The 144,179-nt window shown below is 40.8% G+C and overlaps 3 protein-coding genes across 7 annotated transcripts in view; 1 reads left to right on the top strand and 2 right to left on the bottom strand.

Moving 5' to 3' along the window:
* Window positions 1-23,881: 23,881 nt before the first annotated feature.
* On the top strand, window positions 23,882-39,198 carry brd7 (bromodomain containing 7). Its single transcript, XM_072671616.1, has 17 exons — window positions 23,882-23,995; window positions 26,134-26,321; window positions 26,785-26,908; window positions 27,012-27,069; window positions 27,205-27,349; window positions 27,483-27,593; window positions 27,797-27,975; window positions 29,126-29,246; window positions 29,524-29,599; window positions 30,211-30,318; window positions 33,651-33,771; window positions 35,096-35,210; window positions 35,503-35,571; window positions 37,637-37,742; window positions 37,871-38,014; window positions 38,269-38,409; window positions 39,031-39,198. Exons 1-17 carry the CDS (start codon window positions 23,947-23,949, stop codon window positions 39,090-39,092), a joined length of 1,917 nt encoding a protein of 638 aa, XP_072527717.1. The 5' UTR covers window positions 23,882-23,946; the 3' UTR covers window positions 39,093-39,198.
* A 400-nt stretch (window positions 39,199-39,598) lies between these two features.
* Window positions 39,599-136,024, bottom strand: adcy7 (adenylate cyclase 7). 5 transcript variants are annotated; one of them, XM_072671065.1, is made up of 27 exons: window positions 135,821-136,024; window positions 76,633-77,175; window positions 71,379-71,576; window positions 69,036-69,200; window positions 68,469-68,618; window positions 66,374-66,531; window positions 62,090-62,201; window positions 60,175-60,302; window positions 59,912-60,070; window positions 58,704-58,836; window positions 57,691-57,879; window positions 57,195-57,232; window positions 56,415-56,474; window positions 55,691-55,771; window positions 55,371-55,440; window positions 54,511-54,608; window positions 54,282-54,366; window positions 53,379-53,516; window positions 53,184-53,270; window positions 51,609-51,784; window positions 51,378-51,492; window positions 49,777-49,980; window positions 47,436-47,582; window positions 47,180-47,287; window positions 46,037-46,151; window positions 42,964-43,088; window positions 39,599-41,105 (listed from the first exon to the last, which is right to left on the bottom strand). In XM_072671065.1, exons 2-27 carry the CDS (start codon window positions 76,795-76,797, stop codon window positions 40,959-40,961), a joined length of 3,351 nt encoding a protein of 1,116 aa, XP_072527166.1. In that variant the 5' UTR covers window positions 76,798-77,175; window positions 135,821-136,024; the 3' UTR covers window positions 39,599-40,958. The 5 variants fall into 5 exon arrangements, with proteins under 5 accessions (XP_072527166.1, XP_072527167.1, XP_072527164.1 ...); XM_072671066.1 differs by having other exon boundaries at window positions 49,822-49,980; XM_072671063.1 differs by having other exon boundaries at window positions 53,184-53,516.
* A 5,039-nt stretch (window positions 136,025-141,063) lies between these two features.
* tent4b (terminal nucleotidyltransferase 4B) overlaps window positions 141,064-144,179 on the bottom strand; it is a 24,259-nt gene continuing 21,143 nt past the window's right edge. The window contains exon 12 of the mRNA XM_072671576.1: window positions 141,064-143,389. Within this exon, the coding sequence (XP_072527677.1) occupies window positions 143,240-143,389 (150 nt within the window). The 3' untranslated portion in view covers window positions 141,064-143,239. The remainder of the gene's footprint in view (window positions 143,390-144,179) is intronic.

The following is a 144,179-nucleotide window of genomic DNA, read 5'->3' as shown; positions in this document are numbered from 1 at the left end:
CAAGAATTCTAGAAATATCAACATCCAGTTTATTGCACTGCTGCAATAAATGGCGTGTAGTTTTTAGCCTCCAACAACCAGGAATGCAGATATTCTGACACCATTTAGATGTCAAGAGCTCAGTAGCTTCAGGGTCAGGCATATATATCCCAATGTCAGAAACAACATTTTATAGCCCTCCTTTCCTTTAAGGCAAAAACTTCCTATAACTGAGATGACAGACTGAGCGATCACACCCAAATACAGAACTTCTCTCAAGAAGACAACTTTACAACACCATGATCTCTGTGTTGCTCTGCTGTTGCCACTTGCTGGGTTTTCCACTGCTATTTCATGGAAAAGCATGGAATATCTAGGTTTGCCTTTTGTTTGTCTACCTTCACAATGTAACTGCAGCGTAAGGGATAAAGCGAGGTTGGAAAATGGTCATGCCTGTTTTCGATACATAAACTCATACAAATGTCATAAGTGGGCCTGGGGTGCAAATAATAGATAGATAGATAGATAGATAGATAGATAGATAGATACATACATACATACATAACCTATATGGACAAAAGTATTGGGACATTGTTTGTTGTTTCTTCTGAAATCAAGGGTATTAAAATAAGAGTTTATCCTTTAGTTGGAATAACTGTCTCTACTGTCCAGGGAAGGCTTCCTAGATTTGGAGCACTGCTGTGAGGATTTGATTGCATTCAGCAACAAGAGCGTTAATGAGGTCAGGATGTTGGATGATCAACACTACACCTTATCCCTAACTCCCCTATATCATCCCAAAGGTATTGGATGGATCACCAACCATCAGTCCAGAGAACACAGTTGCTCCACAGCTCAATTTATCTGCTCCAGAGAACCCTAATCTATTAGCACAACTTCTCTACAGGGACTAGACAAGCTGTGTGTCAGCAATAGGTAACTTCAAGAAGCTGAATGCATTCATTAGAAGGGGTGTCCATAAACATTTGGACATATAGTGTATGTACACACACACACACACAACATAAGGGAAAACCCATGCATACAACTTCTTCCCTTCTTATACACACATACACACCTTGACACACACAAGTGTCTTTCACTCTGTCACACACTCATGTGTACACATATCCAGCCACATGAACACATGCTCTCTCTCACTTTGTCTCACACACACCATTTTTTCTCTCCCTCACCAATGCACTCTCCTTCTTTCCCTCTTGCTCACACATGCACTCTCTCTCTCTCTCTCACACACACACACACACACACACACACACCCAACAAGCCTCCCCACAGAGCTTCACATCATAAAAAGCTCTCGACTTCTATTGTAATGGGGCTGTTAAAAACAGAATAATACATTAAAGCGACTTAAAGCATCAGACACCGAGGGTGACGTTCCACTACAACAACAATAAGCGCCCCAGATGAAATATACATTACAGTAATTGGTTCAGAGAGTTGGGAGGCTGAGAGAAATTGAACGTGAGAGAGCACGCGAGAAAAGAGACAGCGATGGTTGTGTATGTACGGCAGCGACAGTCTATCAGATTGATCCATGCGGCACTTCAGTTCAAACTTCTGTCTCTCTTCATTTTCCTCCTCTTTCTCCTCAGTACGTGTGAATATGAAAGCCAGGCTGGTGGAGCTTGTTTGTATATCATATTTTGGAGAGGGGGGCTGCCTCCCTCGACTGCCTGAAGGAGGTGAGATGTTTCTTAAGAGCAATCTGTCACGCTGTATAATGAAACATTTAACAGACAGTCTAATTATGATTAATTCATGGGAGTTGGCACTGGCAAATTAATAGTAAGCGCTGCGGTCTATGTGTATGGCAATTAGCTAGAATGTCTGCACATGCCTAAAGCTCACAAACAGCACTTTTGTGTTCATAAAGTCACGTTATCCCTATTGGAACTTGATTAGAGCTCTGCTTCGGCCAAAAAGTATAACCCCAACCCCCCAGATTTAATCACTATTAGCATGTAGACTACGGGTATGATGTTGCAGCAGGTTATAGTGTGTGTGCACTGCACAGCTCCTGGTGTCTGGGGTTGTGGGTTTGATTCTCACTCTGGTCACTGTCTGTGGGGAATTCAGAGTGTTTTTTGTTCAAATGGGTTTTTTCCACGTGCTCTGGTTTCCTCCCACCTCCCAAAAATACACATGGTAGATGAACTCTATGCATTGCTAAGCTGCCTCTAGGTGTGAGTGAATTGGTGTGTGTGGTAACCTGCGATGGACTGGTGACCTGTCCAGAGGGGATTCCTGCCCAATGATTCCAAATAGAGTCTTGACCTGCTGAGAGCAGGAAGAAGCAGATAAGAAGATGAATGGATGGATGGATGGTCCTGTGTTTCTCAAGCCCACTGGCTCACTGCTCATACAAGAAATTCCACTCAGGCTCCTTGAGCTTGTGAGGCCTGAGGCCAGCAAAGTTTGCTGATTTCCCTGCTCCAATCCACCAACTAAACGTGGCAATAACAGGTGAGTTGAAAAGCACAAAACTGTACAGGAATCTGGCCCTCCAGGACTGGAGTTCTCCATGCCTGCCCAGTTTGTGGCCTACATACACACGTGGACAAATTTGTGGGTACCCCTCGGTTAATGAAAGAAAAACCATAATGGTCACAGAAATAACATTGCTAGCATAACATTGATTTTGAACCATGCTTCAACAGAATTATTAAAAAAATTAACTCATAAAACAGGCCTGGACAAAAATAGTACCCCTGAAAATAATGTGGCCAAAAGAACATGTTAAATCAAGGTGTGTCCACTAATTAGCATCACGGGTGTCTACAATCTTGTAATCATTCAGTGGACCTATATATAGGGCTACAGGTAGTCACTGTGCTGTTTGGTGACACGGTGTGTACCACACTCAACATGGACCAAAGGAAGCGAAGGAAAGAGTTGTCTCAGGAGATTATAATGAAAATTATAGACAAGCATGTTGAAGGTAAAGGTTATAAGACCATCTCCAAGCAGCTTGATGTTCCTGTGACTACAGTTGCACATATTAGTCAGAAATTTAAGATCCATGGGACTGTAGCCAACCTCCCTGGATGTGGCCGCAGAAGGAAAATTGATGACAAATCAAAGAGACGGATAATACAAATGGTAACAAAAGAGCCCAGAAAAACTTCTAAAGAGATTAAAGTTGAACTTCAATGGGACTTCATGGGAGACGACCATGGAGGACACCATTGTTGAAAACTAATCATAAAAAAGCCAGACTGGAATTCGCCAAACTACATGTTGACAAGCCCCAAAGCCTCTGGGAGAATGTCCTATGGAAAGATGAGACAAAAATGGAACTTTCACAGACAGAAAAAAGAAGCATATCAAGAAAAGAACACTGTCCCTACTGTGAAACATGGAGGAGGCCCTGTTATGTTCTGGGGCTGCTTTGCTGCATCTGGCACAGGGTACAATGAAATCTTAAGACTATCAAGGGATTCTAGAGAGAAATGTGCTGCCCAGTGTCAGAAAGCTTAGTCTCAGTCGCAGGTCATGGGTCTCGCAACAGGATAATGACCAAAAACACCCAAGGATGGCTAAGGGGAAAACATTGGACTATTCTGAAGTGGCCTTGTATGAGCCCTGACCTAAATCCTATTGAGCATCTTTGGAAGGAGCTGAAACATGCCGTCTGGAAAAGGCACCCTTCAAACCTGAGACATCTAGAGCAGTTTGCTTATGAAGAGTGGGCCAAAATACCTGCTGAGAGGTGCAGAAGTCTCATTGACAGTTACAGGAATTGTTTGATTGCAGTGATTGCCTCAAAAGATGCAACAAAATATTAAACTAAGGGTACCATCATTTATGTCCAGGCCTGTTTCATGATTTTTTTTTAATAATTCTATTGAAGCATGGTTCAAAATCAATGTCGGATTTTCATTTGTTCATTTTCATTGAATTTTTATTTATTATTACTTTTGTCAGATTTCAGTTATTTCTGTGACCATTGTGAGTTTTTCTTTCATTAACCGAGGGGTACCAACAATTTTGTCCATGAGTGTAGCCTATATGGTAACACTCCTATTAGGAAGGGTCTAATTAAAAAAAAAAAAAAAAGAAAGAAAAATGTCATCTTTTCAAAAATCTCATCTGTTATTACTTGGGTTATTCAGATAACAGATGAGATAATGGTGCTTAACATTGACTTATATCATAAGACAGTAGTACAGTACAGTTTGATGGGTCTTATAAAATACAGTATAACATTTGAGAAGTCAACTTTCATGCAATGTCATTTCTGTGCTCAGGAGTGTTAGGCTGTTTGCAGAATAGATGCAGAATATTCTAGGTTTGAGAAGCAAGAAAGACAGAGTTTTAGGACTGTGGTCAAGGGCCCAACCGTGGCCGCATAAAAGATGCAATCCTGTGATTAATAACCCATTGCTCTAAACTACTGAAGCTCATTTGCCCAAACTGGGACTTGGACCCTGAACCTTGCACTTCTAAGATTAAAAGTTCTTATCTCCTTTTTTCTCACTCTCCCATGCCCTGAGCTGCCTCCTGTTGTCTGCCCGATGCTGGTGTGCATCCCTTCATGGTTGGTTGCTGCTGCCTGCGTACCCTCTGGATCTGGCTCTCCCGCTACATAAACTTCTCCATATTTGCCATACTTTGTTTTTTTTTCCTTTCTTCCTGTTTTCTCGTTCCCATGTATTGAAATGGCTTGTTCCTACTGTTTTGTCATGGTGCTGCCCGACTTGACTCTCCACTAGTGCTGCCCACTGCAATGCTGTCCTGCTCTGGATCATCACATTGATTTATTCACACCACACTAGATACTGCATAGCTGTAAAATTGTTAAATCTGCAAGGCCTTAACACTGAGTATGTGTCCTACACTCATTTAAATTCTCATAATGAATGGCTTGCTGACACATTACCCATAGCCATTTATTTATCATATCTCATTATTTTTGTCCAGTAACTCTTATATCCGTTGTCCATTAAAATCGTATAATCATTTGTTCCTCTAAATGTGAGACAGTTGCCACATTCGTCCTTTGGCTTGCATTTTTGTGACGTTTAACAAGATTTGACAAAATGTGACAAAATTTGAATTTAAAGTTTTAAATGAATTGATGCTCTACTGACTGAGCTGCTCTAAGAACCATTTAACCTGTCTCATCTTTTTTAATTAAGAAGTTTTCACTGCTGCATTCAGGTAATGCAGAAACCTACACGTGGAAAAAATAGAGATACTTGCAGACATCGACTATGAACCTGTTTACACCTGGTATTACCATGCATGTTTGGTGATCGGACCACATTCAGATTTCACTTGCATGCATAAAAAGACAGGTGTAAATACTCCCAAAATGCACAGTAATCAGATTACAATCAGATCACTCAAACCGCATTTGGAGGTGGTCAGAGACTGAGCTTGTCTACATTTAATACAAGTCTAAACAGAATGCATTTTCTGTGATCGGATCCAGTCGGTCAAGCAGAAATACAGCTGTCGAAAAATTGTTAAAACAAATCAAAATTACTGTGGATCTCGGCTTCCTCTCCATTCAATTTTGATGAGGAAACATTGTTTAGAGGAAGTAAAACAGAAATGATGTGATCGCCAGTGAGCTTTTTATGGAGGAAAGTAAAACTTATCTGGTCACACTGGGGATGCATTTTAATGACAAGTATAAACAGAATATAGTCAAAGTAGATCGAGATACTATTCGGATACAAAACCCATGTTAATGTTAGGTGTAAACAGGGCCCATATGTCACATTAATTTTAAGATTAGCATTGCCTGGACAAGCAGAGTCATGGTGATCCAACCTGAAGAACTGCATTTCTGTAAATCCACTGAGATGTGACAACATATATCGTAAAAAAGACTTTTTCCATCAAGGATATCAATCTGAAAGGCTTACCACAATTCCACAGTAAGAAATGTACAGGAAGAGCTGACAAGATTACATTTTAACCAAGACATTTAAAATGTCAGTGTCATACTGTGTAATAGGACATAGTTTAAATAAATCACTAACTGCTGTAGCACTTTTTATTCACTTATCCAAATTCCTTGGTGGTCGTTTTTACGCAAAATTGATTCCGAAATGTCTGTGTTGCACTTTTCTCAACTGTGTGGCACTGAAATTGTCTGGTATCAGTATTGAAGTTGGCAAAATGAGCTGTTTTTCTGCATGTTTCCATGTTCAGATCAAGTTTGCAAAGACCATCAACCACAAGCATGACTCCACTCCACAGTGTGGTTCCCAGTGCTTGGTTTGTGTTGGTTTTGGTTGATGGGCTCAGTCTGGCCAAGTGCTTTGACTTTGGTCTCTGATACAGTGAAATTTGGAAAATGTACTCTTCACTGACAGCTCAAAGAAAAGAACAAGCTGTGGGCTTTGTGAGCTTATACAAAACATACCAAAAAGTAGACCATGTATGGTAGGGCTGGAGTAGGACTCATTTACATGCATGATGCAGACCAGCCCACACATATTTTTTATCATTATGATGAGCAAAAAGCTAGTGCCAGCTAGTGATAAAATGAAAACCGGAGAAAGCTTTTGTCTTAGAGATGCCAAAGATGCCTTTATTAAGTATTTTACTGTTTTATTTGTTTTTTTATGAAGATGTTATGTATATGTTACTTGGGTTGGGGTGATACTTTTACAAGCCTATTTACAACCCTGTTTTTTGCCTCAAAATGAATCATGCTGATTTTCTTTTTATGGTGAGTTCATGTCACTGTGACAGCCCACAGTAGCTGTGCCTAGTCAAATCCATCCTAGCTTAGCTTAGCACTGTAACTAGAACAAATATTATCTGTACTTATTCAGGTCTTATTTAGTTGCTTATTTACTTATTCAGTTGCTGTCCTCTCTGTGTCCTCTCAGCACTTTGTGCAGTTAGCTTATTATGCCTGATAAGTTGCAGCTTTTCACTTTTTTTCATCTTCCTCAAGTAGCTTTTTAATTCAAAAGTAAATTCAAAAGTTACATCCTGGTGCATAAAGAGAGCTGTAATGTACATTAAATGGCTTTCCTATACACTTTAAGGTGGAATGGAATAAGGCTGGCAAGCAAGAAATCAACATTAGCTTCATGAACTACACAAAATAGTACAATTAGTCCATATTATGCATTGTCAATTAGGATTGAGCATAAATGTGGACTTGGGTTCCTGAGGACTGCTTTGAGAACCAATGTAAGGAACTACTTAAAGGAACATTTTATAGGGAACGCTATTCTCTAAATTGGAAAAATCATGTCTGAGCATGTAAAACATATATAGAGGAATTATATATTATAGGAAACAATAGACCACACTATAAACAACACCATTACTTTTATGTGAAACATAAGTAACCATTTAACAAACAATTCCATACACTAATACTACACAGGTTTTGTCATCCCTTTGTCCCTTTTGGGGCACCTGCTGTCTTGTGCATCTTATCTGTATGTGCCTCTTAAGGACACAGGTCAATTTTAAAAGCACACTTTATTCCACTTGTTTAATGATTTAGCTTCACAATTCAAACATTTGAGTAACTACACCAAATAGTACAATAAATTTAACTTAATATTTTATATTAGTTTGACACCACTAGTCTGAACGTAATATCCAGTCTGACATTTTAAGCCCTATGTTTATCAATATATTATTAATTACAATGCAAAAACTATTATTATTTGGTAACAGCATTGGTTTGCACAGAGTCCCACAGGGTTCTATTACGGGGTCTATGAAATTATGAAAGTATTGCATTATGAGGGTAAAGAACTGAAGTGTAAGTCCATATACAGGGTTTAAGGAGTAAACGCAAACTTGATAGTGCCTTTCACTTAGCAAAATAGAACTCTGGTCCTAATCAGGACACTAATTTATTATTATCATTATATGCAAAAATAATATTTACAACTTCATAGGAATGGCAGAATACACAGCTGAATTACAGAAGTTTGGGAAAGCCCAGAAAAGTCCCATTTTGCTTTGTTCCATTGTCCTTTTAGACAATGGAATTTTCTCTTTGGATTCATCTAGTTAAGTGGGCCATATGCGACTCAGATAAAATGGTAATGGTTTCCTTTGGGGAAGAGAGTGGAGGGAGAGTGCGAGGAGGGACGGCTGGTTGTCTTTTGTTCTGGTCATATAGAGACCGAACATTCCAATTCCTCTCAGGCCACAGCAAGGAAAGAGGTTTCCCATGATTCCAGAGGGACGAGGCTTTTATGTGTGTGTACATGTGCATGTGTTGGGCATGTATGTCTGGATCCTTTCAATATCTGTGTTGTGACAGAGGATAATGAATTTGACTACATCTGACATTAGTTACCCTTGCTGGCTGGAACTGATCTCTGTTTTGTGGTTAGTTTCCAAAGCCTGTGCTGCACTTGAGAAAGTCAGGCGAGCCTGCAACACACACATACACATTCACACACACTGGATACACTTACAATGTCATGGTTCATAACTGCAATTACTGCAGGCCATGTCTGGGGGATCAAACATTTAACACTAAACAAGTCCATCGCTGTTTAAAATGACCCCATAAGCACTATTCCCTACACTGGTAAAGCAGGAGCATTATGTAGAGCACTGCTGTAGAAAACACTATTCCTTACATTGGAAACTAAGGAGCACTATGTACAATATCATAGGCAACATTATAGAGAATACTATTCCTGACATTGGAAAATCAGGGGCATAATACAGTAACAGTTTATAACACTTATGGGGGGCACTATTACATACGTTAGAAATCCAGAGCATTATATAGATTGTTGGTATAGAGAATAATATTCCATACACTGGAAATTTAGGAGCACTATGTACACTTATATGGTCAATGGTATCCCAGTTATAAAGAACTATTATAGACAATACTGTTTCTTATATAATGGTATAGATAATTATTAGAGTGAATACTATTTCCTACATTGGAAAATCAGAAAATGTTTATAGGACATATATGTTATGTTACTGCCTACATTGGAAAATAGGGAACGGACAATGGACATTGGACAATTGGAGAATGAGGAGAAATATATACAGGGAACAGTATTTCCTGCATTGGAAAATCAGGGGCACTACACAGAACATTAAAATAGAGACCTACTCTAGGGAACACTATTCCCTGCATTGAAAAATCAGGGGCACTACACAGAACACTAAAATAGGGAACACTACTTCCTACATTGGAAGATCAAGAGCATTACATAGAATACTGATACAGGGAATATTATTCCCTGCATTGGAAGACAGAGAGCACTACACAGAACACTGTTATACAGAACTTCTATAGGGAACACTTCTTTATAGAACACACATACAGGGATCACTATTCCCTGCATTGGAAAATCAGGAGAACACTGATAGAACACTTTCATAGAGCAGTGGTTCTCAAACCCTAGTCCACATTATGCATCATGAGTTGAGTTTAAGGAAAAATATGGACTGTTTGGGGGGCTCTGAGAATAGGTTTAAGAACACCTTTTCTAAAGACCTACTATAGGAAACACTGTTCCTAAAATCAGGAGCATTACAGAAAATTTTTTTCTAGGAAACACTATCTCCTACATGGAAATTGAAGAGCACTAGGTAGAACACTGTTATATGAAAACATTATAGGCAACTATAATCCTTACTTACAAGGGAGTGCAAGGGAGCTTTATGTACAACACTATTATATGGGACAGAATTCATGATTCAGTAATCTGTTTTGTATACTACTGCTATGCCGGTTTGTTCATCACTCTGTCCCAGTTGCCTCATTTGCACGTATCTCTTGAGGACACAGGTCATCAATCTTTAAAGCACACCTGATTCCACTTGTTTCATCAGTTAGCTTCACTCTTCAAATGTTTGATTAGTTGAATAAGGTGTGTTCCAGCTTGTGTGAGATGTAAACTGAAACTACACCGGCCTTTAGCAGATAAGAAAAGGAAAAAAGTTAAGACACCCTATGTCACCCCTATGCAGAATTCTGTTTCCTATCATCATCTACCAGTCTCTGACACCGAGGAGTTTCCACATTTCTCCATGCAGAATTCAACTTTTATTATAAAGACCTGTCAAGTTATTATTCTAATAACTTGACCTGCCCGTGTTGGCCATTGGTTTAAATGTTCTCCCCTTTTAAAATTTTTCGGACAGTGGAACATCTGATTCCTAATTGTTCTGAGATCTTTTTAAATCCCTTACCAGACTCACATGCATCTACAACCTTTTTTTTGCAGACATCAGAAAGCCTCTTTGGATCTGGCCATGGTAATTCCACTTACCATTAAACTAAATGTCTGAGGTTGAAATAAGACCAGTTCTGCCAAAATACCCCAAATCTAACCATGATCTAATCATCTGCAGCTGATGTGGTGCGCCTGATTATATTGAGGCATTTCCGTAGTAATAAAGATGGGGGGTGTCCTAACTGTATGTTGTTATTGGTAAAACAAAGATCAAATGTTCATGTGTTTAAATCTGCATGGACAAAAGTACTTGGACACCTGCTCATTCATACTTTCCTTAGTCAAGGTTATTTAAAAGAAAGAGCTTATCTTGCTTTTGTTGGAGTAACTGTCTCTGCTGTCCAGGGAAGACTTTCTACTAGAGACATTGAGCATTGCTGTGAGGATTTGATTGTATGTACAGACAAGAGCATTAGTGAGGTCAGGATATTGGATGATCACCACCCTACCTCAACCTTAACATCTTAACTCACCCAAAAAGTACTGGATGGAGCACCTTCATTCCAGAGAACACAGTTCCACTGCTCCACAGCTCAATGCTGGGGGGCTTTATACCCCCCAATCCCAAGTCTGGCATTAGACATAATAATGGTTTATCATGTTTATCTGCTCCAGAGAGTCCGATTCTATTGACAATACTTCTCTGTAGGGACGAGACAATCTGTGGATGTGTATGGGTGTAACATGAAGTAGCTGAATGCATTCATTAGAAGGGGTTTTATCTGGATATATAGTGTATGTAAAAAAGAGACAGAGGCTGTCACATGACTGCACAACCAAAATATCAGATATTTCTTTTTTTTTTGATGTTACCAATTATTTTGCATCAGATCTACTAAAATTGATGACTAATATTTGGCTACCCTGTCTTACACAGCAAACATTATTACATGGATATTAGAGACATAATGCAAGGTTCTGCAGGAGTTGGTGAGGTATTAGAAGCAAAGCTGGACCAGGACGTTACAAATGACTTTTTGAATTGGAAAAACATCACACAGACCAGCGCTGGCGCAGCCCTGTATGGAGAGGCCAAGTTAACTGAACACTGCGTAGGATGAAAAACACTGCATTTCTGTGCCATTAGAGATAGAGAGTGTGTTCTTGATCCACCTGATGAAAGAGCCTGTCTTCGCGAAGGCTTAAGAGTACCAGACACAGACGGTTACTGTCCTGAGCCAAAACTACGCACTACGCGCGAGTGTGTGCGTGTCTATAGGGGAAGCGCAAATGGCCTGACAAGGCACACACACACACCTGCACACAAGGGTTTAACTTGTCACTGTAAAATAAATCATTAAAATTCTCTGGAACTGCTCCATCTGCACTACTGGAGCTGTAATATTTCCAGACTGTAGGAATTCCATGCCTGCGGATGCAGATTTCATATCTTAATTCCCGCTGTACAGGCACTGATCTAGCATTAGTTTTGCCTTTTGCATAGGATTACCCACTGTCTGGCTGCTGAAAAGGCACTGACATTTTTAAAGGTGAAACGTTTATGGCATGTCCTATCAAGGGAATTTCTTTTTCACAGATGTCCTGCCAAAGTTGAAGTGCTTCAAGCTGCATTGCATCGGTGCTGCTGAAAGCAGGTGTTGTCTACCATACATTAGGAAAAAAACACCTACGCTATGTTGCTACACACCATTACCAAATGCACAGCCAATACTGTAGGAGTTGGGAATTGCATAGGGAAAGACATGAACTTTGGTTCAACCAAACAGTTGGTGGTAGAACATGTTCTCTGAGATACTTTCTAAAACAAAGACAAAGATATACATACATATTTATCATTGGTGTTGGACACAGATGGAATTTGGCCTTGGCCTTTAACCCATTCATGCAGTGAGCACACACATACACACTAGTGGTCAAACACACACACAAAGTGAACAGTGAGCACACATGCCTGGAGCGGTGGACAAGGATGGCTGTGTTGTCCGGGGAGCTTTAAGGGCCCAACAGTGGCAGCTTGCTGAGGTCAGCTATTGAACCCACAACCCTGTCATCGATAGCCTGGTGCTCTAACTACTAGGGTCTTTAAGTGTCATTTGAACCTACACTGCAAAATAAAGTTTCTGAAATGGTTTCTGTCTTCATATCAAATCAATTAAAGAGACCTTTTGACATTTGACACAACTGTATAGAAGTACACAACGTAGCTCATTATGTTCCTCTAGGAATATGGGGTGCAGAGGGGGTCACAGGTGAGAGGTGAGATCAAATATTGCTAAAAATAAATATTTAAATTACTTTTTTATTTTCGCTATCTAACGTTCCAATTTAGTAATGTTGGTTTATCTTCCTGACTTTGTCTTGTCTGGGTTCTAGGAAAACTCTCTATTCAGTATAGAGCAGTGCTCACCAGCCATCCCCCTGAAAATCATCCATCTTGCAGGTATCATTTCCACCTCCGGTCTAGCATAACTCATTCAGCTAATCCAGGACTTCTAAAGTCAGTTGTGGTCGATTAGGGGAAAGGACATTTTCAGTATTCCCTAAGAGCATGAAAACTGCAACAGATTCACCAGCTGCCTCTCCTGTCTATTTGGAAGCTGCTGGGAGCAAGTTTGAGGGTGCCTGTTTTTGCAGTGCCTGGGGAGCAGAGAGGGTTAAAGGCCTTGCTCAAGGGCCCAACAGTGGCAGCTTGCTGAGCCCGGGTATTGAACCCACAACCCTGTCATTAATAGCCCAACTGCTGATCCACCACTGTCCAGGCAGGAAGGCCTTGAAGTGTCCTGGTTATTTGAGCCTACACTGCAAAATAAAGGTCCTGAAACGGTTCCGGTCTTCATATCAAATCAATTTAAGAGACCTGGATTGTCATTTTAACTGTACACAATGTAGCTTATCAAGTTCATAGGCGCTAAGGAATTACAAGGGGTGGGCAGGTGAGCGATAAGATAGAAAATTGCTAAGTATAAATATTAAATACTTATATATACATTTATATTAGGTATAAATAATTAGATATTTAATATAATATATAAATATGTTTTTATTTTTGCTTTAATGTTTGATTATGTTCTTTTAAAAACAATAAACAGCCCAAATTAGTGTCATATGAGCAGTAGCGTCATATGTTGTCAACTGGCACCGGGTCAAAATTTCCAAAATAAGCTGCTTCATTTCTGTAAATTTAGTAACAGTAGATAAAGAAAGACAAGGCACACATAAAAAAGAAAAGAAATAAGAAATATGAAAGAAAATATGGTGAGGGTTATTTAAAGTATGAGTTTAAAATACGAGTGTGTGGGGAGGTAAGGCTGCAGTGTGTTATCTGTCCAGGAACAAATTATAGCTTGTGTACAAGATTCAGAGTTTGGAATCCAGTGAACTTGCACAAACGGGAAACAAGCAAGATACAAACTCTCAAAAAATGTCAAGGAAGCCTGAATTTGAATACCTCTAGGACCTTGGTGGAACATAGAACAACACAAGACAAGACTACACAAGACTACATGCAGGGCAATGTGTAACATGTAAGCAAAATTGTGTCTAAATTCTAGGAAAACTCTATAATCAGTATAGAGCAGTGCTCACCAGCCGCCCCCCTGAAGATCAGCCTTCTTGAAGGGTTCGCCTTCACCTTCAGTCTAGCTCTAACTCATTCAGCTAATCCAGGACTTCTGAAGTCAAGTCAGTTGTGGTCGGTTAGGGTTGGAGGAAAATTCTAGTATTTCCTAAGAGCATGAAAACTGCAACAGATTCACCAGTTGCCTCTCCTGTCCTCTCCTGTCTATTTGGACTATTTGGCTGAGTGCCAGTTTGTGAGACTAGGTTCTCTCTCCAGTTGTTCCAAAAGTGTCATCTACATGGTCCTTCACCCCTTGTAATTCCTTAGCGCCTATGAACTTGATAAGCTACATTGTGTACAGTTAAAATGACAATCCAGGTCTAGACTGATTGCCTCATCCAGACCAGACCCTTATCACTTTCTATAAACTGCTTGAATGTGGGATTGGCAGACCTCCATGCAGGTATTACTTATTGCTAGACGTTCCCGTACTCCATCTCTAACTATACTGAGCTCCTCAGCTGTTCACACAGTATCCTCACAACTATCATGGATTCATTTCTCATTCTCACTCTTGTTAGACAACCTCTACATCAGCCATTTTTAGCAGTACTTTTGCCCTTGGTTTGCTCACTGGGTGCTGCAATTCTGTAAACATATGTCACAATTCTACTGAACTGGGGTCAACCTTCAGTGCATGCATGGAGAATACACAGTACATGCCATTTGGGTTAGATTAGATTGGGTGTCAATCTAATAAAAGGTTTTAATGGCGTTGATCACAAATTAAAATGCTAGGTAGCATGTCCTTGAATTGTTGGGTGGAACAATAAATAAATGTGAGGTTTATATATATATATATATATATATATATATATATATATATATATATATATATATATATATATATATATATATAATTTCTCCAGCCAGAATCCTTTTTTTCTTATAATATCTCAGTGTAGAAAGCTTTAGCTTCAAATACGACGAAGCTCTGACACAGAAGCTTTAATGAAGAAAATGTTTTCACAACTTTTTAAGAGATAAATGGATGAACAGTGGTTGGGCTGGGTTAAGCGAGTATGTGTGTGTGTGAGAGAGAGAGAGAGAGAGATGAGGGATGGAGTAAGAGAATGAAGGTTAGTTATGAGATTTAATCCATATTTCAGCAGAAATAAATGTGATCTACCCTCTGAGCTCAACAGTAGCGGCTCTGTGTTTACATCTCTAAATAAAACCGTAAAGATCTTGGTATTTTTGGTCAATTTCGTAAGTTGATTAATTTGCGTTAATTTGTAGATGTGTGTTAATGCATTAACGTTGACAACACTAGTTAATGCTGGTAAGTCGTTGCATTTGCATGGTATTGTGGTAACAGTAGTGGTTTAGGAGTTTTGCCACGGTGTGTGGAATTTTACTGTTTGGGAATCAGTAAATTGCTACAGCATATAGCCACAAAATAGCTCATAATAATCATAATGATGATAAAAAATAAAGTCCCAATGCAATGTCTCATGTTATAAGTAGTCAAATTCCTGATTTACAAATTCCTGTAATGCATGATACACTGAATAAAACCACACAAAACATTTATAGAGTAATTTCTGCTCATTTTCAGGTTCCGTTTTCATTCCGAAAACCAGTTTAGAACCCCGATGTTTGGCTCTGGCTATGTGCTATTTTATTTAATATGTATTTATTCCACAGTTTATTTGTACTCGCTTATTGTTCCAGGGCTTTTTGTACATTTGAACAGTGCTCATAGTACTGGTGTTTAATTCATTTCTGTGCCAAAAAAAAGAAATAAATAAATGAACACAAAGCTTTCTTGTTAGCTGTTGTCAGATCAAAACTGTTTTATCAACAGCTAAAAAGAGAAAACAACAGCCCTATTTTGGGACGTGTTTGTCACACAATCCTAATAATGCTGTGAAGCCTCTACTGCAGTCAATTCAAAAGTCTGGTGGCTGGTATAAGTGGGCTTGTGGCGCTAAGCCATTCTACTCTTTCAACAACAAAAAAAAAGAATTTTTAAAATTCATTGATTCAAATGATTTTGTTTTTTGTTTTTTTGTACTTCTATAATTTTACCAATATGTTTGGGATGAGTTGGAGGGTTTGGGATGAGTCAGGGATAGGGTAGGGTGGTGATTATCCAACATTGTGACCTCACTCTTGTCAGTGAACATGTTAAAAGATGGTAAAACTGTGTTTTTTTTTTTCTTTATGTTATCTGAAAGTTGAAGGAGGCTGTATAAAGGCTTTTAAGGCTGTTTATTGGTTTTGATAAATGAGTATGTAAATGTTTATGTATTAATGTTCATTAACATGGCAGCATGGTTTTAGAGGTATTTAACTCTTAAGGCCTATTCACATCAAGTAAGATTTTTTCAGATGTGATTTTTAACGTAGTGGAACCTTCACAGCATGTCCTACAGGTTTTTGCCCTCTGCACTCTGTAAACGGAGCTAGAAATCTCCTATATGTCTTCTTTTTCTCTGCCCTCTGTCTGCTTTTGCTCTCTTTAATTTCCAAACGAGTGCTTATTAGCGAGATAAGCTATAGTTCGTGGTTCTTTCTGGACATGAACGGACTAGGACGCACCTAGAAAACCTAAAGAGTCAACATCGTAGATCAGCCTTTCAGCTCCACAATATCATTTCTTCAAACTCTGCAATTTAATAGCAGCGCGTTGCTGTTCATCATATAAGCTTTTGTTTTGCTTTTGTTAATATACATGTTTAAATATATAAAAACAAAAACTTGAAGTACATTTTAAACAGACTCAGTGTGTATTAGGCCTTTACTCTCACACATACACACTGTCCTACAACCTAGGCCTACTTGAAGCCTCCCAGCCACAACATCTTAACCACGACAGATGCCTGTGTGTCCCCGGTGTCCTCTTTTTTTAAAAATCAAAATATGGTCACCCTAAGCTGGCATGACAGCTCGCATCCCCGTTGCTGTAAGAGTTTAAAAATAAAGGTACCACAAAGGATCCTTTGAGCGATGCCATATCTGTAAATAATATGAGATGAAAATGAGATATCAGTGTGAGAAACCTTTCACATGAAACCATTTAACCAATCCTTCAAAAGGTTCTTCACACTGGCAGATCTCTCTCCCTAACAACCATGGTTCTTTACGGAACCCAAACACCCTACTGAAGCACCTATAATATTTGAGAGTGTAGCTGGCAAGAGGGTCTCAAATGTGGAGCTTCAGTGTGTGTGTGAGCTACTGATGGGTGTTTTTTGTTTTTGTCCTCCCATCCAATATTATGGCCAGTCATCACACTAAAACAGCATCAATGTGTCTGTCCTACACCACTACAACATGCCACTGCTTGGTTATAGAGTGTGCAACCAGAAGGCTGTAGAAATCTAAAATACCTTAAGGTTCCTTTAGGGGTTTTTTTAGGGGTTGTTTTGGTGCTTTCCTTTTTTACGGGCCCATAGAATAGCAAAGCCAGCCCTGTCATAAAACATTAACTATGACAAATGCGGCAATCCTCTGTCTACGTCTGTGGTTTCTCCAACAAGGACCCCATCCAAGGATCTGTCCTTCACAGACAATAAGGACTTGATCAACACTCAAGAATGCACTGTCAGTGAGATCTTACTGTAATTGGCCGTACGGATTCTTGGAGCAGACAAGAGGGGGGGGCACAACACGACATCACCCATCTGACAGCACTCTCAACCCATTAGAATCATCCCTCTATCCCGGCAGAGGTATGGGCGGAATGGCGGACGGATGGATGGATTGCGTTTATTTTCATTCCAAAAAATCTGGAATATGAGCGCTGGATCCCTCAACGGGATGCTTCATAAAACCTGGAATGTGCTTCAAAGAATGTGCCCTATCTGCCCTGCATGAATAAAACAGCTGCCACTTAGCAGTCTGCACAATGCCCAAAGGTCTAAACCGGAGCAAAGCCTGGTTGTAATGGCACACACACACACAGTTTCCCCCTTTCCCCACAGTCTTTGTACTACCCTAAGGACATACATTGTAGAGCTCAGCTTCATTTTGTAGCTCATTCTGATGGTACAATTCATGTTAAAAGAATAGGGGAGAGAGTTGGAGCGAGAGAAAGAGAAAGGGAGAGAGAGAGAGAGAGAGAGAGAAAGAGAGAGAGAGAGAGAGAGAGAGAGAGAGAGAGAGAGAGAGCTTACAATATAATTGAAAGTCATATTCAAAGTGGTCTGTGGCCGGGTGTGAACCTACCAGAAAAGATCACTGAACTAGCATCAAAACTTTTCTCAGTGTTCTGTTCTACAGCAAAAGCAGAACGTCTGAAGTGTGTGTTTTCTAACAGCATCCAGGCAAAATCTGCAGTGTAAAGGGGACAGTACAGGTGGCCAGTGATGAGATGAGGCCTGAAATCTGAAGTCTTAGCAAACCCGAGCATAAGCATGGTTATTATCCGGTGTCGACCAGAAGAGGATGGGTATCCTTTTTGAGTCTGGGTTCTTTTCACAGTTTCTTGCTCTTGATCTAAGGGGGAGTTTTCCTTGCCACTGTTGCCACTGGCTTGCTCAAATAAGGCTCGGACACGGATCTCTGCAAAGCTGCTTTGTGACAACATTCGCTGCTCTTCCTGTTTTTTTATTAAGATTAACAAACTTAATAAATTTTCTATATTTAATGCTTAGTTAACTTTTTGCTGAGTTTGATGTTCCCCTGTCTCACAACAAGACTCCTGACTAAGATTCATCGCCATGGAAACTTACGCTGCTGGTTAAATTCAGGATGCCGAATCAAACATAGCTTTCAGACCAATCAGGGTTGAGCTTCTGCCAATCAGGGACAGCCTTCTGATGGAAGTGGTCCCCATCAGGTCACATGTTATTTCCTTTTAAGCTGTGTTCACACTGTACCTGAACTTTACAGAGGTTTGAGTTGTTTTTCTGCTCCTCTTTAGCCCTGATGAGATCTCAGACCACTTTACTCATTTAGAACCCCAGCTATGTATCACCTAGGTCCTAAAGACCTGGGTTAGCAAGTCAGGCATGTACTGTTGTCTCATTTTCTTTATGTTTATTGTTTTTTTCTTCATTTTTTCTAAAAACAAAAGAAAAACTTCAATATTTGTGTGTGTTGCAGAGAGCTGGTGTCATACCATTGCCTCTTCCTGAGACCACACAATTTCATATCCAGATTTTGTTTGTTGAGGCCTGAAAGATTAACAGCTTTTTAATCTGAATTGTAATTTGAATGGATGAACTAATTGTTGTTCTAACTGCAGAAGCTGCATTTTAAGTATCCATTAGCCTGCAAGTCATTTCAACATGCAAAATAAAACACTAAATACAAATGGAAACGTGAACGTCCTGCTGAGGACGACTCAGAAGCCACCAACATGCCTATGCCGAGCATGACAAAGAATGCATGCACTACTATTCATTAAGAAAAGCAGCTTGACATTAGATGTATCTGAGCAAGTGAGTGAGGCACAAGGTCCAGTGGACAGGTTGCTACCGAAGAAGAACAGCACATTGTGTGTGGGGGAAAACACATTCATCAAAAACAGGTACTGTACAAGACATGTTGAGCACTGCTGCTAACCTTACAAGGCAACACCACAAACCTCTCAAACGCTGGACAAAGCATCACAGACATCTATATGATGAGTGCATATCTAAAAGGTCCAGCCATGAACCCCCTACCTCAGTCGCAGTATTTTTAATATGATGGCCGGTGAAACCTCACGCTAACCATCACGCCATATGAGAAAAGCTTACAAATGCACATTATTATGGATGTTACTCCTCAGCTTATGTGATCATTCATCTTGCGTTATTTGTCTCGTTATTCATTGTTGGCTTTTAATGTTTTTAACTAAAACTTAAAAACTTAATTTCATCCATGAATCCTGAGGATCTTTTCATGTAGGAATAAGTTTATAAATATATATATATATATATATATATATACAGTCATGCCCGAAAGTATTCATACCCCTGGCAAAGTTTGACTTAATTTACTTTTATTTAACCAGAAGTTATATTTTTGCCTTGAAACGACACAGGCATCTCCCAGGAGATAACACGATGATGTACAAGAGGCATCATTGTGGGAAAAAGTATTTCTCAGCTTTTATACACATTTGAACAAAAAGTGGCATGTCCAAAATTATTCATACCCTTTGAAAACTGTCACAGTATATGGGAAAATCCAAAGTTCTATACCATTCCAAATAGTCCAAGCTGTTTTAAAGCATCCTAATTACCCTGATTCATTGGGAACAGCTGTTTTAATCAACTCAACAGGAGAAAAACAGCAGCTCTCTGCAGTTGGTTTGTGGACAGTCATGGCTAAGACAAAGGAGCTCACTAAGGACCTGCGGCTGTGCATTGTGGCCGTTCACAAGTCAGGAAAGGGCTATAAAGCCATATCAAAATGTTTTCAAGTTCCAGTGGCTACAGTGCAAAGTATTATTAAAAAATACAAGAAGTTCCGCACTGTGGAAAATCTCAGAAGATGTGGTCGGAAGCCAAAAGTGACACCTGTGCTGGCCAGGAGAATAGTGAGAGAGGTGAAGAAAAATCCAAGGATCACCACCAAGGCCATCCTGGTGAATCTGGACTCTGCTGGTGGCGACATCTCAAGGCAGACAGTTCAACGGACACTGCACACTGCTGGGTTCCACGGACGCAGGCCAAGGAGGACACCACTTCTCCAGAAAAGGCACACAAAAGCCCGCTTGACCTTTGCAAATGCTCATCTGGACAAAGAAGAAGACTTCTCGTGTTCTGTTTTATGGTCAGATGAAACAAAAATTGAATTGTTTGGCCACAATGATGTGTGCACCATTTGGCGTAAAAAAGGAGAAGCCTTCAACCCTAAGAACACCATCCCCACTGTCAAACATGGTGGTGGGAACCTAATGTTTTGGGGGTGTTTTTCAGCCAATGGACCAGGGAACTTGATCGCAGTAAATGGCACCATGAAAAAAGAGCAATACATCAAGATTCTCAACAACAACATCAGGCAGTCTGCAGAGAAACTTGGCCTTGGGAACCGGTGGACATTTCAGCACGACAACGACCCAAAACACACAGCCAAAGTGGTGAAGAAATGGTTAGCAGACAAAAACATTAATGTTTTGCAGTGGCCCAGCCAGAGTCCTGACTTGAATCCAATTGAGAATCTGTGGAGGGAGCTAAAGATCAGGGTGATGGCAAGGAGACCCTCGAACCTCAAAGAGTTGGAGCTCATCACTAAAGATGAATGGGCAAAAATACCAGTGGAGACATGCAAAAAGCTGGTCAGCAATTACAGGAAGCGTTTGATTGCTGTAATAGCCAATAAAGGCTTTTCTATTAATTATTGAGAAGGGTATGAATAATTTTGGACATGCCACTTTTTGTTCAAATGTGTATAAAAGCTGAGAAATACTTTTTCCCACAATGATGCCTCTTGTACATCATCGTGTTATCTCCTGGGAGATGCCTGTGTCATTTCCAGGCAAAAATATAATTTCTGGTTAAATAAAAGTAAATTTAAGTCAAACTTTGACAGGGGTATGAATACTTTCGGGCATGACTGTATATATATATATATATATATATTTGATAGCTATGTGTATCAGTAATACATCAATCGCAATGTAAATTGCAGTGGCAATATTGTGCAGACAATCTTCATTAGATAAGTTCCGCAAATTGTTCAGCCCTATTCCAGGCGTGAAACAAAAGTGCGGACTACAAAACGAATGAGCCGAACCGAGACCTTCTCAGAGGGTGGTCTCAGATCAGTTTGTTTAGGTGCTCTTTAGAGAGGTCTGAGTTTCAGAAACCATGACACAGCAGCCATTAACTCCACTTCAGTCACTGAAACAGTCCAAGTGTGAAATCGCCCTGAGATAAGCAGTACTCCAAAAACGAACCCATTCGCATGTGGACAACACCAGGACCTGGTAGTAGGAGTAGTATTCCTTGGTTACTGTTACTATGTCCATCAAACCTTCACTTCAGCGCAGGCCATTGAATCACCTGGTAACCTCTATAACAGTGATCTGTAATGCTGCTCCTGCAGAGCTACTTTCCCGCAGACTTTAGATCCAGCCCTAATCCACCCACCTGATCCAACTAATTACTGCCCGTGTTGGCTGAATGGATCCTGTGAGATTTGGGTTGGAGCTGAAACCTGCATGAAGGTAGTTCTCAAGATGTAGGGGATGAATCAGTATCACACTGCCTCGAGTGGCCAGCTCGGCTTTTTCATCCCTGCTGAACATTACGATTAAAGACTGACGGCTTTGCTACTTATTAGTAATTGGCTTAATGGTTACCATTACAGTCCACTGTAGGACACCATCATAAGGACTAAGGTTAGGGTTACATTTGGGAGCGATTCAGTGTTTCTCATCAGACATTCATTTGAGTTCAAATTCAATGCTGAAAACATTGGCATGCTGGCATGCTGATCAGCCATTACGTTAATACCATCCGCCTAATATTGTGTAGGTGTCCCTTTTACTGCCAAAACAGCTCCGACCTGCCGAGACATGGACTCCACAAGACCTCTGAAGGTGTCCTGTGGTATCGGGCACCAAGACGTTAACAGCTGATTCTTTAAGCTATTTATGCTGTGAGGTGGGACCTCAATGGATTGCATCACTGAGGCATGGGGGTCCATGACCCTATCACCACTTTGGGACACATTTGGTCAGTACAAACCACTGCATTTTTGGAGATGATCCATTATAATTAGGACCTTGTCAAAGTGGCTCAGGGTCTTACACTTGCCCGTTTCTCCTGCTTCTAACACATCAACTTTAAGAACTGACTGTTTATTTGCTGCCTAATATGTATATCCTACTCATTGGCAGGTGCCACTGTCATAAGATCATCAATGTGGTTTAATGTTATGGCTGATTGATTTAATTGTGTATTTTTAATTTACGTAACAAAAGTATTTTAGTGTAAATCCATTCAAATATGTAATGGATTAAATGTTTTACTTGTTTAGACTGAATGAACACATCGAAACTATTATTATTATCATATTAATATTTCATAACGGTTCACCCCATTAAAATTGGGAAATATCATTCATTCTTCCAAGCAAGAAGGAAAAATCTGACAGTGTCTTTGTCTGGACTGTCGATATCTGGCATTCAAGCTCAAATGTGTCCTAGTTTCTCAGTATAATATACACTCAATGTTAGGATGCTTTTACAAATAAGGCTTGTGAGTAAGAGTTCTTTACTGTTAGGGAATATGTTAGCGATTGTCACACAGTATAAGAAACAAAAGGCAAAATGATCTAATGTATCTAAAAATTCACAAAGACCCTGCCGTTCTCCAGTGTTTTCTTATTTGGGATTTCTTACATTTACGAGGCCAGTGGGGTCCATCATTATAACAGCATGTCTGCGAGCAGTTCTGTGGTTTAAAAGGCATCATGACTCTGATGTAGACTTTTTATTAGGACTTTTCTCTAATTTAAGACAATTCCTAGGACGAGGCTGGTGACTGAGGTGAACGAGGTCCATGAGTCTCCAGTCCCTGTAGTCAGTCCTACAGCGTCCTCTACTCTGAAAATAGGACAATGCTGCCTCTTAGAGGCCGTATGGCAAAGTCCCCAACTTCAGCCAGCTCACACCGCGCTGTTCTGTCCATCGGTAACTTTTCGGTAACTTTTCGGAACAGAATTATTGATTACTGTTTGAACCCGTGAAACAGTGTCACTTCTTTATCAGACATCACTGAATAATCAACCAACATTCAGAATACCGTCAATCAAGAGGGCAGTGGTGGCTCAGCGGTTAGAGCGCCGGGATATCGATAACAGGGTTGTGGGTTCGATTCCCGGGCTCGGCAAGCTGCCACTGTTGGGCCCTTGAGCAAGGCCCTTTACCCTCTCTGGAGTTGGCTGCCCACCGCTGTGGGTGTGTGTGTGTGTGTGTGTGTGTGTGAGTGTGTAGTTCTGCCCCTAGTTCACTAGTGTGTGTGTGTGTGTGTGAGTGTGTGTGTGAGTGTGTGTTCACTACCAGATGGGTTAAATGCGGAGGACACATTTCCACAATGTGACAAATACATGCACCTTTACCTTTAAGAGAAGTACACACCGCCTGCCTGTAGAGGTCGCTGTCCAGGACCAGCAGCGCCCGAAAGACGAGCTTCCGTCCTTAACGAACACAAACAAAGAGCAGGGCGGTCAGGCGCATTGACCTGCACACAGCACCGGCCTTTACTATAAATTATGGGCAAAAAGCATAAGAAACACAAATCAGAGAAACACGCATACGACGGTAAGGTGATGTCTTTTTAAGGCTCCGTTTCAGGAAGCTAGCTAGCTAGCTAACTCACCTAGCCGGGTTTGAAACTAGCTAGCTATAGCTAACTCTGAATGGTTAGCCTGCTAGTTAGCTAGATAGCTAGCTAGCACTAGCTTCTCCTGCTAGCTAAAGAGGAACTGAGCACTGGCGGCTGAGGATGTCTCTCAAGTGATGTTAGCTAGTTAAGGATGGCAGCTAGCTAGAACAGTCTGCTGTTTACCTTTGAGAAAACACAACAGTCTTGATAAATAACTCACTACCTTAAAATGAATAAATAAAAGAGGCGAGGCTGTTGTGTTTCCCCAAAGGTAAACTATCACTAGCATCCTTAGCATAACATTTAGCTGTGTGCTCAGTTCTGACTTTTCGTTAGTGTAAAACGTGGCTAGCTAAGTTGTAGGTATGCTAGTGAAGCTAGTCGAGCACACACTGCTATATTGCTATATTATATTACTGTATTAGCCGACCAGGTTTACCTGCTAGCTGAAGTGAGGTGGTCAGTCATGTTCATGGTCAGGTGAAAAAAAAAAACAGGGCACCCATGAAAACCCTATTGTCTTTCTACTAACCTATTTAAACAAGGTGATATGACACTTTAACACATTTGGCATGGTTGATCTTCGGTTTAACGATACTCAGAGACTGTGGGAATGTCTTTTGAAAGGTAATTTGTAGAATGTAACTCACAGAAATTCAGTTTTCTTGTAAGATAAAAATTAGGACACTCCCACTTATTAACTACCTGCTAGCTACTGAAAATGGCAACAATTAGAAGCAGATGCTCCACATCAGATTTTAGAGGAGCCTGACTTGTTTACACCTCAGTTTGGTTTACTCTAGATTGTTGAATTAAGTGGCGTCATCATGGACAGACCCAAAGAGCTCTTCAAGGCCGTGAGACTGTGAGAGATTTAAAAAGATCTCTGAGAAATGACAAATTCATCCTTTCCTCTGTCCAGAGAAGATTTATTTAAGTGGAGGACATTTAAAACAACTGGCAACGTGGCCAGGTCCGGCTGTCCTAGCAAGTTCAGATCACAAGATGCATAAAATAAGCACGCACATACTGTCAGAAAGAGACCGCACAAGTTTGAATTCGATTTTTAACGCAGAAACCTTTGAACTCCCTTCACTGTTCAATGTTAATTAGATGCTGAAAAAGTCTGAAATGCTGCCATTAACATTCATTAAAAACTCATATTGCTACCCAATATCTGCTTATACTCCCTACAGTTAAAGAAATTCAGCTATTTTAAACAATTATCTGTGTAATGTCTGTCTGTTAATGCTCTGCCAGTAAAATACAGCTAGTCACCCTGTCCAACACCAAGCGTAAAGTATAGGGATGTGAAGCCTCAAGGGACTGGGATGTGAGCAGTGGAACTGTGTTCTTTGGAGTTGGAGTGGCCTTATTGTTCCAGAGCCAAGGACCTAACATCAGTACCTGGTCTCAGTAATGCTCTTGTGGCTGAATGTGATCAAACAGCAGTATTTCTCACACCAAAATCTGGTAAGGTGGTGAGTTTGTAAAGCAGAGGTTTTTATTGCAGTAAAGGGGAAAGCGTTTTTAGTAATAATATTTCAGAACAAATGTTGGAAGAGTAGGTGTCTGCAAACTTTTGGAAAATAGTGCACATTTGTAGTTGTGGTGGACATTGTTTTAGAGAACAGAGATGGAGAAGTCTGCATATATTAAAAGGTAATTGCTGTCATGCTGGCCATGTTTGTATGTCTGCTGAAGTACCTTTATTTGTCCAGTACATAGTGCACTGTCCCTGCCTGTACGTCTTCTATACAGTCGTTTCTTAAGCGTGTACATTCATACACAATTTCCAGTTCAGTATAATTTTCGGTTTAGCTCAGAAGAATACTAGTTTGAAAACAGAAGAGGGCAAGGTGGCATGTCCTTGTGGAAAATGGTTAAAAATAGAGATGTAGTCGCATTGTTAACCGCCCACTAAAACAGAAATATTAACAGGACGAAAACAAGCAATGAGAAATATTTGAAGGAAACAGGAAAATGTCGATGCACGGTTTTGAACTTTTATTTTTGAGGGGGTTTTTTTTATACTTTGCATCCATTGCCATTTCTGTGTTTGTGTTCCCCACAGAATACGTGGAGCGACCACTTAAGCTTGTTTTGAAGGTGGCGGGTAATGAAGTGACCACTGAGCACATTGACGACGAGCAGGCAGATCACGACAAGCACAAAGACAAGAAAAAGAAGAAGAAAAAGAAAGAAGAGAAGGATCGAGAAAGCCCACCACTCTCCCCAGGGGACGACAAGAAAAAGAAAAAGGTAAGAGGGAATTTGGTAGGGCTCGGAGTTGATTATAGACATTGACTGCTGTGACTGTCTAGACAGACTGTCTGGAAAGTGTGTCCATCTCTAACATCCCCCCCCCCTTTTAAATTAACTGAGTTAACAGTGTCAGAAACTGAAAGTTTCCGGTCATGCACAACCCTCCTGGTAATTTTCAGGGAATGCTACTAAATTAAGTAAATTAGTCTTATCAGTCTTATCAGCATTTTGACTTGATCTTTAAACGAGGTGCTTGTGTTAGAGGGGTTTATGTGTTAATTTTTGGAATCAAGAAGGTTATTATGCCAAATAAACATTGATTTTAATGAGTTAGCAGATTTCTGGGATCAAACTGCCAATTTTGGGTTTGCATTACCTTGTATATGTGCAAAAAGGTCTTCTTTCATGAAGTAATTTCTGTGATACCTGTGTTGAGAAGTCATTTTGGTTGCTACTTCAGATGACAAAGAAGAGGAAAGGCCCGGAGTCCGCAGATGTGGATATCGACGAACAGAGTAGAACTCCTGCTCGATCTGATATATCCCAGGATAAGCCTCTCACCCCCTCCCTGGCCAAAGCTGAAGGTAGGGGTTCATTCTGTTTTGCCCGTAGTGAGACTACAGTTTGAAGAATTCAGTGTGTTAACCATTTTAAATTTTTTTGGGTTGTTTTTCTCCCCTCAACTAGAAAAAGAGCAGACTCCGCTGCAAGAAGCACTCAGTCAGTTAATCAGGCAGTTACAGAGGTATGCAATGAATACCTGACATTTATTGAGGATATTAAGATGCACTGACTTGAATGAGATTCTCTCTACCATTTATACTTAATGGATACCAACAAAGCTGTATTTATTGGTGTTTGTATGTGCATTCTCTTGCAGGAAAGACCCCAGTGCATTCTTTTCGTTCCCTGTTACTGACCTCATCGCTCCTGGATACTCTCTAATAATAAAGAGGCCCATGGATTTCAGCACCATGAAAGAGAAGGTGAAGAGAGAGTGTTACCAGTCTCTGGAGGAACTGAAGGTATCCCACATACTCACGCTAAATCATTTTCAGTTCAGTTAATTCATCAAAGATTAGGAACCTCAGGCAACCTGTAAATGGACCTTGACTATTTTGCTTTTTTTTGTTTGTTTGTTTTGGTGATTTTATATAGGTGGATTTCAAAACAATGTGCGAAAATGCTATGATTTACAACAAACCTGAGACAATTTATTACAAGGCTGCCAAGAAACTCCTCCACTCTGGCATGAAGATCCTAAGCCTGGTGAGTTATTGTGGAAAACTTCATTCTGGCCCATTAAATGCAGTGGTGTGAAACAGACACTAGGGGGAACCAGTGTGCTGGTTGAGGTTTGGGCCCATTGCAGCAGAGACTGAAAATGTAAACACGTAAAAATGACATGTTACATGAGGTTTAGGACAACACACCTATACCACTTTACACTGTGTGTGTGTATGCATGTGTAGGAGAGGCTACAGAGCCTGAAGCAGAGTATTGAGTTCATGGCAGATTTGAAAACGCCAAGCAGCAGGACAGCGGAGGATGGGGAAGAGGAGGCAAGTGACCCTGCCAAAGATGGGTCCTCACCTATGGATACCAGTGACAACTCTCAGTCACCTAGAGTGGCCAGTAGAGACACGCCCAGGTAAATATCTGATACTTTAGATATCAACAGTTCACTGGTTTTAATATTGGCAACAAAAAGTACATAATCAAAATAAACTGCACGCTGATGTGCCCCAAAACATGAACCTACTGCTTATTGAAATGGACACTATGTATGTACTATAGTAAAACATGGTAGAAGTGTGAGTACTGAAAGTCAGTGTCCTCTTCAGTACCTACATATTTGGTCTTTGCTTCCATGAGCCAGTAAACCAAAATTGAGACAGTTGATTTACTGTCTAAATATAATTTCATATGCATGTTTAGTCCCACTTTAGTCTGTAAACAAATCAGTTTGTAATAAATACTCACTGGGAGCACCACACTTATTTCTGGTGTAATTCATACCCTCACTTCCAAGAGATGAGGTGTCAATATTGGAAGTTTGAACAATATCCAGCCAAAAGCTAACTAATTAAAGGTTACATTTTACACACCTAGAAACACCTGGTCTTTGTCCATGTCACTATCTATTGTACCCCAATGACTAATGACTAACTAATGACCCTTTAGGTATCTATAGTCGCACTTAGCCTAACAGCACATTTACTTCCAGACCCACAGTTGCAATTCTACCAGATCTTATATTTAAATTGGTTGAAGAAACCAGGAAATCTAGAAATAGAAAGCTGGAGTAAAGGAACTATTACGAGGTTATGCTGGGTCTTCTCTATTGTGTGTGCTCTCTCTCTCAGAACAGCTTTAGAAAAGGAATGTGTAAAATCATGTTGAGACTTGTGTGCCATCTGTGGTGCTCGTGCTAGAAAACCCACGCTTCACATACCACGTGCTGCCCTCACTCCAAACACACGCTTTACACTCTATGGTTAAATACCATGTCTGGGAATTTGCAGTAGCTGCCTTTGCAGGGTGGGGCTGAGTTGGTAGAAGGGGAAAAAGTAGTGTGGCATTTATTTAAGAAATACTCAATCAGATGATGTTGCAGTGGCAAAATAATGTTATAATGCATTTGAACATTTTCCTAACTTTCTAAAGTTGAATACTATAACCTTAATCAGATTTTGTCCTTAATATAATTGACTTTTTTGGGAAGGCAGCATTTCTAAATACCACCACAGAGTGGTGCGTGTTTTCTAAATGGCCTTTATGTGCCCTTTATCTGTCTTCAGTAAGGACTCTAAAGAGGATGTTCAAAAAGGTGTGAACCAGGGAGAGAAGGATTTGGAGGAGATTAAAAAGATCATCGAAGAGTCTGGAGGTAAACTGTCCAACAGGAGCCTGCAGTGTGAGGTAAGTTTACTGGGCCACTGGTTTCCAAACCTCCCCAATACTCTATGTTCTTGTCAGTGTTAACTGGAAGTTGAGCATCACAATATTTTGCCACATCTCCAACCTTTTAGTTAACTTATTTAGTCACTGCACTCAACGTCTGGAAACAAACAAGCACTTTGACTTTAATTTCCTAGCATATTTGAAGGGTGCAGCATAGCTGTTCATGGTGTTTATGCTTGAACCTTTTATTTTATGTCTTTTCTATAAGTGCAAGTAAGATTTTGTTTCTTGGCAGCTTGACTTTGATCGGAGGAAGTCTGATGGCACAACCACTTTAGGCATCCTGAACCCTGCAGACTTGAGTGCTGGAGGTAGGACCACATAAACGTACACTGTGTCTAAATGTTTATCTAATGAATAGATTCAGCTACATTGGTGACACAGATGTGCAAATGCTTGTGCATGCACAGCTTGTCCCTGTATAGAAATATTACTAATAGAATAGGACTTTCTAGAGCAGGTGTAGGCTAGAGGGGTTTAAAGCCCCCCAGCATTGGGCTGTGGAGCAGTGGAACTGTTCTCTGGAATGACTGTGCTCCATCCAATACTTCTGGGGTGAGTTGGAGATGAGGTGGGGTGGTGATCATCCAACATCCTAACCTCACTAACGCTTTTGTTGCTGAATGCAATCAAATCCTCACAGCAATGCTCCAAAATGTAGTAGAAAGCACTAGCCTAGCCAGTGGAGACAGTTACAAATGTAAAGACTGCTCACAGCAGTACCTTTTCAAAAACGTCTGCTTGCAAACAGTTATGGTACCATTTGAAAGCTAGATCATAGTTTTCAAAAATGAGCTGTGAATTACTCTACTTTTGTCTTCACTCACTGCTATCTCATCCTCTTGTATGCAATGATGTGTTGTAATGTAAAATATTAATTTATTCCAAAAAAATACTAAGCCCTTTTTTGTGTGGTGATCAGATCCTGGGTACTGTCCAGTTAAGCTGGGGATGATGGGTGGCAGGCTGCAGGCAGGCGTAAACACCTTACAGGGTTTTAAAGAAGACAAGAGGAACAGAGTCACTCCAGGTAACAAACTGAGTTTTTGTTGTGTTCATTAACAAGAAGAGTAGATGCAGTGTTCATGCATGTTAACTTTAAAGATGTTAATGTTGTTTGTGTTAGGGCACATGTGTTTGTTTTTCAAGCAAGCGTTTTTTATCCTGATACATTAAACATGATATTCCAGGTATTACTGGGTTATGTTCCAAAGAATTTGTCAGGTGCCAGTATTGTCCTATTGTCCTAACAGATAATAGAGCTGCAAATGTGATCCCACTACTTTTCAAACTGATGGCGACCCTGAACTTAATTAATAAATAATGTTAGAGGATCAGTAAAACTGATACTGTTAAGCAAATTAGGTGAAATGTGATGCAGCAGGTTTTACATCCAGTGTATCCATCATAGCTGTGGCATCATGTTTTTACACTTTAAGGTGTTTAATAACAGGTTAACAGTTTCTAGCTTTACCCAAAAACTAGATGGTTGAAAAGGGTGTAACATTTGTAGTGTAACTTACTTAAATGCATCTCAAAAATCTGTAAAACTCTGCCCCCAGGGCCATAACTGTACAGTGCTGCTATAAAGTATGTGAACTGTTTACAATGTTCTGTATTTATGAACACATTTGATGTGACGTGATAAGATTTTAGCCACATGCATTTGTCACTGCTGCAACATGTGGCTTGTGTATGTCAGACCACCACCTCAATAAACGAAACCAATAACTGACTATGGGTTACAAACTGCTGAAATGATAAAATAACTTATGTAGCCATCAGCTTTTAACTTAATGTTTTATGCACTTGCTAGCATAAGGACAAATATGAATAACATCAACAAATGGCTGCTTTGATTATTTTCCTGCAATATAATTTTGTCGAGGCTCTTGCGCTTGCAGCGTAACAAGCAGGCTGATTGCTTCTTTTTTTGTTGAGGGCTGGGACTCTATCCCTGCTCTCCACTAGAGTGATGCCGCTGTAGCTGTGTGGACATGTTGCCTCATGGCTCCATTCCGGTTTTACCTATACACTCCACAAACTGGGTTTGACATGCATCTATCTGGTCGTGTATCTCTTAATGAGACAATGTTATTGGAAAAGTGTTCTGGGCAACAACAGTCCTTTTATGTTTTACTTTTGGAAGTGTAATACAGCAGTGTGTGTGATCACTTAATCTGCCATGATTGCTGAAACTTATCTTCAAGGTTCAGATGGCTGTTAAATTATGCTAGGAGTGGCAGTGCAGAGAATAGAAGAGTAGGGAAAAATGTCTTGTTATTTCATGGAATAAGGGTGTTTGTTTTGCCTTGATTTATGATCTCTGAACAATCGCCAGAAGCTCAATCATTTATACAGAATAATTTGGAAGGACACAGTAGCCCCTGTTGAAATAATCAGCACAAGGAAATTTAAACTGCATTCTGGAAAATGTCTGGCCCTGCCAGAACTTGGCTGCATTCTAGATGTGATGAAGATGATGTCCTGAACAGTTAAGGGCTCAAGTGTTAGAATGAAGATTATGGACTTTGATAAAGCCATGTTTCAAGTGTTTAACAACTTTCCCCCTTTTTTTTTTTTTTTTTTTTTAAATGATGAACAAAAGTATTTAGTAGTGTAAATTCATTGTTGGCAATTAAAAGCAATTTCCACAGGATTTTGCATATGGGAGTTGAGCGTCCTACTTAAAATTGCATTGCCAGTGGTGATCTTTGGGGTCCAAGCAACTTGCAAAGAATGCATTTTTGGTGGGGGTTTGTAGGTCAATTACATTTGTTAATCTTTCTTATGAACATGTGTTGTTAGTGTTGGGTCGTTGTCACACTATTGGGTTTTTTGGGGGGGTTTTTTGGACCCAGGGGAGGTTGTTCTGAGAATTTGGTATATTTGGTCAAGTTTGAAAGCTGTTTGGGGCGGCTCCATGGCTCGAAGAGAACCCATCTCTGGCCGTCCTGAAATCTATAGTCTGGGGTTTGCTTCTAGTGCTCCCTGGGCGGTCTGCTATGGGTTTGCAGGCTGCATGATTGGTTAATTTCTCCTATGAGAACGGCTCCTTGTTTACAGGTGTTCCTGCATGGTGAAATGCCATCACTCCAGAACACACTGTTGTTGCTACTTCAGTGTTTGTATCCAAGGAAAATAATGAAAAGGAAGAAATGGATGAACCTAGGCCTTACTATTTGGCAAAAAGGTGTGCAGAAAATATACCTCCCTAATTGTGCAATCGATCCACGGTTCGTATGGTATTGTTCGGTGTGAACACAAACCTAACCCAAATGAGCCCAGAAACGGCACTGGGTGCGGACTGTCCAGAGTAGTGTATTTGTTCTTCTTCCTGATGTTCTTGAAAGCTTTTTTTTTTTCTACCACTGTAGCATTTAAATCAATAAAATGAGATTATATAATATAAGTCTGTGTTGCCAAAAAAAAAATCTACTGTACAAAAAGTACTATCATCATAATCATCCTCATCCTCTAGTGGCTTAGACAGAGAAAAGTCATCAGTGAGGCTTCATGTTCACAGCCTCAAGATGATGGAGCCCAGCAGGGGTGAGGTCTATAACAATGACGACAAGCTACAGTGAAATTGCTAGACAAAAACAAATGAGGAAGAAGAATGTAAAAAGGTTTAGAAACATCTGTCTATGATTATGTGGGGGTGTTTTCATTTAGAACCTGGAAGCACAAATCATAGGCCTTTTACATCAGGCAGTAAAAGTGGCATCTCTATTGGAACTAGCTCCTGTTCTCTAGAGATGATCATGGGACTGAAATGAGGGAGTAGTTTGAAAAGAAGAAACAAGGACATGCTTCAAGGCTGAGGCACAACATAAAGACTTTAGTTCGCATGGCCTTCATTTATTTATTTATATTGGTTTTATTTCATATAGGATTCAGTGAAAGGAACTTCTGAACGCAGCCATTACCTCAGTATATTATGTGTCTAAGCTGTGGCCTGCAGGCCTTGAACATATGGCTTTCATATTTATAGTTGTGATTAATGGCTACATTTAAGAGTCTCTTTCCTTTTTTTTTTTTTTTTTTTTTTTTTTTTTCCCCCGAAGCATTTAGCTCTGCAATTTCCTTCAGGATCAATAAACTTTCTGTCCATCATTCAGTTGCTTGCTTTCTCTCGATCATTTGTACATGTGGTTTTTATACGATCGTTCTTTCTGTCAGTCATTCACTCTTGCACTATGTATCTATCTACATTAAATAATTACAGCGTATTTATAGATTTATATTCTGTACCTTTATATTTGATTATTATTCTGTGCCGCAGAGGTGTATAATGTTTAATTGTTTTTGTATGAGTGACACTTGAAACCCTGTGTAACACAGCTCTCCTTTTCCTTTCAGTGACCTATATGAACTACGGACCTTTTAGCTCATATGCTCCTACGTATGACTCCAGCTTTGCCAACATCAGTAAGGAAGATTCGGATCTCATCTACTGTTTCTATGGAGAGGAGTCTGAGAGGTATGTGGGTGTACAGAGCACATTCATTGAGAAATAGAATTTAGAAATGGTTATTGGTTAAACATTTAATTACATGTACTAAAATATGTTTTGCGCTCTGCCGGCGTGTAACCTGTGTAGAGGTTTAGACAATTTTGAAATTTTGCAAGATTGTCAGAGTAACATCTAGATCTGTGCAGCTTTCAGATTGCATAGTCTCCTAAAAGTGTTGTATAATCCAGGCCAGTTCCTTTTGTTATGAATGCAGTCGGGGATCATGTGATAAATATTAGATTAATGATCAAAAGTTCAACGTTGTTCCTGATATTACATTCAGATCTGAAAACGTGTGGCTGGTGCTTGACTTGACCGGTCTAAAACCTTTCACTAATGTTTTGGGTCATTGCCTTGCTGAATGAGGAAGTTCTACTCGATTAGATTGGATGCATTTCTCTGTAAATTTGCAGACAGCATGTCTGACACTACCTCTCACTATTTTTGAACAGTAAGTTGTATGTGTTGAAGCATGAGCACATCCTTTGCTGCCTTTCCACCACTGTGGTAGAGGTTGATCTGTCTTATAGGTTCATAAAACTTGTCTCATCTTTGTCTTTATTTGCAAGTTTCAGATTGGCCTTACAATTCCTAGTGCTGAGAGGTGGTTTGCATTCTGTGATCTGGCCTCTCTTCTTTAGAAGTCATCTTCTAATGGCACCCCTGCCCTGTGGAGGTTGTTGATGGCTATCTGTCACTGACTGTTATTTTTAGGTTTTTCTTCACAGCTCTCAGACTAGTGTTCCTGTTAGATGTTTGGTTGTTAGTACACGAGTGGTTTCTGTAGTCGTTTGTTCATCGTTTTAAACAACAAAAAAAAGCAATGTTCACAGTTGATATCTAGCACTGAAACCAAGAGTAAAGGTACAGTTATTGATCGTTTAAACAGTCAATATAACAGAGCACACCTGAGCAACCAAGAAACAGTCAGTCACATGTTCCAATATTTTTCCTTACATGAATTAATGGGTTGATCTAAAACCCAAATGTCTTTAGGCCAAAAACTAAAGAATTGGCCTTGCCGATTAAAACCTTTTTGAAGGAGACTTTACATTACATTAGTTCAGCCATTTGTAGTGAGGCCAGGGTTTCAGAAGGGAAAAGGACCTTTTGGCCTTGTAATATTAGTTCCAAGAAATGCTTTAAACTTCACCTACAGCTGTCTTCTTTTTGGCGCGTGTGTCTAAGGCTGAGCCTGGAAGCCCAACCCTCACTCAATCAATGCTTCTATTCATACAGTCATCATTTCACGCTCACCTTGAAATATACTGCTTGTGTGTGTGCGCTGCAGTAGCATTGCAGATTTCCTGGCTAAGTCAGAAGAGCATATGAACAGACTGGCTGATAATCTTTTGGACGCGCTCACGAATGGAGAACACTCCAAACAACTGAAGGAGACTGAGGCTGTAAGCATGTGTTAAGAACTGAAGTGTGTGTGGTGTGTGTGTGTTAAAGTCTATACATCTAACAAATACAATGAGCTATTATAATGATGAACTGATGAGTGTGTGTGCATATGTATGGTTAGAAAACAGCTTCTGCACAAGCTAATGCGTATGGAAATGACACATTAAGTAGTGACCCAGAATAAACTCTTATTTGATCTTAGTTACCAAACGTGTATGTACATATGGTCCCATGTGTCCCCGTAGCCTTCATGTACAATGTAAATAAAATAACCATACCTGTTTCTCTTAGACCGCTCCAGAGGGAGAGGAGCTGATGGAGAGGCCAACAGAGAAGCCAGACACAGTCGATGAGGTGGAGGTAATAAAGAAATTGATGATTGATGCATCTTTGACTGTCTAATTGAGATATGTGAGGTTTGTTGATGGACAGGTAATGGACTGCAGAGGTCAACCACATTCATAACCGTGATTGCAGAGATGAACTGGCTCCCCCTGTAAAGCCAGCTATGAGGAACCGGGCCCAGGTTTTAGACTGGCGTCTCCCTCTCTTCTGTGCTCCAAAGCAGCTGTGTCAACAAAGCCAGTCCACCCTCTCACACGCATACGCACATGGAAAGAACATTTACTTTACCATCTCACACACACCCACACCCTCTCCTCCAGACAGTGAAGCTGTGGGTGCGTCTGAGCATACTCGGTCTGAAAACCTAGCAAAAATATTTTCAAAATCATGTTGCTTTAAAATCTGTCATTCGTAGGTTTTACTTACATTTCCCTCCGAATGCCTTTTTAGAAGGTAAACGAATGAGTTGATCCTGCAGCAGCCAAAGTGATCCTCCATGTGCCTCTGTTGGTGCAATTAATTGAGTAATAAAGCACATGCAGTCAAGCAGGGTGGGGCATGTTACAACACTCTACACAATTATGTTTGTTAACTTTACTTTTTCTGGGGGCTCTGTTGAGTTACAGTTATGCAAAGAAAAGGCAAGGAAGAGAAAATAGTTATCAGTATACGTAGTGATGGATGCAATATATGGACAAATGTATTGGGACTATATATATATATAGATATAGATATAGATATTTATTTTTTTATTTATTTTATTTTATTTATTTTTTTTCATTGAAATCAAGGGTCTCTGTGAGGATCTGATTGCATTCAGTGACAAGAGTCAGTGAGGTCAGGATGTTGGATGATTACTTCCTGACCTCATTCTGAGAGTATTGGATGGAGAACCATCATTCCAGAACAAATAAAGCCACTGCTCCACAGTGGCACTGGAGCTTTTGTTATAACAGTATCATCCATTGCTGATGCATTTCACAGACATGTTGACTTGCCTGCACCCCAGTCACAATTTACTTTCTTGTTGTTTGCATGGTCAGTACTTTCATAGTCCTGATATTATGTACCCTTCTCCAAACATCATCTCATTACAGCTGAAAAAGTCATTTTTTAAGTTGCAAATTTCTTAAAAAAAAGAAAAGAAAGACAGCATTTTTGAGAACAAAGGACAACTCCACGGTTGTCTTTTGTGCATGTGTCACTGCATAGTGGAACAGAGCTCCTCCACTCCAGAGTCTGCTAAATCTTCCTGAAGGTCTTTTGCAGTCAAACGAGGGCTTGAGTGTTCTTAGCCTAGAAAGGCAAATATTCCTTGTTCTGTCAGACCTCAACTTAACCTCCACCATTCCTGTTAACTTGAAATAGCCGCCTGAAATAGCCCGTTTCTGCTTATGTAAACGAATTATTTTAAGAGAGCTAGGAAACTTATAGCTTACAGGAGCCCCCGGTTGCTAATTGTTTGGACATGGTTTGCAGAGTCTGGTGTTTCTTTGTGATAATCAAGCAACACCCTCACAAGCTAATTAAGGTCTAAAATCTTGGTAAAAGTTACGAGACCATAAATCTCAGCAAGTCCAAACATTTGCAAAGTGTTTCTTCCCTTTCTAATTGTAAAACTGTACAAAATATAGTACATACATTTTTACTTAAAAGACTTTTGCATAGTACTGAATGCAGATACATGGTGGCGAGTCATTTGTAGAGGTGTTGTGCGATTTTACATATATTGGTTCTACAGAGATTGTAGTACATAGGAATGGTCAAAGAGATTGAGCATTTTCAGGGTCACAGTCCCCTAATACAAAAAGTCCATATATGGAAGGTAGCCGTGTCTGTGTCATCATACTATAACTAGTGGATTTACATACAGTATTCAGTTACTCAGTCAACAGCAGTTCAGAACACAACATTTACATGCGTCAGTAACTAAACGGCCTGCTTTTGGATAGAGGTTGGAAAGGCAACAGTTTTGTTGTAGTATATATGCAGGTCTACTTTATATATTTTATTTAGCTGATATAGAAAATGTAATAGACACTTGTATAAATAAGTCTGAAAATGTCTTTCTTCCCTGTAGGTGGTTGGGTCAGAGTCCAGCAGTGGGAACAGCATGACTGCTCTGAGTTCAGTTGTGAGTTTGGGTCTGGGTCTTGACCTCCTGCCTGAGAACTTCGAGTCAGAGGGTGAGAGCCCACACTTGTTAAAACACACATTATGCTCAAATGTTTCCCAACCTGTGGACAGAAAATGTTTATCTGGGATTCTAGACTCACTCACCTGCACTTTTCACTACATGCACCCTGTTTCTCAGAAGCGGAACAGTTCCAGAAGAAGCTGGACGAGACCACTTTGCTTCTGAGGGATCTGCAGGAAGCTCAGAGAGAAAGACTAAGCGCAAAACAGCCTCCCAACATCATCTGCCTGCTCGCCCCTACTACTAAAGAGCTACAGCTAGGTACACTTACAGCACTTTCTGCCTTATAGCTTCATCAGGATGTTATGATAAATGTGTATTCCTGTCTCAGCCTGCCTGACGTCCTTTCAGAATGCCTGTTTCACTTCAATAGATTTTACTACAGAAAGTGTCTGACTGGATTGAACTCTGGTTTAAAGCGAATTATTTTTATTGATTTTATTTATTTAAATAAAAAGGAATCAGACCACTTACCTTTGCAAAATTGTGAAACTGCCTTGTTCCTTGTTGTGTAGCGGAAAAGGTGACTGGGAACCTGGCCCATCTGACCAGTCAGGTGAATCCAGGCGATGTGAGCAGTGTGTATGGCATCCGGAAAGCCATGGGCATTTCGCTGCCTGTTGAATCGGCAGAGGCACTCTCGCTCCTGACTACAGGTAAGCCATGCACAGTCACATACATGTCTGACAACCATGCAGTCCTGATTTTCACTACATGTAAATATACACTATGTCAATGTTTGCGGACACCCCTTCTAATAAATGCATTCAGCTACTTGTCTAGTCCCTGTAGAAAAGTATTGCAATTACAATAGCAGATAAACATGAACCTATTGGTCACCATGCCTAATGCCAGAGAGATATAAACACTCTTGTCGCTAAATACAATCTAGTCCTCACATCAGTGCTACGAAATCTACTAGAAAGCCTTCCCTGGACCTAGAGACAGTTAGTATACATTTATTGTTAAATCTGAAATATATTATCTACCAGATTTTAATTAAGACATCTTTATGTTCAGACATTAGGAGTTTAAATAAAATTCATTTTGTTTCAGATTCAGATTTTGTTAACTGAGTCGTTACTGATCTGACAAAAAGAGCAGCACTGATTTCATGTAGATTCCTGTTGCAAAATGGTGCTGTGATTTGCAGTATTTGTAGACTTTTACAAAGCGCTGTATGTTGTGCTATTGTAGGTGTATTAATACCCAATTCAGCACCTTTATATTCATAATGTCTGTGCACTAATATGGTTGTTGATTTCCTGTGTCAATAGTGGGAACAGACATGGACGTAGTATGTATGGGCTCAGATGACGTCCCAGCCATCGCAGTCTAGCTGACCCGACCCATCCAACCCAAACCCTGCTCTGTACCAATGGTGCTCTTTTTGTTTCACGTTTGATGTTTATATACATTTCACTTAATAAATGCTTTTTCCAATATTTGGTCACTCTCAATACCAACTATACTGTTTGTTCCTAAAATTGGTCATCAGGATTTTATTTTCTGCCCTCCAGAAAATGAACTAATCAAGAGCCATCATTCATACACTGAGGTTACATTCTGGAAAACACATACCACAACAAGTCTCTCCATGAAATACTTCATTTTTTGAAAGCTTTAGCTGGGCTTTGTGAAGTATATAGTGATGTCCTCCGTCAGTAAACCATGTTAAGCCATGAGCGGTTAGACTAGAGGAGAGTCACTTAGCAGCTCATTCCAAAAACAACCCTGCATCATGGAGCTTCAGTCATATCAGCTTATGAAGCACTGTGAACAGTGCTTGTGTTGATGCATTAAAAAAACGTATGTATTTTTTTCAATTCAACAGCATAGAACCTCTTTGAAACGTGTAAAATTATTTATTCCATATGGATACTGTACAGCAACTCGGACAAGTTCCTCGCAGAATCCGCAAACAGGGAACAGAAAAGGCAGCTCACGATTTAAACAGCAGAGACAGGACATTCAGGCTTTTTCAGTTCAGTAAAGGTACAGTACAGACATACGTCTGTTAATTTCAGCCGCTATGTCTGTAGACATGCGTTCAGACCCAAGAAATCGGTGTTCCCTGTTTTTAAACAAGTGATTCCCGCACAGCAACAAAGTGAAAAGATGGACAGGCAGATGCAGCCAATAACAAGTGCAACACGTAGCATGGCCCCATTTCCAAAGAGGCGGGGCCGTAACGGCAGTTAGTCGAGATACAAAAACGATTCCAGCAGTACCTCTTAAAAGCTTGAAGGTATTTTTTTTTTTTTTTTTAACAAAGGTCTTCCAGACATTTTTCACATTTCTTTTTTTTCCCCTCCTTTTTTGCAACTTTTGAACTGATTGTACTGCAGCACTTTTTTGCCATATTAAACAGCATTCAGTTTAATCTTTAAAAATGACAGAACCATTTGATGCATAAAACACCTGTTTGTGACTTTCACCCTGCAAACAGGCTGTAACGGGCCAACCGGCAAAAGTGAGTGGCTTCTGTGAGCGCATTTGTCTTAAACACCACCTCAGAAGGCAGAACACCATCAGGACATGGTAGACGGCAGAAAATAGAAAGCAGCTTCTAGATAGCATCCACTGCGAAGATTTACACGTCCAAAAAAACACACAAAAGTCTGAGAACACGTTCTCTAGAAACAGAAGGCGCATTTGTTAAACAGTCCTTCAGCAGCAAATCTGTCCAAAAAAAAAAAAAAAAAAAATCACAAAAAGGATTTCAGTCTTTTTTTTTTCCTTCTCCAAAGGCTTCATATTCTGTGCTAGTAAATCCAGGGACCAAAAAAAAATTCTTCATATTTGCAGGTCCGCAAGCACGATATCAGAGAAGTTTCAATCTTCTCATCCTCTTTTCTGAGCTTGGATAGTTAACAGGGATCAGAACAGTGCATGTGTTGTCAAAGTCAGTGAACACTGGAACAGTCTATTCCAGCAACAGGTGGCAACATTCAGTCTTAACAGTTAAAAGTATGTTGTTTTTTGGTTGAATGAGACTTTAGGTTTCCACCCTAATCGTCCAGCGGTTCAGAAGTCTTTGCAGACTTGTGGAGTGTACACACACAAGAGTCTCACATTCCAAGTGAATATGGTAAGATGTAAGATGTCAGTAGAATGACGCTTCCTAAAAGAAATCCAAATAAAATACAGCCGCGTGTGAGTGGGACTGTTCATGGTGGCAGAGTCAATACTAGAGGCAGCAGTTTCAGTTGAGAGCCATCCCCTGCTGCTTGTTGGAATCCGTACACACAAAGAAGGTTTTGAGCTCCCCTTTCCCCTTCACGTTTATCAGGCCGCGGCAGTCGCACGAGTAACCCAGCTTCTGCAGCACGTACGACGTCTCTTCAGTCACCTAGGACATGTACAGTCGTTAATTTACTGCCAAACTGAGCAGCCAAAAGAAACAAGGAACTTAAATACACAAACCGTAAATATAAAGTATTAAAGGGCAATTATCAAAACAGTGTTTACTTTTCAGCCCGAAAAAACAACTGTTTCAAATTCATTGTCTTTCTTAACCCCCCCGGCACTCAACGCAGTGCTCCCAACACTAGGACAGTAAGAACTTCCCAATTGTGCTTTCTCACATCTGGCCACTGATGATGATGATGATGATGGTCTGCGTCAGACCAGCTGCCCCCTACCAGTCCGACCAGCAGGCCCAGTCCCCACCGCCACCCATGCCAGACCAGCGGCACACCCTCCTACCACTGCTACCTGTCTAATGACCATGTTAAAACCTAAATGGACTCGTAACTATCTGCCACTATTAATATCACCACTATTAACTATCATTACTCTGACCATCCCTGCCATGACTATATTAGGTTCTACTACACCGTGATTAATATAGTATGATTATGATCAGAGCAGTTCAACAGAATATTATTTAATTTTAATTAAATTAATTTTAAGTCTTTTACTAATTACCAATTATGTAAAACTGCTTTAAAACAACAGCAGTTGTAAAAAGCTATACAAATACATTTGACTTGACAAAGCGGCATGGCTTGGGATTTTACCAGCGACCCCAAGGCCATAGTGGTAGCACATTAAACCATTGAACCTGTGCCCAAGACTATTTTTTAAATGAGCCCCAACACAGGACTACCAATCAATAAAGAGCTTATCTACAAGCCCAGATGATCTTACTTGTATAGATAAATGTATGAGGTAAAAATAGAATTACAGAGGAACCCGCATGAACAAGAGAATTACCCCTGAACTCCATGTAAATTTAATCCTGTCTGAATAGAGCTGTGTACATTTCTACAGCCATGTAGAAATAAACATAAACCCATTAAAATCTCAATCATATTCAAATACAAGAGAAATGTATGATATGGGTCCTTGAATGACTGAATGACGTAAAATGGAAAACCTCTTTAAACATATGGTGCTTAGACGTCTTTATGTCACTTGCTAATGATATAATGATGGTAAGAGGCTCCGCAAAAAGAACAATACACAACTAATGGAAAATTAGTCAGGGGTCATGTTCTCAAATCAATTCTATTGTCCTTACAAAAGGAAGCATTTGGTGCAAAGACTTGACTTGAGGAAATGCACTTTAAGTGAAATGTGAGATTATTAATAAGTCTAAGCACTGGCTTTTTGATTAAGCAGAGTGGTTGACAAACAAGATCATTTTATCTGTCCTGTCCAAGGCCTCTTTTGCCACATTTCCCAGACGCCCTGGCGACTCGAGTACGTGTGAGCTAAATGATCTCATTTCTAGTCCTAAGGGGCTTCTGTACTACAGTGGTCTCCTAGGATAGACTTTACTTTGATTCATCAGCTGATGATAAAAGCCTTAATGTAATCACACAGAAGAATACACTGAATTTTGGAAAATGTCGCCTGTAGTCAGACGGCAAGTGACGCAGAGGTCCAGTGACGCAACTCGGTATAACTTGACGCATCTTCCAAAGTTCGCCTTTGCTGTTAGTGGCAGCACAGTGGCTCCATGTATAATAGGGGGGACCGGTTTCACCATTTAAGTATCACATATGCGACCGTGTCAATGAGCTGTGTTATTATCTACCCTGGAATCAGACACAGCCTACTCGATAAATTCAGGGTAATAGTCTTAAAGCAACCGCCAGGCTATGATGCATGCGCATTGGAGTGACCGTGACGCCCAGCTGGGTGTAATCTGCAGTAATCTTGCATGCTCTGCAGGTCGCAGTCCAGCTGCCCTTGGTGGTTACCTGTATTTTGCCCAGTTCCCCAGTGCTCTCCATTCGGCTGGCGACGTTCACGGTGTTCCCCCAGATGTCATATTGTGGTTTGCGTGCCCCGATCACCCCTGCTATTACTGGTCCATGGTTTATCCCTGTGAATACACACAATTGATGTCCTTTGAAAACACTTAACAAAAACATTTATGCATGCAGGAAGTTACAGAAACAAGGCATGTTTACACACCATGGGAATAAACACTTTATGTCGATCTGGAAATGCGATGGTATAAAAAGGCAGCAGTGGCATCACAGGCCACACGATCACTTCTGCACATTCTAGTACTTGTGACCTATTTGTGAAGTCTGCCTCTCAACTGACCTATTTCTAGACTATATGTCTAGAAACTACAACATACAAACACACACAGAAACCCACACAAATTACGTACAGAGGGCATAAAGTCGCTCTTCACCAGGCCAGTTAAAAGCCAGGCCAGTTCCTGGAGCAGCAGAGTGCTGGACCATATGCTTTTAATAAAAGCTTTTCTCCAGTAGAACCCCATGGATTTTTCTCTATTATTCCAGCATTTCCTCTGATAGCTACCAGAGATGTGTGGCTTTTACGTGTATTCTTTGACGCACTGCCTCTGTGAAACAGGTCATCCCGGATGGAGAGGATGAGCTCCGCATTCCAGAGAAGCTGTTGTCGTTTCTATTTATACGAAAGCTGACGCACAACAAACGGATCAATCGGATTGGTTTCTTTAAAGTCCCCCAGTGTTTATGTTGTATGCGTTACATTTATTGGTTGGCGTGGAGCAGATACTGAGAGATGTTCTGCCACACCACATCTGACCTGTCCACCAATAACTCAATAATAGGATTCAGGTGATATAGTTGGCTTGTTTCAGAAGTATCATACTGATAAGATGGTGTAGGTTTGAATCCCGCCCTGGGCAGACACACCACACTATACTGTCGAGTCCTTAGGCAAGACAATTTTTTAACAAAGATCTAATTTTAAACCTTTTTTGGGGGTCGGAGAACGTGCTGGCGCGTGAATTTTGATGTTTTTCAATGTTTCTATTAGTATATTTATGATAATACGGAGCAGAAATACTGTTCAAGCATTTCCTAAATCTGTGGAGCCCGCCCCTTTCAATTTGTTGAGATTCTCGGCTCTGCCTCTTCCGGACTCTAACTGGTGCATTTGTGTGTCCGTCATCTGCCTCTCATCTGTGCATCGGACTATGATTTTGTGGGAAACTCACCAACGGACACTCAGAAACTCTAAAATTAATAAACTAATTTATGAATAAATTCTATTACTTTAGTGCAGCTAAGACTCTGGTTAACTCATTTTAAGCAACAAAATGTGTCCACATGCTTTAATAGAAAATAGGAGGAATGTGGTCTGAGTGTCTGAGTGTCTGTTCACACAGTGCTCTTAAGTGACATGGAGGTGCCTTTAAAGGCAAATTTAAGAAGATAAGCAAAAATTGAGAATGCCCTTAGATCTTAGAGTGTTAATACCCTAATAGAAATAATGCCATTTGCCACCACACAGCCTACACACAACTCAAATATGGCATGTATTAATGTCCATTTTATTCAGAACACTTGCCAAAATGACCTTCTATGATCTTCGACTCATTTTAGTTATATTTTTATACATGTAAAACGTTTTCATACATTGGCACAATGTGGGTAGGATACAGCAGCAAACCCATACAAAATTTCTGTTACTGTGAACAATGAGTTTGAGTGAGTAGAAGATGAACTGATCTCCAAAAGAGTAAAGTTATAGATAAAACATTCTTTACAACATTTTAGTTAAACATTTCAACAAGTTCATTCAAATCTTTTCAACAAGATTTGTTTGTTCTGTTTTAAACAATTTTAGAGTGGAAAAAATGAAATCATGCAAACATTCGGGCACTCCATTTGACCTTCCCCAAGGTCACAAACCTTAATGAACTTGTTTGGGCTATGGTTTAATCACAAGCATGATTATGAAAGCCCAGGTGATACAAATGTTAAAGCTTTAGAAATAGTCTGACTATTAGTAATCTATTAATAGTCTCCTCAAACCTGGTTCCAACAATCGGTTGCCATTAGCTCCTCTAAACAGCTGCCTAGCAGCTCACAAAGCAGAAGTTGTTCAAAAGAAGATAATACGTTTCCAGCTAGCTGTTTCTTCTATTCATATATGTATTATGCATTACATTACAGTAATTATGTATTACATTATCTAGAATGGGCCCAGAACATATCAGTGAAGTATGACATGTGGATGCGCAGAAACAATAAGACATTAGTTCTAAGAGAGTTAGCGAGGGTTTTGTTTGTTTGTTTGTTTGTTTGTTTGTTTTTGTCCTGCCATGACAAACTTCACGAGAGGCTATTTTTGCACATGGTTTTGGTGGCTTGCAGTGCAGCAAAAGTGCATAGCAAGGTGTTCATATTTTATGTATACATACAGGAAAGGTGACTTCCTAAAATCATGCAGATATCAGACATTGTAGACCAGTTTTTAAAGCCTGTTTTTAAACATTCCTTACTGATCCAGGTTGTGGATAATGTTGATTTATAGCACAGTAATGAGGCTTCAGGCTTTCTGTTTAATAGATTTCGTAGATATGTCTAATAGATTGTTTATGGAATATGAAACTGTTGTAATAGATTGTTAATTTGTTTAACAACCTCTATGGCACATTTGGAAAATGAGGGGCAGATACATTAGGCTGACATGTAACTTGATCTAACAATCTTGCCTTGTGAACATGATCTCTTAAACTTCCTTGTGATTAGCCAATAGAGACATGCAGAACACAATCACCACCATTAAACATTAACAGAGGAGGATGCTAGGCAGACTGAACTGTTTATTGACTGATTATTTTGAATTTATGCAGGCAATGAGAATGTGTGTGTGTGTGTGTGTGTGTGTGTGTGTGTGTGTGTGTGTGTGTGTGTGTGTGTGTGTGTGTGTGTGTGTGTTTCCTCTCAGCCCCTCCTGGCCAAATATCGATAGTGTTTGTACGTGTGCATGTGTGGGTGTATGTGTGTGTGTGTGTGTGTGTGTGTCCACAACACTCACCCACACGTAGTCTAAAACTGTTAAATGAGTGCCTGTTGATGCCATCCAGTTTTCCCATCAGAGCGATAGCATACTCCACCATGATTCCAATCTGAGCCTGCTGCCTGTCTCGGTCCTGCCAACACACAGCCCTCACACTTACAACACGGATAATGAAGGAACAGTGTAGTATGCGTTCATAGTAAGGACCGGGTAGTGTATTTTTTTTATTGTATAGCAGTAGTAGTAGTAGGAGTAGCATCAGAAGTAATAGTAATAGAATTAGCAGCATAATTATTAGAAACACCAATAATAGTAGTAGTATAGTGGAATAGTGGAAGTAGTGGAAGTAGTAGTATTAGCCTTAGTAGTACTAGTAGTAGCAGGAGCATTATCAGTATTTATTGGCATCAGTAGAAGTAGTTTTAGAATCAGTAGTACTAGCAGCAGGAGCATCATCAGTATTAGTAGAAGGATCAGTATTAGTGGGATTAGCATCAGTAGTAGTATTAGCAGTAGCAGCACTAGCAGCAGCATCAGTAGTAATGGTTGTAGAAGTAGTAATAGTAATAGTAATATTAGTAGCTGACAGTTCCATCAGGAGTAAAGGTGATAACTTGCATATGCATGTGTGTTGTAAATTCAATTTTACAACATGGTGGCTTCACAGAAAGCATTTGCATGAGCAAAAAAGGAGACAGTAAATGTAAATGAGACACCGTCTGTAGTGCTGTAGCCACATGTCCAATTTACATTTGCTCAGTGCAGAGATATGTGGCTTACAGTTCTCTAGTGTACACAACAGAGCTAACAGAGAGCAGCAAGTGTTTGTTGAATAATACAACTAGAGGTAGGGCTGCAATGATTAGTTTAAAAAGCTGATGCAGCACTGACTTTTCTGTTCAGGTGAACATATGATTCATCCAGTCATTCTGACAGATACAGATACACTAGAGGACTGCACTCGGGGCAATAGAGCTCATGTTGTTTCGTTGCACTAAAATGGAAGAAATTACTTGGCACACAAGCTATGAGGCTTGAATGACAGCAGCACTATAACAGGGCAAAAGAAGCCAGAATGCAAAACGGTTTGATCAGCTAATCAATCAGATTGCACATGCATGTACACTACAGAATATCCACTCTGTAGTTTTAATAGCTCACCTGGTTATTCTCCTGTCCAGGTGTTCCACTAAGACCAGCAGCTGCCATGTAAGTGCTGCCAATAGTCTTAATCTTCTCTACGCCACTGAACTTGGGCTTTGACAGCAGCTGCAGAAAGAGAAAGGGAGGGGAGAGAAAGATTGATTAGGCTCCAAACATTTTCTCCCCACTGCTTTCAAAAGAGGCCCTGACATTTAAGGAGCGGATTTGCACTAGGAAGCGAAAGGGATGAGTCAGGCCCGAGCTGCTTACTCACCTCGTCGAAGTCAGCAATGATCTCATTTAGCAACCTCAGACACTCCAGTCCCTCTTTGTTGATGTCACACTCTGTGTAGAACTCCTTGAAGTCAGGAACTGAGGCGAACATGACGCACACGCAGTCATACGATTTGTAGTACAGGTCCTGGAGAAGAAACATACATGCAGAAGTAGTTACTAGACTCTGCAGAAAAACAAGGGGGAACTTTAAGAAAAAAAACATTCAGATAGTTTAATCCATTAAATCAAACGGGCACAAACACAATACAACAACTAGCAAACAGGAAAGGGCAAGAGGTTTGAGGGAGGGATGTACATGTGAAATGGATGCAGGCAATGGTTACGGAATCTGAAAGTAACAAGAAGCACAGATCGAGTCTTCCTAGGAGAGGTGGGCAATATGTTAATTGTCATCATGATATATTACATGTAATTAGGGTATCTTCAGTTCTTAAAAGTACTATTATGTAATAGTGCAAATCACTCTTACACCACAGCTATAAATACAAATCACGCTGCGAGTTCCCCTTATGGACAGACGTAAATGGGCATTCGTTGACAAGCTGAGAGATACAGAAGCGACCACCGAAGTGAAATAAGCATAAGCATAATCTTTTAGGATAGGATTTTACACAAATATGGCTTTGTTACATTAGAGTTATGCAATTTTTAAGAGAGGTCTTGTGCACGTGCCACCACATGCACAAGACGCATAGAGCAGTATCAGCATTTCGACCCAGAGTAATAACAGAGAGACAGCGTTCTCCTTATTACAAGCCAATTTACCAACAAAATGATTTGGGAACTTTTAAGGCATTTCAAATTATGGTATATCTGGTATGCTTGTGCTTGTTAAATTTAACATTTCATTTGCTCTTTTCACATGCCTGTGTGAACGAATGAAAGATTAGTCCAGTTTTAAATTATTCAGTGCTATAATGTTAGTGTTGTGCTTTCCAAACTATGTTTCTGATGCCAGATTTAACTGTACAGCATAAATCAATGTGCATCTTGTTGCCTCTCTGCTGAGTTTATGAGCTGTTGGTGCCAAAACATTTGAGGAAATCAGTATGGCTTGGGGAGAAAATGAAGTAAGCTGGGAAGTGGAACATTCCATGAAATAAAAGCATCAATTCACTGCCAACGTTGTCTTTACAGTGGAACACAAAGAAATCCACAAAGGCTTCAGATGATCACACAGTACTCTTCCACACTAGCAGAAGTCTTAAATGCTGAAAAGCTATTTAAAAGTTCACTGAAAACTTAACAAGACCAAAAATCTTGCTGGAAGAGCCAAAGCACTGTTTAGACACCTCCAACCATTATCCACAACTTACGCCCACCTGATGCAGCTAATGTAGGTCAAGGGAAGTTTCTAAATACTAGAGCCCTCAGTTTTTCATAGAAACCAGGTGCATTTGGGTACCGCTGTATCTCCAAACAGGGCTGCTGATCTACTAAATTATCTTTTTGCCCATATCTCTTCTTGCTTCTATACATCTATATCGTACAAATTTAGTGGCTCACTAATTACCTGAATATGTGATCTAAGTTTGTAGTCTCAGCCTCAGATGCTCTGCAACTATTTTGGCATAGAGTAGATGTCTGATGGCAGTATAATGTTTTACTATACAGTTTTCCATTGTTTTCATGAATAAACTCTATCTCCTACTAAAGAGCCTTATTAGAGATACCGGGAATGCTTAACTGAAGACATGGTTGAATTGATGGTGAAAAACAAGACAAGCCAAGGAGATGTTTAATGAGATATTTTTGAGATTTTGAGATAATGAGATATTTCACATTAACATTTTTACTGTGTTTATAAAAACACAAATAAATTCCTTCAACAACATGGCAATCTACTTAAATATTCAGTTAGATGTTAAATAATTGGGATTAAAAAAAAAAAGCTCCTTTCCATGTTTATGGGTTCAATGCATTGTAGCGGATTCAGCATTATGGTTTGGTGTTGAGGTATTAGCCAACAATCATTTCTGCCCTAATGCAATAGAAGAATCACTGAAATAATCTGTAAATAAAATAAACTCCAGGAGAAGTCTGGAAAGATTCAACAAAGACAAAGGGAGCACTGTGCACATTTTGAATCACTGTTTTCATTTAATTTTCAGAAGCATAATTGGTAAAAGAGCTTCTCAGCTTATATAATGTGCTTTAATGACATGCTCTGTGAGCAAACAAAAATCTATTCACCTGTTCACTGTATTCACTACAAAGTAAAGAACTGTAAAGATGTAAATGGTATGACAGGCTGGATAATGTGAAATGGATGACCGAATGGGGAGTCATCTTAAAACACACCTGCTTGTGGTTCCTACCTTGTACTTCTGGTTTAGTAAAGTGTTAGTGGAGAGCAGCCCCACCTCGTTCTTTGTGTTCTCCCCAACGAAGAGCGTGGCCACGTGTGCCGGGAGAACATTTTCTAGCAGAAGTCGTGTGAGGTTCTCACACAGCTCGATCTCGTCCTTGTCTGTGCGGTTCTTGTTCTTCAGCAGGAAGTCCTGACGGCAGCAGAATTCATCCTGAGAGGAGGACGAACGGTTAGAATACAATGGGTGGAGCTCCATTCATTATTGTGCAAAAAAATAAATAATAAAATAGTAATCATTCCTGCAAGCATATTGTGTGCATGAGCTGAGATCAAAGACCTAAGACTTTGTCTATGTACACAAAATACCCTTTTCTCTCACATATTGTTCACAAATTTGTCAAAATCTGTTTTAGTGAGCACTTCTCCTTTGCCAAAATAATCCATCCACCTCACAGGTGTGGCATATCAAGATGCTGATTAGACAGTATGATTATTGCACATATGTGCCTTAGGCTAGCCACAGCCACAACATAAAAGGTCACTCTAAAATGGGCAGTTTACTTTCACTGTATTGGAGGGACGGGGGGGTTGACATCTCCTTTGCATAGACTTGATCAGGTTGTTGTGGCTTGTGTAATGTTGGTCCACGCTTCTTATTTTTTTCTCAGCTTATATAATATGCTATAATGAGATGATCTCATGCAACATGAGATGATGGTCATGGAAACACTCAATAAAATGCACCCGTGTTCGTTGTCCAACATACGTCGGTCCATACCATAACCCCACTGCCACCATGGGCCACCATGAGAAGAACACCTTTACAACGTGCCATATGTCATCGAATGTGAGCAACTGCCCACTCAAGTCGATTGGGATGACGAACAGCAGTCAGGTGGGGACCCCCATGAGGACGACGAGCATGTGGATGAGCTTCCCTGACAGATTGTGCAGAAGTTTTTGGTTATGCGAACCGATAGTTGCAGCAGCTGTCCGAGTGGCTGGTCTCAGACGATCTTGGAGGTGAAGAAGCTGGCAACAGCTCTGGTGGACATTCCTAAGACACTCTCCCTCAAAACTCACAGCAAATTCTGTGGCACTTTGCTCTGTGGCCACAGAGCAAAGTGCCACACCTGCCACACATGCCACACCTGTGAGGTGGATGGATTATCTCGGCAAAGGAGAAGCTTCACTAACGCAGATTTAGACAATATTGTGAGCAATATTTGAGAGAAAAGGGTCTTTTGTGTCCTTGAGTTAGATCCTTGAGTTCAGCTCAAGAAAAATGGGAGCAAAAACAAAATTGTTGGATTTATATTTTTGTAGAGGTTCCTTGTGACAGTAGTCATTACTGCTTCACACATTTTACACACAGCAGGAGTGAGAATAGTCATTTTTGTAAGCTAGCGGTTAAGTATAGTTATTGAGGTCATTCTCCCACCTCGTGGAAAAACAGCTACTCTAATGTTTGGCCAGGCTTGTACTGCTTACATTCCATTGGGAATCCAATAAAGTCACGACAGATCTTATCTCGATCATGATAGAAACATGTGCATCCCCACGGTACAACGTGTTGCACTATAAAAGTAAACAGTGTGGTGTGTGTACCTGACGTGATATAAGCAGCATGGTGAACAGAAACAGAGTGATGTAGATGCAGCTCATGGTCAGAGGATGTTTCATCAGCCCACTCTTCATAAGCAAAACCTTCGTAGGGCAACAACTACAACACAGATACATGCACACAGTCATCAGTACTGCAACTACAAACATGCATAAAGTAAAGTCAGGTATGGGAGAGTACTAGCCGCTAGCCACAGTGTGTGTCTGTGTCTTTACCTGCTGTTGTTAGACAGCAAACAGCTGTAGGTGATGAACAGATAATTCTGGGTATAGCAGATGATGATGTAATAAATTGCACAGGCTATGAAGAGGAAGGCCACCTTCCATTCAAAACTCACTCTCAGAAATACCCCACACACTAGTAATGCCAGGATGCAGCTGTACACTGAATACTAGAAGAAAAAACATACAATTAAGAAAATTATTTATTGATGCTTGTCAAACTAAACAGAAATCTGGTGTTTATCTTGTCTCAAACCAGTGCAGTTACATAGACATAGGCTGGGACTGAAATGGATACCTACTCCCTCATTAGTATTGTGTAATTTAGTGCAAACTGTTTAATATACTGAATTGTCATACAAACACAAAATCAACTGAAGGAGGTCTGTGCACATGTGCACCTGCTGGAGTGAGTCTGTGCGCCATTATTTGTTGAACATTGTTAGTCCCATTTTACTGTATGTATCTCACGAACATGAGGAATGGGTAATGGGGAGGAATATGGTCCTGAGCAGAAATCGGGGCTCCCACCCTGGCACATCCTGGGCCCGAACTCTTTAGCGATTTCAGGTGCAAAGCAAGAGAATGTTGGGAGTTCTTTCTAAGGGGAGGGGGCTTTAAAGGGCCAGCTAAACCCTAGCCCACTACAGACCTACCTCTTTGTTTTTCCTCATAAAAAAAAAAAAAATAATAATAATCACAAACTAACTTTCTAAAGTTACTTTCCATGTAGATTCCCACCTGTCTAAAAATAAATACAATATAAAAATTAAAAAACATATTTATTGCAGTGCGATGGGCAGCATTAAGCTTCTAGTCTGATGTTTGGTTAAGATACTTAAACTTGCTCTTAAAAGCTTTCTACAAGTCAATTTTACGATTCAGACGCTAAGAGAGAAATGGTCGGCATACACAATAGGGATGCACCGATCCCGATACTAAAATTACTAAAATTAGCTGGATCAGGTATCGGAAAATTAAACTGATCCAAGGGGCTGATTCACTTGTAGGGAACCCGATTTTCATACCGCCGGTTTTCTAGACTTAACTCAGGATCAGAGTAACATACAGATGTAATACACACATAGCAAACAGCAAGTGTTGTGCCCTTGACCTGTTAGGAGAACGGTGCTAGCTTCTCTTTAATCTCAGACTTTGAATTTCAGAACAAAAGTTCTGAGCCCAGACAACACTGTGCCAAGGTCCAGCACAATGATTATATTAATATTGACGAATAAATGTATATCTGTGTTCATTTGTTATAGTTTGTTTTACAAAGTTAGTAAAGTAATGTTTAAGTCTATCCTGATGCTTTAAGTCTCTCCCACAAGGTGAGATATATGATTTATTACTTCAATAATCAGATCGGTATCAGCCGAGTTCATGTATCAGTATTTGTATCGGAACAGAAAGAGATGGATCGGAGCATCCCTACTACACAACAGTGTCAGTAAACGCAAATATGGATCCATTTTGGTCACAGCAAAACACCTAAACAAAGTGGCTTGATCTGTGTACATGGTGCGTGTGATTGTGTTGTCTGTGTCCATGAACGCACAGTCTACTTACAGGCAAGTAGCAAAGGTCTTCACCGGTTCCGCTTTCATTGGCGTTAATGCAGTGTAAAGGGTCTACATTGTTTGGCAGATTAAAACACTGTGAAACAGAGGGAAAAAAAAAAAGTTTTGATTGACTGAAAGAGGACCATGCGACAACCGGACTTTCCGGACCACTTTCCTGCCCACTACAAAACATGTAATTTACCAGGTTGAACAAGGCAATGATGACGATAACTGTCGTAGCAATGGTTGTTAGGGGGAGACGCACAAAAGGCCTCTTAACCACTGCCTCAGACACAGCTGTTAACCACTGGCAGGACTGCAACTTCTCTGGGAACATTTTCTAAAAGAAAAGAAAAAAGTAAATAAGGTTTTTACACATTTATAAATACAAATACAAAAAAAACATCATTTTAACCCCTATGAATGGAAAGACACTGGTCAGGCCATAGATTTACTGGAACCATGCATGTGTGTGGATGTGAGACAGAGAAAGACACACACACACACACACACACACACACACACACACACACACACACACACACACACACACACACACACACACACACACACACACACACACACACACACACACAGGCAAATGTCAGTCTGTTTTTAGTGGTCACAGACATTCCAGACTGCCTCCAGCCAATCAGACAAATGTACTATCACATGACATTCTCCACATAATGTACAGTCTGGTACAATATGTGCCAGCAACTATGAGACTTCAAGTGTGGACTGCACATATACACACACACTATGATCATTATGTGTACACCATCATTATGTTTGTATACAATGCTTTATGTATGTATTGCTGTGATTCATGTGTTTATACATCACTCACCTTTATCTCAGTAAACAAACAGGGGGGAAAGGCTCTTTCCCATTTTTAAGCAGAAGCTGACAAATTATGTGTCTAATAAAAATAAATGTTTATCCTCATGGGGACCTATACTCAAAAATGCCCTGAAACCTGCAGGATTTTTACTATTTGCTCCACACAGAGCACAAAAACAGGACAAACCCACAAATCCACCAGACATCAAAACTCATAATGAGCGTGTATAAAAACGGCAAGCACCAGCGGCAGCAGTCTAACCTGAATACGATCCGCAAAACAGATGGCGAGGGTCAACAGCAGCACACACGCCAACACAGTAAATGTCACTCCCAGCTGCCTATGCCTGAAAAACATACAGAAATCAGTAAGAAACAGTATCTACGGACAGCCTGACTGTAGTGAACAACAATGCTGACATGGAAGGTTTTCATTTAAGTTCATTAAGTGCTTGTGTGTATGGTGGTGTTTGTGCATTTCTATCACTTACTTCATGGTGACAAGCATCTGAATGATGAAGATGCAAATGAAGATGAAGCTGGCACATCTGATATAGTACTTAAAACTGGGCATGTCTATGGTCCTGTACTGAGAGAGATATGCTAATTTTAATACTTGAGGCATTTTTCTGTTCTGCTCAATTGGACAGTTTCTTAATAGTTGTAGAGCGATGTATTGCAAAAATGCACTAAAATGGTCTTTCAAAAAGGTGAATTTTTAAATATCATATAAAATTACATTTTACTGATGTCTTAAAAAAATCTTGAAACTTTCAGATGAGCACAGTCATGATGACACCAAGTCTTACTTTTTATTTTACGCTGTAACGCCAAGTTTTACTGACCTAAAAAGCTACAATTTTAAAGATCATTTATTACAATGATGCCAAAAAGGAACAATGAATGGTAGCTAATACCTAATAGTAGTTACTTGGGGTGTAACTATATGTATTCTGTATACTCTAATGGTATGGGGGTCTCAGTTCGGTGCACATAGTCAAACAGTGAATACTCGCTATTAGGGTAAATGCGGCAATTTCACAAACATGGTCACCCTGAAATCTCAAGCCGTAAACCGGCGGATTAGCATGATATTGTAGAAACTTGTAGTGGTTTAAGAATATTGCCATGGTAACTGCAGTCTTAAAACCATGGTCCAAACTGTGGTGTGAACCGAACCGTCCCTTTTGTTGACTGTACACCCCTAGTAATTACTGAAAACTACAGCAGTTAAAAGGTATAAATCCCAGAAATTTAAGCCTAGCTTTTAACAGAGCTCAGTCAATTTTCCCTTTGTACTTTAGTAAGCCCGGGAACACATTTCAGCACTGTTTTCAGATGAGATGCTCACCTGCTTCTCCAGCTCTCGCTTAGTGAACCACCAAGACAGACCTGAGACTTCCTCTGATTTTACCCACTGCCTGCAGACAGGAAATAATAAATGTTTGAATGTTAATACATATATACGCTTATCTGAGATAAACATGTCTAATCAGCCTGATGACCAAGACTAGTTTTACCTTCTTTTCAAAAATACAGATTTAAAACTTGGCTGGCAAGTTCAGAGTAGGTGGAATTTCTTTTAGGATTGGAAAGAATTTCAGGCCAGAATCATGCTCGTATATTTAGCATGGCACATAATTCACTTTTGAGAGAGACAGAAAAACTCACTTGCTGGAGCTCAGCTCATCTATGGTAGTGATCATCTCATTGTGCAGTTCCTCATCAAATTTGCTTTTCTGGGACTTATTCCTGCGGGAATCATTGGTGGAGTTAGATACACACCCATTCAAGTACAGAGAGAGCGAGAGAGAGGGAGTTTGCGCCATCCAGTGAGGCAAGGAAAGTGACTGAATGGGTGAGAGAGAAAGAGAGAGCGAAGAAGAGATACAGAGAGAAAAAGACACACAGATGGTGTGTGTGAGATAGAGAAATCTGTGTATAGGGTCGTAAGTAGTAGGACAGGGCAGGGGTCGCAGCCATTATCATGCTGGTTATGGATATCTTTGGGCCAAAGAGCTAGTGTAAATAGGGAGTACAGTAAGTGTGTGTATGTGGGAGTGGCATGCAGGATGCCATGTGTTAGTTTAAACCCCTGGGAGAAACAGCAATGTGTGGGGATACAGCCTGGGAAGGAAAAGAGCCATTTCCTCACACACAGACACACACAGACACACAGACACACACTTTCTCCTGTATTAAAGCCTTAACCTGCACCATGCAGTGCTCTGGGGGTGCTGGGGGGTGAGGGGGGGGGGGCACACTCTCCAGTGTGGGAGTGGCTGTTAGGGGTCATGCTGTGGGCCAGCAGCAGACGCTTGGTGAGAGATTGGACTGTTAGTGGTGAAACTATAGCCTGGAAGAACCGGCCGAACCAATGTGGCTCCACACTCACTTATTGGTGCTGAATGGAGGAGCGGGCAATGAGAAGGGCTCCTCAAGAGATTCATCAAAACTGCCAGGGACCAAAAGTCAGAGAGAGACCTTTAACTTTTTGACTTCAACTTAAGAGAGTGAAAGAGAGGAAGAGGGAGGGAGGGAGGGAGGGAGGGGGGCAGACAGAGAGAGAAAAATACAGTGAGGGAAAGATGAAAGTGAGACAGTGAGCTAGCACGAGATAGCAAGAGAGAGAGAGAGAGAGAGAGAGAGAGAGACAGCAAGAGACTCCGGTATTGACAGAGGAGAGAGAAATACAGTGAGAAAAACTGAGAAAGTGAGATAGCAAAAGAGAGAAAGTGAGATAGCAAAGGAGAGAACGAGATGGAGAGAGAGAGAAAGAGAGAGAGAGAGAGAGAGAGAGAGAGAGAGGGAGAGAGAAAGAGAGAGAAAGCGAGAGAGAAACAGAGAAAATAAGAGAGCAAGAAAGTAATACATAGAGAGACAGCTAGAGAAAGCCAGATTAGCATGCGCGAGAGAGAGACGGTAAACAAGAAATAGACAGAGAGCAAGATAGCTAGCAAGTGAGCCATGGGAGAGCGACAGGTAGCAAGAGAGATGACAAGTCAAAGGTTCAGGGTGTACTTTTTGTGTCCCACACACTCACACACACACTCACACACACACTCACACACACACTCACACACACACTCACACACACACTCACACACACACTCACACACACACTCACACACACACTCACACACACACTCACACACACACTCACACACACACTCACCTTTCTGTAATTTTAGGTGCTGATCTCAGGGGTATTTCCTTTTAAAAAATATATTCAACACAATATAAATACACAACACCATAATACTTGTCATTACTGCACTGTAACAATTATCTTACACTACTACCTGGCAAAGTTTTTGTATATAATTTTCAGAAAATATCATTTTCTTCAGCTAAAACCCATCTGATAGAAAACTACAGAGCTTTAAAATGAGCTGTTTTTAACGGAAACAGTTCGCTTAAGATGAGCATCTAAAAGTAGGCTATTGAAACATTCCACAAAACCACAGGAAGGCCTCTACAGCGTGGTATCACACAGTGTGCGTGCGCTATTTCAGGCTAGATTTGTTACATGGATTCATTCTTTTTTGCCTCCAAAACCTGATTTAGAATTTTCGTCTGATATCAGCCGATAAAACCAACTGATCCGTGATGTATCATTTCTAGTTTTCATATGCTTGTGCATGTGTGTACATGTCAGAGGATGTGTTCACCTTGCCCCGGTTCTTGCCGTTGCCCATGGCGTCATTGATGAAGCCCTCTCTGCTCTGCAGGTGGGCGAACGGCTTAACTGCACCCCAGGACTCCAGATAACGTGTCATTCTCACGGACGCCCTCATCTTCAGACCATCGCTCACACGCTGTTTAGGAACACTGCGGCTGCTTTGCGATGGGTCCTTGGACTACGTAGACACACATGCACACAAGACTTTTAGACTGATGATCAAATCTCCAAGAAATGGACTCCATAAGATGGTTAGCATTGACGATACACACATATGCTCAGATATGAGCCAAAACATTGTGGCCTGTCTATATGCTGTTGGTTGTCCCCGTTCCGCAAAAACACCCAACTCTACAAGACCTCTGAAAGTGCCATGTGCTATCTGGCAACAACAGGTTTCAGCAGATCAAATAAGTCTTGTAAATTCCAGCACATCCCACAGGTAAATGCCACATGTACCCATCAGACAAGGCCACCTTAGTCTACTTCAGTTTCAGTTCAGATGCTTGCATGTAAATTGCAGTCATTTCTGACGGTGGACAGGGGTTAGCATGGGTTACCATAATCATCATTAAACGCTTCCGTGGCTAGTGCACAGTAGCTGTTCTGTCAGTTTAGCCCAGACAGAACTGCCTTTATCATCTTCATAGGTCAATGAGTCTTGGCTGCCAAGCACCCTGTTGCTGGGTCATGATTTGTTACTCCTTGGACCACTGTCTGAAGGTCCTCCCCACTGCTAACAAGAAGCACCTTACCAGCCTTCCTGTTTGGAAGATGCTCTGATCTCAGTGCCATAACGCTTTGGCTCAGGTCTGCCCATTTCTCCCAAATTCAACACGTCGACCACAAGAATTGACTGTTTAGTTACTGTCTAACATATGCCCCAGACCTTGACATGCACCACTGTTACAATATAATTAAAATGTTACTCACTTCATCTATGAGTGGTTATGTTTTGGCTCACCAGTATTTATACATAAAGACATAACTGAGGGCACTGACCCGTGGGTCTATGACCAGGTACGTCTTGATGTTGAGCTCTTTCAGGTAGGTGTCTCTTAGATGGCCATCCCCTTCCTCCACTTCATAGGCCTTATTCAAGTGCTTCAAAGTGGCTTCGGTAATATGAACCCGGCTTTATCCGATCAGATCAGACCAGACCAGACCAAGTCAAGTGAAAAGTAGGAAAAGGGGGAGGAAAAAAAACAAAACAAAACAAAACAGAACTTACATTTTCACAGCATTTGCAATATTTGAATCCGAGCAATCAGCAATCATAAAAGAGAAATTGCACTCTCTAAGTCTCAAACCTTCAGAAACCTTATTTTCTGTAACCTGTAACCTTCATCAACACTGAGTAAAATAGCAGCTGGACAGCATGGCCAATAACTCAAACCCCTTCCATACGGAAAATTAAAATAAAGGCACATTTACGCTGAATGTTAAATACGGATACAGATATGGACGGAACCTTTTGTCCGTACTCTGCGTTTTGTTCGTATTTGTGCACATTCTCTGAAAGCTTATGAGCACATCACAACTCCCTCCACCGCTGCAGTGTTTGTTGTTGTGGTCAGAAACCTTTTACTTCAAACTGCCCTCTAGTGCAGGAGAGGTGGGCCGAATTATTTATGGCATAAATTTAGCATTTTCCTGCTAAAACACACCTGATTCAATTCACCTGTTTATTGCCAGGTTTATTAGGTCTGTTGGAGCAGTGCAATCAGCAAACTGTGCTGGACCCATTACTTAACCCTGCTCGAGTGGATGTATTGCATCCATGCCGACATTTCAAGGTTTCTTCCTCTCGATCCAAGGGAGCTTTTTCTTGTTTAAAAGAGGCTCGGACCCGGATCTGCTTTGTGACATTTGTTGTAAAAAGCGCCATATAAATAAAATTTAATTGAAATGAAAAGTATGTGGACAGGGAAGCTTACAACATCTGAAACTGACATTCATTTTCGTATGTAAAAGGAGTATAAATAAATAAATTTTTAATTTCCTTTTAAATACAAACAGCTTCGAAATTTGCAAGTATAAAGTTGATGTAATCCAACTGAGCACACATTTCAATGCTCTGCACACTCTCTATGCCATCCTACTGACTAAAACTGACAGTTTTGATCTAACTGCTTTTAGAGCTGCGGCTTTTAACACAAGCTCAGTTTCAAACTTCAAACTTTAGAATGTTGACCGTTACTTAGACATACCCTGGCAGCCCTCCGGACTCCATGTGATTGGCTAAGGTGACGTCATGCGACCACACATCAAACTGCCATTTGCGTAGGCCAATCACACCGCAGAGCACATTTCCAGAGTGCACCCCGACTCGCATATTAATGTCCACACCAGTTGCCTCACGAACAAGCCTGAAAGGGATCAAATTAATATGAAATTAATATTTTACTTTATTTTAACATTCATTAAACATGCATGAATGCCAGTGTATATCTGTATATTTACATATACTTACTTAATAGCTTCACACATGTCTAAGCCCATTTTGACGCAGTTCTTGGCGTGTCTAGGTAAGGAAACGGGTAGGCCAGACACACAGTAATAACAATCCCCCAGGATCTTTATCCTCATACACTCGTTCTCCTATAGGGACACGCATTCACAAACAGAGACACAAACAGTAGAAGCCTCTGCGTAAAGTGAGCGATGTGAAACGTCTTGCTTTTCATTTCAAGACCATGTAGGCCACCACTCCGCAAGTGGTGACGAATCTAGAGAAGAGAAATCATGCCATGCAGCCCAACAGAGTAAAATAACAAAGAATAACAACAAAAACAAAAAGCCTTACGAATCTACAATCGATGGAAATACTACCCTGTTATCCACGTTGCTCTACATACACATTTTCTGGTAAATCTGTAGGATTAAGGTGTTTAGCCAATCACAAACCAGAACAATCCTGAGGGTAATTCGTGGTCTTTTATGAATGAGCTTTTTAACATGCAAAGCAAAGTCACAGATTTGACCATTTCTCTGTTTTGAGTCTGTAGAATGTTGACAATAAGAGATCACTTCTGATACATATTACATAATACTGATACAAGTATTAATCACAATAAGCGACGCCCACCTTTAAGAGTTTCTTCCACTTTTTATCTAAAGGTTTATGGTCTTATCGTATCCAAAGTAAACGTTGTCTGAAGTAGACTGCTGCTGTGGAAATTAATCATAAAGTAGCTGGCTATGCTAACCCAACATTCCAACAGGCTATTTAGAACTAGTTTTTCAGCACAACACAAAAAGATGAGTGCTGTGGGGCACCATATAACTTATATCCATGACCTTCCAAAGAGGACATGCGTCTATGGTTGAAGGGGCTAAATTGAAAACAGCCACCCAAACGTCCATACGTCTGTTCTTACCATTTTTGGGACGCTTGGGTTCATTTTATTAATTTTTTTTACATTTAGCACCTTCAACTGAAGATGCAGGTCCTCTTCATTGAAAAATATATGGTGCCCCACAACATTCCGATCTTTTTGTGTTGTGTTCATAACTCTTCCAATTACTGATTATTAATTAACTGAGTATAATATCCAAAAAACTGAATGTTTTTAATCGCTGTGGCTGTGATCTAGATCAACGGATCCGCTGTCATACTGCACATTCTAACACAAAGTAAACAAAGACGGCCCCTCCATTGTTGTAAAAAAAAAAAAAAAGAATAAATAAATTCTAATTAAATAAAAATGTAAGGTGAATACGGTAATGACCAAAGTGTGCAAGTTGTTGTTATCACACTGCCACATTGCTTATGCCACACAGAGGTATTACGTGTGAAACAGGCCTTAGATTAGAGAGTTTATGTAGCAATGCTGGAACAATGAATCACTAATTATAAAGTACTTAAAAGGGCAGTAATTAGGCCGGTCGCGATTATTACATTATCAACTTAGCGAGCAGAATTTGGACGACATTTCTGCTGACCTCGACATTGCTCATTGTGTTTGTGTGTAGTGTAGCAGAGACATCAGCTTTTAATCAGGCACGCTGATCTGTTTTCTCGTTGCTGACTGTCAGAGAGGGCGAGTCTGTGAGTGACTTCTATCGTGTAGGAAAAGGGATGAAGCCGTGTTCCACAGCTCCGGTATGGGAACAAGATGAATGGGAGAGGAGAAGTTCATTGCTCTTTAAAAAGCTGTAATTGTATTATTCTGATATTATATTACCATTATATCAGTGGCACAAAACGGTCTTAAAATGAAAATATTAGCAGTTATTGCAATTATTTTTTGGGACAATACATCTACCAAAAAATAAAAAAAAAATCACAACAGGTCCAGTAATAATTAGATCAAAGTCTAGGTTAATTAACTAATCCTCAAAATAATTATTACACATTTACACAGTGCAAGACAAAAATTGCTTACTTTGGCAATTTGGTCAAACTTTCCAAAGAGCTCGTTCAGCATTATCACCAACTCTTTTGGAGAACAGTCGCTGGCTAAACGAGTGAAACCAACAATGTCTGCATACAGGATACTGAAAAAGAGACAAAAGAGAATACAGAGAATGAACGGCACACTTTAGGTAAATGATTTACCGTAATTTATTTAATTATACTGCTATAAAATTAGACTTTTTTCAATGAAGCCATATATTTAAAACTCATTCTTCAGTTCTATGCAGTTCAGCCAGAGAGAGAAAATGCTTGCCAGGCACCAACACCTCAAAGGTTTTGGACTATTATCTATGACAGGTTCCCAGATTACTGCAGAAAGGAACTTGAGCCAATGTCAGCTCCTCCAACTAGGCCAAAAACACTCCAAAGAAAACTCGCAGAGGAGAAAAACATCTGAAACTGTTCCGAAATGATTTATATAATCCTTCACACTGACAGTGGAAGCGAATCATGGTCCGTCACAGAGATCACTGTGCCTCGTGACAGCCTTTGGCTTAAAGCCTGGTCAGAAAGGAACTTTTTCCTCATCTGAAGATTCCCAGTATAAACCACCCATTACAAAAAGTATGACATTCTCAATACCCCTCTACATCCTTCACATTTCCAGAACTATCTGCAACTGCATTCTCTGGTCAGCTCATTTGCTGGAGTTAAGTCAAAAATTGACACGTGAATTCCTGGCCTGACAATGATTGAAGTCCATGCATGAAATCAACAGTTAGCTACTCAAGTGCAATTTTGTTTTTGTTTATGAAATTATGGTTCAGATAGTTTAAGTCAATTTTCAGCTTAGGAAGCAAGCGCAGGAAGACGACAGGAGGAATCACAGACGTTTATGAAAGTAGTTTTCATTGAACAACGCAGATCTTTTAAAAGCAGCAGCACATCTAACCATGACCTGTAGGTTAATAATGCAGAAGGCTTTGAAAACACTAGATAGAGACTAGATAGATAGGGACATCACAAGGGCTTGAAAAATGCTCATTTTGTCCGTTTTTAGTTTACTTTACTGTTTGAACCCTGTGGCTGCTTCTGCACACTGTGTGAATAATTCTGGATGAATAGACCAATAGAAATGCTCTAAATGACTTAGGGCTAGAATAAACTCTTATTTTACATTGACTTTCGTTCAAAGTTAAGAACTTTTGCCTTCTCCTGTCACCATTTTGGAGAGACAGGTTTTTAACTGGACAGCAACGGTATGTTTAACTGCACTGCCCAATCATTACAGCTTATTTAAAGTCAGGTCAAAAATCATCAGCTGCTCTTTGTAAGGCCCAGCTTGTGCAAACAGACCGTTGATTGATTTTGTCACGAATAATTCAGATTAATTCACTTTAAGACCATAATTATTGCATAATTATTATGATGATGTTGAAACATGTTGATCATTTATTCATGTGAATCAATAACCAACAAAAAATGTTCCAGATCTTCTATATACAAAACTATATTCTACTCCGTATGTGAGGTGCCAAAACAATAAAATACACAAATGAAGCTTAAAACAGACGATTTATCGATTTAATCTACACAATCTTACAATCTATGATTTACATAACTGCAGGACAGTAAAAAAGGCAAAGGCAACCTTTTGCACTTTTAAACGCAGTGGGGAAAAAAAAAAACCTTCACAGGAAGACTGTAGAGACAAACCATGGTTTCCATAACAGACAGCTGACATATATACCTCTTATACTGAAAAGGGTCCATTTCCCCTCAGAATGTCAGTAGACCGGTCACGCAAGCATGGCAGGGATACGATTTTACGAGGAGAAAGGAGCAAGAAGTAAGGAGGTGTAAAATAACATGTTTCGTTTCATGGTTTGTGGAAAGAAGTGTTTGACTTAGAGTCGGCAGAAATATGAGCTTCATAAAGGCAGTGTTTGTGAAAAGGCTTTCAGACGCGTCCTCACTTCAGGCTTTAGGAGCCTCTCACCTCGTAAGATAGTTCCTGCCTGTGCAGATGGGTAGGTACACACCCACACACACACACCACACCACACATCCAAACCTCTGAAATAAACTTGCTAAACCATCTGTTCACAAGTTGAGAGCGCACACACACATTCCCACAAAATTCATGTCAGCATTGAAAAAACGAACAGCTTTAAGGCAGTGTCTTCAGAGGTCAGTGCCTTAGACTGTTAAATGCCCCCCCCCTCAATATGCATACACAGGTGCTATGAACCATGGCTATGCACAGTGGGGTCCACTACTGAAAATTGTTTGCATTCTTTTCATTACAAATGTTACACGTTTAATATATTAGCATATTAAATGTGTAGAGTCTTTAAAATGTGAACATGAATTTTAGAGTAAAATAGTTGCCCCTCTTATTAAAACCCACTTAGTAGTGCTGAAATATTCAAATGTGCTTTAACTTGCCAAGGCCTCTTAACTTTTAGCTAAGTTAGTGACCATGACTAACATGGCTACAGCTGATCTGAGAAGGATGATTGTAGATTCATTATGAGGAGTAATCACTTTGCTGGAAGAAGACTGAAGGTGGACGGTCAGGAACAACTCAAGAACCACCAAGCCACAGATCTCATGAACTGGAAAATGCTGGAACTTTGCAAATCTGAAATATGGTTAAACACTCCTCAAAAACAGCCAAAATGCATTAAACAGACGTCTGGGAAGTCTGGGTGTGGTCTTAATACTCTAATAAATGTGTGTGACTGGCAAACAAGATTTGCTTACTTTTCCATGACAATGTATACAGCCCTAAGACTTTTTTTAGCTGTTCACTTTGAATCGTGGTTGTTTCACAAATCTTTATGCTTTAGGTTTTGATATCTGTAACTGAGTGAGCAGTCCATATACAGAGACAAGCTGCCCTGTGCCCTGACATCCCTTACGTCCAGCACCCATCGCAAAATTTTGCCAAGGCAGATAACTGGAGCGCACCACATGGGAGGGACGACGGACAGATGTCAAAATATCAGATCTCAACGTTAGCTTGTCAGGTTTAGCTTTGGCTCGCCAGGTTGCTTCGATTCAAAGAGAGGACGGAGCCATGTTAACCTTGTGATTGGTCAGGGGTATGTGGACACACACCTGACCCACTTTTAGGGCTGCCCATTCTGCATAGAGAGGAGAGCAATACTGGTGAATTACAGGAGACATTTATTGGGGTTTGGGAAAATACACATAAGACATACCTAGTACATTTACACTGGGGGCCTTGAGGAGCTGAGTAACTTAATTAGACAGAAAATTCAGATTTAGGTTCCCAGGGGCTTTAAACCTTAAAAGTACTATGCTCAGAAATATGCATAAAAGCACATTTAACTCAACTATGCCAAAAAAAAGTGGAAGAAAAGTGTCTGTCAAGGTGCAATTTATTTAGGGGCATTTCGACAAATATATAGCGAGGTGTATGTATATTTTTGACCCTGTGTACAAACTTTACATTTTGTCCTATTAAAGATGTATGTTGTACACTCATTCTGCCCCCAGAAAAGAGAAACAGTTCTTAGAAGACTCAGTAACAGTAATATTAATATTGCCATGACATTCATGCCCATGATGAGTATGTAAACCTCTGACCACAGCTGTGTGTATCTAAAATTGGACACAAAACACTTAACATGGCTTTAACCTCCTCTGATAAAGCACAATTAATGTAGAGGGAATCATCAATGAAGCTGCTTGTGGAAATGCTCTTTGTGGCCCTGGGGTTGCTACAGGGCAAATTCCAGAAAGAAACTTGACTGATTCACTAAAAATGTATAAGTAAGGTAGTCTCTCTTAATCGCATGGGCTTTACTCTTGTTCTGGTCATGCATCTCACACATGTGACAGTGAAAGTTTATGTGTCCTGCCCACCAGAGATTTACAGCTGAAAGTGAGCTCTGTGTCTAAATATAAAAACTTGCTCGAGAACCGGATATCATAAGCATGGGACAGAAGGGAGTGAGTAGATATGAAACACCCCTGGGGTCAGTGGTTTGGAAATGGAATTAATTAAATCACTGTCCACTAATGAGGGTCATGAAGAGCACTTCATGAACAGAGACAGTGGACCAGTCAAACAGAATTGAGGATATGATCAGGAAGAGTCGCACACAAAAACACACAGCTTTCATTTCCTTAAACAAAACAACCTACTCAGCTTCCCCTCGCAGGGCCTGACAGAGTCATAAACACAAAATGAAGCCTATGTGTATAGATAAACCAAGATAATGAGTTACGTGTCTCGTGGCACACAGGGTGTATGTGGGTTTGTATGTGTGTACATGTTTACCTGACGTTCTCGTGCCTCTTGACGTAGAGACTGTGGAAGTTATTGTCTTTAACCAGCCACTGCTGTGCCTCTTTATCTTTGTATTTGCAGCGCTCCATTATGGCCAACTTCATCTCCATAGAGATGTATACCGGCAGCACTGACTGCAGCAGATTTTCCTGATGAACACAAACACACACACACACCAACATTAGGCCAAGTCTATTAGGCACACAGACTGAATTAAAGGAGTAATAGTTGCTAGATGAGACAAGTAAAGCCTAAAACCAAGGGTTTAGGATAAGTTACACCTGCTTTATTGCATTATTCCAGCATTAGCCTCTGTAATTAAATAGGCCGGGTTGCCCGCCCAGCCGAACCCATGTGCTTGGAAGGGACATGCAAATTAAATCCACGGTCACACATGCACTTTTACGCAGGAATTTGAGGGCAATTACATTGGGAAGGGCTGGATGTAAGCTGGAGTTGAAATCTCAGTAAGCCTGACGCTGCAATATACCTGTTCATAAGACCTGCACTCTCACAAAGGTGCTACAAATGGCTCTGTTATATAAAAGGTACTGTTACAGTAAATTGTCTTTCCAATACAGAACAATGCATTTACAAGAAAGGACAAGAAATTGTAACTACAAGAGATATAAGACTTTGTAAACAGAGGGGGAAACGGGAGTTGTGCATAGTGCTAACTATTCAAAGAAATAATGTCAGAGGAAATATTTCAAAACTGTGAATTTTGCCACTTCCTACAATACACTAGATCAGGAGTCTTGAATTCCAGTGTTGGAGGACTGGTGTTCAACATAGTTTGGCTTTTTTTTAACTGCTCAAACACAGAACTGCTTTAATCACATCAGGTTCACTGCAAGGTTTAGGTGCATCAAAGTAGGAAAAACCCCTAATTGTGCTAGACCTGCCCTCTAGGATTGGAACACAAGATTCTGACCTTGGATTCGTGCCTCTTAGCGTGGAGGCCTAGAGGGAACACTGAACACTGTGGGGCTGTGGCTGTTTTGGTTTCAAACAGACGACCTCCGCCACAATATGCCAATATGTAATCCAAACTACAGCTACAACTGTGCACTTTGCAAGAAAAATGTAGATGTTTTTGGAAATGTTGACCGTACACAGGATCAACACTAGACAGCTTTCATCTTTTTCTTGGAAATGGCTCTGTTGCTGCCGGTACTGTTGTACTCTCTTACAGACTGCAAGCCATCCTTCGTACCAGTTAAATAGTGAATACAGTGCAGGACCACGTCACACAATGCTTTCTGTTTTATTCCATTTAGCAATACTCATCCCGAAAATTTAAACAACATTGGTTAAATTGTTGGTTAAACGTCACTAAATTAATGTTCCACTCTGATGTTGATTCTTAATCCTTTTTGCACCCTGAATTAACATTAAAACTGTTTAATAAACATAGTAACATCAATAAATTCATAAAGTCATGTTGTAAAAAGCCAACTGAAACCAAAACACACTGACCCCTTTTTTCCAACCATACACACTGAATTAAACAGTAATATTGAAAAGCAGCCTTTGATAGGAATTACAGAGGAACCTGCTGCGAGGTCAAAGTTAGAACATCATCAAAAATGCACAACAGAACCAACTAATTCTAATGAATGGCCCTTGCTGGCACTGAAAACAGACAAAATCTAATAACAGCCTTTAATACACCATTCAAAGAGAATGAGATGAGACTAAAGCTGGCATCACCGATTTGGTCTTATGACTCAATTATCTTTAATTTATTAGAATACATTTTCAGAGCAGGACAAAGCTTACAGCTACAGTGTAAATATATTCATCATTCTAAAGAAAAACTAGATTCACGTTTAATCAAAAAAAAATATATATATATATCATAGTTTGTGCCAAAGAAATCTCAATACACCCAAAGTGCAGCTGTGTAATTTTCAGATATTTAGGTACAAAGTATATAAATTAAATTAATTTAAACCCTGTGTGTTTTTTTAACGTTGTACTGTGTTCTTGCAGGAGGTCTTGCATGCTCTCATAACTATATTTTTCACTTATTAGGAGTTTCTTCTGTCTAGTTTGTGTGAGTGTATGGTATATGAATCAGTACCTGCTGTCTTTTCTCGATCTCCAGTTTCATTCTGATGCCAAGACAGCGAAGCGTGTCTTGGAAAGTCTGCCTGAGTGCTTTTTCCATCTGAACCTTATGGAATGCTCCGACTGCACCTCCACATACAAAGACTACAGCATTGGACAAGAGCTGGTAAGGGAGAGAGAGAGAGAGAGAGAGAGAGAGAGAGAGAGGGGAATATAATGTAGGAGGCAGAGAAAGACTTCTCGATAGAGTAGGTGCCAGTACAAATGCATTCAAATTGCTGGTTTGACTGGCCAGATCCTCAAACAACCACTACGGCCTCCTACTCCACACCCACACTTCAAAATAAACAGTATCTTAGCAAGTAAAGCATCTTAGATGTAAAATATTCACAGAATAGTCGTTATTAGATACAATTGTTCTATAGGGTTCCCTAAGCTATTTCTATATTTATTAAGTGACATTATTGCACTGATAGAAATGTTTACTTCAGCCAATCCTTAGTTGCTTAGCTGCAGATTTTAAATTATCCCACAATACCTGTCCTAAAGCAGTTGCAAGTAAATGATAACAGCCGATTACCTGACTTACGAGGTTAGGTCTGAGATGATGCTTGTCCAAGCTGATGTGCACTGACAGGACAATAATATGAGAGAGGGAGGAGAGGATGCTGAGGACGACCGCATAGCCCATCTGGAAGGGCAGCAATGTGAACACTGTGATGATGATGAAAAGGAAGAAAGGCACCTAAATGAGAGAGACAGACAGCAGCCTGGTGAGTTTCAGTTCCAGTCAATTTAATCATAGAAAGACCCCTGTATCAAAGTAGTGTGTGCACCCAGTACTACCCAAACAAGCTAAACTGGACCTTCATTCAGCACCAAGAATGAAGATTACTGAGGGAGGAATGAGGAGATTTGTAGCTAGATTCTTGTGTAGCTAGAGTGGCACTGGCACTGAAAACAGACAAAATCTAATAACAGCCTTTAATACACCATTCAAAGAGAATGAGATGAGACTAAAGCTGGCATCACTGATTTGGTCTTATGACTCAATTATCTTTAATTTATTAGAATACATTTTCAGAGCAGGACAAAGCTTACAGCTACAGTGTAAATATATTCATCATTCTAAAGAAAAACTAGATTCACGTTTAATCAAAAAAAATATATATATATATATATCATAGTTTGTGCCAAAGAAATCTCAATACACCCAAAGTGCAGCTGTGTAATTTTCAGATATTTAGGTACAAAGTATATAAATTAAATTAATTTAAACCCTGTGTGTTTTTTTAACGTTGTACTGTGTTCTTGCAGGAGGTCTTGCATGCTCTCATAACTATATTTTTCACTTATTAGGAGTTTCTTCTGTCTAGTTTGTGTGAGTGTATGGTATATGAATCAGTACCTGCTGTCTTTTCTCGATCTCCAGTTTCATTCTGATGCCAAGACAGCGAAGCGTGTCAAAATTTTTTTTGAGGACACCCTTCTAATGAATGCATTTAGCTACTATTGCACACAGATGTGCAAACACACACACACACACACACACACACACACACACACACACACACACACACACACACACACACACTCCTAAATTCAGCCATGTCACTCCACTGCTGCGTTCTCTCTTCACTGGCTTTCTGTAGCTGCTTCCCGTACCAGATTCTAAACCTTGACGCTGGCCTACAAAGCCCAGAAAGGACCAGCACGTCTGTACTTGATGGCAATGGTCAAAAGCAGATCCGCACTTGGAGCCCTTCGAGCTTTAAATACGGCTCGGCTCGACCAGACATCCCTCAAAATTCACGGAAGACAAGCGTCCAGGCTTTTTCTGTCCTGGCAAGTGGTGGAACGAGCTTCCCCTGAGTGTCCGAACGGCCGAGTCGCTCGCTGTCTTCAAACACAGACTGAAGACCCACCTCTTCCGAGAATACTTGGACGATAATCAGAGTGGTCACCTTATTGACTTGTGTTAATAGTGTCTAACCTTAGAGGTATCTTTGAATTTTTAGTCTATTTAAACTAGCTGAGGTTTTTCCTGGGTAAATAGCAAAGCTCTTTTGTAAGTCGCTCTGGATAAGAGCGTCTGCTAAATGCTATAAATGTAAATGTAAATGTAGAGTACTGCCGATAGAAAAAGACTCTTGAGAAGATAAACATGACATTATTGGCACCATGCCTAATTCCAGGCGTGGGCTGGAGGGGGTATAAAGCCCCCCAGCAATGACCTGTGGAGGAGTGGAACTGTGTTCTCTGGAATGATGGTGGTGCTTCATCCAATACATTTTGGATGAGTTTGGGGAGTTGGGGATGAGGTGGAGTGGTGATTATCCAACATCTCACCTCACTACCGCTCCAGTCACTGAATGCAATTGAATCCTTATTGCAACGCCCCAAAATCAAGTAGAAAGCCTTTCACTGGACAGTCCAGACAGATACTCCAACAAAAGCAAGACAAACTCTCTTTTTAATACACTTGATTTTAAAAGAAACAAATCAATTAATGTCTCAATACTTTTGTCTATATAGCATATCTGTACAGATTATCTGTACGTGCAACTTAGAAGTAAAGTAATGAGGTTTGAGAGTACAATTTCCAGGAAGCCATGAGTAAAGAAAATCCCATGTATATTTTTAGATTAGTAGTGAGTAATCACTAATGAATGACATTGGGTAACTACCCAAACACCACCTACTACCAGCTGATAAACCTTTAGGTACAATTTTGATTGTACTGTACATCAACATATTTGAACAATTTCCATAAACAGATGTCTGCATGTGTCTGACATATGTGACATGCAAAATCATCTGCTTGTGGCCCAATGAGAATGCATGCTAAATTTGTTAAAAATGAGACAAGCGAGAGAGAGAGAGAGAGAGAGAGAGAGAGAGAGAGAGAGAGATTTAGCATTACCTGGTCCCAGGGCTGAATGGAATTGGTACTGTAGATAAAGGTGAAACCCATAGTGAGATGTGTGGCCCAAACTACTAGCCCCAGCAGCGTGGTCCATCTTTGAGAAAATGCCTCTACACACACCAGCACAAACACAGCCAGAAACACACACAGTGCCCCGCTCACCACTCCCACAAATGCTGCGTGTTCTTGCGCACTCTGAAAAACACAAACGCAGAAAGTCTTATTAAATATTTGTAGAATCTGTAGCATAAACTAGTCAAATAAAGACAAATGAAGATTAAAAGTACCAAGACAGTCTTTAAACAGAGAAGTTCTAAACTATGACTTTTGTCTGCGATCACATGAATCACAATAAAATGTCTTTAAAAATACAGTGATGATATTTTTACCACATTGCCCACCCCTATTGTGATCTGCTTTCCTGGCAATCTTATAAACAGTCTGCTGTAAGTTTCCTTGGTCTTCCAGACCTGAACTTGATTTCCATCAGCAATTACATTTCAAAAGGAAAATGCTACCTGAAAATGCTTTGCTATGTTCTTATAGACTTCTCCTACTTGTGAATATCAATTATTGCCTTTTTGTAATTTATTCAAGAGCTAAAATCATCATGAGATGATCTACTCACTTCAGTATTCACAGTAACAGAAACTTTGATTAGGGATGACCAAAAAGTTGTGCATGCATATGTATAAATGTATGTAACATATGCAATGTACCGTATATAAGATGCCAAAATGTAGTTAAAAAAAATAAACTTTACAGATGACCTACATTAAGATGATTAACTACATCGTATTTAACTTTGATGCTATGCAATGATTTACAATGCATTTTTCTGTATTTTGGTGCATCTGACACGGTGCAGAGTAAGAGTGAAATGATGGGTATTTGGGTGAAGCAGGGAGCATATTTTTAGGAAGATGGAGTGTCTGTGTCCTCTCTCACACTGATGTAAACACACATGAAACTGGTCCAAAATGCAACTTCTTCCAAAATTATTATATTTTGCCTATATGCTGAATTGAAGTCCAGCGATCAACAACTAAATCTTTTTATTTTACAGGAAAAAAAAGAATTGAAAGCTGTGACAGACTTGCTTGAGAAGCAATTTCAGGAAAGCCCATAGCAGAGTTGGAGCAGAGTGCATACAGAATGTTTTGAGTGGTGAGCAGAAAATAGAAAAGCTGGAGTGGTGTGGGAGCACAGTGACCAAAAAAAGGTATTGTGTGGAAGAGTGGCCATTCATTTGCTCTGGTTCAGACCATGTTAAATTAATAAATAAATAAATAAAAAGTGTGTGTGTGTGTATCTACATACATACATACATACATACTATATACATACATACATACATTATATATATATATATATATATATATATATATATATATATATATATATATATATATATATATATATATATATATATATACATACAGTCATGCCCGAAAGTATTCATACCCCTGGCAAAGTTTGACTTAAATTTACTTTTAATTAACCAGAAGTTATATTTTTGCCTTGAAACGACACAGGCATCTCCCAGGAGATAACACGATGATGTACAAGAGGCATCATTGTGGGAAAAAGTATTTCTCAGCTTTTATACACATTTGAACAAAAAGTGGCATGTCCAAAATTATTCATACCCTTTGAAAACTGTCACAGTATATGGGAAAATCCAAAGTTCTATACCATTCCAAATAGTCCAAGCTGTTTTAAAGCATCCTAATTACCCTGATTCATTGGGAACAGCTGTTTTAATCAACTCAACAGGAGAAAAACAGCAGCTCTCTGCAGTTGGTTTGTGGACAGTCATGGCTAAGACAAAGGAGCTCACTAAGGACCTGCGGCTGTGCATTGTGGCCGCTCACAAGTCAGGAAAGGGCTATAAAGCCATATCAAAATGTTTTCAAGTTCCAGTGGCTACAGTGCAAAGTATTATTAAAAAATACAAGAAGTTCCGCACTGTGGAAAATCTCAGAAGATGTGGTCGGAAGCCAAAAGTGACACCTGTGCTGGCCAGGAGAATAGTGAGAGAGGTGAAGAAAAATCCAAGGATCACCACCAAGGCCATCCTGGTGAATCTGGACTCTAGTGGCGACATCTCAAGGCAGACAGTTCAACGGACACTGCACACTGCTGGGTTCCACGGACGCAGGCCAAGGAGGACACCACTTCTCCAGAAAAGGCACACAAAAGCCCGCTTGACCTTTGCAAATGCTCATCTGGACAAAGAAGAAGACTTCTAGTGTTCTGTTTTATGGTCAGATGAAACAAAAATTGAATTGTTTGGCCACAATGATGTGTGCACCATTTGGCATAAAAAAGGAGAAGCCTTCAACCCTAAGAACACCATCCCCACTGTCAAACATGGTGGTGGGAACCTAATGTTTTGGGGGTGTTTTTCAGCCAAAGGACCAGGGAACTTGATCGCAGTAAATGGCACCATGAAAAAAGAGCAATACATCAAGATTCTCAACAACAACATCAGGCAGTCTGCAGAGAAACTTGGCCTTGGGAACCGGTGGACATTTCAGCACGACAACGACCCAAAACACACAGCCAAAGTGGTGAAGAAATGGTTAGCAGACAAAAACATTAATGTTTTGCAGTGGCCCAGCCAGAGTCCTGACTTGAATCCAATTGAGAATCTGTGGAGGGAGCTAAAGATCAGGGTGATGGCAAGGAGACCCTCGAACCTCAAAGAGTTGGAGCTCATCACTAAAGATGAATGGGCAAAAATACCAGTGGAGACATGCAAAAAGCTGGTCAGCAATTACAGGAAGCGTTTGATTGCTGTAATAGCCAATAAAGGCTTTTTTATTAATTATTGAGAAGGGTATGAATAATTTTGGACATGCCACTTTTTGTTCAAATGTGTATAAAAGCTGAGAAATATTTTTTCCCACAATGATGCCTCTTGTACATCATCGTGTTATCTCCTGGGAGATGCCTGTGTCATTTCCAGGCAAAAATATAATTTCTGGTTAAATAAAAGTAAATTTAAGTCAAACTTTGACAGGGGTATGAATACTTTCGGGCATGACTGTATATATATATATATATATATATATATATATATATATTACACACACACACATACTATTCATGGATGTATTACAAATGAACTCAATTAATTAAATAATTCAAAAGTTTACAAGCAAGATTTACAAGCAAATACAAGTGATATGGTTATATACAATGATTTATATAATGATGACTGATTGTTTCCCCCTCCTCCTCTAATTTTATTAAAAAACTCAATGGATCTCATAAATAAACTATAAATGTTACCCATAAAGACCAGACATTAACTTCTGCCCTTAAAAATGATGAATCATCCTGGCTTATTCTATAACAAAAATCATAGGCCACACAGTAGTAATAATAAAGTAATAATATTGCCATAAACTGGGTGTCATCTGCACCGTTTTAATTGCATAGAAGTGGTCCTTTTATAAAGCTACAGAAGGCTGTTCCCTAGATGTGCTCTTTTGGAACATCTCCCTATGTGGGCTCCACCATGCTATGAATCTTAATGGTGCTTTCCATTTATTTAAACAGTCCAAGCACACTCTGTATGCTCACTCCCTGAACTCCTGGATGTTTCAGGAGTGAAGTGGCCTAACTGAAGATCGGACACATGCTTTATTATATACACAGATTCCTGTCCTCCTACAAAGTGTTACTAGTGAGAAGAGCAGTTAAGGGTTTACACAGACAGCGAAATGCGCACGCACACACGCTGATGGCATGGCTCTTTTCCTCCCACGGCTGGTAAGCGTTGAGTAAGAGAGGGTTAAGAAAGTTCACACAGACGGTGTATCACTTAACTGGAGAGTGTGAGAGATGAACAAAAGCATTACACAAGCTTGAGCAGTGGAAATATGCACACAGGGCTTGTCTCCATAGCCTGCTTTGTAGCATATGTAAAATGTATGTGTGAGGATACACACTGTTTGGACAGCGAGAGTGAACTGGAAAAGAATGCACAGTTAAAATACAATAGCAGGAAAGTGGCTTTGAGAGACAATCTGATAGACATGCCAGAATCTGCCAATCATAACACTTCAAACACCATCATGTCCTGCTAAACGCTACTGCCACTTCCTTTCAGGCCCCTTCTATATACACTGGAAGGATATCTGCTTAAAAAAACAAGTAACACAACAAAAGCTTGTATCGGCAGCGAGGTATAGAGTTCCTTGTCTTAGATTTGTTGAGCTTCATGATCGTATTAGTATTATCACAACATGGGTTTCCGCGATAGACATGTCATTAAAGGCTGTGATGAGGGGAAAAATGAAATGACTTTACACATGCACACGTAAGTAATTAGATTTGTGTAAATGTGACGCATTTCTGAGGAGGCCAATTTAATGCCTACAAAGTCACTTAAAGCACACACACACAGCGCTTAAAAACATGCACCGCATAACTTATTGTTAAAATCCTTAGAAATAACATTAATGCAATTAATCTTAAACTCTTCTCAAACACTGGTGTGTTCTCCTGCAAAAGCAAATCAGGCATAACCAAAACAGAGCTGGAAAACTCAAAATTCCAAAATCCCTAGACTGTTTTGTAATAGTTTTAGCTCATTTACATCCCCACAATTAATATACACCCAGCCCACTAGTGAAAGCCCTAATCAATCAGGAGAAACACAACAGGAGAATATGGTGTGGTTGATCCTGGAGAGCAGCACATCACCACCAGACCCTGCTAGTTAAGGAAATTATGGAATAAACATTGAAGGAGCTGGATCTACATGGCTATCAAATCAGGCAGAACCAAGACAAGCTGTCAGAAAGGAGCATGTTGGTTAATGACTTGTGATGGATTTGACAAAAAGGAAGTGTCTGTCATGGTTATTGTCAAAAATCAGTCACAATCACAAATGGCCGCTCTTTTGTTAGGTTTCCAAAAGCGTGTATTTGGTAAACACGCCTCCTCATAAATCCTCCAATGGGTTTACAGTGGCATGAAAACATTTAGGTGGTATAAGTGGTTAGGTTTGATGCAAGTATAAGTTTGGGCTTTGGATTTTTCACAGTCATCATTAGGAAAGGACACTTTAAACACGGGGCCAGGTGGACTACAATAATAGGTGGTCTGTAATAGAGCTATATGGTACATGGAGCTGAGGTAATAGACAGTGAACAAAGAAACAAAAAGGTGGTGTTGTTGTCATGATCAATAGGTGCATGTATTACTGTGTGTGAGTGAGAGAGAAGCGATTTCTTACCAGTTGCAGACTAAAGAACAGCACCAGCAGGGTAGCGCAGGTGAGCACACTCAATCCAAGCAGCAGAACTAGAGGCTGATACTGGCTGTTGCAAGAGAACTTCCTGTAGAGCGCTTCCTGTTTCAACTTCTGCTCGTTCAGCAGGTACTTCCCTTTTGCCGGCATCCTGACCAATCACAGCGCAGCAATCAACCGGCACCCCCCAAAAAAAAAAAAAAAAAAAAAAAGAAAATCCAAACAAACACACACCACCTCTCCTCAGCAAGGGTGCGGATATGCAATTATCCCCATAGAAACGCCATGCATGTGTGTGTGCGAGTGCCTACGAGGTTCCAGTGCACAGCATCACCACATTCCCTCTCGGAGGCTTTCTGCATGTTACCCGCTACACTTCGTCTTTTCTGGTCTTAGTTCTTTTCTCTCCCCTTTCTTTTCTGAGCCAGTGGTCAGAGTTCTGGAGGTGGCCGTGTCTGTGGCGGGAACAGCGAGGGGATGAGGAAGGTCAGGATGGTCGTCAAGGATACCTCCAGGATTCAGAGATTCCTGAAAGAGAAAGAGAGGTAGAGAATGAATTAGTGTACTGACTGAGGCGGAGCAATGCTGTTCTTTTCTCTCTCTCTGAGCACTCTCTTTTGTCAGAAGGTCGTAAAGCTTCTCGTCTCCATCCATCCCTCTGCCACCTTTGTTTCCTCGCGCTCCTGTACACACACCCGACCGAATAAATGCACATACTGCTGAAGGAGGTTGAGAAAGATACTGGAAAAGCAGCTAAAACGGCAGATGAAAAAAAATACGCTGACAGGAACTCCAGGCAGTTTAACACTTAGGCTTGGGAAAAGGAAGCCAGCAACCTTTTATCATATGTGATGGTTCCCACGCTGACTGCTCGTGTGATTTTGGACGTAGTGAAAGTTGCTGAGATTTGGCAACAGCAGTTATGGACTACAGCCATGTACATATTCAGAGTGACTAATTAGAACAGGATCCAAACAAACGGTCAAATGGTAAACAGAGAGCGAGCGCGTGCACGAGAGAGAGAGCAAGCCTGCCCGTCCACTCTGTCCTCTTTCTTTCAGGGTCATTCTAGCAGCTCTGCAGAGTAGAACACACACGTTTTACTGTATGTAGTGAGGCCTGCCATTGATTGAATCCTAACCACAGTAACCTACAGCTTTATTTAATCCTAAACAGACTAACGTTTAACCTAATCCTAATCCCCATAACCTCAGTAACCTACACCTAAACCTAACCACACAAACCCTGGACCTAATCCTAACCCTAACCTCAGTAACCTACACCTAAACTGAACCATATGGAATTTCAATCTGATCCCGACTGTAGTTGGTTTGGGGTACTGAGATTTAACACTCGCACTCAATTCTGTAAACTACACCTAAAGCTAATCTTTACCTCAGCAACCTACACCTAAACCTACCAATCCTCACACTCAATTCTGTAAACTACACCTAAAGCTAATCTTTACCTCAGCAACCTACACCTAAACCTACCAATCCTCACACTCAATTCTGTAAACTACACCTAAAGCTAATCTTTACCTCAGCAACCTACACCTAAACCTACCAATCCTCACACTCAATTCTGTAAACTACACCTAAAGCTAATCTTTACCTCAGCAACCTACACCTAAACCTACCAATCCTCACACTCAATTCTGTAAATTACACCTAAACCTAATTTTTACCTCAGCAACCCACACCTAAACCTACCAATCCTAGCACATAACTCCATGAATTACTCCTAAACCTAATCCAAACCTTAACCTCAGGAACCTACACCTAACCCCACTAAACCATTCACTAAAATCAATCACATAATCGAATCCTTACCTCAGTAACCTACACCTAAACCTTACTTAAGTATCAGCAACCTGCACCAAAACCTACCAATCCTCACACTTAAATCTGTAAACTACACCTAAACCTACTCTTTACCTCAGCAAGCTACACCTAAACCTACCAATCCTCACACTTAAATCTGTAAACTACACCTAAACCTACTCTTTACCTCAGCAACCTACACCTAAACCTACCAATCCTCACACTCAATTCTGTAAACTACACCTAAACCTACTCTTTACCTCAGCAACCTAAACCTACCAATCCTAGCACACAACTGTAACCTACTCCTAAACCTAATCCAAACTTTAACCTCAGGAACCTACACCTAACCCCACTAGACCAATCACCAAAATCAACTACATAATCAAATCCTCAGTAGCCTGCACCTAAACCTAATCCCAAACATAACAGTTTTCCCAAAAGAAGTCACATGTGTGTGGAAAACAGCCTTTGTTTCGAAATGAGCACCGAACACTTGGTCCTCACAGCGACAGCGGCACAAGAACACACACTTTTTATGTAATGCGATTCAACTCCAACACAGACACAATCAGGCAGCAAACCGTGGAGGAAGCACACAGATATACATGGCAAACTGGATTAGAAGCGATTTTTGATATCCAATCTCTCACGATTGGAAGGGAGCGAGCGAGAGAGAGTGAGAGAGAGAGAGAGTATGAGAGAGAAAACGTAACTACAATGTAAGAGTGAACAAAAGAAACCAAATGGAGAGTACACACCCTCACACAGAACCAACAAACCATATCTAAATCTTTGAAGGAGGGCTGATGGGTTTGGCTATTAGAAACCATAATACAGGAGCTGTAAGGCATGAGCAGAACATCCCATTCTGACTGAGCCACTTCAACACACTTCTGGACACCCACTGCAGTAGCTTGTACAGTTAGAATTCAAATGGAAACACAACTGCATACTTCAACAAAGCATAGAAGAGACTAGAGAAGAGTCGGGACAGCGAATCTCAGTAAGCACAGTCCACCATGTAACTGGGTGTTGTGCTGTACGGCCTGTGAAACACTGAGAGGAAAACAACATGCAACGATCGCGGTCTTCAGTTTCAGTCTGCACGTGCACGGTCCACTGCGTGTCCAACTTATCCAACACAAAATACAGTGTACCACAGCAGTGCCACTATGTAACACACAGTACTATGTGTCTTAGTCACCCACAGTATTACTTTTTTACCAAATGGGCCTTATCCTTTAACACTAAATTTGACCTTTCTAACTCCAAAAAAAATAAAGAATCATGTGTCTTGTATCTGGATTGAATCCTGAAAAGACTTTACCCTCAAACATTTACATTTGGTAGTCAAATGTGTCTAAAATCCGATGGTCATGTGGGACAAAATATGCAAATTCGCTCTTTGTGTGGCAATTACTGGTGTTTCAGATGTACTGGGAGGGTCTTTGGTTATCGACTGAGTCTATGAGAGACAGAAATGTTTACACTACAGTAACATGTGGCTCAAATGCGTCTCAGACCACCTCCTGAAGTACAGGGTGGGCCATTTATATGGATACACCTAAATAAAATGGGAATGGTTGGTGATATTACCATCCTGTTTGTGGCACATTAGTATATGGGAGGGGGAAAACTTTTCAAGATGGGTGGTGACCATGGTGGCCATTTTGAAGTCGACCATTTTGGATCCAACTTTAGTTTTTTTCAATGGGAAGAGGCTCATGTGACATCAAACTTATTGAGAATTCCACAAGAAAAACAATGGTGTGCTTGGTTTTACAAGTTTCTGACCACTTATAAAATGTGTTCAAAGTGCTGCCCATTGTGTTGGATTGTCAATGCAACCCTCTTCTCCCACTCTTCACACACTGATAGCAACACAGCAGAAGAAATGCTAGCACAGGCTTCCAGTATCCGTAGTTTCAGGTGCTGCACATCTCGTATCTTCACAGCATAGACAATTGCCTTCAGATGACCCCAAAGATAAAAGTCTAAGGGGGTCAGATCGGGAGACCCTGGGGGCCATTCAACTGGCCCACGATGACCAATCCACTTTCCAGGAAACTGTTTATCTATATGTCTTTATAATGTGGTGGTGCACCATCTTGCTGGAAAAACTCAGGGAACGTGCCAGCTTCAGTGCATAAAGAGGGACACATCATCATGAAGCAATTTCAAATATCCAGTGGCCTTGAGGTTTCCATTGATGAAGAATGGCCACACTATCTGAAGGCAATTGTCTATGCTGTGAAGATACGAGATGTGCAGCATCTGAAACTACGGATACTGGAAGCCTGTGCTAGCATTTCTTCTGCGGTGTTGCTATCAGTGTGTGAAGAGTGGGAGAAGAGGGTTGCATTGACAATCCAACACAATGGGCAGCACTTTGAACACATTTTATAAGTGGTCAGGAACTTGTAAATAACTCATGAAAGAATAAACCATTAAAACCATTAAAACCAAGCACACAATTGTTTTTCTTGTGAAAATTGTGTCACATGAGCCTCTTCCCATTGAAAAAAACTAAAGTTGGATCCAAGATGGCCGACTTCAAAATGGCCACCATGGTCACCACCCATCTTGAAAAGTTTTCCCCCTCCCATATACTAATGTGCCACAAACAGGAAGGTAATATCACCAACCATTCCCATTTTATTTAGGTGTATCAATATAAATGGCCCACCCTGTAGTTTTGAGTGGTCAGATTTGTATCTGGGTTAAATGCTTCTTAGGTGTATTGGCCTTATGCAGATTCAACCCTAATACTAAAGACACATGTAATTGCCAATTCAGTTTAAATTTATTTATGTTTCTAAGTCACCAGGTTGTTTAATGCTTTGATTATGCTCATGGGGTTCATTTCGGGAAATGGCGGTCCAGAGAGAAATGAAATAAAGAAATTTCATTATTATAATATATTTTGGAGAATGACTTTTTATATTAGTCTCCTAAACTAATGATATTTCTGTCATTGTGAGATACAACAGATATACTGGTGGGCAGTAAGCATCTCTGAGGTAAACCGCTAACTGTGTGTGTACCAGTTTACGTGATTATTAGCTAACCGAGTCAAAAAAGCGCACAGAACCGTGCACAAATGGCTTTGTTCAGGATGACTGAGCTCTGAAACAGCAGGAAGGTGTTTGCAAAGTTGTTCATTTATGTTCGATTAAGCTTTTTGATGTTTTTTCAGTGCGTTCAGTAGTTTATTGACCAGTTTACTGACTAGCAATGCTGCACACGTTTAAAATGTATTTGAAAACAGAGTAGAGCTACAGGTATACTGGTATACCTGTACAGTTCTGGGGTGTCAAGAACAATGAGGCCATGGCTAAAGTAGGATTTGAACCGCTGGGCTAAGGAACTTTAAGTTGCAATGTATTTTAGTCAGTAGTTTGGGAAGCTCATGTATTTTTACCCTACGATAATGAAAGCACAGCCTAGAACGGCACAGCATTAATTACCCTTAATGCAAATTGGGATGTGGACAAGGGGCCGGAGAAGGTACACGAGAAACCCCACTGTGGCCAGTTTCTGCATGAGTAAGGATGCAGTTCTTGCACAGCAGCAGATGTGAGTAGCAACAATGCCCTCATTGAAAGACAGCAAAGGGAAGCCTTCCTGCAAGGAGAATAGAAATGAGGGTTTGGATTCAGTCTCTGTTCCAGCCCTCTGCTAGCATTTCACTCTGGCAGCAGGTGCAGAGTGGAATGTCTGACCAAACAGCAAGCCCATTCAAGCAACAGTCAAACAATTCAATCATTTTTCTATGTGCAGATATGAAGTTTACACCCATCCAGTGTAGACTTTAAAATGTGCAAAAAAACAGAAAACAGGCCTCCTGCTAAAGGATGTAGGTGTTCCTCCACTTTTCCCTTCAGTAAAAAGAGGAAAACTGATGACAGTGCGATTGTTGTGGTCACTGTGAATGGGCAGGGCAAGTGGCTCTATTACGCTGCAGGGGAGCACCCTGTTGTAATGGTTTGGGTCCACTCTTGTCCCCCACCTTGATGGTGGTGACCTCTTTTAGGACGACACGCCCGTCCACATGAATGATGAAAAAAAAAAAAAAAAAAAAAAAAAAAAAAAAAAAAAAATCACATGCCAGCTGCAGATCTCAACCTACTTGATCACTTATGGGAGTTTTAGGGTGTACTCACGCTATGCCCAGTTGTCTCATACCGCATAAATGTACCTCCCTCCCGACATTACTGTGTGGCTTTTTGGGTTTGAAAATAAATGTCTGTGCACACACATTTTCAGCTTTGCATTGATTTGTTCTGGAGTCGTTTTGGGCATGCTGATACACAGATTTATCAATTATGCAACACAGTGATGTTCGGCTAACCATGCTGCACGTATAAAAAATTATGGTCCAAATGAATCGTGCCCACGGTTCACTATAATGCTTAGGTATGATAGAGTAATTACACTACTCAAATGTACCACACTTTTTACTTCATATTAGGGCTGTCACAGTCAATGTGTTAACATGCTCAATTATTAACGCCACCAATGTTTAACGCTGTTAACACAATTCTAGTTTGACCCATTGAACTTTCCATAGTAAAAAGCCAAGAAGCTTGCACCAAGTGTGGTTGTAAGAATACTGGTTATAAATTGCCTTAGCACCTTCATGAGACTACACTGGAAAGTGTTCATGTGAGGCCTATAGATACGTCAACAAGCAGAAAACAGAAAACAACAAGTAAACAAAAAGCTAAAATAAGTGAATAAATCGTCAAGTCTGCACATTTTAATACACAATTACTAATTGTATAAAAAAACTGCTTAAACTTAAAATGTTTAAGGTCATTTTGGAGCATTTCTAGTGGTCCATTTATCATGATAAAATTTGACACAATGTAAAGAACTGCCTGGTACAGATGATGTTAAAAAAGCTCAATATACTATATCACCCTTACTTAGCTAGAATGCAACAAAACCACACATCTGCAGCACAAAACACATTCACACAAAGCTAAAATTACTGTCTCACATTTGTCTTCCTTTTTTCTTTTTTGCTGATCCGAAAAATGATGGTAAAACGGATTCATGGAAACCTTTTCTGCAAGACAGTTCATTAAACAATGGATTTTTGAATAATGCATCTCTGTCTTAATTGATTATTTGGCCATTTGTTTGCAATTATTTCAGAATCTGATCAATGTTGAATATCAATGTTCAATAATAATTGTGCCTCACACACATGAACGGTGTAAATTATGTACTTTATGAACTACGTAAAATGTGATTGACGTAATTATGTAAATGCCGATCTAGTTTTAGGGCTAGTTTTAGGGCGTGCTCCCACTAGACCCATTGCCTTGTACAGTGTGCATAAGCATGACAGTCAATCAATTAGATACAGTCAAAATAGTCATAAATAAACATTTGGGTTTTAGTCTGATATATGGTCAGGGACTACTGGCTCTTTTAGCGTCATTCTTCTGCGGATCAATGAGCACTGCCCCGGTGAAATAAATGAAATGAAGAAAAAAAAAAAAAAAAAAAAAGAATCTTTCAAACATGTTTTCAAGGTACATTAAAAGACCGCAAACGATGCTTGGGCCACAGAACGCGCCCTGTGTTCAGAGACAACAAAAACTGTTCGCCGTTTCAATGACCCGAATAACCAACTTCAATCACAAGACTGCATGCTTATTCGAATGGATGAGCACAGTCAACAACATGAAATGAGGGAGAGAGACAGAATGAGAATGAAGAGGAAAAGAGGACAGCAGAGGAGAGGGTTCAAAGGTCTTTGTCTCATTGCTGGATATTAATGTCTGAGAGGCAGACGCAGATTATCAGCCGAGTGTAAATAGCTGCTCATGCCAGAGAGAGGGAGAGAGAGAGCAAACATATACATCAGCTGCTCGAGATGAGACACATCAGACCTCCACCCTGAAAGATGCACAGAATCCCAGGGGTTCTCAGCAGCTCCGACCACAGATCTAAAGTGCTTCACTCTGAGGAGCCCTAGCACATCCTGTTGCAATGACGTGCGCAATCTGTGCGCAAAGTTAGGAATATGACTCAAAGCCACAAAATGTCAGGGGCAGCTGATCATGGCTGAAAGAAGCTATTTCAAGTGTCCTTTTACAGTGTGTTCTCGGAGCTTTTCAATGCGGAGCTGTCTAAAGTTTTTAACAATTACACCCACACATCACAACTGTTCTACCGTCAGAGGATAATAAAGACAACTCGGTGAAAGGCAACTGGCTAAACTGGAAAATAAACAGTAGCAAACAGAGGGACAATAATGGGTTGGGCTGGGCGACAGGTAGAAAAGAAAAGTCCTGAAGTGGTTTGAGTGATCGTGCTTGCACCTGGTTTAAATGGGTCTTGGGTGAGTTTACACCTGCATTTTTATGTGGCTTGACCTTATCAAGATATAATCCTGATTTGCAGGACGCATAAAGTGGTCAGGTGTAAACAGTGGGTCTGCCTCCTCAGGAGTGTTTGTGAATAGACTTAATGTTAGTAGGCTGTAGAGAGGTTTTCCTTCACCATGGAATGAATTCTGCAATAATCTACTGTAGTCGTCTTCTGGGCTTTCAAGGCTTATTGGTATTACAGAGCCAGGCCATTTCTTTTTTAAATTTTAAATGAAAATTCAATGAATTCAATTAAAAACTTTAAAATCAATGCCAGACCTTTTATTTCATGGCGATAAATAATGAAGGGACATGTGAAATATGTGGCCTCTTTCTTAAGTGGTCTTAAAATTGCCATCAGAAGTAAATGTCCAGTTACTTTTTAGCCTGCGAAAATAGAGACTATGCACTAATGGCTGCATTCTATTAATTATAGAGGATAATAAAGAGGCAACTGGCTAAACTGGAAAATAAACAGTAGCAAACAGAGGGACAATAATGGGTAGGGCTGGGCGACAGGTAGAAAGGAAAAAAAGGAAAAAGAAAAAGGAGGAAAAGGGAAAGAAATAGAGAGGAGGAAATTGAGGTAAAAAAAATACAGAACAGAGAAAGAAAGCAAGCGAGGGAGGGAGAGAGACAGACATGGTCATATACAGCAGTGCACTGGCATTTTGTAGCTGGCAGACATGCAGCCTTCACAGCACCGAGGCCAATGAGACGCTTTTATACTCCTATTCTAAAGTTACTATGGCAAAGGAACAAGCCAGTGGATGGGGGAGAGAGGGAGAGCGAGAGAGAGAGAGAGACACAGAGACACAGAAAAAGAGAGAGAGCGAGGGAGACGGTGTGTGAGAACTAGAGAGAGCGCGTGTGTGTGTGTGAAAGAGTGAGAGCGAGCAGGAGAGAGAATAGACTGTAGCCTCTCCATGCAGAGTTGAATAGCAGTAACTGCACGGCTTTGTCTGAATGGCCTTTCCATGTGAATGCAAAGCAATCAAGCAGCGAAAAAAGGCGGGGGGTGAGGGGGTGGGGGTGGACCTGGCCCACGTTTACTGGCTACTGCTGCCATCGATTCCTGGTATCTCTCAACACAATTCACTCAAGCTCCACTGAGCCATGAACTGTACCCAGCTATGCAGCCCAAAACACCACAGCAGACGACAAAACAACAGAAGTCCAAGATACTGAATTCTAACTAAAATGCTAACATAACGCATCAGCATTATATTCAATAAAACAGCTCCATCGAGTCAATAACCCAAACACAGCTTTTTAAAACAGCTAAACTAAACGAAACTTCAGCCACTAATGCACAACTGTAGCTTTACCCAGGTCCACTGGCAGCCATACAGTTCCTTACCATAACAGTGCCCCCACCATGTTTGACAGATGTGGTGAACCCTTGCTTTTCAAGTCATTCTTGGTTTCAACTGTCTGAACAATGTTGTTTCAGAATGTTTTCAATGTTTTCTAGCAGTCTTCTATCTTGAAGTAAATCCTGTTTTACATTCATTAGTGAGTCTTTACACCTGTTTACACCTGGTCACTTTATGTGACTAACATCTGGATAGTCTGTTGGTCAAATGTAAGTCTTCGTTAGTTAGTCAGCCTAAAATCCTCATTGCACTGCAATTATTACTGGTGTTTTCAGATGTACTGGACATTCTGAATGAATTTTGCAATAATCTACTTTAGTTGTCTTCTGGGTTTTCAAGGCTTATTGGTTGGCTTATTACAGAGCCAGTCCATTTCTTCTTTTTAAATTTCATATGAAAATTCAATGAATTCAATGAAACACTTTAAAATCAATGCCAGATCTTTTATTTCATGACGAAAAATAATGAAGGTACAGGCCATGAAATGTGTGGCCTCTTCCTTAAGTGGTCTTCAAATTGCCATCAGAAGTAACTGTCCATTTACTTTTTAGCCTGTGAAAATAGAGACTATGCACGAATGGCTGCATTCTATTAATTATACAATTTTAGGAAATTGCATAGTTTGACCAACAAACCCCCTGTATTTGCCCTCATTAGTAACAGCAACATGAATGTAGCCATAATTTTCTCGCTGCGTTTCTACTCATAACTGTGGAAATCAATGCAATCAAATGTGTGAGGCTTATGCTCTCATTCATGTCACTGTAATGTTTCATTCGTCAGTCAAAACCAAATAAATCAGTGTACAAGTTTGACGGTAGAGCCGTTTTAGCAATCCTTCATCCTGGCTGAACGAGATGACTGGTTTCCTGTGGGTCAGCTCAGCTCACCGGTAAGCAACAGAATTTATTCTTACAAAAATAAGTGCTATCTGAGAGAATAACAGCTAGTGATGCATCGGTCAACTCATTGTGCTTTATTTGCAGGCAAGTGAGCTTGAGGTAGAACTGGGTGATATAAAAAAATATTATATTCTCTTCTTCTCTCTCAAAAAAAAATTCTATACTCTTAACAAATTCTCCTGAAAAAAAAAACATGAAAAATGGAGGTGCAGTTTTTGCATGACAGTTCTCTCAATTCAATCCAGATGAATAATAATTATTCATCAACCATGTTGCTACACGTTTGTGGGGGTCATGTTCTATACATTATGTTTACTGAGAGATAAAGTGGGCTGAGTGACGGACTCCCAGCGTGTATCTGGTTGGAGTTCTGATGCTGTACTGGGCTGAGTGAAGGACTCCCAGCGTGTATCTGGTTGGAGTTCTGATTCTGTACTGGACTGAGTGATGGACTCCCAGCATGTATCTGGTTGGAGTTCTGATGCTGTACTGGGCTGAGTGAAGGACTCCCAGCGTGTATCTGGTTGGAGTTCTGATTCTGTACTGGACTGAGTGATGGACTCCCAGCATGTATCTGGTTGGAGTTCTGATTCTGTACTGGACTGAGTGATGGACTCCCAGCATGTATCTGGTTGGAGTTCTGATGCTGTACTGGGCTGAGTGATGGACTCCCAGCATGTATCTGGTTGGAGTTCTGATGCTGTACTGGGCTGAGTGATGGACTCCCAGCATGTATCTGGTTGGAGTTCTGATGCTGTACTGGGCTGAGTGATGGACTTAGTGTTTTAATGCTGAACTGTCAGATATGGTTAAAAAAAATAATAAAATGACCAACTGACCAAATATTTGAATGGCTGCAGGCCCGCTGCATACGTTCGCAGTAGCTGTTGCAGAATACTTGAATTTTAGGATATCAAATACCGGTACACGCACTTGAGACCGCTCTCGGCTTGCCGTTACCCTGATAGTGTGTTATGCTTGAACTAAACATACCAACGTAACCAAAGTATCTTGGAAGTTAAGGTTTTTGTCCTTCTCTTACAATGCTGCCATTTTAGAGATACAAGGTTTTTGCTAAGCACTGACGATATTCGTGTGATGTGAAAAAGTGTATGAGCACCTGTGTCCATGTGGCGTGGTTAATGATGCACTATTTTGCTAACAGAAATGATTCATGAAGACGTGACTCATTATGCTTACAGAACGCTTATTGTCAACATTCAAGGCTGCTCTGCACGCCCCCATTATGTTCATTATGTATCTATTGACGAATACTGCTACTCCACATACGAACACTAATATAAACAGGAATTAATATTTTAGATGAGCTCACAGAAAGCTAGCAATAATCAAGGCCTTCAGTGATCACCAAAGGCCTGGGCAGCAATACAATAACCATTCAAATACGACATACAGTCCAGCTCAACTGCATAATACAGTTCAGTAGCAAAAAAGGGTTCTACATACAATATAGTGAGTAAAGTATTGAGACACCTGCTCATTTATTGTTTCTTCTGAAATCAAGGGTATTTAACTAAAAGAAAATTACTTTTGCCGGAGTAACCGTCTACTTTCCCAAGAGGTTTCCCACCAGATCGTGGAGCACTGCTGCTGGATTTGATTGCATTCAGTGACGAGAGCATCAGTAAGGTCAGGATGTTGGATGATCACCTCACAACTTTTTCTAAAAGTATTGGATGGAGCACAATCATTCCAGAGGACACAGTTCCACTGCTCCACGGCATAATGCTGGGGGGGGGGCTATACACCCCTCCAGCCCACACCTGCCAACTGGTTCATGTCCATCTGCTCCAGGAAGTGTGATTCTATTGGTAATGCTTCTCTACAGGAACTAGACAAGCTGTGTGTGTGCATTTGCACATGCGTGTCAGCAATGGGTGCAACTTAAAGTAGCTGAAAGCATTCATTAGAAGGGGTCTTTGATAACACTACTTTTGTTCTTACTAAAGAACCTGTGAAGAACAAGAGGGTACTTTTTAATTCAGTGCAGTCGCCTATAACTGATAAAATCAAAGACGTCGCTGACCATTCCTTTTCAAGCCTGCTCAGCTGGTGTGGCCACTGGGTAAGACAAGGCAAGGGCATGTAGCATGGTTTATACCCAAAGGCAACTCGAAGTGCTCTACATAAATAAAATGGGAATGAAAAAGAAGAGACAAATGGTAATTAAGATGAAAAAAATAGCTTAACTAAAGTGATCTGCAGTGCAAGAAAGGACATGTGTGTGTATGTGCCTTGTGCCCCACATAATGCTTAATTTCCCAGTTTTTCCATGTGATGCTATGGCGTTGTTTGCAGCCAAGTGTTGACTGCCAACGTGTCAGCGGGTGCAGCAGTGCACAAAAGCTCAGTTCTCACCATAATCTGATACACAATTTAAAGATTCACGATTTACACTTGTTAACTTCTTGCTCTTTCATCTCGCTTTGCTCCGGCTAATGGACTAATTCTCCTCACATCGCAATTTCTCTCTCAGAGTCCCAAGCATGATGCCTTGTAGATTAATCCAGACTCGAGGCTCTTTGAAGTCTTTATTGGGATAATCGAATCGCAGGCCTCGGACAACGCCCGTACCGCCAACGAACAGCCGCTTAGTACTCTAGCACACCCACACTACTGTTCTCAGTTCAGGCTTATAATAGAAGGCTCTGGTATAATGGGCCAGGACCAACCTCTTTAAACTGATACCGGCACAGCAAGGCAAGAACGTCCCTCTAAAGTGCTCGGCAGCCTTGATCAAGTTCAACGTCCCCATTTTTTAAAGCATCAGTTATTACTAAATTTTGCATTAACATGGTTAATCAAGCGACGCTTCGAGTTCTGGTGCTCTACACTTCTAAAAATAAAGGTACTACAGAAGGTTCTTTAAATGATGCCATAAAAGAACTATGCCAGAGTGTGACCAATGTTTAAATTAGCGAAGAGCAGTTGCATAAAGAGAAGGTTTTTTTTTTTTTTAACCTTTAAAACAGGGATGGGCAATGGTGGCCGGAGTCCAGCACAGTTTGCCGATTTCCCAGCTCGAACAGGGGAGTTGAATAAGGTGTATTTAAGGAGGAAAAGCACAAAGCTGTGCAGGAATCAGGCGCTCCATGACCAGAATCTCATAGCCCTGCTTTAAAAGCCTCATGCTTACACATGTCTATTACAAACATGGTTCTTTTTAGAACTAAAAGTGAACACACACACACAAACACTTTCAAAGCTTCATCTGGTTCAACAGACAATGCAACTTAATCAAATATGCATATTAAATGAGTCCAGCCAGACAATACAGTTCATTAGTCTATGATTTTTTTATTTCACAGATAAAGTACTGGGTCAAGTACTGTGGCATGCAAGTTTGGGCACCCCTGGTCAAAATCTGTTGCTGGGAAGGTAAGCAGGTAAGAGAGAACTTGATTTTGCAAAAAACATTTAGCTAAATATGATAACATTTTATTACCTTCTTTTACAACTTGAGCATAAAAAAGTAAAAGAAGTCATGTGGTCAGTACTTAGTACCACACCCTTTGGGAAGTATCACAGCGTTTCGTGGCAGCTAAGAGTCTTTCAATTCTTGTTTGGAGAATTTCTGCCCATCTTTCTTTGCTTCTGTTCTAGTTACTGGGTTCTCTTGCATTCACTGCTGCTTTGGGGTCCACACACAGATTTCTCATGATGTTTAGGTCAAGGGGACTGTGTTTATTTCCCCAGTCAACAGGCATTGTTTCCATAATGCATCAGGCTTGTTTAGATGTTCCTGTGCAAGACTTGTGTTGCTTAATTTGGTGCTGAGGATGCAGATAAGCTTTTATTCTGATGACTCTTCCTTAAAGGTCGTATTTGTGCAGGACAACAGTGCACCACCACTTCAGAGTCCGCTGAATCGCCATGTAAGTGTTCTGCAATAAAAACGGGAGTCTGGATTTCCCGTTCCTGAAATTCTCAGTTCTCTTGAAAAGTTCAACTTCATTACCACTGTTTCTGTTAGCTATCTGCTATTTCTTAATTACATCACAAACTGAGGAAAAGGCTACCTGAAAACACTTTGTGTTATAGACTTCTGCTTTGTGGGCATCAATTATACATTTCAGCATTAGGCAGCTGCTTAGAGGAGCTCAAGACAAGATTTGATGGGTCAGAGTAATTATAAAGCTTTGGAATCTACTTTTTCTAACAATGTCCATTAATATGCCCTAGTACTAACAATCTAATTAAAGTCTAAGACCTCCTGGAAACCTCTTGGGGTGCCCAAACATTTGCATGGTGCCCCTTTCCTTTTACAAAGAACAAGGCACACCAATGAAGCTTAATTGTTTAGAAAAGCAGGTTTCCAGGGTTTATTACTGAGATAAATAATAATAATAATAATAATAATAATAATGCACATTGTGTATCCTAAATTAAGAGTAAAATAAATGATTTGGCAGACAGACTGCCTCTGGTAAAGCTGGAATTTTCCTTTTGCAACACAGAGTTGTGGCATGACGTTTGATTTCATTGGCCTTATGTGACATTGCACATGCTGCAATGTGACTATTACGCATGCACACATTGTGATGATGCTGAGCATATATATAGTGCAGCCCTAAATAATATGAACCAACAATATGTTTCACCTCAAACTCTCACTTAGAAATATTTACTATATATTTAATATATTTTGTAACATTTTTTTAACCCAAGGCCTAAAAATGCATCTGTTGCCACACAAAAATTAGTTTTAAACTGCTAAAGGTGAAGGGTGGGCAATATTCCAAAATAAGCCGATGCGCATTTTGTTCGGTTCCGACTGCAGATACGGACACCGTTTCCGATACATTATTGTTGCCGTATGAGGTCATATCATGAGGCTGAAATAGACCACACACGCAGTGTATAGTATGTACAGTGTGTATTTATCAATCAGCTTTAACATCTTCCAACTGTGATGACACCTGGTAGTACAGTTGGGGTACAGTGGCCTCTAAAATGTATACTCTAACATGGTAGATTATACCTGGGCTCTAAGTGCTCAAACAGCATTCACTACAGATAGTGATCAGTCATCGACCATCACTGTAAGGCCTTTAGCCTTTGGGTTGTCTACTGGAGGTTTATCGCATTTCTGGAAAGCATCTGGAACGAGTCTGCTGCCTGGTGACGTCTTTCTGTCTGTTGGCTAGCATGAATTCCTGGTATTCTTTTACTTGAAACCTCTGTAGGTGCTCGATAACATTGGTTCTATTGTACAACGCAACTGGATTTCCATCCCTCGGCATGCTAGTTTTACACACATTACAAGTAGCCATCTTGCTTTTTCGCCATTTCCAGATCTCCAAACAAGCATTATTTAAAATCAACAAGCAAAAATAATAAAGACACATTACAGCAGATTCATGGTCCAGCACAAGCTGTGAACTGGAATCTAGATTGGTAAGTGGTTGGTGTGGCGCAACAGATAACACCACTACCTGCCAGTGATTTACCACACCATGTGGGAGACTGGGGTTCGATTCCTGGTCTGGGTGGCTGTGCTGCGCTACACCAATAAGAGTCCTTGGGCAAGACTCCTAACACTACATTGGCCCTCCTCTGTAATACGAGTACCTTGTAAGTCGCTTTGGATAAGAGCGCCAGCTGCCGTAAATGTAAATGTAAGTGGATCTGCCCTGTTCATCAGATGTCTGATGAGTGAATGACTGCAATATCGGACTCATATTGGACACATCTCTGGATCCAAAATGTATCAGGTATAAATAAATAAATCAATCAAAATCTAAAACTACATTATATCCATTTAAGAAGAAACAGGGGTGGGAGGCTGAAACCTAAAATAAGTTAATAAAACTTGTTCTTATTCAGGCATAATGGGCTGATCAGCGACGTGTTACGGTGCAGTTTATGCAGTTAGTATCCACTGATTGCTGGCTCTCTGGAGCTGTTCTAAATTTGTCTTTTATGATACGCGCAGCTGTTCAGTGTTCTGAAATATCCTCATATAGACATACTGTGATTACTGTCATGAAACATACTGTCCTACGGTCACCTGTTGAATACAAAGAAAATGAGAACACCACAATGCAAAACCAAACACAAAGTTAATTCAGGGAATGAGGAGGAGGAAGAGCTGTCTCTCATTATGAAGCCAAACCACATCCCTGCTTACTCCCACTCTCTCTCTGTCTCCCAAGATCAAAACAAGAGCTGCCGTGGATCACAGCTGTGAGTGTGTGCCTGGACCTAACTACACAGGGCAATCGCAGAGCCAGAGCAAGAGCCGCGGTGGACCACAGCTGTGAGTGTGCGCCTGAGCCTAACCACACGGGGCAATCAGAGAGCCAGAATGGCCACCAATCAGCACAGTGGAAAAATACTTAACCGCAGCAGACATGAGAGGCATATAAAAGCTCATTCCTAACCGTCAGACGAGACCAGACTTTGCTGCTTTCTCCTTCACTGTTTACAACTGAAAGAGAAAGCAGCAGCTGTGGGCTAAGCTCACAGTACATTTCCTATTACCAAGACACACAGTTTTATGGCCACAAGACGCCTCCATGATAACCTAATGATACACTGTCATATAATATTAGTATTGTGTAGCAATGTGTAGATCCCCCTCATGCCACAACAGCAGCTCTGCTCAGTTGAGGCATGGACTCCACAAGAGCTCATGAAGGCATCTTGTGGTATCTGGCAGCAGGACATTAGCAGCAGATCCTTTAAGTCCTGCAAGTTTTGATGTGGGGCCTTAATGGATTGCATCAATAAGCCTTGGTCACTCATGACCCAGTCATTGGTTTACCGATTATCCTTCCTTTGGGTACTTTTGGTAAGTGTTGACCACAGCATACCAGAAAAACCTCAAGACCTGCCTGATGTATTAGAGATGCTCTGTCCCAGTCCTCTAGACACCACACTCTGAGCCCTCGTCATGGCGGCGCAGATCCTTACACTTTTCCAATTTTACAGCTTCTAACACACTGACTGTTCGCTTGCTGCCTAATATGTGTAGCTCATACCCCTTGACAGCTTCTATTGTAACAAGGTCATTCAATTCACCAGTAGTTTCACAGTTATGGCTGATTAGTGCATATGAAGGGTGCCTGAGATCATCACCTGTTGTTCCCATTTGATGCATGAAAAAAAAGGGGGATTTTCCAGGTTAAACAAAAAAAAAAGAAAAGAAAAGATACACGTATGAGCTACTAATGAACTGTAAATTGACTGATAGATTAGGTAGATTGCATTGTGTACAAGCGTGTGTGTGTGTCTGTGTGCTATGTGAGAGATAATGAGTCAGTGTGTTGGGGCTGGTGGTCCACTTGAGTAATAACATAGGATCTGCAGAGTGATGCTGTTTGCTCAGTGACACACCAGACCATCTGTTCTATGTGTATAGATCACTCACTCCACACCTCTCCCTCTTTCTGTATTCTTCTTTCTTCACCTCTCTCTATCTATCTTCCCTAACTCTTCGTACAGCCCTCACTGCAGCTGGTAATAGCAGTTTTCATACAGAGGGAAAATGAGCACTCTCAGAAGCATGCAGCGTAAATGCCAAGTGGAGATAAGATATAATGAAAAAGAAACAGTGAAACGCATCGTGGTTTAACCTGGGTCAAATCAAACCACGTAATAAACAGTCGATGCCAGTCAATTAAGACCAAACAGCTCCTGCAGTATGAAAATGTAAAAAGCACGTTAACCCTTATGTCTCGGCCAGGCCCGGCCGGAGTGAGTTGTTCCTGCATGTGTGCAGATGCTGTAATATGATATAAAATTGTTAGCAGCACAGCTTCGGCTCTAGGTCATCTCCAGAACCGTGGGCGAACCAGCAGGCTATGCAGATCTGCAGATTTGCATATTTTAACATAGTCGGGACATAACTTCTTTGACTGTATCAAAGTGTTTTAAAACATGTAAATACACAAAAAGCTCACCATAAGCACAGCATAAATCTTCTTTGAGGAACTTTCCATTCCACATTAAACGTACAGATGCTAGAATGCAAAAGCAACATTATGTAGCATTTTTACCTTAAAATAACGGCCTAAAAATTATTTTGATGCTTTGCTGATTATTAATAACAGGAATAGCATCTCTGTTGCCACTCTGGGCTCAGCATGCCAACTACCACACTATGCAACTTTGGTAGAGGGGCAAAAAATGGAAAGCGCCTTCAAGAACTATGTAAAGCAGAGTCATATTTGTGTAAAAATCTGTAAAATCACTCTACGACAACAGTCCACATGCTTCTTTCACTTTCAATACCGGTTCTGGATGCACAAGGCAGATCAACTACAGATTCCACCTGTAGGGTTATGGGGCACTCGAGCAAAAACATTAATAAAATCTCTCATAATCTAATTCTCACATAATCTGCTTTAGGACAGAACAGAAAATTCCAGAAGTCCACTTCAATCTTGTCGTCAAAGCCAGTTTAGTGGCATTTCCATTCAAAAGATTTCTATGACACTTCAAAGCTTCAAAAAGTTTGTCAATGTACATTTACATTTATGGTATTTATCAAGAGCGACTTACGAGGTTACTCGTATTACAGAGGTGGGCCAATGTAGCGTTAGCAGTCTTGCCCAAGGACTCTTATTAGTGTAGCGTAGCATAGTCACCCAGACTGGGAATCGAAATCCAGTCTCCCACATGGTGTGGAAGCTCTGAGATCTGTTGCGCCACACCAAGGACACAAACATGAAAATTATCTGTAATATTAAAAAAATTCCTTCATGAAAAAAATATATATTCTACATTAATTTAGTGTCATGTGAGGCCTTTTACAACACTTACTTGCTAAATAGTGTATAATAACATTAGAAGTGCACTCATTAGAATACTTAGTATAGAAGACGTCAGCGAAGAGATAGAAACCAACTATAATAAAATAATAAAAATATTAAAAAACAATGCCAAAAGTCAATGAAGCTAGTGCTGTAAACCACTGCATTGAGGATTTGATGGCAGAAACATAATACAGGGATTAAGGGAAGTTAACAGAAGCTCAATAAACAAGGCTAATCATTTGTGTGAGTTTTTTAGTGAGTAACAAAGCACAGGCCTTATAGCAGTGTACTTTGAGTATGCTTCCTGAATACACACAGAACATAAACCAGCAGGGCAGTCACACAACATCTGCCCAGACAGAATAGACAACATGGAGGACGCCAGCTCAACGCCTAATTTTGTCTCTTGTTTTTGTTGATAGATTCTGTTTTGTTTGTCTTGATATGAAATAAAATGAACACAAAAGGCAACAGCAACTATGATTGACTACCAGCAATGCAGGAGCATTCTTTCAAACGACTGTTATGTCCTATATAATCACATGAAAACAACTGGAAACCTTTGTCTTAATAACAAATGGACATGTGATCATATATAAAGTAATTAATAGAGATGCAATTTATACACCGCTTTGTTTATTGCTTCTAAAAATCCTTTAAATCCTATAAACATGGTTATAGAGGGTTTAGGAGGAGCCTGACTTTTTTTTTTTTTTTTAAATGTCAGACATTTAATCTTTGCTCTTGATTGGTAAAGTGAGTGGTATGTAGAAAAGGTGAGATCCTAATAGCTCTCTGAGGCCTTCCGAAAGAAGGTTGTAGATGCAGCTGGGAAAGACTTAAAAGGTCTTTACAAGAACAGTTAGAAATCAGCTGTTCCACCGTCCGTTAAATATTTTTTTATTAATTACAACATGGCCAGGTCGGGCCGTCCTTCAAGGACGATGCGTAAAGTCTCCAGCCATACTAAAATGTCATCACAGGATCTACATATAGCTCTTGCCACAGTTGACATGAAACATGAATCATCAGAAAGAGACCAAACAAGTTTGATTTTCGTTGTAGGTGTATGAGGAGCTGAGGATACACCTTAAAATAAAGCCACACCAGACCAAGACTTAAGTTTTCTTTGAGAACAAGTACTAAGGTGCAAGGTGTTTTTTGAGGAATCAAATCTCCATATGGACCATTACTAATTTGCAATAGCTGAATAGAATCAGACCATGTGGTCTTTCATGATATGTTCTGCGTCATTTTCTGAGTGCGCCTATGTGACTGCTGCACTTCGATGAAACCAAAAAAGGATGTTGTTACAGCTCCCTACAGAGAGAAAGAGAGGCAGAGAGGCAGGCAGAGATGGAGATAGAGAGTGAACAACTCTTCACAGGAATTATCTCCCAGCATCGCCCCCATAAAAAGACACCACTGTTATCCTTAGGAAATAAAGTCAATAGCAACCTGACTGCATCACAGCAGGGTCATTAAACAGGGGAATTCCCAGCAGTCAGAGTAGGTGGAGAGGGGTCTGTTTGTATGAGTCACATATCAATAACTTTTATAGTCACAAAAAGAACAAAAATGATTAAATGAATGAGAAAGTATTTACTATTCAATAAAACCCTGAAAATAGATCCATGTTTGAAGCTTCAGATGAGATGAGTCTTTGTTAAAACTGTAGGGTGTGCTAAAATAACCACTGCTAATGCCAATGAGGAGGACCGCCTATAGTATTGCGTAACCCACCAGTCCAAAGAATAGTTAAAGAATAGATCCTAAAATATCAGAAAGGTCACACATTCAGATAAAAACATGTATCACATGAAATGATGTTTAAAATACACCACCACTTATTCACAGACCATCTATATGTTCACACTTCACAGCTAAACTATAATCAACACCTGTTTATTCAGGGTTTCTTCTGGAACCAAGGGCATTAATGGGGAGTTTGTTCCCCCTTGGCTGTAGTAAGTAAAAGTATCCCCTACTCTTGGCACTGCATTCACATCAGGAGCATTACTAAGCTCATAGTACTGAAGTTGGTTGGATGCAAGTTCCACTGCTCCACAGCCCAACAGCGTGGACTTTATACCCCTCTAGAAGTCACTGCTAGGCCGAGAGTGGCTCACCCCCTTAAAATGTCCAGCTATAAAAGATTCTGACCACAGATAGAGGACTAAAGCCAGCCGGTAACTGGTCAGCGGTAGATGTTCCAATCCAGTCATGGGAAGGCAATCATTCAATAAGAGACTAATTAATAATATTGATATTGCTTCAGCGCTTAAGATCACTTGAAGGGTCACTGCGCTGCCCACCACCCAGCACTGCTAGCTCTCACCGAGAGGGTGATTCAAGTGCATTTAAATAATTCTTCTTCCAGATTGTCAGGTCCAGCTTTTTCAGCAATTTTTAGTTTCAGTTTCTATTATTAATGTAGGGCTACTGCGATTAGTTGGCGTAATCAATGACGTGGATGTTAAAAATGAATTTCCATCAATATTTTTACCTGACATTATTTTACTATTATCACAATCATGACCAATTTTTGTTTTGTTTAGTTTAACACCACTACATAATTGCTATGGGCATTACTCAAGTCTTGTTTTTGGCTCCAGTTATGATGAACGGCATTTAAAGCTATCATTTTTTTATATAATTTTTTAATCTATATTTTTTTATAGGCAGCTTCAGTAAAGTTTGACTCAGTTAATGAAACAAGGTTCTAAAAGTTTACAAATACTGAATTAGATTAGAACAAAACAAAAAGGTGGTTTTACACTAAGAGCTACATACACCCACTACCCTGAAATTTCCACTGAATAAGAGAGTAAGAGAAAATGTTAAGACTAAAATCTTGGCTTCTTCACTGATTGACGAAGCCTGTGTGTGCGTGCGTGTGTGTGTGTGTGTGTGTTTTGGGCTTGATGTGACATGTACCTTATCTAACTTTTTTTCTGCCATTAATTCAAGAAAATTTCTTTGTGTAGGTAATGCCATAAATAAATCATCAGCATGCTGGATTTGCTGGATTTTGCTATTTAAACCTACAGTTGTAAATGTGTATATGAGGACATACAGTTTGCTGTGGTCAAAATAAACGGAACTTGATTGACAGAAAAACAGTCATTAGTGGCATGTGGCAATCAAGCAATCAATCAATCATTCTTCTCCAACGTGCAACCCCCTTCATTTTCACATTGCTTTTTCCACTCTCCTCGCTCTCCATAAACAAGTACCAAGCAATGAACTAAAGGCTTTTCCATATATAAACATATCCATTCATACTAACAGATGCTTACGCTATATTAGAGGATAGGCCGACTGGATCAGATGAGTAAAGTCATGAGAAATACTGTTATACTTTTAATACCGTCAGTTCTATATTTACAGACCAGATGCACCCAACAACCTCTAAGCATACAGAGATCAGATTACTTTGTTTACGTGTGCATGTGTGGTGTGTGTGTGTGTGTGTATTTGCAGCTAATGTATCTGGCAGACTCATGGACTCATTCAGTCATTATGGCCTGTCATCAGCAGTAATTGGCTGACTCATCCGCATTAGTCTATGGATCTGTGTGTGTGTGTGTGTGTGTGTGTGTGTGTGTGTGTGTGTGTGTGTGTGTGTGTATGTGTGTTATCCTTGGCCCTGTATATCATCTCTTTAAATGTAATAGAGTTCTTTTTCTTAGGAATTTTAGAGCCCTGTTTCTCATATCTGGTTCTAGTATCTGGGTATTGGAGGTCATGGAGTGCGCTGCTGCTGTAGAGACATTGATTTGCATATCGTCACGGTCATGCAAAAACCTGCTGTTTTTGAACTTGTCTTTTACAACATTGTGTCAAAATTTCCTGATCTATGAACCAAAAGAAATGCTCAAACAACTTGAAATAAAAATCAAAGAACTACACTTTATCATTTATTTTAACTTTCTAGTTTCTAGTTCTTATTATCAAGAAATAATAATACCATTCATTCTTATGGTAATACACTTAGCTACTATAAGGAATTATGTCCATAACATGCGATAGCACTAATGGAATGGTGTTAAGTGGTGTTAAGAGTGGCCTACATTAGCTTTCAACATTACAATTTTGACCATTTGTTTAATTCTAACTGGAGCATTAAAAAGAATAGAAATATGCTGTCGCTGTGACACAAAAAACGCCAAGAAAATCTCCAAAATGTCAACCTTTTTAACTTTCAACGGAAGTCAATGTAAAACAATTCTATTCCAAGCCATTCTGGAGCATTTCTATCAGTCCATTAATCATAAAATTCTGACAACGCAAACTGTGGCCAGATATAGTATTGTAGATATAGATATAGATATTGTTATAACAATATACTATATTATACAAAAGTTTTGGGACACCTGCTCGTTCACTGTTTCTTCTGAAATCAAAGGTATTAATAGAGTTGGAGTTACTGTCTCTAATGTCCTGGGAAGTTCTTCTACTAGATTTTGCAGCATTGCTGTGAGGATTTGATTGCATTCAGCGACAGAAGCCCCACCTAATCCATTCCAAACGCAGCGATATCAGACGGTGAAATGCATGCTTACCAGTATTCCTGATTAACATCCTGTAAAGATTGTTTTTAAAAACTGACAAAAAAAGCAAAAGTACTGTATTCTCATTTTGTCATGTGGGTTACTGCACCCCCATCTTGGACCATGGCAAGAACTGTACTGTATGTACATTTTGCAGGCATAAATGTAATGAGTCAAGACTGTTACAGAACAATAACAGATATGGAAGTATCCTGTTTTACTGTTCTGTTTTGGTTTGGCCGGATTTGCATCTGAATGACGAGACAACAGAGCTCAATGGTTCCCTGTAAGTTACTTCCATGTACCGAACTCTCAAACAGTTTTCCATTCTAGGGCACCTTTAAATCAGCCATTAGGGACCAATGTATCCTGTGCATGCTTCTATTGGCACATAGCTTAAGGCGTCAACTGCATGAAACTCCATTATCCTGTGCGGCCTTTTTTAAATGAAAGGTACTTGTGATGACACAGGAGCGCTTTGGAAAGTGCCAGCTGTGTGATTTAAAAGCAACATGATTAAAATGTATACTTCGAAGTATTCATGGAAAGACAAAAATAATAAATAAAAGAAATAAACATGTCAGTCATGCCCAACACCCCTGATCTGTAAATAATCATTAGCAGCCACTTTAACATTGTGCTATGTGGGTTTCTAGCTGACCAGAAAGGACACACGTTGAGCACTTAAGCAAGGAGTCTGGGTCAAAGTGTCAAAATGCATGGAAGCATCTAAAGTGATGAGTCAAGAAGCTGCAAAAAAACAGGAAAAGCTATTAAAGCTGGATAGACATCAAATGAGTCATCACAGTTAGGCTTGACACGGTCCCAGACCTTGGAAACACTACACTACACAACATAAAAAGATACAAAGTGATGTTAAAAGCAATGCTTGAGCACATTTGTACAGAACTGTTCAGAGGTGGCAAGAGTTCACATCGACACATCTTCACTGAATATCCCATAAGAAATGTATTAAAAAGTACAACAAAAGAATTGCTCTGGGGGCCTCCCATTTCTCTTGTTCATCTTCAATATGATTCTACATCTTGAATGGAGTCCACCTGTGGTAAGTTCAGTTAATTGGACATGCATTGGAAAAACACACACCTGTCTACATAATGTCCCACAGCTGACAATGCATATGCAAGCAAAAACCAAGCCATGAAGAGAAAAGAACTGCCTATATAGCTCAGAGACAGGATTGTGTGTCTAGAGAAGGCTACAACAATTCCAAGAGCACAGTGTCCTCCATTATCCTCAAATAGAAGAAGTCTAGAACAACCAGGACTTAGGCCTTAGTAAGAGAGACGACCAAGAACCCAATGGACGAGCTCTAAAGATCCTGTGTGCAAAGACGGGAGAAACTTCCAGAAGGTCAACCATCACAGCAACGCTCAGCAGAGTGGACGAACAGAAGCCTCTCCTCTGTATGAAAGCCAGTCTGGAAACACCTAAAGGTCCCTAAAAGACTGTGAGAATCAAGATTCCCTGCTCTGATGAAACCAAGATTGAACTTTCTGCCCTCGATTGTAAGCGTCATATCTGGAGGAAATCAGGCACTGCTCGTCACCTGCCCAATACCATCCTTACAGTGAAGCATGGTGGTGGCAGCACCATACTGTGGGGGTGTTTTTTTCAGCGGGGGAGAGAGAAACCTGAATGGAGCAAAGTACAGAGATATTCTTAATAAAATTAAATCCTGATCCAAAGCACTTGACCCCAATGACCCCAAGAACATGTATGTATGTATGACGTCTTTCCTTTGTCCTCAAATTTGATAAATTCCATCACATTCTTTTTATTTGAGAAGGCAGTTGTTTCTTTCCTAGGTTTCTAGCTTACCCTGCACTTTTTTTCCCTTTTCTCTCTCCCTCTATCACTCTCACTCCAACAACCCCCCCCACCCCCCCACCCCCCATCTCATCTGTCGACTGCCCCCCTACTCTCCACACCCCCGTCCCTCTGATCTCAAAGCACTCGTTGTGCGAGTAGCTGGGTGGCTGAGTGTTCAATTACGCAGTTTCAGCCATGTGTGTGTGTGTGTGTGTGTGTGTGTGTGTGTGTGCTCGTATGTGTGGAGAGACACTAGGCAAGTGATGTGTATCCTAGTGCTGAGTTACACACTCGTTCCTGCGGCTGTGAGTGGTGGAATGCACAGCTAAAGGATCGCCTCTCACAACTACTACACATGAAAAACATGCTAGCCTGCTGCCTGCAGGGACACACACATACACCCACACCCCCAACTAGGAGCCTATTCACCTAAGCCACCTCCTTTTTACAGGTACAAGTAAAAGAAAAGTAAAAAGTCTATTTGCAAAAGGCAACAAAAGGATTACATTAATAAAGAGGTGCCATTATAGAAGACTCTCACCCACACACACACACACACACACACACACACACACACACACACACACACACACACACACACACACACACACACAGGAAGTCCATTAGTTGAATCTCTCTCTCATTTCACTTTCTGCAATGACAACAAATCAGAACATTTTCTTTTCCTTTCCATATCTCTCTGTCCCTTTCTCCAACCATTTAAATGCCACACACATACACAACCAACCAACCAACCTTGAGATTTTTCACACACACACAAAAGACACACGCACACGTAGGTGTGAGAACAGAACGAGAGATGTGGAATTAAAGAGTTCATTTGTCTTTTTTTTTTTACCCTCTCGACACTGTAGCCCTGCCTGCTGAGTGAGAGACTGTGTGTGTGTGTGTACGCATTTCAGTGTGTGTGGTAACAAAGTGTGTGTGTGTCTTAGTAAGAGGGCTGCAGGTTGATTATTAGCTTAGCTGTAATGACTGTGCCGAAACAGAGCATTAGTCAGCCTTCTCTCTCTCTCTCTCTCTCTCTCTCTCAGGCTCACACACTCTTAACAGGCCCAGATACACAGCCAAGCTCCATAAAATAAAACCAAATCTGACCAGACTAAACAAGACAGATGGTTTCCTCACCTCACACAAACACAGACACACACTTCCACTTATATTAACAGTAAACCGACTCCCACTTACTGTGACAGAAACCTCAGCATTCAGTACATCAGCAGCACGAGGGAGCTTTGTTTATTTAAATACCGATAAGCTTGCATGAATTACCATCATTTCTGGGTATACAAGAGCATTTTAAGAAACTCTGTTAACATAAACACTCTGAGAAATGCTGCATTTTTCTTGCTGGAATCAAACCCAGTTAACACTTCAACTTCAACTTCACCCCCGAAGCCTCTCACTTCACAGTGTTGCACATTCGCTGTAATGCTTTGCCAGATAAACCCCTTAAACTGCAAGAGGGAGTATCTGGATTTCTATTCCTCACCGCCATAACTACCATAACATATTGAGCAATTTATTAGCAAGATCTGTCCACAGACGCATTTGTGCAATTATCTAATCAGCAATGAAGAAAAGCACACATTCTTCAGGTAATATTCACATATCAGAATTCCCTCTGGCCTGTTGGTGAGAGAGCTTACTAGTGAATGGCCAGTCTGGTTAGAGCGAACAGTAAGGCTACAGTAACTCAGAAAACTACTCAGTACAAATGTAGTTAACAGAAAAGCATCCCAGAACGCACAACCTGTCAAACTTTGAGGCGAATGGGCTTCATCAGCTTCTGTCAGTGGAGAACAGAAAGCTGAGGCTGCACTGGTTGAGGACTCTAACTAGACAGCTGAAGACGTAAAACTTAGTCTGGGCTGACGAAATTCAATTTCTACCATCTGTAGTCCAGTCTGAATGAACACAGGTGGTAGGGTCAGAATCTGGCACCAACAGCATGAATACATGGACTGAACCTGCCTTGTGTCAAAAGCCCAGTCCCTTCCAGTTCCCTTGCTAAGAAAAGCATAGTCAGTGCTTAATAAACACTGATTAGCTACAGGTTTCATTACTAACAGTGTAATTAGATGAAGAGCAGCAGATGTTGAATACAAATCACTCAGGAAAGTCTCCGAATAGTAGTTTATAAGAATCTGCCGCTACGGATGTTTTTAGTGTATCGTGATAAATATTGTGTATCTCAAAAAAAAATCATTATATAGTATTTTTAACACATCGCCCAGTCCTATTTAAGACCACAGTCTTTTAACGGTTACTTTCAGCCTGATGTACCACGTCCCAAAGCAAAAGTTCTCAAACTGATTTCATGAGTTCAGTTTTCTTCAGCTACCTTAAAATGAATCACTAATAAACAAACCTGCAGTTTGAACTGTGAATGATTACTGCACATTGTAAAGAGTTGCCAAGGTATATGAAATTGAAATTGTGGGCCAATGATATCAGATCATGTATTTGATGAACATATCTGCAGATATAGAGGCCGGCACCAATGCATAAACACAAAACGGATAATCCCCAGAGCTATTATATTATACTGCATATGCATACCAATGTTTGTAATCAGTCTGTGAGATAGTATGAGATGGCATGTATTGACAGGACACTCCAGCCAAGCCCAGGATGTGTAATTTCCTCTACTCTCCACCTTATTCTGTGAGAACAGCTTTCAAAATAAGCCAAGTCATACTTCTTTTAATCCTACTCATGTTCTAAATTGTGTTTCATTGGAAAACCATGGATTTTGCATTGGTTCAACATTTAATACAATCATTATTAAATATTTCATACATATTCTGTGGTTAAAGAGCTTTTATTTACCAGTTTTCACAGGGTATAATTCTTTCACTGATTCTCTGCCAATCTACCTTTATCGAAATACGAGTGCATGAAGTCTTCTTGCTCAGTCCTCCTGAAGACTGAAAACCAGAAGGACAATGTATAATTTAAGTTAGTAGCCATGCAAACAGCATGAATGAACATGTTCAGTGGTTTAGACCATCATCATCATCTTTAGTCTGTATGAATAGTCAGCTTTTAACTTCACTATTGCATCATTTTACCAGCACCACGATGTTGCTTCACTGGACTTTTTGATATTTGGCAGTATTTCCCTGCCACTTGCTCAAGGCCATATAATTAGTGTGAGTAATGGCCGACTCATACAATACAAATGTTTTTAAATCTGCAAACCACCCAGCATTGCTGAGCACCATAGCACATTATTCTCCACTGCCATGCAAAAGGGCTGGTTGGTCATTGGGTGTTTCAATGCTTTCGTCCCAAGCACGACAACAATGCCATCTTCCAGGACCATTGACCTCAACTACATTCAAATTCGTTAAAAAGAAAATTGTACCGCACAGTACAAAGGAATTCAAAGCAAGGAAGGAGACAGCAGTACAGGAAACTATTGATTACAGTGGTATGCAAAATGTCTTATTGAGAATAGCCAAGTGAAGGCCATAAGGATTGATTTCAAAAAGATGAAATAGAAAAATAAATGTGTAGCATTTTTTTTATTTTTTTTTTTTACTTTAATTTCCATCTTTTATGGTTTTCACATAACAACGTTAAAGGCCCAAGCCAAAGCACTTAGTATAGTACTTAGTAGCATGCAATTTAGCAAGTATCACAGCTTGTAACACCTTTTTGTAGCCAGCTTAGAGTCTTTTGGATCTTGTTTTTGGGGGATTTCTGGGGGGTTTCTAGTTTTGGGGGATTCCTGAACTTTCTTGCATGCATGCACTGCTCTTTTGAGGCCTATTCACACATTCCGATGATGTTTAGGTTGGGGAACTGTAAGAGCCATGGCAAAACCTTTATCTTGTGCCTCTTAAAAGTAGTCCACTGTGGATTTTGAGGTGTGTTTAAGATCATCATCCTGCTGCAGAAGCCATGCTTTTTCATCTTTAGCTTTCCAAAAGATGGTGCATTGGCTTCAAGAAGTTGTTCGTATTTTGTCCCCTATTCTTCCCACCACCGGTAAAATGTTTCACATGCCACTGGTTGCAATCACAAGCCCGACGCATGAACGATACGCCCTCAGTTGGAAAGGTATGCTTCTCATGAAATGCCTCCATGCTAATCTAAGTGGATTTTGTCCACATTCTTCTGTCTCATCATCATCTGCAGCAGCTATGTACATGAGAAATTATCATAAAACAAACAATTAAATATTGACACAAATATTTATATTAACTTAATTCCAGACAACATACAACTTGCACAGAAAAGCAAAGTCATTCTACATCAGACCCAGTCTGAAAAAGCTAAAAACGACACGGCATGACTTGTCTTCATGGGTTGGTAAATCCTTGACCAAGCTTTCTGCTTATGAAACGGGTTATGAAAAATTCAACTCCAACGATGGTTTGGTGGGCTTTTAGATTAAAAGTGAATTGTGAAACTATAAATCAATGGAATCAGCAATTAGGCTTGCTAAATCAGTGTTTTCTGCAGCCCTAACAGACACAGCGAGTTCAGACTGAGCCTGAGAGCAGTCACATAAAAGCAGAAGATGGAATAGGCCATTTTCTCTGAGCAGACACTTGTATCAAGGCCAGCCGAAGACTTCTGCACAAGCTAACCACACACACCGTCCCATTTCCTTAGCAACTGTGACTCATTTCCCTAACGACGCGGTGCTGAGAGAGAGAGAGAGAGAGAGAGAGAGAAAGAGAGTGAAAGAGACAGAGCGAGAGAGAGTTAGGGAACTTTGAGAAAATTAGATATTTTGTACTGCTTATAGCTGCCATGCATCTCCCAGATCACCTCACCTTTACACTGCAGACACACACGGGCCTTCAGATGAGCGCAGTTATAACGCCACTGTCATTAGACGAAATGTTGTTTTCAGGACAATCTATCAATCTGTTTACAATCAGCCGCTATGAGGACAAACACTGAGGATCCACAGAGAGCTCTCAGAAGAACCGAAACTATGAAAGGCCAGGCAAATGCATCTTCTGAGACCGTAAAACAGATTTGTGCAGCTTTAAAAATTGGTGTTTTGGTTGGTTGGAAAACAGTGTCGGCTCTATCTGTCTCTGTAAACAAGCCCCACCTTTCCCCTCCTCATCTGCACTCAACCCTTCATCACTTCTTGGTCACAGAAACTCATTACAGGTCATTATGCTCAGACACAGAGACCCCGCTGATGCCACAGCCATCCGTGGTCGAGAGTCACAGAGAGCATAATTGGCCTCTCTCTGGGAAAGTAGCCTTCACCCCTCCAGTGCAGGAGACAATCCTAGTGAGCAGGTGTGAATAAATGGGGTCAGAAAAGTCTGTGGGGAGCTCCCAGCAGTCAGCAGTGGTGAGGGGACAAACCAGAGAGGGACAAACCACTAACCTGCGGTTTAATGATGCACGGGGTCAACAAAAGCCATCCCACCTATGCAGAACCAAAAAAAGGTCACATCACAGTCACATTTTTTTTTAATTGCCAGGGGGTGGGGGAAATGTGCTGTGGCAACACAGTACATCATTCGCGGCTGCATACGGAGCTGCACAGCCAAAGACCAGTCAGTCAGAGAGCCCATGCTAATCTTTGTCCACGGTCAAAAGCACCTCTGTGTTAGAACTGGAACTTGGACTGATGGAACGAGGTCGTCTGGTCCAGAGACTCCAGATTCCTTTTCAGATTTCATTCAGGTGGACCTGAATGCCCTGTAGTGCCACATACTTAAACACTTACCATTGTGGGCCAGGTATGCTCATTCATCACAGCGTTATTCCTCAATGGCAGCGGCCTCTTTCAGCAAGATAATGCATCCTGCCACACTGAACACAAAAATTTCAATCTCAAAATTCCCCAGATATGAATACGATCAAGCTTCTGTAGGATGCTTATCCTGCTTTTGTTGGAGTAACTGTCTCTACTGTGTTTCTACTAGATTTTGGACCACTGCTATGAGGATGTAATTGCGTTCAGTGACAAGAGCATAAGTGAGTTTAGGATGTTGGACGACCACCATTGCACCTCACCCTCAACCCATCCCAAAAGTACTGGGCGGAGCACCATCAGTCCAGATCATGCTCCACAGCTCAATGCTGGGGCCTTTATTAAAGCATTAGAACACCTTTAGTTATGCTATAAGTCGTTCCGGTTTTCTTTTGCTCAGGGCATTTATGTTACTTCTTGGCTCATTATATGATTTATAGCAACAGCGTTTAACTGAGTGAAAAAATTAAATAAATAAATCTGCACATCTGCATCAGCAACGAGTACAATTTTAAGTAGCTGAACGCATTAATTAGAAAGGGTGTCCACAAACATTTGCACATATAAATAAAAATATGTGCAATATGTGCAATGCTGAACCATAGTAGTGCCATCTGTTTCCACACACATTCAGCACTGTTGTGCTAATAATAGGCTAAAACTTGAAGGAAATGCAATAATGACTATTTACAATAAACACGTTTGCCCACCTACTGAACCTACAGAACACTGCGAGACAACCTCCAGCTTTTGAGGACTCACCAACATATAATAGACCTTTACAACACTCCCTTCCACAGTACTGTAAACAGGTATGTTGTGCGGGTGTGGGTGTGGGTATGTGCGCAGGAAGAGTGTGTTAATTATCCAGGTAAAACGGAGTAATCTACATCACACGCCACAGAGAATCAAACCATGCTTCCTGCTTTTATAAATGGAAATGATATTCAGAGCGCTGAACTCTAAACTGTGCATGTATGAGAGTGTGTGTGTGTGTATGTGTGTGTTTTGGCTTGTGATGACTTTGATGAGGGCTTTTCAAAAAGAGCTGTGGGAGGGGAGGGGCAAAGAGGAAATGAAACAATTAAATGAACACAGAAGTGAAGAGCCTCTTCATGCCCTACAGAGAGAGAGAGAGAGAGAGAGAGAGAGAGAGAGACGCACAGAAAGAGGGAGGATGAAGAGAGGTATACAGAAAGAGGCAAAAATAAAGAAAGAGAGACACGTAATAAATGGAGTGAAGGAGAAAAGGGAGGTGGACCGACAGTAAAAGTAAGGGAGACGTACAGACAGTGAAAAAGGACAAGACGTAGACAGTGAAAGAGAGAGAGAGAGAGAGGAAGGGAGAGAGAGAGAGGGGAGGAAGGTGAGAAGAGTGAAAGGAAATGAGGGAGGGAAAAAATGAAAAGCAAGGCGGAGAGAAAGAGAGAGAGGGAGGGACAGAAAAAGGGGAGAGTGGACAGAGTGAAAGAAAGGAAGTGAGAGAGAAGAGAGAAATCCAGAGCAAGGGGAGTAAAAATGGACAGAGAGACAAAGAGGGAAAAAAGGAGGGAGTAAAGTAAGGGGAGAGTGGAGAGAAAAAGAGGGGCTGAGAGAGAGAGAGAGAGAGAGAAACAGAGCAAAAAAGACAGAGAGAGACAGGGGGAGAGAGAGCAACACAGAGAGAGATAATAGATAATAGGTCCTGTTCAATCCTGCTTCATAAAGATGATGAGCTAAATATCCAGAGCTGCTGGACCGGGCGGGCTGATTCTGACCTTATTTGTAGGACGGCTTAAAAACGTACAGATGATGGTATAACACTACGTCAGTGGCCTTGATACACAAACCCCTCTGGGGGAGAAAATAAAAAATAAATCAGCCGCAAGAATGTCAGACTATTAAGACAAATCCTCAAAACCTTTTTGTTTTAAGCTCCTTACATAACCTGCCATGACTCTCGCTCTGGGATTCTCTCCCGCTTTCAACAGCACAAACATGTTTTTGCTCTGCTGGTCACAGCTTGTTTAAAGGTGAGGAGCACAGACATATTCTCTCTGATGTTCAACACACACACACACACACACACACACACACACACACACACACACACACACACACACACACGATGATGCTTTTTGGTAAGCTGTACCAAAGAGAACTTCGTCCACGATGAGAAACTCATCATCTCTGTATTGCGGATTAACCTGCATGCGCTGAAAGCTAATGACGCAGGGAGAAGCAGCCCCTGCTCATAACTCTGAACTTGAACCCAGAGACAGCAGTAGCGAGGCATATGAAAGAGCCACCGCAGCCCATAATTATAATTACTCTGTGTGTGTGTGTGTCATGAGGCATATGTCTAATAATACCAGGCTGGAAAAGGCAGATGCATGACGACACATATCGATATGTCAACACTGACGAATCCAGACTTTGAGGTCATGTTTATTAATTTGTTTTGGGCGTGTTTTTTTTTTTTTTTTTGTTTTTGGGGGGGGGGGGGGGGTGGGGGGGGGTGCTACCAGCAGCTTCCTGATGAAACAGCCGATGAAATATTGCTCCCCTGTTAATGGAGCGTAATATAATGAGAGCTCTGGGAAACCTTATTCAGATCTGGATCAATAATGTGTCTGTCTGCAAAACAAACAACGCAGACGACCCAATTAAGAGATGACACACGACTGGAGAGCAGCTCTGGCTGATCCGCAGAGGGGATCAGTGTTTCTCTGGGAACACGGCAGCATTTCTGAAGCTTTTAGTAGCTTTCAGGTAGGAGATCTGAAAACTTGAGACAGGTGAAAAAAGTTCAGAAATCAAAGTCCTGTATTCTGGTGACTAAAATGTAGAGCTATGCAAATATAAACAATGATTTAATTTAAATTTTGAGACACTGCCCATGATTTCTGCCCTGCTGGCTCCATAAGAGTGCATAGTGCTTGGACCCCGATGATTGCCACTTGCAACATAATTTTGAGGTGTCCTAGACGAGAAAACTGTATTTGCCTAGACATATTTAATAGTTTAGTTTAGTATTTAATATAAATATATAAATAGAAATATTTCACATACATTTAATATAAATATTTAATAGTTTGGTACATGGAACTGACATACCGTGACCCTCAAAATCTCTCAAGTCCAGCATAAGCAAATCAGGGTGGTAAAACACAAGAACTTTACCCAACAGTTAGTTACATCCTGAACACCACAAGTCCTTATAGCCCTTATATACTGGTGAAGACCACCATGGGAAGAAAATGGGGGTTTTAATGCTTGTAGTTAGTTTTTAGAGACAAACTATTAGCCACAATTAGGGGTGTATGAAAAGAGATATATCAAAGTATTGTGATAGTTTTGCTAAACTACATAAATTCTCCAAAATAATTAATTTGAATAAACAGTTTAGATGTAAAGATTGGTGCCAGACAGTGGTTCAGTTTGTGTTGTATTGAACCCCTGACCTATAGTTAGCAGTGTTGTACTCTTCAGATCCCACTGTACCGATTGCATAAAAAGTAAACTTTTATTTTACTTAGATTTCATTCACTTAATGTTGTGTTGGACAGTTTGCCAGGTTCCTGCCAACACACAGCCCTGGCCACAACTGAGTTGAACACAAACGAGTTGCTATGTGAATCAGGCTTTTGCCTGCGGTTGTGCCTGGGGCCTAAACCGGGGAAGGGGGGCACAAACACAGGGCACAAGGAAGAAAAAGTGTTTGTGCTAGGCTAAAAGTGAGCACTAGCTGACCAGTAGGACTGGGCTTTATGATCAAAAATTTTATACGACTTTATTGGTTTTATGGTATATCAATATTTTTAATTTATTCACATATTTATTTTTGCCAGCAAAACTGACTAAAGTTGACTCATGAATTGCCTTCTTTCTAAACTAGAATCCTATTAGAATCAGTAGGCCTGTCTTTATAGATTAACAGTGGCTTCCTTTACTACATATACACATATTTAACAACAAAAGTATAATCAAATATTTTTGCGAATAATAATTAGAAAGATAATTCGGTAATTACTGCACTCTTTAAAACATCTTTGGAAAGTTTATGAACTGAACTTAAGAAACAAACAAAACAAATGTGTTTAAAGTTCAGTTTTACCCCAGAAAGCCATTCGTTTCTCAACACTGCTGTAGTGTGTTCATAAAGTGCTTGGCATCCCGCAAGTGATCGTTTTACTGCATGATTAGCTGAGGCGTCTCACAGACTTCACTGGTTGACGACCTCTTCCAAAGATCTAATAGGACTTCTACCGCCTGCCTGTTCTTCGTAATCGTGAGTTCGCCGGCAGACGTGAGCGGGTTTACTTTAAATGAGGCCAGGGGTCCTTCAGAAGCATTTGTGTGCTAACATACAGTGTGCTAGTCAACACAATGCTAAGCGTTTGTGCTGTTTGCGATGCGTTCAATTTGTTTCTGAACATTTTTGTTGCATAGCCGCATTATGATATGGAAGAAGACATTGTGTCGAGTCACACTCTGGAACAATTACTAAACAAGCTAGGCTACACTATGAAAGCAAGCAAACTACACTATGCAACGCAACGTGGTTTCAGTGGGAGCTGTTACAGCGCCTAAACCAGCCAATCAGAGCAGAACTCATCCATTTATTCTCAAATACACCCCAAAATGGGTCTAAACCCCCCCCCCCCCTGTTTCCCTGATCGATGTCGCAGCTTCTACATAGACTTGGCATCTTTAAAAAGCGAATATTCAGCTCTCTGCTCAATTTGAAGAATAAACCAGCTTAAGTGTAAGGGGATCTTCTTAAAGGGAGTTCTGACCGGCCCATAGAAATACTGGCATGACTGCTGCTGAAGAATTTTCAGCTGGCATTAGACTAAAAGGATAAAGGATAAAGGTGCACGTATTCGTCACTGTACAGTGTGGACTGTACAGCGAAATGTGTCCTCCGCATTTAACCCATCTGGTAGTGAACACACTCACACACACACACGTGTTAGGGGCAGTGAGTACACACACACACCCAGAGCGGTGGGCAGCCAACTCCAGCGCCCGGGGAGCAGAGAGGGTAAAGGGCCTTGCTCAAGGGCCCAACAGTGGCAGCTTGCCGAGCCCGGGAATCGAACCCACAACCCTGTTATCGATATCCCGGCGCTCTAACCGCTGAGCCACCACTGCCCCACACACACACACACACACACACACACACACACACACACACACACACACACACACACACACACACACACACACACACACACACACACACACACACACACACACACACACACCATCGTTTACATTTCCATGAATTGTGTCATGAAAACTGTGGATTCCAATGACTGGCAGCGATTTTTTAAGCCATTTAGCCATTTATTAACAGCAAATTTCCCAGCATAAAAAGATGAATTACTTTTGCACTTGAAAATAAAGCAGATAATGTAAACAAATGAGACGATAATGAACAGCTCGTGGAATAATCTACAGACGCTGCAGATACAGATGCCTCTTCACCCAAGCGTCTCCTTGTAGTGCCTTATAATAAAGGCAGGAAACGACCCCTTATGTTGGACAATAGGGGACAGGCATTTAAAGGAAGATAAGGGTGGTTTTCAACAAAGCACTACCGCAAGCTCACTCATGCATACAAACACACATGCATACACACTTGGCGTGCAACCGTACAACAGCTTCATGATATGAGTAACAGTTCAACCTCTCAATTTTCTCTTTGTATTTATTATATAACGGCTCAAACTGCGGGTAGAGTTGCTTATTCAAGAGGTGCTTTGTCCATATGGTGACGGTACAGTTACTGCATAATGCAAACACGGTCATTCAGAGTCCTCAAATGAGACATGCACCATTCTACAGACAATTACCAAGTCACAACTGAACTGTTATTCAACAGTGGCTACAGAAAACCAGACCTACCCAGAGAAAACACTCCATCGCTCAAAACACACTCAGAAGACGTGTAGGTTCACTGGTCATTTCGGATAGCAGATAAAACGGCTATGCTTTAGTTTGTTGAGTTTGTAGTGTTGTAGACTTTGTGACCCCTGTTCCTGCCACTGTAAATATATCTGGTAAGTGTCCCTGCGAAAATCAAACCTCTCTTAACAATTAAGTTTTACAGAAATGTAGAAAAATCTGTGATATTTTCACCAAATTCAATACTGATTTAGGGAGAGGTGAAAGTCAATACCACATAAAAGTTAAAATGTTAAAGTAGAAGTCAGGTCAAAGTACGAAGCCTACAGAAGCATGTAGTGGAGCTTCATTTATCAGCATAGGAAGTGAAGTTTGTTGGAGGTGTTTGTTTTTTGAGATCCCCACCCATCCACCAGTCATGAAAAAAAGATTTTGGATGCTTGGAAGTTAATTATATTAATAATTAAGAATATTCAGACGTTAGAATTAGAATATAAACACTGTTTAAATATCCTAAATAACTAAAACATGAAATAAATAAAACCCACTGGTTTTAAACAAAGCCGTCATATCAGCTCGTTCACTTTAAAGGGCCCTCCTCGCTCATTCTGCTTAAAGCCAAAATTTTCCCACATTGGCGCTGTGGAATGTGACTTTGCCACCGTGTCCAGATGGACTCACTCTTCCAAACTTTTTGGCTGAAGTTCTGCAGTCTTTGAGGGGAAAAAAAAAATCAGCTATTAGCTATCTGAGTATCCCATCTTCACCTAACGCATGGGGTGTAATGAATAACAAAACTGATGGTTTCGGAACGGATTACAGATCGGATCATTTTACGGATCAGCAAAACAGAAATAACTGAATGCTTGTTGTCTTGCATTGGAAAGTAAGCTACAAATGTCTATGTATGGCTTGAATAAACAGTGTGAAAGACTACAGCAGCAGTAGTACTTAAAGAACAATGAACAATTAGAGAGTGTATTTAGTCCGGTTTAATTGGATGAAGTAGAAATGAAATATTTACTCACTGTACTCCGTGAGTAGTGACTTTGTGAGCCCTGTTCCTGCCACTGTAAATATATCTGAGCTGGTATGTGTCCATGTGAAAATCAAACCTCTTAACAATACTATCCCATAGTACTATCCCATACGGAGTATGGGATAGTATTCAGAAACCAGTATTTTTTTAAATCTGCAGATACTGATGTAAAAGTCTTTGAATATCATATAACATTACCATATTGCCTAGCCCTAACCTGAGATTCGATGAATTCAAGAAGGAGGGACAATTTGACTCTTGAATCGATTGAATCGATTGAATCGTCAAACGTTTCTAAAGGTTATTTGATAACATAATTGTGCAAGCCCTGTCAGAGGCTCTATGGTTACTCTGGTTAAGTAGGTGAAGTGATTAAGATGAAGTTTAATGCTGAAACCTACTGCAGTTCGTTCTTCCCTCTGGAGGGAACTAAAACTCAAATGTAGGAACTGCTCTTCAGTTAACATAATGCTTGTTGAACAGTCATTAAAAAAACATCTCTGCTGGTCAGCTGTTCCCTAAAGTATGCTTCTTTCAAATAATTGTGACCGTGGCTCAACCCAACAAACTCAGCTAAATGATTTAGAATTTGCATCGCCTCCTAATTTCTCAGCATCCTAAAACTTCAGGAACAGGAACTCAAATGGCAAACCGTTTAGTTCTGCAACGCCCAGATTTTAAATATGATGGCTAGGCAGGCCAGGCCGCACATCTAAAATAGACCAGCAGGTCTAACAATAGGGAGGAGAGTGCAAGGCGCAAAGAGTGCAAGCTACAAAGGCTAAGCCGACAAAACCGACCTCATGATTGGCAGTCAGAAGATCTTTCGTTCTAGCAGCAATCAAGCTGCACTTAATCAACTGTCTAACAACTCAACACGTTCGTCCCCTCTCTCACTAAGCTTGATACATTTGCTGCATGTGTGGCATGTTAAGAGCACAATAACCTTCACAGGACACACAGGCGAAAAATAAAGAAGTAAAGACTTAAACTAAATGAAAACCACAACCTGTTTCTCTGTAAAAATAAATGAAACTTAAATTAAATAAAATCACTGCATCACCATGTGCCCAGAAACCCAAAAATTATAAAGAGCAAGTGATCTTCATTAAAAGAAATAATGGCACCACTGCCAGTCCCGTTATTATTGCATGCTTTGGCCTATACGCGATCAGCAATCAGGTGATACTGAGAGACGATCAGATCATATTCGGGAGTTAAGGATTACAGCAGCTCTGTGCTGGGCTCCTCGGTCACAGGACGCTGCAGTTCCTAGTTCAACTGCTAGACTGGACTGCAGAGCTTGTGCATGGCTGCAGAAACCCTATACAGCCAGTGCACGAAACTCACGTGAGTACAGCAGTCTGGTCGTTTGTTTGATTGTTCATTTTCACCACCGTATCTGACTCAAACGCACATATTTGTATTAGAATGAGAATTAGACTAAAGACTTAACACCACTAATCAGATACCCCTCTTGAGAGTCCATCATTCAGCCCAGTATAGTGAGTATCAGAAGACAGCAGAGCTAACAAACACCACTACTGCACAAAACAGCAAACAGCGCAGACCACATCTAACCACGACCAAAAGCACACAGCAACAGTCAGAAAGCTAAAGGAAACACGTCCAAAGTGAGGGAGTCCAACCCTGGATAATCAGCCCTTTTACGTCGTGATTCCACTCCGACCTCAACAGTTCTGCACTGGAATTCACAGCTTTCTCAGCAGGTGCTCGGATTTCGACAGCGTTTTGAAAGTGGTTGATTCCGAATGGTAAAGTACATTTAAGCTTGAGACGATGCACAACATTACATGCGCCCTGCGCCATGATGCATTACCAAGGAGTGCCGGGAAAGCTTAAAGTGGCATCAAGCCCCACCCTCAATCGATATTGGCAATCAGCAGATTAAGCTATTCAGTGTCGCCCCCAAAAACACTGATTGGCCCATCTTTACTTTAAGATCTTATGCACTTTTGCCATCATTTAGATTTGATTTAAACTGGTTTTCTTTACTTCTAAGAAGTCTTTAACTATTAACAGCTTTAAAACGTATTATTTACGAGTAATAAATGCAAGAGAGAGCCTTAACTGTTATGACAGGTTTTTCAAATTCGGTCATGGCGCGCCAGTGTTCAGCTGTTTTGCAATTTCCTCACTCACACCTGAACTGTCGGACAGTTACCAGTGGGTGATGGGTGTGTTCAAACAGTGTTCCTAATACACTATTTGGACAAAAGTATTGGTACACCGGTTTACTCGTTAACTGTTTCATCCCAAATAAAATTTGTACTGTCCAGGGAAGACTAGATTTTGCACATTGCTGTGATGATTTGATTGTACTCTTGTCTTAAGGTTAACATAGAAGCTTGGTGCTCACTAGTTGATTGAGGTGCTGATTCAGGTGTAGTTTCAGGCCAGCTAGAAGTGTGAATTGCAGAGGAGGAGCCAAGTGCCTCCAATCTTGATAAATTAGGTGTGGAGCCACTCAGAAATCAGTGTGCTTGCTTTTTTTACTTGGGGTCATCTTTAGCTTGTAAGGTAGGCTGGTTTTAAATATACTTCTAACTAGATTCTGCTAACACTCTTGTCTTAAGGTTAACATAGAAGCTTGGTGCTCACTAGTTGATTGAGGTGCTGATTCAGGTGTAGTTTCAGGCCAGCTAGAAGTGTGAATTGCAGAGGAGGAGCCAAGTGCCTCCAATCTTGATAAATTAGGTGTGGAGCCACTCAGAAATCAGTGTGCTTGCTTTTTTTACTTGGGGTCATCTTTAGCTTGTAAGGTAGGCTGGTTTTAAATATACTTCTAACTAGATTCTGCTAACACTCTTGTCTTAAGGTTAACATAGAAGCTTGGTGCTCACTAGTTGATTGAGGTGCTGATTCAGGTGTAGTTTCAGGCCAGCTAGAAGTGTGAATTGCAGAGGAGGAGCCAAGTGCCTCCAATCTTGATAAATTAGGTGTGGAGCCACTCAGAAATCAGTGTGCTTGCTTTTTTTACTTGGGGTCATCTTTAGCTTGTAAGGTAGGCTGGTTTTAAATATACTTCTAACTAGATTCTGCTAACACTCTTGTCTTAAGGTTAACATAGAAGCTTGGTGCTCACTAGTTGATTGAGGTGCTGATTCAGGTGTAGTTTCAGGCCAGCTAGAAGTGTGAATTGCAGAGGAGGAGCCAAGTGCCTCCAATCTTGATAAATTAGGTGTGGAGCCACTCAGAAATCAGTGTGCTTGCTTTTTTTACTTGGGGTCATCTTTAGCTTGTAAGGTAGGCTGGTTTTAAATATACTTCTAACTAGATTCTGCTAACACTCTTGTCTTAAGGTTAACATAGAAGCTTGGTGCTCACTAGTTGATTGAGGTGCTGATTCAGGTGTAGTTTCAGGCCAGCTAGAAGTGTGAATTGCAGAGGAGGAGCCAAGTGCCTCCAATCTTGATAAATTAGGTGTGGAGCCACTCAGAAATCAGTGTGCTTGCTTTTTTTACTTGGGGTCATCTTTAGCTTGTAAGGTAGGCTGGTTTTAAATATACTTCTAACTAGATTCTGCTAACACTCTTGTCTTAAGGTTAACATAGAAGCTTGGTGCTCACTAGTTGATTGAGGTGCTGATTCAGGTGTAGTTTCAGGCCAGCTAGAAGTGTGAATTGCAGAGGAGGAGCCAAGTGCCTCCAATCTTGATAAATTAGGTGTGGAGCCACTCAGAAATCAGTGTGCTTGCTTTTTTTACTTGGGGTCATCTTTAGCTTGTAAGGTAGGCTGGTTTTAAATATACTTCTAACTAGATTCTGCTAACACTCTTGTCTTAAGGTTAACATAGAAGCTTGGTGCTCACTAGTTGATTGAGGTGCTGATTCAGGTGTAGTTTCAGGCCAGCTAGAAGTGTGAATTGCAGAGGAGGAGCCAAGTGCCTCCAATCTTGATAAATTAGGTGTGGAGCCACTCAGAAATCAGTGTGCTTGCTTTTTTTACTTGGGGTCATCTTTAGCTTGTAAGGTAGGCTGGTTTTAAATATACTTCTAACTAGATTCTGCTAACACTCTTGTCTTAAGGTTAACATAGAAGCTTGGTGCTCACTAGTTGATTGAGGTGCTGATTCAGGTGTAGTTTCAGGCCAGCTAGAAGTGTGAATTGCAGAGGAGGAGCCAAGTGCCTCCAATCTTGATAAATTAGGTGTGGAGCCACTCAGAAATCAGTGTGCTTGCTTTTTTTACTTGGGGTCATCTTTAGCTTGTAAGGTAGGCTGGTTTTAAATATACTTCTAACTAGATTCTGCTAACACTCTTGTCTTAAGGTTAACATAGAAGCTTGGTGCTCACTAGTTGATTGAGGTGCTGATTCAGGTGTAGTTTCAGGCCAGCTAGAAGTGTGAATTGCAGAGGAGGAGCCAAGTGCCTCCAATCTTGATAAATTAGGTGTGGAGCCACTCAGAAATCAGTGTGCTTGCTTTTTTTACTTGGGGTCATCTTTAGCTTGTAAGGTAGGCTGGTTTTAAATATACTTCTAACTAGATTCTGCTAACACTCTTGTCTTAAGGTTAACATAGAAGCTTGGTGCTCACTAGTTGATTGAGGTGCTGATTCAGGTGTAGTTTCAGGCCAGCTAGAAGTGTGAATTGCAGAGGAGGAGCCAAGTGCCTCCAATCTTGATAAATTAGGTGTGGAGCCACTCAGAAATCAGTGTGCTTGCTTTTTTTACTTGGGGTCATCTTTAGCTTGTAAGGTAGGCTGGTTTTAAATATACTTCTAACTAGATTCTGCTAACACTCTTGTCTTAAGGTTAACATAGAAGCTTGGTGCTCACTAGTTGATTGAGGTGCTGATTCAGGTGTAGTTTCAGGCCAGCTAGAAGTGTGAATTGCAGAGGAGGAGCCAAGTGCCTCCAATCTTGATAAATTAGGTGTGGAGCCACTCAGAAATCAGTGTGCTTGCTTTTTTTACTTGGGGTCATCTTTAGCTTGTAAGGTAGGCTGGTTTTAAATATACTTCTAACTAGATTCTGCTAACACTCTTGTCTTAAGGTTAACATAGAAGCTTGGTGCTCACTAGTTGATTGAGGTGCTGATTCAGGTGTAGTTTCAGGCCAGCTAGAAGTGTGAATTGCAGAGGAGGAGCCAAGTGCCTCCAATCTTGATAAATTAGGTGTGGAGCCACTCAGAAATCAGTGTGCTTGCTTTTTTTACTTGGGGTCATCTTTAGCTTGTAAGGTAGGCTGGTTTTAAATATACTTCTAACTAGATTCTGCTAACACTCTTGTCTTAAGGTTAACATAGAAGCTTGGTGCTCACTAGTTGATTGAGGTGCTGATTCAGGTGTAGTTTCAGGCCAGCTAGAAGTGTGAATTGCAGAGGAGGAGCCAAGTGCCTCCAATCTTGATAAATTAGGTGTGGAGCCACTCAGAAATCAGTGTGCTTGCTTTTTTTACTTGGGGTCATCTTTAGCTTGTAAGGTAGGCTGGTTTTAAATATACTTCTAACTAGATTCTGCTAACACTCTTGTCTTAAGGTTAACATAGAAGCTTGGTGCTCACTAGTTGATTGAGGTGCTGATTCAGGTGTAGTTTCAGGCCAGCTAGAAGTGTGAATTGCAGAGGAGGAGCCAAGTGCCTCCAATCTTGATAAATTAGGTGTGGAGCCACTCAGAAATCAGTGTGCTTGCTTTTTTTACTTGGGGTCATCTTTAGCTTGTAAGGTAGGCTGGTTTTAAATATACTTCTAACTAGATTCTGCTAACACTCTTGTCTTAAGGTTAACATAGAAGCTTGGTGCTCACTAGTTGATTGAGGTGCTGATTCAGGTGTAGTTTCAGGCCAGCTAGAAGTGTGAATTGCAGAGGAGGAGCCAAGTGCCTCCAATCTTGATAAATTAGGTGTGGAGCCACTCAGAAATCAGTGTGCTTGCTTTTTTTACTTGGGGTCATCTTTAGCTTGTAAGGTAGGCTGGTTTTAAATATACTTCTAACTAGATTCTGCTAACACTCTTGTCTTAAGGTTAACATAGAAGCTTGGTGCTCACTAGTTGATTGAGGTGCTGATTCAGGTGTAGTTTCAGGCCAGCTAGAAGTGTGAATTGCAGAGGAGGAGCCAAGTGCCTCCAATCTTGATAAATTAGGTGTGGAGCCACTCAGAAATCAGTGTGCTTGCTTTTTTTACTTGGGGTCATCTTTAGCTTGTAAGGTAGGCTGGTTTTAAATATACTTCTAACTAGATTCTGCTAACACTCTTGTCTTAAGGTTAACATAGAAGCTTGGTGCTCACTAGTTGATTGAGGTGCTGATTCAGGTGTAGTTTCAGGCCAGCTAGAAGTGTGAATTGCAGAGGAGGAGCCAAGTGCCTCCAATCTTGATAAATTAGGTGTGGAGCCACTCAGAAATCAGTGTGCTTGCTTTTTTTACTTGGGGTCATCTTTAGCTTGTAAGGTAGGCTGGTTTTAAATATACTTCTAACTAGATTCTGCTAACACTCTTGTCTTAAGGTTAACATAGAAGCTTGGTGCTCACTAGTTGATTGAGGTGCTGATTCAGGTGTAGTTTCAGGCCAGCTAGAAGTGTGAATTGCAGAGGAGGAGCCAAGTGCCTCCAATCTTGATAAATTAGGTGTGGAGCCACTCAGAAATCAGTGTGCTTGCTTTTTTTACTTGGGGTCATCTTTAGCTTGTAAGGTAGGCTGGTTTTAAATATACTTCTAACTAGATTCTGCTAACACTCTTGTCTTAAGGTTAACATAGAAGCTTGGTGCTCACTAGTTGATTGAGGTGCTGATTCAGGTGTAGTTTCAGGCCAGCTAGAAGTGTGAATTGCAGAGGAGGAGCCAAGTGCCTCCAATCTTGATAAATTAGGTGTGGAGCCACTCAGAAATCAGTGTGCTTGCTTTTTTTACTTGGGGTCATCTTTAGCTTGTAAGGTAGGCTGGTTTTAAATATACTTCTAACTAGATTCTGCTAACACTCTTGTCTTAAGGTTAACATAGAAGCTTGGTGCTCACTAGTTGATTGAGGTGCTGATTCAGGTGTAGTTTCAGGCCAGCTAGAAGTGTGAATTGCAGAGGAGGAGCCAAGTGCCTCCAATCTTGATAAATTAGGTGTGGAGCCACTCAGAAATCAGTGTGCTTGCTTTTTTTACTTGGGGTCATCTTTAGCTTGTAAGGTAGGCTGGTTTTAAATATACTTCTAACTAGATTCTGCTAACACTCTTGTCTTAAGGTTAACATAGAAGCTTGGTGCTCACTAGTTGATTGAGGTGCTGATTCAGGTGTAGTTTCAGGCCAGCTAGAAGTGTGAATTGCAGAGGAGGAGCCAAGTGCCTCCAATCTTGATAAATTAGGTGTGGAGCCACTCAGAAATCAGTGTGCTTGCTTTTTTTACTTGGGGTCATCTTTAGCTTGTAAGGTAGGCTGGTTTTAAATATACTTCTAACTAGATTCTGCTAACACTCTTGTCTTAAGGTTAACATAGAAGCTTGGTGCTCACTAGTTGATTGAGGTGCTGATTCAGGTGTAGTTTCAGGCCAGCTAGAAGTGTGAATTGCAGAGGAGGAGCCAAGTGCCTCCAATCTTGATAAATTAGGTGTGGAGCCACTCAGAAATCAGTGTGCTTGCTTTTTTTACTTGGGGTCATCTTTAGCTTGTAAGGTAGGCTGGTTTTAAATATACTTCTAACTAGATTCTGCTAACACTCTTGTCTTAAGGTTAACATAGAAGCTTGGTGCTCACTAGTTGATTGAGGTGCTGATTCAGGTGTAGTTTCAGGCCAGCTAGAAGTGTGAATTGCAGAGGAGGAGCCAAGTGCCTCCAATCTTGATAAATTAGGTGTGGAGCCACTCAGAAATCAGTGTGCTTGCTTTTTTTACTTGGGGTCATCTTTAGCTTGTAAGGTAGGCTGGTTTTAAATATACTTCTAACTAGATTCTGCTAACACTCTTGTCTTAAGGTTAACATAGAAGCTTGGTGCTCACTAGTTGATTGAGGTGCTGATTCAGGTGTAGTTTCAGGCCAGCTAGAAGTGTGAATTGCAGAGGAGGAGCCAAGTGCCTCCAATCTTGATAAATTAGGTGTGGAGCCACTCAGAAATCAGTGTGCTTGCTTTTTTTACTTGGGGTCATCTTTAGCTTGTAAGGTAGGCTGGTTTTAAATATACTTCTAACTAGATTCTGCTAACACTCTTGTCTTAAGGTTAACATAGAAGCTTGGTGCTCACTAGTTGATTGAGGTGCTGATTCAGGTGTAGTTTCAGGCCAGCTAGAAGTGTGAATTGCAGAGGAGGAGCCAAGTGCCTCCAATCTTGATAAATTAGGTGTGGAGCCACTCAGAAATCAGTGTGCTTGCTTTTTTTACTTGGGGTCATCTTTAGCTTGTAAGGTAGGCTGGTTTTAAATATACTTCTAACTAGATTCTGCTAACACTCTTGTCTTAAGGTTAACATAGAAGCTTGGTGCTCACTAGTTGATTGAGGTGCTGATTCAGGTGTAGTTTCAGGCCAGCTAGAAGTGTGAATTGCAGAGGAGGAGCCAAGTGCCTCCAATCTTGATAAATTAGGTGTGGAGCCGCTACAGACGTGCACGTCTGTAGCGGTTTGTTAGACGTCATGACTCCTAGCTAGAATATCTGCTGCGACAACTTTTTTACTCAACTCTATTCTGTTGTACTTGAAGATGTGCTTTGCAATTCCTGTCCTCACCTCTGACAGCAGCCGGAGGTGCAGATACCGATGCAGACGCTGCAATTCCGGTAACCTCATTTACCCACCTTGTTCTAATACCAATGTGATGGTAACTGGGGGACTGTGGAATTGCCAGTCTGCAGTGCAGAAGGCAGATTTCATCTCAGCTTTTGCTTCTGCTCGGTCTCTAAACTTCCTGGCACTGACTGAGACGTGGATCACCCCGGACAACTCTGCAACTCCAGCTGCCTTGTCGTCTGCCTTTGCCTTTTCCCACTCTCCACGAAGGACTGGCAGGGGCGGCGGCACCGGTTTACTTCTCTCTCCTCGGTGGCGCTTCACCCCGCTCTCTTTTTCTAATCTTGACATTTCCTCTTTTGAATACCATGCTGTTACTGTCTCTTCTCCCACTAGACTTCTCATCATTGTTCTCTATCGTCCTCCTGGTCCTTTGGGCAGTTTCATTGATGAACTGGATGTTCTCTTGAGTGGACTCCCTGTTGACGCCCCACTTATTCTACTTGGCGACTTCAACCTTCCATCAGAGAAACTCCAGTCTTCATGCCTTCTCCCAATCCTATCCTCTTTTGATCTCGCGTTCAACCAGTCTGCACCAACACACAGAGCAGGTAACACTCTGGACCTGATCTTCAGCAGACCTGTCCCTGCTCTGGACGTGGCTGTGACTCCTTTGGACTTCTCTGATCACCACTTTCTCTCCTTCTCACTCCCCCTCTCTGCTCCTTCAACTACCACTTCTGCAAGTTCTTCCACTCTTCACCGCAATCTTCACTCTGTTTCCCCCTCAGCTCTTGCCTCTACTGTCCTGACCACTCTTCCCCATCTCGAATCTTTCTCCTCTCTCCCTCTTGAAACTGCTACAGACACTCTCCTCTCTTCTATCTCCACCTCTGTCGACCTTCTCTGCCCTTTCTCCCCTAGGTCAGCAAATTCTTCTCCACCTTCCCCGTGGCTGTCAGATGTTCTCCGCAACAACCGTAGAGAGCTAAGACTGGCTGAAAGGAAGTGGCGGAAGTCACAACACGACTCCGACCTCCACTCCTATCAGTCTCTTCTCTCCAGGTTTAGAACGGAAGTTGCTGCCGCCAAAGCATCTTACTACAGGGGGAAATTGGAATCCTCTGCATCTGACCCACGCAAACTATTCACCATCTTCTCCTCTCTCCTCAACCCTCCTACTCCCCCACCTCCCACTACCCTGTCTGCAGACGATTTTGTCTCCTTCTTTGAAGAAAAGGTTGACAAGATCCGCCGATCCTTCCCCCCTGCCTCTACCCCCCTCTCTAGACACTGCCCTCCTCCTCCCTCTTCTCTGACTTGCTTCTCTCCTCTTTCCACAGATGACCTCCTACATCTTCTCACCTCCAATAATCCTACCACCTGTCCACTAGACCCTATTCCATCCCCTCTGTTCCAAACAATCGCTCCAAACCTCCTCCCCTTCATCTCCTCTATCATAAACAGCTCTTTGTCATCAGGTCAGGTACCATCGGCCTTCAAGTCTGCCAGAGTCGTGCCCATCCTAAAGAAACCAACTCTAGACAGCTTGGACATCGGCAACTACAGACCTATCTCTCTTCTCTCTTTCCTCTCAAAGATTCTCGAACGTTCCGTCTACAACCAACTGTCTCTCTTTCTCACTCTGAACAATCTTCAGGACCCCCACCAGTCTGGCTTCAAAGCTGCACACTCTACTGAAACTGCTCTCATTGCAGTTACAGAGAAGCTCCATGCAGCTAAAGCTGCCAGACTGTCCTCGGTTCTGATCCTTCTTGACCTCTCCGCAGCTTTTGACACAGTGGACCACAAGATCCTCCTGTCTATCCTTGCCGGTCTTGGAATTACCGGCTCTGCATGGCAATGGTTCGCATCATACCTGCAGGGACGCTCATACCAGGTAACGTGGCAGGGCGACACGTCCGCTCCTTGTAGTCTCTCCACTGGCGTTCCACAAGGCTCAGTTCTTGGTCCTCTTCTTTTCTCACTATACACCCACTCTCTTGGTAAAGTGATCTCCTCCCATGGATTCTCTTACCACTGCTACGCCGACGACACTCAACTCATGCTCTCTTTCCCACCGTCTGACACACAGGTCTCCACCCGTATCTCAGCATGCCTCGCCGACGTCTCGTCTTGGATGGCGGCTCACCACCTCAAACTCAACCCCAGCAAGACGGAGTTGCTGTACATCCCGGGAACTGCTGGACCAAGAAACGATCTTGCCATCACCTTCGAGAACTCACTGGTCACTCCTTCTACTGAAGCCCGAAGCCTTGGTGTAGTGATGGATGATCAGTTATCGTTCTCAAGTCATGTTGCAAACGTAACTCGGTCCTGCAGATTTCTTCTGTACAACATCCGGAGAATTCGACCCTTCCTCTCTAGAGAGGCCACCCAGGTGCTTGTTCAGTCTCTCGTCACTTCCAGACTTGACTACTGCAACTCTCTTCTGGCTGGTCTCCCTCTGCGCACCATCAGGCCCCTGCAACTCATCCAGAATGCAGCGGCACGGGTCGTCTTCAATGTCCCTAAATTCAGCCATGTCACTCCACTGCTGCGTTCTCTCCACTGGCTTCCTGTAGCTGCCCGCATCAGATTTAAAACCCTGACGCTGGCCTACAAAGCCAAGAACGGACCAGCCCCTCCGTATCTGATGGCAATGGTCAAAAGCCGATCCGCACCAAGAGCCCTTCGAGCTTCAAGTACGGCTCGGCTCGACCCACCATCCCTCAAAATCCGCGGAAGACAAGCGTCCAGGCTTTTTTCTGTCCTGGCACCAAAGTGGTGGAACGAGCTGCCCCTGGATGTCCGAACGGCCGAGTCGCTCGCTGTCTTCAAACGCAGACTGAAGACCCACCTCTTCAGAGAGTACTTGGACGAATAGTTCTATGGTTGCCTTATTGTATTGTGTTTAGTAATGTCTAAGCTTGGAGGTATCTTTTGTATTAGTCTATTCTAACTAGCTGAGGTTTTCTTGGGTAAATAGCAAAGCACTTTGTAAGTCGCTCTGGATAAGAGCGTCTGCTAAATGCCATAAATGTAAATGTAAATGTAAATGTATTCAGCGACAAGTGAGGTCAGAATGTTGGATGATCACCACCTCACCTCATGCCCAACTCATCCCATAAGCACTGGTTGGAGCACCATCATTCCAGAGGACACAGCTCCACAGGTCAATGCTAGGGGGCTTTACACCCCTCTAGCCCACGTCTGGCATTAGTCATTAGGCATTAGGTGCCTACATACAATGAATAGAATGTAAAGGAACAACTGATTCCAGACCACCAGAATTACTTTGTCAAAGTAAAAAAACACCAAAAATTGAAATACAAGGTTTAGGCATGGCAGCACTGACATGTCTCACTAAACTGTTTATATGGAATGGACTGCTTACCCCATTCATTTCCACAACAGCCATGAAATGCAGCACTGTAATCACCAAAATGAGTGTCTGGGGCGAATGACAGCATGACGTGTTGAAGAGACATAACACCCAGGTTCATGTTATGGGGCTGAATCTACTGAAGTGTATTCATGTGAAGACAAAAAGGAAAGTGCCCTAAGAGTACAAGTGATGTATAGTCTGCATCAGTCTGCAAAAACTCTTGTGGTCTGAGCATTGCATTGGAGTTACAGTACAGGGAATAATGTAATCCGCTGTGGAACACCACAGTTTAAGTGTTTAGTGTCATGGAGGTCTCACAGCTGCATGGTTGTAGTCATGAGAGCAAGTTTTCAACTTCAAGAGACTAATTTATCCCCAGACTGACCTCCAAGGTTTCTCATGCACACCACATGATGTGGTATCATAGTCACATGGAATGGTAAGGTACAGCAGAGCTGGATTATGAAATGAGGCGGTAACATGTGTCAGCCTGTTATTATGTCTCCGAAAAACAGACATCATGCAGTTTCGCCATCGTTAAAACCTTCAGTTATAACCTGCAACCTGGAGACTGTGTTGCTAGGGGTGGGTAATAAGATTACACTGGCTGTTACTTATAGGCTCTCTATAATTGGTGTAAACAACTGCCTTACTGCATCTTCCCTGGACACTCATGATCAGTACTCTCTATGAAACCATGTTTTTTTTTTCTTCCCCTCCTGTGTGAGGTAAACCCCTACTAAGTCACACAAGCGTGGGAAAGTCAAGCGGACCAAAGCGTAGCGTCCGTAACTGCAACAGTGACTTCTCACACACAGCGTCTAAACCCAAACACTGGGACAGGTGTGTGAGACTAGAGGCAGCAGTGATAGCAGGAAGTTACTCCCTTGAAGTAAAATCCATTCCATTCGACACCCTGTATGTGTGTGTGGGAGTGTGTGTAGGGTGGAAATATCCCACAAGACAGGGAGGAAGGAAGTATTCAACAAGGCAGAGGGAGAGGCAGGTTTGGAAGGGGAACATTCCTCTACAGAGCTCAAGAAGTCAAATCTGAACACACCTGAACACGGAGTACTTTTTGGCAGGGATGAACTGATATGGAATTCCTGGGCCTTTTCTTTTATTTATATTACCAGGAAAATGTCATCAAGATTACAAATCTCCTTTACAGGAGCGTCCTGACCAATCCTAACATGTTGCAGCCAACCGCTATACACTACACTTCAATACAGTTTCAGGGAAAAAAAAAAAAAAAAGTCAGTAATCCCTTTGGAATCACCTGGATTTCTGCATTGAAGACTACTAAATTGTGGTCTGATCCTTCTTCAAGTCACAATTCTAGACAAACACACTCTAGCATAATATAAAATCTAATAGTTTGGGCACCCTAAGCATTGCAAAGGCTTCATTGGTAAATCAGGCCTGAGGCACGTCACCAGTTGCAATTAGGAACTGTCAGCTGAATCAAATTTCCAAGCTCTATACATTCTCAGACTCCTCAAAGCTTGTAGCAACGTTCATAAAGCATAGGCTCCTCTAAGCAAGTATCTGAAGATCTGAAACCGAAAGTAATTGATGGCCTCAAGGCACAGAGGAAGGCTATAAGAAGCTTTTCAGCCTGTGGTTTCTACAATGTGGACTGTTGTAAAACGGCTCTTCAGGGGAACTGTCGAAGGAGGTCAAGATAAGATCTGAAAGACTGAGAAAACTCTGGGAGAACTGCTAGTCTTCTTGCATGAAATCAATTAAAAAGCAATTAAATAATGCTCTATTCTAGTTTAGCCAAAAACCTGCGACCTTGTCACAAAACTCAATGCTTAAATTATACAGAATATCTAAAGAAGCCAGGTGAGTTTTGGTGACAAGTGCTGAGGACTGATGAAGTCTGACGAAGCCCAGTATCAGCAAAGAACACCATGCCAAGTGTGAAGCATAGAGGTGGATCTACCACATTTTGGTGTTGTATTGCTGCCAGTGGCACGGGCAATATTGCACAAGCTGAGGGAAGAATGAATTCCACAAAATACCAGCAGAACGTATCTGTAAAAAGGTTGACAAAATAAAAGCTTTGCAAACTAGATGCAAATGCATTTGGCAAACAAGTGTTATGGTTCAATATGCATCAATTCAAGCACAATCAAAAATATGGTTGCCATTAATTGTTGCAACTCCTTTACTGGCTTAATACTAATAGTTAGTGATGTCACAGATCACAAAACTCACAGTTCAGATCGGATCAGAGATTGAGTCATGGATTGGATCATTTTTCATTTTTTGGATTAGAAAAAGCATTTTGTGTTACTGCATCTTTTTCATTAGTGACTTTCGGCATGTTTTCACTGCAGCTGTGAACAATATATCAAAACCTTTACATTTACAAAACGGCAAATACGCATCCTATTAATTGTAATACTAATAATTGTAATACTCCAGCAGGTCATGTTTTTCTTTTTCTTTAATGTATTGTGAAATTAACATTTTGTGAATCCAGTATCATAATGAATTACTATGAACCTTGGTTAGTCTAGTCTGCACCCTGGCAGCATTCTCAGGGTGAAAGCCATCGTAGAGATGTAAAGTGAAAGAGAGAGTAAGAGTGCCTGTATTCCTCCAAGAAATAAGGACAACCCTAAACTGGTGAAGGCATAGCCTACAGGGGTGTGTGTGTATGTGTACAGAGAGGTGAATCCAGTTCAAACATGCGTCAGCAGATTTGCTGCATAATAACAGAAATGTCCATCCTTAAAGGATTCAGCAAACACACATGCTCAGCTAGTAGCTTTTGGATAAAGTTCAACTGTTCTCACACCTGCTTCTGCTACAGCCGAGCTTCATTAACAAGAGATCTAACTGAATAGGCCAATCCCATAAACTGTCAAGAAACACCTGTGGAGTCCATGCCTCCCCTATGCCAGCAGCAAGGTCTAAAAGTATAACAAAGCCTGCTTCATAAAAAAGCCCTGCAGTGGACCTCCACATTGCGCTGCTCCAGGATCCAACCAGCTAACTGCTGTAATAAAACTACACAGGTTTTCTTTCAGTACTGCACACTCATGTAAACACACAGACCCATTTTCGCATGCTTGTGAATTCCTGTGTGTTGTGCCTCAATGCCGGCAGCCTAGTCCTGGCAGATGTTCCAGAAAAAGTCCATGTTCATTACAATGGTATCTGTCAAAGCAGTGGGATATACAAAATTTGACAGCAAATGAACAGTCAGTTCTTGAAGTAAGTGTTTGAAGAATGAGTGAGCATAACGGATCCGAGACACACTGAGCCAAATTGTGACGGCTGGCTCGTGAGAGCATTCCCAAAGCAGTAGGTCTTGTGGGGTGTTTCCAGTATGCAGCGGTCAGCACAGACAAAAAGTGCTCTAAGGAAGAACAACCGGTAACCTGGTGACTGGGTAATGGGCACCCACCTCACAACTTACAGGACTTAATCAGCATCTGCTGCTAACTTCTTGGTTCTAGATAGCACAGTACGCCTTCAGAGGTCCTGCAGATTCCACGGCTCAGCGGGCGAGTTATGTTAGGTGGCACAAAGGTGACCTACACAATATCAGGCATGCTTTTTAATGTTTAAGGTGTAGTCTGAAGTAGAGTAGAATTTGTGTAGCGTATACTGTATAGTGTAGTGTAGAATTAAAGAATACAATGACTTCAAGTCAGCTATAGAACTGAACCTCAACAGGCCCTGAACAGATCTGTGTACCAGACAACAGAAATATTTACCCAAGCTATGGCATACTGGCTGCAAACTCTCTGTCCAGCCTGCAAAGTGTTTGCTTCCTCCATTTTCCAACCATGTTGTCCACTTGTTGACTGTAATAACCGTTATTTTTTTTCAATCAGTAATATAAACTCAACTGTAATTCCCACTGAAACAGCAATAAATTACAGAATTACAGAGAAATATAGGACAGCTTTGCAATAGATCCTAGCTCAGAATTTAGCAGTGTTAAAACAACAAACCTCACATCAAGAAAATGACAGTCCAGTTTGGAATTACTTTGAGTTTCTAAGAGAAATTAGGGGCCGGTAAATGGATTGGGGCTTAAATTGATATAAAAGGGAATAAGCAGTATGAAAGCAACGAATCACCTCTGAACTTTTAATGACTCGACTGTTAATGACAAAAGAACAGCAAAACATGAGCATCACAAGTCTGAGGATGTTTCTGGATGTCTATATGTTTAAAGAGACAAGGTCAAGGTGACCTCTCGAGTCTGTCTCTTATTAGTACTTGCAGTGTTTAAGAACTGTGCTGGAGTTTATACAGTAAAGCATGCACTGTTTGTCACATACTCTCTTGCATAAAGGTTTGACTGCCCCTGATCAAATTACATGTGCTGTAAGTGTAAATAAGGTCACATCCTCTACAGACACATACTTCAGCACATTCTAAAGCATACATAATCTTTAATTGCTCTTTATTGAACATTGTTAAATGTGTTAAAAGGTTCAAATATATAATGTTGAATAAGGGTAAATTTGCATAATAAATAGAAAGTGTTTGATCACTTATTTATCAAGGACTCCAAACTTTTACACAAGGCCTATGTACAGAGGCCTGCTATCACTGATTTAATCATAAGACTAAAAAAAAATACTACACACCCATACTACCAACTTGTTATATTTATATATTTTTTTATATATAAATATATATAAATATATATATATTACATTACATTACACACACACACATACACACACACTGGATAACTGAGTCAGTGTATATATATTCAGTATATTTATATATAGACTCAGTTATCCACAGTGACATATATTTGTCTGGCTGTGGAATTGAATTCTAGTCTCTCACCAGAACTGCAGTGGTGTTACTCACTCCAAATGCTAATGGGGTCCAATCAAACAGAACAAGTTTTTTTTCCAAAATGTTTTTTTGGACAGCTAAGTTATCCTTGAACTTCAGTTGGTTCAGGTTTATGCAACAGGTCCTCCTAGGCCAGATTTCATAGCGGACATTTGGTGTAACACAGCGTATTCTATGAGGCATGATCTTGACCTCATGTTTGTAGCACTAGTACAAATCATGAGCAAATTACAGCCCTTTTTTCACCAGGCAGAGCCGTAACCTCGCTGGAGTATTCAGACCAGAGACAAAACGAGTGGAGCTAGAAAGGGTGACCACTAATTGGTCAAATGCAACCCTCACAGATTCATCATGTGTAGTCACTCCAGTCAGATGGCCACTGTTTCCACAAATGGCTGTCTTTGACATTTTGAGTAAATGCGGAGTAAAAAAATAAATAAATAAAAAACAAACAAGCTCCTCCGCTGATGCTGCTGCTGCTGTTTGTGTTTACTGTTAACACCAGTGTCACATGGGAAAGCATTGCACCACCACAAAGGAAACACAAAGCAGAAATGAGTTTGAACACTCCTCAAAAATCAACAAAATGCACTCATTAGACCTCTCTGAGACGGTCTGGGTGTGGTCTTAATATTCTAATGAATGTGCGTGACCAATAACCCTCCATCACTGGGCATTACAATTGTTGGTTTACATAACAAGAATCTCACTCTGCCCACGCAAAAGGTATGTCCCCTGACTAAACCCCTGGCTCTCTCTCTCGCAGAACTACGCAGAGCTACACAGACCCGCGCTCTGCCCACTCGGTGAAGAGCAACCTGTCTAACCCCTGGCTCTCACAGAGCCTCAAAGCCAGGGTTTAGCCTGGCTTCTCCTTGCGGTGTAGCAGAGGGCTGGATCTGTGCAAATTGCCTTCTGAGAGAAGTTACTGAAGCTGTCCTCAGTGAAATATTTACTATATATGCTGTTCAATGACTAACTCAAAAAAAACCTATCCAGGATTTACATGATGATTCCTTAAAGGTCAGGAACTTTATCCACTTTCCTGTTGAATGGAAACCCAAGGAAAATGCACACACACAGAATGCTAGCATAATAATAATGGGTGAATGAACCTCAGACATACCAAACACGCTGATAGCTGGATAGCCACGATGCTTTCAGGTTGCTGGGTGGAGCGGTCAGGGTTATGCTGTTGTAAATCTGATCCCTTTAAGGACTGCCAATTCTACACAGTAGACATTTATTAAACTTTGGGAAGATATTCATAGGACATACTTTGTACATTTACACTGGGGAACCTGAAGAGCCGGATTAACTTCATTAGAAAATTTACATATAGGTTCCCAGGGGCTTTAAGCTTTCTTTCCTCGTGTTTAACCAACACACACGATCATATAGCGCTTCTTTTTTTGTATCTGCTACAATGCAAATCTAAAAAGCAGGCCTACATAAATCGCCAGCCTATAACCTATAAGCCTATACCGTTAGCATTCTTTTCAGACAGTCCCCGTGAGGTTACGCCCGTGAGGAGAATGTCTAGAATCTAGACATTCAACTGAGAAGGTATAACAGTTAGAGGAGCTGGTGGAGAGCCTGTTGCTCGCTGATGTCTTCATGTCCTGTGTTTGAGGAGCAATCTCTGAGCCTCATTTTGCTGGGAGCGTACAGCAGAAGATAAGACCTCGCTGCTGTCTGATTTCCCTCGCCTGCATTCTGCCTAAAACACCCATTTCCTGTGCTGAAGTTAACAAGGGAAATATTAGTTTAGACAGAAGACAGAGCACAGTTACTGGCACCAGCACTATCATCGCTTGCCTTGGCTCGGTGACACATGGAGAGTTAATGCTATAGGAGCTTTTCCAGCTGATGCTGCGGATGAACAGACTATGAGCACCTAATGAAAATGTGCAGCAACTGTACTGTGGCTATTTTACTGTTCTTTGGAGTAGTAATTTCAGTATTACTGTCAAAACAAACTCTCCAATACTCCCAAGAGCCTCTTTTGAGGGTTGGGGTGGGCAATAGCACAATATTTTATCGATTTGTATCATGATAAATGATATTATCGTGATATCGTGCCACTCGATATATCGTTTCGGCTTTATCGGCATCGCAATGTGTGCATGCACACAGTCACATCGCGCCTCCCTCAAACATCCCTCGATACAAAAGGAAACTTCCCATTGTTTTAACATGACATATCTACCAGAGGTAGATCATCAATACACAATACAGTGCATTATTAATATCATGACATGTTGGATTACTGACGTCTGGAGAAATCTTGGGTGACACTTCCTGTATTTTTATATTACAATCTATCTCACAGGACAACACAATACTGCAATGTCAGTTTTTTCCAAAATTGCAAAGCGCCATAGTAATACACAGTATGCTTTTCTTAGCATATTGAAGAACTCATCAGTGCTTACAGAACACTGATCAACTGCAAGTTTCATTACAAACAATTCATCAAAAATTCAAAGTGCAGCACATGTTGAATAGCGGTCACTTCTGATGCATCTGGTCTGTGATAAGATGTGCTGTGATAAATATTATGCACACTATCATATCACCATATTTTAACATATTGCCCACCCCTATCTGAGGCTCTCATCTGCCTTCTTTTGAGGAAATCACTGTAAATCCGCTAAAACCTAAGCATCTGCAAATATTCCGTTGGCGACACGCAAAAACTAAGTATCTCAAGAATGGCAACTATTACAGCAAAATAAATAACCTTCTTACGCTTCAATGGAAGTCAATGGAAAGACTGTATTCTTGTCATTTTGGAGCATTTCTATTGGTCCGTTATTAATAAAATTCGTAGAGAACGTAGAGAACAACTGCTAGATTCACATTAAAAAGTCAAAAAGTGAAAAGTGCAAAGATTCATAAGCTCATTAAAACAGATTTACATTTACATTTAAAGCATTTAGCAGACGCTCTTATCCAGAGCGACTTACAAAGAGCTTTGCTATTTACCCAGGAAAACCTCAGCTAGTTAGAATAGACTAATAGCTCAAAGATACCTCTAAGCTTTAGACATTACTAAACACAAGACAATAAGGTGACCATAGTACTCATTATTCGCTATTTGTCTATATAAGTACTCTTGGAAGAGGTGGGTCTTCAGTCTGTGTTTGAAGACAGCGAGCGTTGGACTCGGCTGGGGAAGCTCGTTCCACCACTTTGGTGCAGGACAGAAAAAAAAGCCTGGACGCTCGTCTTCCGTGGATTTTGAGGGATGGCGGGTCGGGTCGAGCCGAGCCGTACTTGAAGCTCGAAGGGCTCTTGGTGCGGATCAGCTTTTGACCAATGCCATCAAGTACGGGTCACAGCCATTTTCATCAGATCACAGCCATTTTTTCTAATATGTATATTTGATCAGAATTGATAAAGTACATGATTAACACATAAAACATCAAAAATCGAATTAATTCATGAGCTAACAACGTAAAACCGAACCGGAACCGAGTCTGGAGCGATGTATCGCTTCGCCCCTAGCGAGTGTAACCCCCGATAACTACCGAGGGTTCAGGTTCACAGCTCTGTCAGGACGAGGTCTGAAGCTCGTCCAAGCTCAAAGACAGACCAGCAGAAATGTTGCCGGTTAACGAGTGTGTGAGAGACACGCTCTGTCCAGCGTTTCAGTGAAATCCTGGGGCATTTTACAGCGCTCTCCACCGCGGAGGACTGTGAGGCCAACCCCGGGCTGAAGAAGCGGCCGGAGGGGAAAGGGGAACCGCTCCGTTTCATCACTGTTTTTAGGGGAAGTTTGAGCTGTTCGCTTTAAATATCCGACAAAAACAAGCTCCCTTCTCCAAAACCCAAATATATAAATATATCAAACACCATCAGTCGACCTGCTTTACACTGACCGGAGACATTCAGCTTTCAGTTAGTGTGTGAGAATGGGAGAGCGGAGCTCACCTGAAGGCTCGAGCCGCAAACTGACTGTAGGAGCTCCTTCTTCAATCGCCATGTCTCTCTCTCTCTCTTTCTCTTTCTCTCTCTCTCTCTCTCACCGAAGACGCGTTTCCCCCAGTTCTTCACCTCTTGCTCACACACTCGCGCTCAAACAGCCACACACACACACACACACACACTTATGCCCAGCGTCCTCAGCGCGCGCAAACCAACAGGCTACTGAGCTGAACTGAGCTGAAGGGACGGTGCAGCATCCGCGCGACCGCGCGCGACCCCACGTGCTTGAGGCGCGTTCACGTCAAAAATAACTCAGAACTCTGTACACTGTATCATGTAAAAGCAGAGCTGAGGTTATTATAAACACATATTAGTGTAATGTCTTACTTTATTATATCTTGATATGATTAAAAAATATATATATATAAAGATTTATTCAATAATTTTAACGAATTTAAATGACTGAAATGTGTGGAGCAGTAGAAAATAAATTCGAGGATTTTTTTTTATTTTTCTATATATGTAGAGTTAAATTATAGAGTTAAATTATTTAATTTACTTCTATTTTATTTACATGAGAAGCATTAATAACACTTTTTAGGTATAATATTTAGGTACAAAATATTTTTAAATGGCCTGTTTTCCTCTCTTATCATTCAGGCTACATGTTTGTATCCCTCAAAATGAACCAGGATGTTTTTGTTACTTTGCCTTGTTCATTTGTCTTTGGCTGCCTCGTATTGTTTCCCGCTTTTAAAAGCAGTCCCGGCCGAAACAAACCTCCTACCTGAAACGTAAATGGCCAAACTATTTTAAACTGAAAAGTACACACGGCCACACGTTGTATTTTTTGTGTAATCACAGCATCTGTAGCTAATCAAACACATAAAGCACAAACCTAATGCACAGGAACTCTGTCTTTAATAAAAAATGATCAAATAAACCATACATCTTCAGCCTGTGCAAATGTTTGGAAAAATCAGGCCTGAGTTGCCATCAGCGGAATCAAATTTTCAGCTTTACCGATTCTCACACTTTTTAAACAATGTGCTAACATTGGCGCCCCTAAGCTGCTGGATAAAGATCTGAAAGTAATCGATGGCCAGAAGGTTGGAAAACGCAATACGAAGACACCTAAGCGTTGTCACCTTGTGTTTTTTACAGTGTGAACTGTGTAATTAGGAAATGGTTGTTTAGGGGAACTGTGGAGGTCAAGATGACATGTGGAAGACCAAACACTCTTGAAGTAAACTGCACATATGCTGGTAAGACAGGCAAATCAAAACCCCATATGATGGCCAAGAACCTGCATGAAAGCTATATAAAAAGTATAGCTGCATAAGCTTTAGGGTGGTGCACTGTTCTACTGTGCAGTGTTGCTTGCATTAACATGGTCTTCTTGTCAAATGTCGAACCACTTCGAGGGGGGGGGGTTGGTCCTACATACTGTTATGTTTTATAATAATGTTGTGTTTTATATTTAATAAGCTACAGAGTATGTCTTTATATATCTCTGTATATATATTTGTATATTTGTATTCTGTACCTTTTTTTTTGCTTATATTTCTATATTTTCATTTTTATATTCTATTCTTTAACTTAAATGTAACTTATTCTATTTTTATTTTCTTCATTTTTATTTTATTTTTCTTTTGCACTTTTGCACTTTACTTCATTAAGTTAAGGTTTAGTTAAGTTTAAATGTAGATTTTTATTGTATAGCTTGATGTGAGCAGACTGTCAAAAAAGCATTTCACTGCAAGTTATACTGTGTATGACTATGTATGTGACAAATAAAATTTGATTTGATTTGATTTGATTTTATAATTTCTTGTAAAGTGCTAAAGTGCTTTACATAAGACTGTATGTATATCTATTTTCTTCCATATATGAATTATTGGGAGTGGATGGTATGTATCGCTAGTTTGCTAGTTTGTTCTATTGCTACTAACTATTTTAAAAAGTACTCAAATATACTTAAATGTGTCAAAAATATGACTTTAAAGTGCAAAAAAAAAAGTTTTATATCATCTGTGCCCTTTAACGTCAACTCTGTTCCAGTAGTTCAGCTCTACAGCTTTACTGTTGCTCAAACCTCCGCTTTCGACCTTTCACATTTTAGTTTAGGCCAAAAGGAGCCCAAAAAAGAACAATAGAGCCTAAGAAAGATCAGTTCCCAGTATAGTTCTGTAGCACAGTGGTTCTCAATTCAGTCCTCAGGGGACCTCCAGATGGTCCACTTCTTTGCTGTTTCCCTATGTGCTGGGAGGTGGGATAGATCAAAATTGGGGGGTCTTGAGAAGCACTCTAGGGAACTCTAAGGAAGTCTTTTATTCATTTATGGAACAGATTATTTTTTTATAACACATGCTTTTTGGTTGCTATCTTTATCTTTTATTTGGGTCATAACTTTATTAAGGAACACTTCTATAGTTATTTTTATTTGAATATGGGTTTAGGCTTTTAACCTATGCAAAAAGCTTCAAAGCTCTGGTTACAGCATGTAAAGCAGAGGCCTTTCTGGAGAACTACAGAAATTCCTTTTTCCTCAGGCACTTTTAATGCAATATATTTGCAAATACATTCAGGTAAATAGTAAAACAGTGGGTGAAATAGTATCTGACTGATTAACAGGATATTTGAGTCCTTGATGCTTTTCAGGGTAGAAAGCAAGGTACCGCTGTAATCAACACATTTCCAGAGCTAAGCTTAATTTCTTTATGAATAGTTTTTTTTTCCTAATAAGTGACTCTAAGCAACTCAATCAATATCTTACATGAAAAAACTATGAAATATGTTATCAATTTTGTAGCAGTCACAAGACCAGCATAGCATCAGTTATAATGTAAATGTAAATGTTAAGAAATACTGCAGAAAATGGGCATTTCTTCCTCCTAGTCAGGAAGTGTAAGTGCTTTGAGCCGCCAGTAAAGCACATGGTTTTTTGGACGAGCTGAGAGATACAGAACCGTCACTGAAAGTGAAAGAAGTATGTATGTGTGTATATATCACATTATATGTATATATAATATTACTTATATTATAATAATTTTAGAATATTATTTTACACAAATATGACAAATATGACTTATACAGAGCTACACAGGTTTCGTGAGCCTTATGACAAAGACGCTATTGCTCAGTGGGACATCCTGATGATTTTCAAGCTGTTATTTTAAGGTAAAAATGCTAACTAATGTGGTCTGATATTCAGTTTACATTTGACCAAATATAGACACAGAGTATATAAACACAAATCAGCCATCTGTCAAGTATTGTGTAGGTCCCTCCAACAGCTCTGACCCGTCAAATCAACTCCACAAGCCAGCATCAACTTTTTTTTTTTTAGCAGTTTGTTCTACAGTAGGTGATCGGATCAGACCAGAGGGGCTGCCTCTTCCCCGGTTGTCCTTCTTTGGGGCACTTTTGGTAGGAACTGACCACTGCATACAAAAACCCAGCAAAACCTGCTGAATTGGAGATCATCCAGCCATCACACACTAGCTTTTTTTTAAAGCAACTGACCCCATGTCCTCTAAATGTTTTGTGGACACCCCTTCTAATGACCCTGTAGAGAAGTTTTGACAGTAGAATAGGAACCTACTGGCATCCTGCATAATGTCAGATGTTGACTAGAGGGGTATAAAGCCCCCAGTTTTGAGCTTTGGAGCAGAAGTATGTATTCCCAAGAATGATGGAGCTGTGTCCAATATTTTTGGTGATGATCATCCAACATCCTGACCTCACAAACACTCTGGTCGCTAAATGCACTCAAATCCTCACAGCGATGCTCTGAAATCTAGCAGAAAGCCTTCCCTGCACAGAAGAGACAGTTCCTCCAAAAAAAGCAGGATACCCATGATTTCAGAAGAAACAACGAATGAGCAGGTGTCCCAGTACTTTTGTCCATATAGTGTATAACAGGTGTTCTTTATATTGTATTAAAGTTTCATGGTGACTTAAATATTGTACAGTGACTCAACAGGCATTCAAAAGATACAACAAAAACCACCCTTTAAGATCTGTAGGCCCTAGTTCTGAGATGTTTCAGATATGGTCCCACTTCAAAACATTCCCTTGCCAACTTCAGCGTATCACTCGGAAGTGCGTCAAACCTGTTACACATGTAGATACTTGCAGCAGAAGGGCTGGAGGGGGCATCTGGGCAGAGTGTATAATTGGAACGTGCTTGTCCTCAGGCATGCTAGCATCAGTGTGCTAGTCAGCCAATCATAAAAAATGCCAAATGTTGGATGCAGTGGTGTAAAGCACACCACCACTGGACCCTGGCGAATCACGAATCACGCTTCTCTGTCTGGCAACCCGATGGACGAGTCTGGGTTTGGCAGTTGCAAGGAGAACGGTACTTGTCTGCCTGCATTGTGCCAACTGTGTAAAGTTTGGTGGAGGGGGGATTATGGTGTGGGGCTGTTGTTCAGGAGTTAGGTTCAGCCCCTTAGTTCCAGTAAAAGAAACTCTTAATGCTTCAGCACACCAAGAGATTTTGGTCAATTTCATGCTCCCAATTCTGCGGGAACGGTTTGTGGACGGCCCCTTCCTGTTCCAACAGGACTGTGCACCACTGCACGAAGCAAGGACCATAAAGACATGAACGAGCGACTTTGGCGTAGAAGAACTGAACTGGCCTCCACAGAGTCCTGACCTCAACCCGATAGAACAGCTTTGGGATGAATTAGAGCAGAGACTACGAGCCAGACCTTCTCTTCCAACATCAGTGTCTGGAAGAATGCTCAAATATTCTCATAAACGCACTCCTACAAGCCTTCCCAGAGGAACTGAAGCGGTTATAGCTGTAAAGGTTAGTCCGGCATCATATTAAACCTTATGGCTTAAGAATGGGATGTTCATCTGCATGCAAAAGCAGGTGGGGGAATATTTTTGGCAATATAGCGTAGCTAATTATCTGGTCAGTCTACCAGGTTAACACCAGGCTACGGGAGCAGTTTAGCTAGAACCTGCGACGTACGCCTGATATTTGAGAGTTCTTTCTGGTCCGGGCCGAGACCACCTTTTCTTAAGGGTCTCAGTGCAGTTGTTTTGGTCCGCATCTGAGTGAGATTACTGTAATCACACTTGTTCAGAGAAGCACACCACAGGGTCCGACTTATACAGATATAAAAATTAATAATAAAAAAAAACCAAAACACAAAAAACATGCAGGTGTAATAATACCCCAAATCCTACAAAAAAAATGATTACATGGACAAGACAAACACAGTACATTTGTTTTTTTGATAATTGTGCTGTGATTTTTATTGCATGGGTTATCATGAATACATCTGAGCCAGAACCATGGATATTGGCATTGTATTGGTGTGTACAGATTTCTCAATGGCACCGATTACCCTTAAACCGCTCTTTCTGTCTCCTTCAGCGATTTCTGAGCTTCATCCCAGCGCTGAACGCACGCTACAAGCAGGGAACAAGGCGCCAAAAACCAGTCAGTCATTCATTTATCTTTCTACAGATAGCTGAGGGCATGTTTGTGAAACATTAAGGTAAACCATTCATATGAATGAACAGTCAAATCAAACAGGCATTACATTGAAATCTGGAAGCTCTGCAAAAAGACAAAAAAAACAAAACAAAAAAAAAACAGGGTTACACCACCACCTACTGGTCAGCTTGTGAACTGCAGTGATAATTCAGTTCAGGAGGACCGGAGTTTTAAGCAGAACCTGGATGGACAAAAAATTAAATAAAATCAGCAAAAACAAACAAAAAAAAGAAGGAAAAAAAAACTAAATTGCCCTTTTTAAAGTAAGTAGACCAGCCACACATTAAAATAACACTTTGCTATTTGACTGTTAAAATGGTCTCTCTCAACTCTTAGAAAGTAACTTGGTCACTCAATATTCCTTGAAAGCAGAAGAAGAAAGAGGTGGGGGAAAGAAAAAGAAAAAGGGGGGGGGGGAGAGAAAAAAAAAAAAAAAAAAAAGAGGCATCTGAATTCCGAACAGTGACTCGGCACGGTACCAGAGATGGGATATACACACACACACACACACACACACACACACAGCCTCTAGGCTCTACCTTCACAATGAGCTATAAACCGTCTGTTTCTTTAAGTCTCTCATAAAAAATAAAAACACTGATGATTACAAACCATTTGGGAATCAATACTCTTACTAGGGGGGGGTCCTGTGCGAATACAGCTGGGAAGGGATCTCTAAAATACTCTCTCCATTAGCACAGGAATACTCTCTCCATCAGGCTACGGAAAGAGTTGAGACACACTCTCTACGGCTGCAGTCATCCATGAGCGTGACTCCAGCCAGCATGAAAGAAATAGCACTGTATATGCGAGGCTGTCTGTGTGTATGCGTGTATGTGTGCGTGTGTGTGTGTGTAGATGAGAGTGACCTGCTCACACAAGCCACCACTAAAACAACTCTCTCACACAGAGACAGACACTCGTAGGTACGGACACTCATGCACCGCCATACACATAAATCACAACGCACATTCTTGTATTATAAACAGCCAGCTTCGCAAGTACACAAATACAGGATTCAGACACATGCAAACGCAAACACACACACACACACACACCCACACACACACACGGGAACACAGACAACAGATGCTGATGATGTGTTTTGGCAAAAACCCCAGTCAAAAACAATCCCAGTTTGGCTTCGTGACGTCGCAGTGTTCGTGTGAGCAGTGTGAAAATCTGGATGATTCAGTAAAAATTCCTATGAAAGTTTCCTTTAGTTTTAGAGGCATTTTGTACTGTTTACTGTCTTTTTTTGCTTATGTTTGTTTTTTTGTTTTTTTTTGTATAAATCCATTGAATCAGCAAATGACAAAAGATTTCCACTTGTTCAAAAAAGAAAAAAAAAAAAAAGAAAAAAAAAAATCCTACAAGGAGAGAAAAAAACAACAAAAAAAAACCCTTCATGCATATTCCTGTCCTGAATCTCACTGATTGCATTTTTTGTGTTTTTTTTATATGTATCTTTATCATTTTAAAAATTCTCATTTACTTTAATACAACTTTTTTTTCTCAATTGAGTCTTTTATATATTTTTATTTCCATTTTTCCTTAGTGAGGCACAAGTCCAGGGCTTCAAAGTAGCAAAGTAGTGCTCCTCGAGTCTCCAGCTCTTCCTACAGTCTTTGGTCCTCCAAGCAGTACAAAAGCCAGTGGGGGAGGAAACAAAACCTCTCCTGCATGATTTCAGCCTCTGGAACTCCGCCCCATTTTTACATTTTTCGTAGTTTTTTTTCCTTTTGTTTTGTTCTTTTTTTCCTTTTTTTTTTAAACGACAAAAGAAAAAAGAAAAAAAAAAGAATTTGCACATTCCTCAAACAGGGGTAAAGAGTAAATAACACTGCCGGTGCCCCCTTGTGGTCAGAGGAGTAAAAGCAGGTGCAAGTCTTTGAGAACAGCGCCCCCTATCTGCACAAATCCTCGTGCACCGCCTCCCGCTGAGGTTTCCTCCTTTTGCCGTTGCCATGGTGATGGGCCTTGCTGTTTTGGAGGCTCTTGTTGCTGGAGATGCTCAGCTGGCCTTGAGAGCTTTTGCTCGACCGAAACTGTCGACTCTGCAAAGGGGGGGAAAAGGAGAGTAAAATTAATACGGCCTCTCTTTTCGCAACTTTTTGACCCGTTAATTTGACCCAGTACAACAAATCCCATTTGCATTCACTTTAAATTCTAAAGTCCCATTTGGACAGGATCCAGAGATGGGGTAATGTCATTTTACCATAGGTTGTCTAATGTTAATGACGCACGCCACTAAATCTTAATTTATTAATCATGCTATTAATCATCTTAAAAATTCTGAGAGCGTATGAGGACCTTAACGATCACTACAACTGCCTTCAGTGGCTCCTCTGAGAAGTCCTTAAAAAAAAAACTACAATTTCCCTTATCCCCAACGTAATGAAGTGGACATAAATTTGGGTGTCTTGGCTTTTTTAGTTTTGCACTGGTGCTACACAGATAACGTGATTAACTGCACACCTAGCAAACAAACATTTACATTTGTGCTGCTGGTAGATGGATGCTCTTATCTCGAGTAACCTGCAGTAGGCATAAGAGGGATCAAGATAGTCTACTCAAACCATCAGACACTTGTCTCACACCATGTTGAGACAGGCAATCACAAACAGACCTGCCTGACAATGCTGTCGGTAAAATGGACAAAGGTTTGGACACAAAACATTGCCTTAAGTGCCTTGAATATCACAACATACTCATCGCTACATATCTACTTGTACTTGTGCTACATCAACCTTGTAAAAAACGAAAGAGGCAAACTTCGGGCATCAGCATGTTGTAATTGTTGTTATTTCCAGTACTGTTAGCTTTGCTGTTGTGTTCTGTGTGGTT

This window comes from Salminus brasiliensis, chromosome 25 (assembly GCF_030463535.1).
Source record: "Salminus brasiliensis chromosome 25, fSalBra1.hap2, whole genome shotgun sequence".
In the NCBI taxonomy this organism is placed as follows: domain Eukaryota; kingdom Metazoa; phylum Chordata; class Actinopteri; order Characiformes; family Bryconidae; genus Salminus; species Salminus brasiliensis.
The sequence above is the reverse complement of the archived record's forward strand: the minus strand, read 5'-3'. Positions and strand labels throughout refer to the sequence as shown.

What these genes read in the sequence shown, in the direction of transcription:
- brd7 (XM_072671616.1), top strand. Translation starts at nt 23,947, where the DNA reads ATGGGCAAAAAGCATAAGAAACACAAATCAGAGAAACACGCATACGAC. An exon ending in GCCAGTAGAGACACGCCCAG is followed by an intron (nt 27,976 to 29,125) that starts GTAAATATCTGA and finishes ATCTGTCTTCAG; the next exon opens with TAAGGACTCTAAAGAGGATG. An exon ending in ACACAGTCGATGAGGTGGAG is followed by an intron (nt 35,572 to 37,636) that starts GTAATAAAGAAA and finishes TCTTCCCTGTAG; the next exon opens with GTGGTTGGGTCAGAGTCCAG.
- adcy7 (XM_072671063.1), bottom strand. Translation starts at nt 76,797, where the DNA reads ATGCCGGCAAAAGGGAAGTACCTGCTGAACGAGCAGAAGTTGAAACAG. An exon ending in AGTTTGACCAAATTGCCAAA is followed by an intron (nt 60,303 to 62,089) that starts GTAAGCAATTTT and finishes GTGTCCCTATAG; the next exon opens with GAGAACGAGTGTATGAGGAT. An exon ending in GCACCTAAAATTACAGAAAG is followed by an intron (nt 56,475 to 57,194) that starts GTGAGTGTGTGT and finishes GGTCCCTGGCAG; the next exon opens with TTTTGATGAATCTCTTGAGG.